Source organism: Lissotriton vulgaris, chromosome 5, assembly GCF_964263255.1.
Source record: "Lissotriton vulgaris chromosome 5, aLisVul1.2, whole genome shotgun sequence".
NCBI classification, from domain to species: domain Eukaryota; kingdom Metazoa; phylum Chordata; class Amphibia; order Caudata; family Salamandridae; genus Lissotriton; species Lissotriton vulgaris.
The window spans coordinates 1,755,211,395-1,755,355,573 of NC_141693.1; positions in this window are offsets into that span (position 1 = coordinate 1,755,211,395).

Below are 144,179 nucleotides of genomic sequence, written 5' to 3' on the forward strand. Positions count from 1 at the left end.
GGAGTGAGGTGGACTGGATTGAGTGGGGACTGACTTCAGGTGGATTGGATTGGGGTGGGGTGGATTGGACTGAGTCAGAATGGATTGGGGTGGGGTGGATTGTAGTGGGGTGGGGTGGATTCTTTGGAGTGGGTTGCAATGGGGTGGGTGGGATTGAAAAGAGTGGACTAGGTTTGATTGGGGTGGATTGTGGTGGATTAGACTGAAATGAGGTGGGGTGGGGTGGATAAGACTGGAATGGTTTGGATTTGATTGGAGTGTGGAAGATTGGAGTGGGACGAATTGGATTGGTGTGGAAAGGGGTGGATTGTATCGGAGTGAGGTGGATTAAGGTGGTGTGGAGAGGGATGGTTGGATTGGAGTAGGGTTGATTGGAATGGGGCGGAATGGATTTGAGTGAGTAGATTGATTTGGATTGGAGTAGGGTGGGTTGGATTGGAATGGATTGAAATGGAGTGGGGTGGATTGGTGTTGGGTGAATTGGACTGGAGTGGGATGGGATGGATTGGACTGGAGATGGGTGGATTAGATTGGAGGGAGGTGGATTGGACTGGATTGGCGTGGGGTGGATCGGATTAGAATGGGGCAGATTGGAGTGGGGTGGATTGGGATGGAGTGGGGTGGATTGGATTGGGTGAGATGGATGGCACTGGGGTGGAGTGGAGCAGATTGGATTGGAGTGGGACAGTTTGGATTTGAGTGGGGTGGTTTGGATTGGGGCGGATTGGACTGGAGGGGTGGATTACTTTAGATTGGAGTGGGGCAGGTTGTTTTGGATTGGAGTGGGGCAAATTGTTTTGGAATGGCATGGGGTAAATTGTTTTGGATTGGAGTGGGCTGGAGTGGGGTTGATTGGGATGGAGTAGGGAGGATTAGATTGGGTGAGATGGATGGCACTGGGGTGAGTTGGAGCGGATTGAAGTGGGGCAGATTGGATTGGAGTGGGGCAGATTGGATTTGAGCTGGGCTGATTGGATTGGGGTGGATGGGATTGGAGGGGCGGATTGTTTTACATTGGAGTGGGGCAAATTGTTTTGGATTGTAGTGGGGCCAATTGTTTTGGATTCGAGTGGGGCAATTTGTTTTGGATTGGAGTGGGGCACAATGCTTTGGATTGGAGTGGGCCAAATTTGAGTGGACTGGAGTAGGGTTGATTGGGATGGATTAGAGATGGAGTGGGGTAGATTGAAATGGGCTGGGCGGATTAGTGTGGGACTGTTTGGATTGGGGTGGGACAAAGTGGAGTGGATTGGTGTGGGGCAGGTTGTTTTGGATTGGAGTGGGGCAAATTGTTTTGGATTGGAGTGGGGCATATTGTTCTAGACTGGTTAGGAGTGGGCAGAATGGAGTAGGGCAGATTGTTTTAGATTGGAGTGGGGCAGATTGGTTTGGATTGGGGTATGTGAGACTATTTTGGATTGCAGTGTGGCAAACTGTATTGAGGCAGATTGTTTTGGATTGGAGTGGGGCGGATTGTTTTGGACTGGAATGGGTCAGGTTGTTGGGAATTGGAGTGGAGCGGATTGTTTTGGATTGAAGTGGGGCAGAAAGCTTTGGATTGGAGTGGGGCAAATTGTTTTGGAATTGAGTGGAACAGATTGTTCCGATTGGATTGGGGCAGATTGTTTTGGATTAGAGTGGGGCAGATTAGAGTAGAGAAGATTGTTTTGGACTGGAGAGAGGCAGATTGTTTTGGATTGGAGTGGGGTAGATTGAAGTGGGACAGCTTGTTTTGGATTGGGGTGAGTGAGACTATTTTGGATTGCAGTGGGGAAAACTTGAGTGGGGCAGATTGTTTTCGATTGGAGTGGGGCAAATTGTTTTGGATTGAAGTGGGACAGGATGTTTTTGATAGGAGTGGGACAAATTGTTTTGGATTTGGATTGTGGCAGATTGATATGGATTGGAGTGGAGCAGATTGTAGTAGGGCAGATTGTTTTTGATTGGACTGGGGTAGATTGTTTTGGACTGGGGTGGGGTGGGGCAGATTGGAGTTGGGCAGATGTCTTAGGTGGGTGAGACTATTTAGGGTTGCAGTGGGCAGATTTGGAGTGGGGCAGATTGTTTTGGATTGGAGTGTGGCAGATTGTTTTGGATTGGAATGGGGCAGCTTGTTTAGTATTGGATTGGGGCAGATTGTTTCGGCTTGGATTAGGGCAGAATGTTCTGGATTGAAAAGGGGCAGATTGGAGTGGGGCAGATTGTTTTAGAGTGGGTGGGGTAAATTGCAGTAGGACAGATTGCTTGGGATTGGAGTGAAGCAAATTGATGTGAAGCAGATTGCTCTGGTTTGGAGTAGGGCAGATTGCTATGGACTAGAGCGAGGCAGATTGTAGTGGGGCAGATTGTTTTGGATTAAAATGATGCAGGTTGCTTTAGATTGGAGTGGGGCAGATTGTTTTGGATTGGGGTGGGCAGAATATTTTTAATTGGATCGGGGCAAATTGGATAAGGCTGAGGTGAGTTGGATTGTAGTGCGGAAGATTGGATTGGGCAGAATTGGATTTGTGTGGGATGGGTTCGATTTGAGGAGGTGAATTGGGATAGAGTGAGGTGGATTGGATTGTAGTGGGGCAGATTGTTTTGCATGGAGAGGGGCAGATTGTTTGGATTTTCAGTGGGGCAGATTGTTTTGGACTTGAGTGGGGCAGATTGCTGGGTTGGATTGAAGAGGGGTAGATTGTCTTGAATTGGAGCAGATTGGAGTGAAGCAGATTGTTTTGGATTGGAGTGGGCCAGATTGGAGTAGGGCAAATTGTTTTGGAGTGGGTAGATTGTTTTGGATTGGAATGGGGCAGATTATGTAGGTGGATTGGAGTTGGGTAGATTGTCTTGGATTGGAGTGGAACAGATTAGAGTGGAGCAGATTGTTTTGGATGGGAGTTTGGCAGATTCTAGTGGAGCAGAGTGTTTGGATTGGAGTGAGGCAGATTGTTTTGGATTTGAGTGGGGCAGATTTGAGTAGGGAAAATTATTTTGGAGTGGGTCAGATTGTTTTGGATTGGACGGGGGGAAGAATATTTTGGATTGGAGTGGGGAAGGTTGGTGTGGGGTAGATTGTTTTGGATTGGAATGGGTCAGATTGGATCGGGGTAGATTGTTTTGGTGTGGGGCAGATGATTGGAGTGGGGCATTTTGTTTTGGATTGATAGATTGGAGTGGGGCAGATTCTTTTGGATTGGAGTGGGGCCGACTGTTTTAGACTGGAGTGGGGGCAGATTAGAGTTGGGCTGACTGTTTTGGTTTGGTGTGAGGCAGATTGTTTTGGATTGGAGTGGTGCAGATTGTTTTGAAGTGGGGTGGAGCAGATTGCTTTGGATTGGGGCAGATTGTTTTGGAGCAGATTGTTCTGGATTGGAGTTTGTCAGATTGTTTTAGATTGAAGTTGGCCAGATTGGAGAGGGGCAGATTGTTTTGGATTGGAGAGTGGCAGATTGGAGTGGAGTAGATTGTTGTGGATTGGGGTGGGGAAGATTGTTTTGGATTGGAGTAGGGCAATTTGGAGTGGGGCAAACTGTTTTGGATTGGAGTAGGGCAGATTGTTTTGGATTTGAGTGGAGCAAGTTGTTTTGGATTGGAGCTGGGAAGGTTGGAGTGGGGCAGATTCTTTTGGACTGGAGTGGGCAAATTGTTTTGTATTGGAGTGGGGCAGATTGAAGTGGGGTAGATTGTTTTGGATTTGAGTGATAAACAACAACAGTTAAACCTAATCTGTTCAGGCAAAAATCTTATTTACTTCATAAGTAGGAGTGGAAGTTTATATTCTTCCTCAACAATTTTTTTTTCACATTGGTGCACATTGTGTAGTATATATACCTGTGAAAGTACGGGGTATTTTTCTTGAACGTGGTGACTGTTGACTCTTGGGTTGGTTCTTTTAATAAAAAAGGCAATTAGGAGTAGGGACAATACCATTGAAAAGAAAGGGTTGTTGTTGAGGAAGAAAATAAACTTCCACTCCCACTCATGAAGTAAATAAGATTTTTGCCTGAGCAGATTAGGTCTAACTGTTGTTGTTTATGGTTTTGAGTGGAGGGCGACCTAATCTGTCTGTTCCCTCTGTAGCTCCTTATTGTATAGAAGTTGGATTGGAGTAGGGCAGATTGTTTTGAATTGGAGTGGCCGATTGTTTTGTACTGGTTGGTGCAGATTGGTTTGGATAGGAGTAGGGCAGATTGTTCTGGATTGGAGTGGGCCAAATTAGAGTGGGACAGATTGTTTTGGATTATAGTGGGGCAGATTGTTTTGGATCTGAGTGGAGTAGACTGGTGTGGGGCAGATTGTTTTGGATTGAAGTGGGCAGATTGCTTTGGATTAGAATGGAACAGATTGTTTTGGATTGGAGTGTGGCAAATTAGAGTGGAGCAGATTGTTCGCTGGCAGATTTTGTGAACAGCTGTGTGACATTGAAGAGTTATTTTGCATTACTTGTGTTGGTGTGGATTTTGTTCTTGATAAAGGTCCGCTTGATGGCTCTTATGCCCTGGTGGTATTCATTCATGATGTTCCTTTAGTTGTTCTGGTCTTCAGTGGTTTTCCTGTTCCGCCAGACTTTCTCAAGGCATTTGCAGGAGCGCCTGGCTTCTTGGAGGTCGGAGGTGAACCAGGCGGTCTTCAGGGGGCGTTGTTTGATGGGGAGGCGGAGAAGTGCGAGCTTGTCAGCGCAGCCGGAAATCCAGCGGTGTAGTTCTTTGGCAACGGAGTGCTGGATGGGGGGTTCGTGGAGGAGGGTGGCGTTGAGGTGTTCCTCTGTGATCTTGCTCAAGTTCCTTTGTGGTAGGCGTGGGTGGGTTTGGGTGTGGTGGTGGTGGGGGTGAAGATGAAGTGTACGCAGTGGTGGGCTGTCCAGAGGGGCTGTGTGGTGTGAATGAAGTGGATGTTTGTCCCTCCTGCGAAGATGGGGTCGAGGGTGTGTCCAGCTCTGTGGGTGTGGGTGGTGATGAGCTGCTTCAGCCGAGGTTGGTGAGGTTGTCAAGGAGGGTGGTGGAGTCGGGGTCCCTGCGGTTGTCGAGGTGGAAGATGAGGTCGGCAAAAGTGGTGGCGGAAGAAGTGCGAGGGCCAGGGGGCCTGGAGTTGAGGATCCTGTGCAGCGTGGTTCTGGGGCTGGTTTGGATCTGGAAGTGGAGGTGCTCTGTGTTGGAGAGGGGGTCGCTCGTGCTCGAGGTGGAGAGTCGGAGGGAACGATTGGGTGGCATGGCAAGTCCCCCTCCCGGGTGGTGGGGGGGGGGTCCTTTCTTTGGATCTTGTATCCATCGGGGATGGCGGTGGCGATGTTGGGGGCAGAGGTGGTGTTGGTCCACGTTTCCGTGAAGAAGGTGACATCTGGCGAAAGGGTGTTGAGCAGGTCCCAGATCTCTGTGGCGTGTCTGTGGATGGAGCGCACGTTGTGGGGGATGAACGTCAGGGCTTCGGAGATGTGGGAGTTCGACGTGGGTTCAACGGTCATGGGGGGGCTGTTCATGGTGAAGGATTATCGGCAGTGTATGCAGGAGAACTATCCATGGGTGGAGTTCGGAATCGATTTCTGGCAGTTGTTGTTTCTTCCGGGTTTGAGTGCGTGGAGGGTGGTGGTGTTGTAGTGGTGGGGGGTCGTAGATCCAGGGTTCCTGGCGCTGGCCATGGTCGGGTCGCGGACGGGCGCAGACTGGCTTGCCTTTGGCATGGCGTGGCCGCACAGCAGCCGCCATTATATAGGGGGGTGGGGGAATGGAAGCACAGCTGAGAGCCGGGAAGATGGATCCGGCAGGGGGAGCGGCCGTGGGGGCAGCAGCGGCAGGAAGTGCACTGAGACAGAAAACGGGCTCAAGAGAGACAGAGGAACAGAAAAAGGCACAAGGCAGACATAGGCACAAGAGAGACAGCAAGAACAGAAAGGGGCACAAAGACAGACACGGGCACAGAGAAATAATACAGCAAAGCCGCACAAAGACAGACAGAGACAACAGCTGCCAGCAGAAGAGTAAGGCTCTCCCACTGAACCACCAGGGATGAGGCACAGGCTGGAGCCTGTGGGTGGAGGAGGGCCTCAACACCTACCTGGGCAGCAGCGCCCAGGCACAGGCTGGAGCCTGCGGGTGGAGGAGGGCCTCAACACCTACCTGGGAAGCAGCGCCCAGAGCACAGTGCCAGAGCGGTGGCACTTGACAGCTGAGCTGTGGGGGAGAGCAGGTCTCTGACCAGGAGGTCAGGGGTCTTGATCCCACTCCCCCGCAGCGGCCGTCATTAAGCAGGGGAGGGGGAAGGAAGCGCCAATCAAAAGGATCATAAAGAGGCGATGCTCCAAGGTAGGGGTAAATGCAAAAGGAGAAAGGAAAGCCATTGAATAAGAAATAAGCAAACAAGAGTGACAATAATGCCATCAAAAGGTAAACAATGTCCGGGCACTCAGCTCACTGTAAGTTCACGTCAGGTCTTTCGCAACCAGACAGCTAAATGTGTCTGTCCTCCCAAATTACATTTGAGGTTATTTTCTGGACCAGCCATCGATGGCCCACTTTTTGACAATCTGTCCAGATTTTTCTGGTAAAACTCTCAAATATGCAAATTGTCTGTTTTAATCAATATTTTTCCATGCCTGTTGTCAGACATTAGCTATTAATATGCTGCAGCCTGGTGGTTTCAATAAAGACTTTTGGAGTCAAAGGTTGTGTGATCTTCCTTTTTGTGGGTTGGCAAAGTCAAAGGGTAAGTGATGTCACTTCCACAACCCCTATAATTTTGGTAAAGGGTCACAATTGCTCTAAAAAATTTGTAGAAATTCAAATAGAACTTGTCCAAAGCTATTCCTTAACATCCAGTCACACAATGACAAATGGATCAGATGTGTTTGGCTCGGTCTTTACCTGCTGAGGTCATGGTGCTGCTGTGGAGCCTGTAATCTCATGACACCAAAATATCCCCTCAATCTGTCTTTGATGTGGTTTTCTATACATTTCTATACCACCGGGGTCAGGCTCGCTGGTTTATACATGCATACGACCTTTTCTTTCTCAAAAAGACAAGTCATCGCCAGCACTTCAGTTTCTTTTTTAATCAAAGACAGAGCGAAAGCCACAGTGCTAGTAGACGTGTGGTTAGTGGAAAACATCTGGTACACATTATAGGCACACAGCTGTTCTGCCAGGCACATTACAGGAAGTTCGGAATGAGAAGCTTCCTAGCTCTCTTTTGCCGCTCACGCAGGACTGGATGCAGACCAGCTGCCTCCTACTACCCAGACACAGCAACTGCCAACATATACCTGCTGGGAACCTTAAAGAAAACAGAAGAGGGTGCATACATGCTACTTGATGAAAAGATTCATTAAAGAAGCAAACGCAGGGTGTGTCTTTCAACCAGTGGCACGTGGAGACAATTTATCTGGTGCACTGGCTAATCGAGTACAACATGTTCAAGTATCAGTGGGAGAGTGCCAACATTTCTTGCCTTCTATAATTTATTCGAGCAGACTTTTTGAAATAACCATTGACAAAGCCAGTTGGCCTGGTTTTGCGTTTCGAGGCTCGACTAAAATATGTAAAGAAGCCTGCCACAGTGAAAAATACCAACAAAAACGATTACTTTCTAATGCACCTATAAGATAAAGAATTGAATCTGTCCTGATTCAGTGTACCTTTGAGGCTTAATATGGATCCCTCATGCTTTGGAATTTAAGCTGTCTATAGGAGGTGGACTGGCACACCAAGCAGTCAATAGCATGCGTTGAGAGAAATACGCCTGTAGGTGGTAACAAAGAGTCCATAGACCTCTCCAGAAATGGGTAACAACTGGTCAGGGATATTACTGTCAAGCCAGACCTAAAATGACTTGAAACATGGCTTCAAAGAGCGGAGAGGAAGGAAAAGAGGGTTAGAGGGAAAAAGACCAGAGATTTTTAGGACTCACTTGAGATAGCTCATATGCTAACATTTGCAAGATCTTTTCTTAACTTAAACGTGCTGCTGTGAGTGACACATGGCTAAAATATATTGCAAAGCCAAAACCTCTTGCACAGGCAAGACCTATTGGCTTTGTCAAAACTTGTTAAAATTGGTTTCTTAACATTCTTTCTGAAACTAGAAAGAAGGAGTGACTAATCAATTATCGCAATACTTTTTTCATTCTCTCATCACGTCAGACATGTCCATTCTTTTACCATGTCATCTTGTATGTATACAGTTTGGAAGAAAAATATAGACATGTAGTCAACCAAGGCGGCTGCAGGTAAGAGCGGTGTGGCAGTGGGGCCAGGTGAGGGGGGATTTCGAGAGACGACCACGAGGAAAAAATAAATAATTAATACATTTTCCCTCGTGGTTGCCTCTCGAAATTCCCCCCCCCCCCCCCCCCCCCCTCCCCCTCACCTGGCCGAGGGTGACCAGACGTCCCGGTTTTCCCAGGACGGTCCCAGTTTTCGGAGCAGTGTCCCAACACTTTGCTCCAAATTACAGAAATGTCCCGGTTTTTGTGCAGTACCTGGGTCAAACAGACAAATGTCCGAGCTTTTAAATAGTGTCTTTGCACGAGTCACTATTCAAAAACCGGGACATGTCTCTGCTTACTTCTCACAGGTGCTGAGACAGGTCTCTTTTGGGCTCTCCATTTTTGCCCTCAGGATGGCATTCTTTTTTTACCGCTGCAGCAGTACCACCCTTCCCTGACTTCAAAGCGACCCGTCATTGTTCTTTCACAGTCTCATTATTCCAGAACTGAAGCATTTTCAATGTTTTTTACAAGGAAGCCAAGGTTTTTGCTTATTTATCTTATGCAAGTAACAACTAACAAAGCTAGTAGTACTGGCGTGTTGTAGGTGCAATGTTACATGTTGTATTATTTATCTGACCACAATGACACAAGCAGCAAGTTTTTCGGGCGGGAAACTAGATTTTTTGGCTTAGTGTTTTAAGAAAGCCCTTAATTACATCGGCCACATCCCTTTGAGAGACCCCCCAGTTTTTTCATCCCACTTAAAGCCTGGGTACTTCTATCATGTCACCTCACCTGGCCTTTGTAGAGCGCTATATGGGACTTCAGCGCGCTGCCCTGTTTGGGAGCCCTGGGAGGAAACAGGGTGCATAAGTGGTTGAAGGAAGTGTAGGGGGAATAACCGGGTGTCGTGCGCGAGTGGTTATGTGGTCTAGTTACTGCAGCCTCTAAGCCTGCTCGGGTAGTATTTCTACTGCATCTGAAGGCCCTGTGTGATGTAGAAGCGGTGAGATGTCTGCGGGTGCAGTTGTCTCATGGGACATGGTTGGGTGAGATACACAGGGTCAGAGGCAACCTCTGCTTGCTGTAACCTACAACACGTCTGTGCTGTCGTACCCTTCTCCACACTACTTCTCCACCTACCTGGGAGAAAACTGGGAAGTAACTGCCCCCTGAATAAAGAGACTCCCCAAAATGCACTTAGGAAATGTTTTTGAGCACTATGATGTCACAGGTTTTATCACAGCCAAGAATGAATGCATAGACAGTGCCCAGGGGTATTTTTAAAGCTGCTCATCAGGAGACACTTCTGTACAACAGCAGCATGCACAAAGCGGACATCACCAGTAACATACTGCATATATTTTAGAGTTAGCCTTGTACCTGAGAAATGCCACCATCCCCGTCCCTCTGTCCTCATTTCAGAGGTAGAGACAGGCCTATTGTCACACAGCAGAGGCAGACAGGCCTTCTCTCAGCCCTCCCCTCATCTCAGAGACACAGACAGGCCTACCTCCTCAGCCCTTCCCGCACCAGAGTGCCTTTTGTCTCCCTTTCTCTTCCTTCTTCCACTTCCACTTCTCAACTTCTGGCATGGGGCAAGGTGTTTGTAATGTTTGCCAATTACTAGTTTGGAGGCCTTTCTTGGCATTGTTAAAGCAAAAACCCAACATCCTATAATGCACATGCGGTTAGCTTGAAAAGCCATTGCTGTCTGTGTCACACATCTGATTTTGTTGTCTGTATTTCTTCATCTGTGTCTGAAGAGGCGGCTGTCATTGTAGTCCCTATTCTATGTCAGTGACAGCTGTCAAATAGTCCTACTTTTATGTTGACGTTTAATGAAAACTGTAGTCCTACTGTAGTCTATGAACTGTCCCGCTGTTTTGTTTTGAGAATCTGGTCACCCTAACCTGGCCCCTCCGCTCTTTCCTGCAGCGGCTGCGGCTGTATGTAATGTCCTGTAACGTGTGCAATGCCTTGCATCTCCTCTTATATACTAGCACCAATAACCACTTCAAGGTTATGATAGCTACCAAAGAGTTTATTGAGCTATGTGCAATGAAACTTGATGGTGTGAGTAGTACTTCTTGCTTAAACACTCTTGCTGCAGTTTTCTTGAATACAAATACATAAAATAATTATAGGTTAGTGTGATCTCGGGCCCCGAGATCGCCGATCCCGAGACGGTCTCTCACCTCTGTTACCACATCGCATCACATCCAGTCCGGGTAGACGCGTAGAATCCCCAACAACAGCGTCCCTGACGACCGGCATCCCGCCCCTCTCTCCTTTGCAGGAACCAATCAGAGGTAACGAAGGACCGGAAGGGATATCCTGTGAACCCGGAAGTCCCGCCTCTCCACCGACGGCCGGACACAGAAAAGCCGGAAGGGAAGACACAAGCGTCGTCGAAGGATTGTGGCAGGAGCTTTCGGCTGGACCGGTGACGGACGGAGAAGACGGGAACGGAGAACGCGAGGAGTGGTCCGAAGAGTGGTGGAGTCCCACGGAGGTGGCTGGAGAGCGGCCGTAACTCGGAGGAGAGTTACGGCGGAGCGCGTGAGTACCAGTTACTCCCTTGAGCACGCTAGGTGCCCGTGTACATAGTTAGAAACCCCTCCCCGTGTAAATTGTTCCCGCTATCCTAGGCACGTCACCAGTAGGCACTAGTTAGGTTGTAAATACGCACTTCTCACTGTATAAAGAGCACCCCTTTCCCCACCTCCCTGAGCACTTTAATTCCTTTCCCTTCCTCGACCCATACCCGTACCGCCCTCACTCCCCCTTCGCTTCCCCACACTCCCGGGTAAACGGTGGCGGTACCGGATCTCGAGTCCAAGCACAGCTAACGGCTCCCTCTTTTCTCTTGTTTGCCCTCCGAGGTGTTCTCCGACCACAACGAGGCAGCTACACCCAAGACCCGGACGACCCTTGGACCCTCATCCCGCCCGGACAACAGAGAAGAAGACGTGCACCTCTTCCTAGGTGTTGGACCGGACTCTCCTACTGTCCCCGTAAAACCTTGTATAAAGTCCCAATAAATCACTATCGCCCACTATATCCGGCCTCCTCGCCTGCTTTACCAGTCCGCCGACCGCCCACGATCACATCTGGTGTCAGAAGTGGGATATACTGGAGGAATGGAGGCCGTGATGAAAAGGATGTCGGAATCCCAAGAACAACTGGGAAAGTTAATGGAGCAGTTCCTCAAAACTGCTGAGGACGATCGGGGACAGCTCCATGATGTCTTAAAGGGACAGGGAACCTCCCACGACCAGGCTATGGGGAAACTGACCGATGTCCTGGGTCAACCGCGGCCGATGTCCTCCCTCCCTTCAGTGGTACTTCAGAAATACGTACCGGGGGAGGACCCCGATTTTTTCTTTACCAACTTTGAACGGCTAGCCCAGGCCGCCACATGGCCTTTAGACCGGTGGGCTCATTATCTAGGGCCCTTGCTAACGGGGGATCTACAGGCTGCCTACCAGCAAGCGAACATTCAAGGCAACACCCCATATGACGACGTAAAGAAATGCATTCTTGAAAGGATGGGCATAGATGAGGAAACCTACCGAGTACGTCTACGCCAAGTGAAAGAAGGACCCCAAGAGACTCCCAGGGCCCTCTCCTTCCGAATCAAAGACCTCGCCAACCGCTGGCTGAAACCCGACACCTCTACTAAAGAGAACATCTTAGAAAAAATCTACCTGGAACAATTCCTATCGTCTTTGCTCCCAGGCACGCAAAGATGGGTACGCCAGCATGCCCACCTGACCCTAGACACAGCAATAGAAATTGCAAGCGCTTATAGCAGGGCCCAGGAGGCCCAGAGAGGAAAAGATGATCACCCCCACAAACCTCACCCTCCTACAGGACTACGACCTACACGTCCCCCTATCCCAAGAAGACCTGAACCTCCTCTCTTCTTCCCCACCCCGGTGATGCAACGTCCTGTTAATCCCGGACCACAATGCTATAGCTGTGGCGGATTCGGTCACATCGCCAGGAATTGTCCGCACAAGGAAGAGCCGATGGAAGTGGGTCTGGCACGTAACTATGTGTGTTCCGTGCCGGGGGCCCCACCACCCCCTTTCCGACGTCCAGTGAACTTTGATGGACAAACCCTCATGGCCCTTACTGACACTGGGTGTCGACAGAGCGTCCTCAGACCTCAAGACCTATCACACCCTGTTAAACCTTCGTCCGGCATTGTCGCCATCCAGTGTGTGCACGGGGATACAAAGAGATACCCCACCACCCAAGTAATGGTTCAGCATGAAAAGGATCCCGGTACAGCTCTCACGGTGGGACTGATCCCCGCCCTACCCGAGCAGGCGATTCTAGGAAGCGATTACCCCGGATTGCCCGGATTGCTGCATGACACCACAGAATCCCTGACACACTGGTGGGAAGAAGCACCCTTCCCAAAGGGATTGTCTTCCCCCATGCAGACCCGTAAACCACTGAAATCCAAAGCACAGAAGAAAAAAGAGAAAAGAGAATATACCGGCGCCTACCCAGTGATTCCGGATGAACACCCCTGGCAAACGGACCGTGAATTCCGGGCAGCACAACAGGAAGACCCTCTGTTGCAGGAAGCCTGGGGAAGGGCAGTGGACCAAGAGGACCCCCTTACCGTAGGTCCCTACTTCTTCAAGAAAAACGGCCTTTTGTACCGAAAAGGGGGGATCCAACAGAAACCCCAACTCCTGGTCCCCGGTCCCTTTCAGGAGAAAGTGCTCTTCCTAGCCCATAGTCATCTTCTGGGAGGGAATTTTGGAGAAGAAAAGACCAGTCAAACAATCCTGGACAAGTTTTATTGGCCTGGGATTCACCAACATGTTAAAAAGTTTTGCAAAGAATGTCCGGTATGCCAAAAGCATAGTAGATACCGACCCCCTAGGGCTCCGCTGCAACCCCTTCCCATCATTGACGTCCCATTCAGCAGAGTAGGGGTGGACATAATCGGACCTCTATTGCCGTCCCGGAGCGGGTGTCGTTACGCCCTGGTTATTGTTGACTATGCCACCCGCTTCCCTGAAGCCCTGCCTCTGAGACAGCCCACCACCCAGAACATTGCGAAGGCCCTCATTTCTGTATTCACTCGGGTGGGTTTTCCCAGGGAAATTCTAACAGATCAGGGTACTCCTTTTGTCTCCTCTCTGATGAAACAGGTATGGGCCAACCTGGGGATCAAACAAATTCGAACCTCGGCATACCACCCACAAACAGACGGGTTAGTCGAGCGGTATAATGCCACCCTGAAACAGACCCTTAAGAAACTGCTGGGTTTAGAAGCCAAGAGGTGGGAAGATATGCTACCCCTTGCCCTGTTTGCTATCCGTTGTGCCACCCAAAGTAGCACCGGGTATTCCCCCTATGAATTGTTATATGGGCGACCTCCTCGTACCCTGCTAGATATGGCCCAAGAAGCCTGGGAAGCAGAACCAGACCGTACTCGGCCCCTTCCAGAATACATGGAGAACCTGAAAACCCACCTAGCCATCATGAGAGATATAGTAAGCCAGAACCTCGAGAGCGCCCAGAATAGGCAAAAAGGACAGTATGATAAAGGCACCAAACCTAGAACCTTCTTGGCCGGGGATCTTGTGTTACTTATGTTACCATCCTCCGATCAAAAACTCCTGGGACAGTGGCAGGGTCCTTATAGCATCCTACGTCAGGTGACCCCGGTCACTTACGAGCTAGACATAGACCCCATTCGTGGAGTAACTCAAATCTATCATGTTAATCTTCTAAAAAAATTGGAAGGCCCTCGTCCCGTCTTAACTGGGTTGGTTAACACAGGTCCCCTCTCTTTCACCCCTTGTATCGATCCGGATATCACCCCGCAACAGAGACAGGAACTCGAAACAGTCCTTTTTCCATTGCGACAGGTGTTTTCCTCCTCAACGGGACACACCACCATCACTGAACACACGATACAGACTATTCCCGGGAAGGTAATACGACAAAGGCCATACAGAGTCCCCGAGGCCCGCAGGGAAATAATACGACACGAAACTGAACAAATGCTGAAGATGGGTATCATCGAACCCTCGGTAAGCGAGTGGAATTCCCCGATAGTACTCGTACCCAAACCGGACGGGTCTGTCCGATTTTGTATTGATTTCCGGGGGGTAAATAAAATATCCTCCTTTGACACATACCCCTTACCCCGCGTCGACGAGATGGTCGAACGCATAGGGAAGGCCCAATATATCTCCACGCTAGACCTCTGTAAGGGGTATTGGCAAATCCCCCTCCGTGAAGAAGATAGAAAAAAGATGGCCTTCTCCACCCCTGATGGGTTATACCAATTCCTAGTCCTTCCTTTTGGGCTTCATGGCGCCCCAGCCACATTCCAACGGGCCATGAATAAAATCCTACAACCTCACTCACTATATGCTGGCGCGTATCTTGACGATATCGTGATTTACAGTGACAACTGGACCCAGCATTTAGAACACCTATACCAGGTCATCACCTCCCTAGGGACTTATGGTTTTACCATTAATCCCTCCAAAACCACCCTAGCAGCACAGACCGTGAAGTACCTAGGCTACCTCCTGGGGGAAGGCTTGATCAGACCCCAGGAAAGTAAAATTGAAGCCATACAGTCCCTCCCCTTCCCGCAGAGCAAAAGAGACCTTCGTGCTTTCCTGGGACTCTTGGGTTACTACCGACGGTTCGTACCCAACTTCTCCCAAAGAGCGGCCCCCCTCACTGACCTCCTAAAAAAATCCGTGAAAACGGGCACCCTCCTCAGATCCCCTACGGTAGAGGTGCTGCAGGCGTTCTCCGACCTGAAGAACGCTCTGACCTCCCATCCCGTGTTAGTAAGTCCAGACTTTACACGGCCCTTTATATTACAGACAGACGCCTCCGAACAGGGACTCGGGGCGGTCCTATCACAAAAAGACCCCCAGGGAGACGAGAAACCTATTCTCTTTCTTAGCAGAAAACTGTTCCCCCGAGAGAAGAACTACGCCGTGGTAGAGAAGGAAGCCCTGGCCATCAAGTGGGCGGTGGACAGCCTCCGTTACTATTTGGAGGGGAGACAATTTACCATCTACACCGACCATGCTCCCCTGGAGTGGATGGCGCGGAATAAGGGCCACAACGACCGAGTCCTCCGCTGGTTCCTATCCCTCCAACCATACCACTTCACCACCGTACACAGGAAAGGCTTAGATCAAGGTAACGCAGACTATCTTTCTCGATACCCTGTGTCCACAGAGGGTACAAGAAAGACAGCTAGGGGAAGGGAATGTGATCTCGGGCCCCGAGATCGCCGATCCCGAGACGGTCTCTCACCTCTGTTACCACATCGCATCACATCCAGTCCGGGTAGACGCGTAGAATCCCCAACAACAGCGTCCCTGACGACCGGCATCCCGCCCCTCTCTCCTTTGCAGGAACCAATCAGAGGTAACGAAGGACCGGAAGGGATATCCTGTGAACCCGGAAGTCCCGCCTCTCCACCGACGGCCGGACACAGAAAAGCCGGAAGGGAAGACACAAGCGTCGTCGAAGGATTGTGGCAGGAGCTTTCGGCTGGACCGGTGACGGACGGAGAAGACGGGAACGGAGAACGCGAGGAGTGGTCCAAAGAGTGGTGGAGTCCCACGGAGGTGGCTGGAGAGCGGCCGTAACTCGGAGGAGAGTTACGGCGGAGCGCGTGAGTACCAGTTACTCCCTTGAGCACGCTAGGTGCCCGTGTACATAGTTAGAAACCCCTCCCCGTGTAAATTGTTCCCGCTATCCTAGGCACGTCACCAGTAGGCACTAGTTAGGTTGTAAATACGCACTTCTCACTGTATAAAGAGCACCCCTTTCCCCACCTCCCTGAGCACTTTAATTCCTTTCCCATCCTCGACCCATACCCGTACCGCCCTCACTCCCCCTTCGCTTCCCCACACTCCCGGGTAAACGGTGGCGGTACCGGATCTCGAGTCCAAGCACAGCTAACGGCTCCCTCTTTTCTCTTGTTTGCCCTCCGAGGTGTTCTCCAACCACAACGAGGCAGCTACACCCAAGACCCGGACGACCCTTGGACCCTCATCCCGCCCGGACAACAGAGAAGAAGACGTGCACCTCTTCCTGGGCGTTGGACCGGACTCTCCTACTGTCCTCGTAAAACCTTGTATAAAGTCCCAATAAATCACTATCGCCCACTATATCCGGCCTCCTCGCCTGCTTTACCAGTCCGCCGACCGCCCACGATCACAGTTAGGCAATCCAAGCAGAAAGAGTGAATGAACAGTGACACGTCTGGAAATTGTACTTGCAGATTTCATGAATTTGCTTATCTGTCTCCTGCACTTTATACCTCCGTCAATCTCTTTCATCACATTATGTTAGGCCATGTTGTAATGGATCATGTTATGGTATGTAGTGTTAAGTAAGGTTACATTTTAAGCATTTGTGTTGTGCACAGCACAGTTTGTCATGAGAATGAGTATTCCAGTGTTTGCTCAGAGATAGGGACAGAGCCGTCCTATGTTGATATATTTGTGTTATTCTGGTCTTGTCCATAAACATCAGTGCTTCATAATCTGTAGCCCGGCAAGAACTGCAATGCTCACACCACACTTCCATGGCCATTACATGTTTGCCTAGATTTATTTTCTTTTACACATAGGAAATCAGGAGATTTCCTAATTGCATGATCATATTAACCCTTTGCGTGCGGGGCGTATTCCCCGCCTGTGCTGACTCCGCCTTGCGCGGGCAGAGTCATGATGGAACGGTTCCGTCATCAGCACAGCTCAACCGACGCTGATGACGGAACCGTTCTGTCATCAGCATGGAAGGGGTTAAATGCCAGCATAGTTGAGTCTGCCATGTGACTGAATCCTCCTCAGGGCAAAAAGCTGTTTTCGGAAGCTCCTGTGAGGAAACAGGATGGCTACCCTGTGCCTCCAGGTTGAGTATTGGTTCAAGGTGCCCAGAGCCATGCTAGATTTTCAGGATAGCAAAATGAGAAATATTCCCATTCAATAAATCTGAATGAGTAACTGTATTCATTTACAGTGAATCGCTACCCTGGGCATGGAACAACACAAAAAACCCATGCACTGGAGCTTAGCCGGTCTGTGTCTGTGCTTTCACCCGTCTCTGGCTTGTGGCCCATGCCGCCCTCACCCCCAAACTAAACATGAATACATAGGGCCTTATTTAAGGTTTGACGGATGGGCTACTCTGTCACAAATGTGATGACTGTCTTGTCCACTGTATTGAAGGTGTATTTTAGCCTATGGCACTTGTAATAGGTTGGATGGTATATCCGCTTTGTTTTGAGAGAGTATTCTGTCCATCAAACTCTAAATAATGCCTTCTAATCTTCAAAGAAATCAAGGATGCCATCTCTCCCATCTGGACAAAGATTGTCAACGCGTCTCTGTCACAGGGCATGATTCCGACGTGCCTAAAAGCAGATCAGGTAAAACCTATATTTAAAAAACTGCATAAGACAGCGCTGACCATAACAACTTCCGCCCTATCTCTAACATACCCACATTAGCCAAACTCTTAGAAAAATGCGTCCAATCACAACTCTGTGCTCACATCGAAAATTTCCATCTCCTAGATCAATTATGGATGACATTTTAAAAATGCTTGACCAAAATAAACCATGCCTCCTTATCCTCCTTGACCTTTCCTCTGCATTTGACACTGTTAATGACGACAACCTCCTATTCATTCTGGAGAAAAGGATGGGCCTGTCAGGTCCAGTGTTGCAATGGTTCTTGTCCTTCCTTCATCACAGATCCCACAGAGAGAAGGCTAACCACTCTCTCTTCCAGCCTTCACCAGTATCCATGGGGGTCACCCAAGCATCCGCCCAATCTCCCATACTCTTCAACTTGTTCTTTGAACACTTAGCTAATGCTCTAAATTCCATGGACATTCTCTTCCATATTTATGCGGATGACACCCAACTTTATCTGAAAATTTCCTCCCCAGGATAACATCGTTTCACTCAACACACTACCCTATTGACTACTCAAAACTGGTTAACTGAGAACCACCTCCTGGTCAACACCTCTAAAACAGAATTCCTTCTCATTTCTCCTATGAATCACACTCCTAAATTAGACCTCTGGATGAACCACCTCACTGCCTTCAACTGCTACCCACTCATTATTGACTCAGCTAAATCTTTTGGAATCACCCTGGACAAGCACTTGAAAATGAAGAATCATAACACCAATGTGTGCAAGGGAGCTAACCACCTGATGAGGATACTCAAGAATCTCAAACCTTTCCTCTCACAAGCTGACTTCAAGCAAGTGGTCCAACCGCTTGTTTTGCAGAAGCTAGACTATGGCACTGCTACACTCTGTGGTCTCCCCAAATATACCTTGGCCCCACTAAGGGCCTTATTCAACGCGGCAGCCAGATTGGTTACGGGTACCAAAAGAAATGCGCACATCTCCCCAGTCTTAAAATTCCTAAATTGGCTGCCCTAAGAAGCAAGAATACAGCTAAAGATTGCCTGCCTATCCCCCAAAGCCCGCCATCTCAAAACTCCCAGTTATCTAGCGCAAAAGCTGGAACTATCTGGAGGGGGTTGACCTTCTAGAAGAGCTAATTCTCTCCTCCTGAAACCTCATATCTTTCGCGAAAAGAGAACGTGTCACCAAGCTTTCTCCGGCTCTGCACCGAAGATCTGGAACTCTCTCCCACCGGAAATACGTAGAATCTCCTCCAAGGTTGCTTTCAAACTGGAAGTAAAAAGATTCCTTATGAACAAATACTTAACTTAATAGGGTGATGGATTGCCTGCTCTAATGCATAGGACTTACACCTTTAAGCCCTACACTGAATGCTATTGTTGGTTTGAATCATTTGCTCCCCTCCTATTTTGCTATGTGCCAGGTTTTTCTTGTTCTTTGTTGAGCCTTTGTATTTATAACCGTTCTTGTTCTGTGAGTCCTATTTGATATGTGTTTTGTTCGGTATCCCTATGAGACACATGTAATGCAACTGTTACCTTCCTATCCCTCCAATTGTAAAGCACTGTGATATCCCTCTGGATCATGTTTGCACTATATAAAACTTTATAAATAAATAGTGTGTGCTGATTTAATTCCACTCTATGGTGCAGCAAGTTTCATAATATATAAGAAAGTATAAACATCCTTTCTATTGTGAAGAATCAGATTTCTAGGACTTAGTGGGAAGATGTTTGTTAATAGCCACCTGGACCTCACCTCAGGTTCTCCAAGCAGCACCTGGTAATCGACCGATTCCTTCCAGGGGCTTCTAATGCCTTGCTTGAACAATCAAGATTCCAAGTCACATTTCGTTACACAAACTTTCAAACAAATTGCTAATCCCTGCAAACTTCCAAATTAACCCCGTAAGGCAGTTTTAGAGTGCTTCCTAACATTTTCATCCAAGGCTACACAGCGCCATTATAATGAGTAAACATATTAACCAATAAACTGTTGTATGTGAGGATATAGAACACAGAACTATCGTCTGACATCGATATTGCGAATTCAATTTTCAAAAATATTTTATTGTGTGTAAATTTTATATTATTAACTACAAAGGGGGATAGTTTTGGAAACTATATTTAGGACACAATATCTATGCCAGACAATATTCTGACAATGATATCCTGCCAAACATCTTTATATGGCAATGCTGTTTTCTACCCTCACTACAAACACATGGCCTAGACGATGGTGAAATCAACCTCAGTTTTAGATTTCACTGAAATAAAGGAAAATAACCTCTTAAGGCAACACACTGTTCACTTCAGGCAGGAGATAGGAAAGCATTGAGAAAAGCAAAAATCAAAAATAATTACCCAAAAGCAAATTATGCAAATTTCTCAGACCACTACTTTTTAAGGAGATGTGCATGTGTACAAGTAAAATAGTCTCAATGCATGAAGGCTGCAACAACTATCACTGCAAATTGTAGTTGAGTTCCAACTTACAGTACCATGAAATCTTTGAGGATGAATATCAATCATTTATATATATATATTCATATATATATATATATCTGTGTGTGTGTTTTCGTGTGTGTATATATATATGTATATACAGAGCAGTGGTGGGAAACCTTGTTAGCAAGCATCTGAAGAAGTCATTTAAGACGAAACGTGTCATGCGGATGCTTTGGATCATTTGTGGCATATTATGTGCGCCGGACCGTGGCACGCTAGAGGGACCCGCCTTGCAAAGTGGACAGAGTTAATTAGGGCAACTTTGCAATTTTGTGTTTCCAGGGTACTGGGAGTACTCTGTCCCACCGCACTTGCATTGTGAACAGCACCGCTGCAGACAGCAGTTTGTGTACTTACACGGAGGAACCAAGGGCCACTGTATCTGAGGTTCCAGGACTGCCCTAGTGTGGATACCTGCGGTTGAGGCGTCTGGGGGACCCAGCGGGGGTTTTTCATCTGCAAGCCGAGTTTGCCACTGCCTCTGCACCATGTTCGTAAAACGCGCCATGGGATGTGTTTGCACAGTGGTGAAGGGAGGGGGTGGGACCTGAGGTGACATGTGTGCAAACACGCCCTGTGGCGCGTTTTAAGTTGGGGAAATAATTCCTCTTCAATCCTGAGTTTCCCTGGGGACCACAACCCCACCAGGTACCTCCAGTAAGCATGACTGCGCTGGGTTGCAGAGAGGTGGGCCAGGTCACGCCCCTTTTTACACCTCTCTGCAACGCAGCTCTGTGGCGCTTACTGGAGGTACCTGGTAGGCTAGTTGGACCCAAGGGACCCTGAGGATTCCAGGGTACTTAATCCCCCAACTTACAAAGCGCCAGAGTGGCGCGTTTGCCGAGTGGTGGAGAAAGGGGGCATGGTCTTTGTCTAACTTTCACCAATCCCACTGCATGGGGCATAAGGTAGGCTAGTTGGCCCCTAAAGGACCCCAAGCAGTGAAGGGGACTTCAATCCCAACCAAGATTGTGCCAGGCAGCGCATTTGTAGAGTGGTGGGCAAAGTGGGCGTGGCCTGGTATGAGTACTTACCAGTGCTGCTGTGTGGGATTGACTGGAGCTAATAGTTTGGGAAGTTGGCTCCAAGGATGTATCTTGGGGGCCAACTACCCCTCTTGTTACCTCCAGTAAGTCCCACACATTGGGATTGCTAAAATGTCTTCGGAAGCCATGGCCCCCTTTCTCTACCACTCTACAAACATGCCTTGTGGCAGACTACGGGATGGGGGGTGAAGTCCTATTTAGTCCTGCAGGAGTTTTGGGGTCAAGAATCCCTCCTGGTACCCCCTGCAAGTCCTACGCAGCAGAATTCCTGAGCGTTGGTTGGATGCCCAGCACCCTTTCTCCACCAATCTGCAAACGCGACTACTAGTTAAAGTAGCACTTTCTTCACCTCTGACTTAGAGGTAGTTTTAATCCCCCTGCCCTATTATGTACCAGGGCCTTAAAGAGGAGGTCATGCTAATCACAGGGATACCCCCACGCATAGTGTTCCCTAGTGTATGTAGGTGTTTTCACTGTATTCTAAGTGTCTTTTAGCATAGCACTGGCTCTATGCCTGGTTAGTGAGAGTCAGTTACCACTAGTACCCGTCTGAAAAAGTTGTGGGCGCAGGATGATTTTGCATCAAGGCTTCTTTCTGCTCCTCTGTTGGTTCTTTCTGCACATGTCTTGCTTCTTCCTGCACTTTTTTTTCGTGTTTGTGAACTTCTGTTACTTCTTTCTGCATTTCTTTTGCTTCTTTCTGTGCGTTTTGTCCTCTTCCTTTACATGTCCTACATTTGTAGGCACAGTTAGAAACTAGCATTTAAAAAACCTTTGAAATTCACTGAAAACACCATAGGTTGCAGGCATGTTATAGTTAGAAATTAGCATTTAAAAAACCCTCAGAAATTCACTGAAAAAACCATAGGTTTCAGGGATGTTTTAGTTAGTTCGACATTTCACTCATACAAAACCATAGAAATTCCCCTGTTATAGTTAGTTCAGCTACTATAACTCGCGCCCCCGCAATGCACTGCTGATGACATCACATATTACATCATTCATTACGTGGTCAGTGACATCACTGATGACATCACTGATAACATCTCAAATGACATCACTGATGACCCATGCCCTCGTCACCAGCCGTCTATACTACGGGAACGCCCTCTACGCTGGGACCACCGCCAAACTACAGAAAAGACTCCAGCGCATCCAGAACGCCTCAGCACGACTCGTCTTGAACATCCCCCGACACAGCCACATCTCCGCCCACCTGAGGGACCTGCACTGTCTCCCCGTCAGCAAAAGGATAACGTTCAGACTCCTCACCCACGACTTGGGCCCCGAATACCTCAACAACCGCCTCACGTTCTACACGCCAACCCGCCAGCTCCACTCCGCCAGCCTCGCCCTCGCCACTGTCCCACGGATCCCCAGAACCACCACCGGAGGAAGATCCTCCACCTACCTGGCGGACAAGACCTGGAACACCCTCCCCACTCATCTATCACTCACCCAGGACCATCTCTCCTTCAGGAAGCAACTCAAGACCTGGTTTTTCGAGCAGTAGCAGCCCCCCCCCCAGAGCCTTGAGACCCTAGTGGGTGAGTAGCGCGCTTTACAAATACTCTTGATTGATGACATCATCCATGTGATAATACGATGCACCTCATCACACTCTAATATAACCTTTGGGGTTCCTAAGGCCTAAAGGGGCTTGGGAAGAGGGTCTGCGCTGCCCCCTCCCTTTTTAGTTATATGTAATGCCCTGGTAGATGGGGTCCCCATGGCCTAAAGAAGCTCGGTGGGGGGGGGCTGCATGCCCCACCTATAAAAGAAAGCACCTAGGGATAGGTACCCTATGGCCAGGTTATGCAACCAACTCACCTCCGCTCACGGGGGTTTGCAATTACATATAGTAATTAAGTATTACTTTATGTCTAAAAAAAATAGATATTCCCTGAAGAAACTAAAGATGAAAGTAACAATATAGTTAGGTGTGATAAAAAGATCTGTTTCTATTTTGTTTTAAACCATAGAAATTCACTGAAAATACAAATGTTAAAGTAATGTTCTAGTAAGGTGAATTTGTCATTAACGTGTCAACAAAAAAAACACAGAAATTAACCGGTTATAGTTAGCAGCACTAATTTTAACTTGCGCATCTGTCGGGCACTGCTTATGACCTCACATATGAGATCACTGATGACATGTTCTATGACATCATTTATGACATCACTGATGACATCTCAAATGACATAATGGATGATATCACTGATGACATATTCACCTAACTATACCGTAACTGTGCCCACAGCGAGACTTCAGCTGAATGGGACTCTGACCCCCCCCCCCCATTCTCCTTAATGCGTTGCACAAGACAAGGGTGGCCACTGTCACCCCTGTTATAAATCATTGCCCTTGACCCATTAGTATGACACTTGCAAGAGCGCCACCTATACAGGGGGTTGCAATTTAAGCCAGTCCCACTGCTGATCACACTCTATGCGGACAACGTCATGATTTATATCCGACGCCCCAGCAAAAAATCTAGCCCCCGTACTTGAAGAGGTAGTCCACTATGGCACGCTATCAGGCCTTCAAATTAATTGGAGTAAAACAGAAGCGTTCCCCTTGATAGCTGAGAATAGCGTCATCCAATGTGAATTCCTTCTGAAGTGCTGGCACACATCCGTGAAATACCTTGGGATATATGTACATATGGAGGCTGAGCAGATAGTGAGACTGAACTACGGACCCACGATGGCCTAGTTGAACATGTAGGTAGAACGTTGGCTGAACCTCCCTTTGTCTTTAACCGGCGAGTGGCTATTATTAAAATGGTAGTACTGTCCAAATTTCTCTACATGTTCCAGAACATTCCCCTTTCACTCACCAATACATTATTTAGCAATTTACGTACCACTCTCACGCGCCTGGTTTGAGGGGTCAGACAGCCCAGGGTATGCTGGGACACGATGATCCTACCTTATGAGCGTGGGTGGTTTGGGGTCCCTAAACTTCCAGCTATTCTATCTGGCGGCACAGTGCAGTATTGCACACCACTGGTACCACCCTGATGACGGATTCCATATGCGAAGCCAGAAGACCTTGCCAATCCGATGCCTCTGACCATGCTGCCACCAAACGGCCTGCCCAGAGACCCCAAAGACATTCAAACATTATCAACAACCAGCTGGGCCTGGAAAAGGCTGGCACGTATAACTGACAACCAGCCATTGTACTCATCCAATATCCCGCTGATCGGCAACCAGTGGCTTCCCATTACCCAGGAGGCGCTGGTTCACCGTACTCCTAATAAATACTCACTCACAGGACAGAGGATGCCAGGTTTAGAGGGGCTCCATACATGGATCTGTTTATTCTGAGTAGAATGCAGGGAGCCCAGAGATCTGAGACACACAGTTTCCCACTAGAACCAAAAAGCTTCCCCCAACACAAATCATTTCTGACGCGGCAGGGGAACACTTGGTATCTAAAGTATACAAAACCAGTTTAAACCTACTCAGTACGAAGGACTCCAAGGTAACGGTGGCATGGGAATGGGGGCTTGGCAGCCAAATCCCAGACTCCCAGTGGAACTACTGTTGTAAGCAGACAAAAAAGGTATCCCTTAATCATAAGCACAAGCTGATTCACTTCAAATTTCTTAGGCGTGCCTATGCTACACTGACCACATTGCATAAGATAGATCCTTCTTGGGGGCCAAATTGCCCAAAATGCAACACGCCAAATGCAGATTTTTCACATGTGACATGGATCAAACACTACTGATGGTAGATATTTACGGCTTTGTCGCAAATGGGACATAGCACCATCACACCAACACCAGAAGTGGCACCAATGGGCTATGTGCATGAAGTTCCTTAAACCATACAGCATTTTGCAACGATCGCCCTCCCACTTGCAAAGCGGGAGATAGCAGTATACTGGGGAAGTAGACACACTCCTACATAAAAAGGCTTGGCTCAACAGCTTAATTCGCTGTAACACCAATAGTGACTTATACACTGACTCCCCCACAGTCAGCCAACCCCACGCTGAGCATGTGCTTACAGACGTGCACAGCAGGGGGTTGGCAACATTGGTCAACCACCCAGAGGCAGTCAACCCCGCTGTAAGCAGCCAACCTCAAGCTGTGTATGGCCTGTCGTTGCACATGGCATGGGGTTAGCCACAGGGCCTGGCTTGCAGCCAGCTCCTGTGTCTAACTGGCTGCAGGCAGCAACCCGGAGTCAGACAAACCCATGCCACGCTTGGCCTTTGCTCGTGCATGGCATGTGGTTAGCCACATGGCCTGTGCTTCAGTCAGCTTCTGCTTCCATCTCCCCTCAAGCAGTCAACACCATGCTGCATACAACCTTTGGCCGTGGGTTGATCACAGGCCTTGCTGCTAACCTCACACCACGCACAGCCTTTGCCGTGCACAACATAGGATTCACCTTCAGGCCATGGGGATCCTATCCTCTGGGGTCAAATATAATAATAAAGGGGAAATGGGCTGTGTAACCCCCTTCCTGAGCCTTATTAGGCCCTGGGAGCCCCATGCCCCATGGCCTTAACTATATTAAAAGGGAGGGGGCCAGGTACCCTCCCTCCCCAAGCTTTATTAGGCCATGGCGACCCCATCCTTCAGTGCTGTTTTTTTGTTTAAAGGGGAGGGAAGCCATATGGCCCCTTCCCCAAGCCTTTAAGGGCCCTGGGGACCCCATTTCCCAGCACCATTTTTTTTAAAAGGGAAAGTGGGACCGCATCACCCCATTCCCGAGCCTTATTAGGCACAGGGGTCCCCATCTCCCAGGGCAGTTTTATATTTTAAGGGTCCTCCTCCTCAATTGTCATTAGACCCTGGGGACTCCATCGCCCAGGCTGTTTGGAGAGGAGGACGAGTGGCCTCCCTCCTGAGCCTTATTCCCCATCCCGTGTTTAATTTTTTTAAAGGGTAGTGGGCAGTGCGGCCCCTCCCCGTTTTGGAACATTTCGGCCCTGGAGGTGGGCTTCCCATGGCCTATAATGGCTGAGGGAGGGGGGCATGCTGCCCCCTCCCCTTAATTAATGAAATCTGTCCTAGAGGATGGGGTCCCTGGGGTCTTTGAAGGCACAGGGAGGGGCGCCGCACTGCCCCCTCCCCTTTTTTGCTAATTTCAGCCCTGGGGGTGGGTTTCCCGGGGCCTATTATTGTTTCGGGAGGAGGGTCACATGCCCCCCTTCCACCTATGGAATTCGGCCCCTGGGTGGGCTCCCCGGTCCTATAATGGCTCGGAAGGAGGGCCACACACCCTCCTCCCTTAAATAAGCAATGCGGCCCCAGGAGTGGGCTCCCAGGGCCTATAATTAAAGAATGTGACCCCGGCCGCTATTTTCTTTTCTGCGGGATTGCAGCAAATATTGCAGATTTTTTGTTTTGTATTTTATCCTCAGACGAGGTCCAACCTCTTGCGGACCCAACCATCCAGTTTAAAAATCAAATTTGACCCTTAACTTCTAAAGAGCTACGATGCAGATTTACACCAAGTCACAAACACACAACCTGTGGACCAAGTTCTAGCTTCCTGCCAATTTGAAGTAATTCCGTTCAGTAGTTTTTGTGGTAGTCTTTTTTAAAGAAGTCTATAGAAAATGCATGGGGATTTTGAGTTTTGGCACCCCCCTTTAGTTTCTGCCCCCGATAGATGGATCACCCCAAAACTATGCTTGCAAAACTAGTCAAAATGTAGCACCTTTTTGGAAAGTTTTGTGGATAATGGAGCCAAAGTTACTAGCAACGCAAAAGAAGATTTTATTATGGAACATCTGACCTAACTATAACTACCCAGTAGCGAGACAGATAGATAGATAGATAGATAGATAGATAGATAGATAGATAGATAGATAGATAGATAGATAGATAGATAGATAGATAGATAGATAGATAGATAGATAGATAGGCAGACAGACAGACAGACAGACAGGCAGACAGACAGACAGACAGGCAGACAGACAGACATTTGACGGGCAGTCAGACAGATAAATATTCTTGCAATGGGCAATATGGCATTCCCTCTATTTTAATTTGCTATGTAGGACAAATATTCCATTCTGCATTTCCTTATTCCAGGGTCAATTAAGGGTCAAGGGCAATCTACCTGCTACCATGGAGAGTGTTTCCTTTTTAACTAGAATTATATTACTGCATGCTTGTGAATCTCTAGATGTCAGACATTTTTAAAAGTACTATTTCTTAATTAAATTGACTTGGCTCTTTACGACTGTTCTGTAATCTTTTTTTCTTTCAAGTTGTCTGGATAGGATGTCTGAGTTATGAAAGCATCAGGACACCCATTTTTGGTAATCTTTGTAATCATATAGTATATATTACCATTTATTCAGTTATTACTTGTGCTTTGTTATCCTAACTGCAATTTCTGTATTTAAGCATCAGCATTTTGGTTGTAGTTTTGCAGAAATAAATTTTCCTCTCGCCTTTTGTGGCTCATGGTGGAAATGTCATTAGCAGTGCTTAATGTATGAAAGTGGTTGCAGGTGCTGGGCACCAGCACTCATTTTATTTACTGTGACTTATTTTTTATCATCAGAATTTCATCCAGGAACAAAAAGTGAAACATAGGAATACAGTAACAAAAGGAGAAAGCAGGTATTAATAAGAGCCTGCAAGAGAGAGAGAAAGAAACAGGAAGTGTAGGGGGTAGAAGAAAGAGGCTTGAGGTGAAAGCAAGCTTTGGTAGTCGGCAACACTGGCATTCAGCAGCATCAGCAATAATCCCATAAGAAAATCCTTGGATTCCTTCACTCATATTTTTTAACAAATAAAGCAGTGGCTATTGGGTTTTCATTCATCATCTTTTACCTGCCAATGATTGTGTTGTGTATGTGATCAGTGCAACACACAGCCTGTTTGAGCCTTGGAGGGCTTGGCGCCCTGACACGCTGCCAGTTTCACTGCATAATTTATAAGATACTGGAAAATCCATATTAATCCTTTCACTGTTCTTCCATTTTAGTTATGGGTTTCCACACTCAACACTCCAAATGAACCTCTGTATTAGAACTTGGCTTTATGACTCAAACAGTAGAGCTAGTGTTTGGATGTCATTGGGGATGTTCTAGGTACTATCCTGTTTGCTTCATCAGTACATTTTAAACTTTCATTATGTTATGTTATGTTATGTTAATTTTTCTTGTATAGCGCATGGCTGCCCCAACATCAGGGCGTCCCAGCGCTTGCGGAAGAGCCGACCAGGGGTGGCAGCGAAAAATGACAGAGGAAAGTACTGAGAAGCCGGCTGTCTAGATGGAAGCGAACAACCATGTCTTGATAAATTTATGGAAGAGCCAATGGTCTTGTATGTTGTATGTGGGGAAATGTACACAATTAACTCTTGTGGTAGTCAGAGTTTTATTTTGGCAGTAGTGCATCTCAGGCCTCTTTTTAAATATAGATATGGAAAACGACTTGGCCACCCTACCCATGCTAAAGATCAATTAGCTGTCTCCCCAGACCTATATTTGCCAGGAGAGGTGAGGAGGGTAAGGGCAACCCCAGGGAAGGTGACACACAGTTATGTGGCCTTGGTCACCCTAGATGTAGGATGTACTCTTAGCTGGAATCGGGTGGTGATCAGTCCTGACCTTTTCCTAGATTGTATCCTAGGCAATGACCTCCCAGGGTTTGGTTGAACCCATAAGGGGCAGCTACCCAGAGTGCTGCTCAGCGCAAGGATCCGTAAGATCCTGCCCCTAAGGTTAGGAGACTTAGGCACCAGAAGAAGGGTAAAACATGTAAAAGTAGGAAAGAAAGGCTACTCTTAGCAAGAGACACAAGTAGCCAAGGGCATTATACCCCAGTAAGGGAGAACCCCGAAGTTGGCACTGGCAAGGCCTCTCCTGAGCCACCAAGACGTCCTTTAGAGTCAGGCAACTGTTCAGAACCAGGGTGTCACCCCTGAACTGACAGTAGAAAGGGTAGCAGAAGAATTTCTGCCACATGAGGTGGTAATTTCCCACTCTGAAAAGTTAGAGAGGCTCCAAGAACCCACAGTAGCCATTAAAGTAGCACAACAATCAGTCAGTATAGAGCTCAGGGTGTGGTTCTAGTCTCTGACAGCGGTCAGCAGCCTCTGTTGGGTGCTTGCATTTATGGCAGCACTGACCTTGGCATGGGACGCAGAGCCTGTGACAAGACGTATAGTAGGCCTATTCACCCTGTTGGTCGTAGTGGGGTTACTCAAATGTTGGGTGACCTCTTTGGGTCAGCTAGGTGTTGCACTAGCTAAGGTAGGGTTAGAGGGAAAGGCACCCCACAACCCAAGGCAAAAGATAAGGAAGGCTTCAACTATGGTATAGTTTAGTCTGGGTCAGCTTCCCAGAGGGAATTATCCTGACAGAAGAATATGAGGCAGATTAGGCCCTGCAATGGTCACCCAGTTTCCCTACATCCTTCCTCGCTGAATGGTCAGGAGACTCGCCAACAGTGGGATTGAGCTCTCCTAGATGTATTAGCTATGGGGGTTGTGTAAGGTTTGCCCCCACTTTTTGCCCTCATTTGGACTACTAGGTGCTGGTATTTCGACTCTGAGAGTGCCCTGAGGCCTGCTAACCATAACTCAGTGCCAGGGTTCTAACCCATTACATAGTGTATGACTAATTGGCTATCCCCAATTTGTAAGGACTGACTTACTTATAAGTCCCTGGTATGGTACCCAGGGTTCCAAGTGCATGAGAGACAGAGTGCCCACCCAGGGCTGCAGCACTGATTGTGCCACCGTGTATGTGACAACGCACAAAATGACTCTCAGCTTGCCACTGCAGACTGGAAGGGCAGTTGTCACACTGCCAGTAGGACTTTGCCATTACCATTAATGGCAAAGCCATAGCTTCCCTCAACAATATATGTGAGTCTCCCCTAATGAAGGCCTAAAGAGCTCTCTGAGGCAGTGAGTTGTATATTATTGAGTATCACATGTATGTTTATATGTGTCTTAATAGCAAAACCCCTACAGTTGTCATTTTGCTGTTGAAAGGGTAATAGCCCTATTGGTTAACATAGGGCTTATGGCTGGCCCCTCATCCTGGCTAACTTCTGAATAGGAATACTTAACTGGGTACTGTAAGATAGCAAATTAATCATGGCATTAAACCCAACCGGATGCCCATGTCAAATTTAATGTCACCATTAAAGTAAGCTAACTTTTAGAAAGTTGCCACTCTGTGACCCAGCTGGTCCAGCGGCCTCACATAAGCACTAGCCCACAGACAGCTTTGTGACCACCTGGGAAGTAGTATGAACAACTACCAGACTTGGAAACAAAACATCCCGCTGCAGGAAGAGGTGTCACCTCCCCCTTGCAGGAAGCCACTCAGAGTGTTAGCCCAAAAGGCAAGCTTCAAAGGTGAACCCTCTTTTGGTGGATAGATAGCATTCACACTCCTGATGGTCTGTCCTACGTTCAGGAAGACAGGGATGGAGAGGGAAGACCAGTGCCCAAACTCGATGTAGCCCACAGGTAGACACACCTCTAGAGCAGGCTACCAAGCTTCTCACAGTTGAGGAAAGGTTCAGACATCTTGAGAGTGGCTAGAATAGTGCACTCTGGGATCGCCAGATGCCACATATTGCGGGAATGTAATCACCAAGAGGGAGAGTACATGATAGCCTATAGGCTACTGACCGCGCGGTCCCTTTGGGGCACTTTCACAGGATAATATGACACACCTGGCACCCTGAACCTCAGATCATGTCTGAATTGGAACAAGGACTGAAAGAGGACTACCCTGCTGTAAAATGTGGGTCCATACTAGTATCGATGCCCGGATGGCTGGCGCAAGTTGCCTCTTAGTTCCCATTCTGAATAGTTACCAAAATAAAGAGACGGGCGCTGGAAGCCGGAGTCACAAGAACAGGATTTATTACTCATGAGGAGAGCCTGTCATTTCGGACACGAAACACAGTGTCTTTCGGGAGGTGCTCTAACAAGTGAGCTGAAACGTCGTCTTTTATACCTTACAAAACACTTAGCATTACAATCGCGACATTGTGAAACACGGAAAAGACATCCCCATGATCCTCGTGTCAATCCTACCCCACATATGTTCACAATAGGGACCCTTGACCTGCTGATAAGAGGGGAGTGTAATCACGCAGCTGAGTGTTCCGCCAACTTTTAGGATGTGTGCGCCTGATCATAACCCAGGGGGTGGGGTGGCCAGGATCAATAGTGGGTCCTTTGAAGAGGAGTGATTCCATACAATAAGCAGTAAACAGTATCTCCTGGCTTAGGCGATGACCTCAGACATGTGTGGACAGTCAATCGCGGAGGGAGGGTTTACTAACAGAGGGGGTATTCATGAAAGGAAAGGAGGTGCTGGTCAGGGGCGGCCGCGACTCCCAAGGACAGGGTTTTGCAGAAGAAGAAGGTTTATGACTTGCCCGTGTGAGGGAGAAGGGAGGGGGAGCCAGGGGGTGTACAGGGACAGAGTCGCACAGAGAGAGATCTTATGACTCGTGCGTGAGAGAGCGGGGGCAGTCAGGTGCAGCTGGGGAGGGCTATGTCAGCTAAGGCGAAGGATGCCTCTTCGAGAGGAAATGGGGGGTTTGCGTGGGTCAAGCAGGAGGGTTGCCTTTCAGGGCAGGGTCGCGCAGAGGGAGAGGGTTTCATAGTCTATGCATGTGAGAGAGGGGGGGGTTCAGATACGCGCAGAAGGGAAGCCGGTGATTCTAATGAGCAGGCAAAAAGGCCAGGGTGCCTAAAATGGCTGCCATGTATATATGGGTACGGGCCTTTACTGTCAGAGTGATGCGGTCAATATTTTACGGTATTCATGGGGCTTACAGGGAGAGGAGCGGGAAAATGGAATAATGAACGCTGTTTATGTACATCAATTTCTCAAATTTCCACAGTCGCCCCTTTTTACATGACAGAGTTCATTTTTGTAATTGATGGGGGTACAAAAATAAACAGGCGTGGTTGAAGAATTAGCATTTGTCAATATTAACATTTGGCATATAATCATGGACAGTTGATGTGATGGGCAGAATGCAGCACATAGGAAAATTGCATTTGTCGAGTTCCTAACATTCAAACGCACTACATAGCATAAATGTATCTGACTTAAAAATGTGACCAATGAACACTTTGACCTAGCAGCCGAGGGCGGAACTCAGTTCAATACACAAAATCTCTTCGTCACAGTGTCTTTTTAGCAGTGAGCCATCACTGGTAGGCTCTAGTCCGTATCCTTTCGTTGGCGCTGTTGAGCACCGGCGGTGGAGCTATAGGTCCAGCTCGTATTCAACCTTTCGCGTTGCAAGGTGCGGTCTGTCCTCTGCTGTTAGACCACAGTCCTGTTCCCTAACCAGTCCTTTTAGTGGCGCCTTATGCTCGGCACCTATATTTCCGTGGCAACACCCTATTCCCACCTGAATGCCGTTCTTCCTTTTGGCGTGAAGTCACATGGAAAAGAGGGTGTGTGTTGTTCAAACAGTCGATAGGAGAGAGAGCGGAGTTGGGTCAGAGTTCCTGGGACACACAAAAGAGACCAAGGGAGCAAAGGATAACAAGCAGGCAAGCCCATCAATCGGGCCCAAAGAAGGGGGACGGAGACTCCAGGCACACGTGGGTTAGCAGACGGAGGGCTTCAGGGCAGCCCGTCATTTTTCATTTTCCACGTTTGAAATTGCTGTCTCGTCCCGTATCTTGTTGCTCTGCAGCTCCACCTTTGGTCGAGGTCACATGTGTCTCAAGGTCTGCAGCTAGGCTGTACGTCACGTCCGACCCTTCTCCTCCGGTGATCGTAAATCTTTGAATAGGTACAAAACAAGCTTTTAGAGAACTGACAGAAGAAGTCATTTATGCAGGTGAATTCCTCCCTCAATCCTACGCATACGCTCATCGGTCACAGTCAGAGGTCTATTACCAAGCAGTGCATATGTCAACATTCCTACTGTGTTCATGCCAAGTGTATTCATCGTCTATTCATGACATAAATGTATAGAAATAATATTCCCATCAACTGCGCATTTCATCAATTTCAACATTTTGGAACTTCCAGTGGAGACTTGCCTTTCAAACCCAAGCCTTTAACAGTCTAACATTTCCCTTCAAGGCTGGCTAACCTTTTCAAACAGGGCGGGGGCGCTATCATCGAGAGTCACGTAAAACAGGTTTTTCTCGAGGGACGACAGTTACTCATGGTCATCATGTTTATATCCGGGACAGCAGCTGGGGTCAATCAAATGGGGCGGGGATGCTTCGGGCATTAGCGCTTGGGTGCAAAGGGAGTGGGGCAATCTGGGCATTGGGGGTCAATCTAGACATTGGCGCTTGTTTCTAACAACAATAAAAAAAAAAAATAGGGTGCCATTGACATATAGTTCCCCTTTTAAGAGGGCCAGATTAGGGGGCAGTAGTCGTCTTACCTGTCCTTTCTTTCTTAGCCAATTCGAGTTCATTCATTTTGTAGAAAGGAGATGTAGTAGCATGGCGAGGTACAATCATTTTAGTTTCTGTCAATTTCGCTGAACACCTTCGCGTTCAATAAGTATCCAATCAGACTGGTGCCAGCGAGGCACGATTTTACCATAAAAAGGAAGAGGAAATAGGGGGACTCTCATAGAGAGTGAGAGTCGTCCGCAATCTAAACGAGCCATTCAGTACACGTATCACATGTATAGACAGAGAGAGAGAGAGAGATAAAGAGACAGACAGAGAGAGATAGGAAAAAGGGGGGAGAGAGATAGAGAAAGAGAGAAACGTGTACAAAAATAGGTCATTTAGTGCGTTCACAACACAGAACAGCAGGGGGTCAGGTAACGGAGAGACGCAAACAAAGGGAGAACATAAACCCCTACAGTACACACACACAAACTCAGATGAATGAAGACAGTACATGTATTACATATATAAGACATTCACAACAAAACAGAAAACAATAGTTGGCCAACAAAATCTATTTTTTATATCCTTCGTGTCTTTACTATCCTATTTATCTACGTGCTTAGCTCTTTTTACCTTTCCCTCCTTTTCCCTCTCGCTTGTTATCTCTCCGAGCGTTCTCAATTGCCAATACTTACACCTCGGTTAGTCGGTCAGAAATTAACCTGGTCGCGCTATTTACCCATGGTTGGATCTTAAACCATTTTTCAGTTTCTTCCTTTGGTGGGAAGTTCTCCAGGCTGAGGCAACGGCAAGTATTGATCGGTAGAACAGTCGGACAGCTTGGCTATATCTATAAGAGTGTGAGAAGGGGGCAGTACATTTTGAACATCAGCAACATTTCTAACTTCCCGGACGGGTGGTGCCTTGGTAACCCTTACCCGTGCACTTTTCTCTGTCCTTTCCCTACCTAGTCAAACGTCTAGTTACATTATCTAACGTTATTTCGAGTCAATTTTCGTCATACAGTACCCGTCAAGTTTCTATGTCAGTCCATCTTCCCAGTCGCTATGTTCTAAGGAGGAACAGTCATGTTTAAGTCTACGTCTTTTAAAAACTTATCGTCATAAGGACTATGCTCATATTTCCTTCTTCCCCTTTCGTCGGTGGTTCGATCATCGTTCTCCCATACTTCAGCCGACGTTCCGACGCAACCTGCAGAAGGGAGGAGAAAGAAGGGGTGGGGGGGCAGCATCCAAACCACATCAGCATGCAGTAATCCGAAAATGTTTTTACCTACCACATACTCGACCTATCTCCACGTAGTGCATTTCTTTATCATCTCGGCGTTTAAGCCCAGAGGGACCAGTAATGTCAGATAGATAATCATTGACGATCTGCGTATCTACATGAGTTACTTGGTCGCGACCCCTTTTGGTTGTGTGCAAGGGTGGCGGTCAGGTGGCATTTCTGTGGTGTCGTTTTAAGGCGTCTAAAACACTTTCCGGCTGCCTGTGACACATAATGTAGCTGCTAAATATCGGGTCCCTTTTAAGCTTCAGCCTTCATCATACTTTCTCATTGCTCACAGTAGAAATACATTCAAAACTCATTAATGCAACCGCTACAACTATGCTTTCTTTTTCAAAATACTTTTAATAAAAAGTGTTGGTGTATAAATACAGGCCTACAACCCAGTGGACCGGCCACGGAGCAGATTGGAACTGTACATAAGAAGAACGAAGTTGGTGGCAGTTCATTGCATAAAGTGCGGCAGTGCAATAAAATCGTATCGAACTTTCCTACAGAGCAAGCATGATGCATGTCAAGAATTCAGTTTTTCAATTAATTCATCAATTCATTATCCAAATGCTCATTCAGTGCCTAAATTACACCAATTCATTGTTCCCAATCATAATTAGTACCCACCCTAAATCAGTTCATTGTCCAAACATATGATCAATATCTGTATTGCTTTCTTCTCTAAGCACATAATCACTATCCATCTTATCGACTTTCATTGTCCAAAAATGCATACATATCTCAGAGCATCAAGATTCGAGCAATCCGGGTGAACAGGGAGTTCGAAAGTTTCGTTTCGTGTATCGGCGCCATTTTGGGCGAGGTCAGGCAGGTTCCAATATAGTCAGAATGCCTCCAATGACTCGTGGTTGGACCAGAACCTTCCGTTGGTAGTTAAAAAGTTTTTCGCAATGTGGTAACAGTCTAACAATATGGACCATCAGTCAAAGAGTGGGGAGGGCGGCAACAATTTTCCTACCGGGTCATTCTGGTGTTCCACCGGAACTGACCAAGTCTGTACCTTGGCTGGGTTTTAGCCATTTCCAAACTGAGGCTGGCGCCGGCAGGAGTGCGTCGATGTCGCGGTTCCCAGTGAGGGGGACGGGGGCGCCCATGCGGAGGGGTCGGGGGGCCCCCCCGGCTCTCATAGAATCTTCAAAGTTGAGGAGAGAAGGCATGGGGCGTGTGCCCGTCCCGGGCAAAAGACCGCTTTTCGATGTGGACCCTCTTTAAGCAAGAGCGTTGGGGTGTCGCTGGAAGCCTCCACCTGGAGGGAGGTGGGGGAGGCTCGTTCGCGCCGCCTCCCCCTTCCAGCGACCCCGCGCCGTTCCTCGGCTCCACCGCTTCGGTATTGGTCGTGCCGGCCATTGAAGATGGGGGCGGGGGGTCGGTGGCTGAGGCAAGACAGCCCCCCCCTTGACATGTGGCGGGACTACCTGAAACTATCCAGGGGTTGACATGTGGCAGGACTACTTGCAATTGTCCAGGCGTCGACATGTGGCGGGACTACCTGCAATTGTCCAGGCGTCGACATGTGGCGGGACTACCTGTAATCGCCGCCGTCCTCGCCTTGGCTTCGGCCTTTGATGAGAGCCGGATCAGGCGAGAGAGAGAGAGGGTGGGGTGGTCGGTGGCTGAGGCAAGACAGCCCCCCCCCCCCCCCCATGGCCTGCAGGGCAGCAGAAGAGGGAAGAAGGAGAGGCCATCACGGTTTTCTGGGCCGTCCGCCCCACAGCCTCCCCTTCCGACTGCGGCCAGGCGAGCCCCGCATGCCTCGAGGCCTCGTCTTCCGGATGGGCATAACCGCGGACCTGTTGCACTTCGGGAGCTTCCGGAATGGGGGTAGGTACCTATTGATTTGTATCTATTTCATGTGACCGTTATTTGGGCGTGGTGGGAAATGAGGCAGACATGTTTGGAGCAGGAGTAGGCAGCGGAACCTAGCTACCTCGTGGCTGTCTTGCTGTCAAATTTTTCGCCATTTTATATTTCTTATTACGAACTGTTTCTAATGTTTCTTATTTTTAGTGAAGTCAAAAGCTCATCAGGGGGTTACTGACTTAGCCTGATTTCTTTTTATTTTTATTCTTCTTTTCCTTAGCGTGTTTCGAGCTAAAGTTTCTGTTAACAGGGTACGGTGATCACTTCATATTTTTATGTGTCCTTTTCATTAGGGGTACTCCTGGACGGACCAGACGAGTTACCTCCAATAAATGGTCCGGGGTGGAACTAGATTATCGATCAAAGGGGAACATATATTCCTTCATTAGGGTATCATCCTGGACAGACCAAACGATGTACTTCCACTTACTAGGGTAGCCTCCTGGACGGACCAGATGGCCTACTTCCACTAAATGGCCCATGAGTGGGGAGCATATGTCCTCCATAAGGGTAGCCTCCTGGACGGACCATGCGAGCTACCCCCCAAATAAACAATCAGTGGGGAGTGGGTAGGACTGACGAATTCACAAAGGGGCATAACCTACCCTTTACTACTTGCAAAGACTAGACAGAATATTTCTATTCCACGTTGTTTGCAAATAGAAAATACCTCAAACGAAACAATTCCTGGAACAACAATGTCCAGGCAACCAATCAATCAGTGGGGAGAAAAACAGGCATGATGGATTACAACGGGGACAAACGTCTGCATTACCTGCCCTTCGCTATCCATAAAGGAAGACAGAATATTTCTATTCGTCTCTGTTTGTAGACAGGGAAGATCTCAAAGAGCAACAATCGATTATTAATCGATTCCAAACAATCAATGGGGAGAAAAGTAGGCATGACGGATTACAACGGGGACAAAAGTCTGCATTACCTACCCTTCTCTATCTGCAAAGAGGGGAGAACGTTCCTATTCACCGCTGTTTGCAAACAGAGAATGTCTCGTTCTCAAGAAGAGAACCAATATTTCAAGTAGCATCCAAAGCTAAATGAACCAATAACAACAATATCAGTATTCAAATACCGATTCCAATACAATCAATCAATCAGGTGGATAGAACCACCCTACCAATCAGGCGTAAAAACACCCTACTTAATCTTACCCGGACCGGACCATGCGGATAGTTCTTCGTCTTCCCCTTCCAGCGCCCGATCGATCTCTTACTCTATGCAGCATTCCTGTGGGATTCCAGTCAGGACAGTAGGTCACTCGAGAGAGGTCCGTTCAGAATCGGTGAAGTTCATTCAATCGGCAGCCGGACGAGGGCCCTCTCAAGGCAGGTATACTCCGATCATTTAGATATTCACCTCATCGTCTGGATCTCTCTTACTGGACCTCATGTCACTGATGGACCCCGCGTTGGGACGCCAATTGTAAAATGTGGGTCCATACTAGTATCGATGCCCGGATGGCTGGCGCAAGTTGCCTCTTAGTTCCCATTCTGAATAGTTACCAAAATAAAGAGACGGGCGCTGGAAGCCGGAGTCACAAGAACAGGATTTATTACTCATGAGGAGAGCCTGTCATTTCGGATACGAAACACAGTGTCTTTCGGGAGGTGCTCTAACAAGTGAGCTGAAACGTCGTCTTTTATACCTTACAAAACACTTAGCATTACAATCGCGACATTGTGAAACACGGAAAAGACATCCCCATGATCCTCGTGTCAATCCTACCCCACATATGTTCACAATAGGGACCCTTGACCTGCTGATAAGGGGGGAGGGTAATCACGCAGCTGAGTGTTCCGCCAACTTTTAGGATGTGTGCGCCTGATCATAACCCAGGGGGTGGGGTGGCCAGGATCAATAGTGGGTCCTTTGAAGAGGAGTGATTCCATACAATAAGCAGTAAACAGTATCTCCTGGCTTAGGCGATGACCTCAGACATGTGTGGACAGTCAATCGCGGAGGGAGGGTTTACTAACAGAGGGGGTATTCATGAAAGGAAAGGAGGTGCTGGTCAGGCGCGGCCGCGACTCCCAAGGACAGGGTTTTGCAGAAGAAGAAGGTTTATGACTTGCCCGTGTGAGGGAGAAGGGAGGGGGAGCCAGGGGGTGTACAGGGACAGAGTAGCACAGAGAGAGATCTTATGACTCGTGCGTGAGAGAGCGGGGGCAGTCAGGTGCAGCTGGGGAGGGCTATGTCAGCTAAGGCGAAGGATGCCTCTTCGAGAGGAAATGGGGGGTTTGCGTGGGTCAAGCATGAGGGTTGCCTTTCAGGGCAGGGTCGCGCAGAGGGAGAGGGTTTCATAGTCTATGCATGTGAGAGAGGGGGGGTTCAGATACGCGCAGAAGGGAAGCCGGTGATTCTAATGAGCAGGCAAAAAGGCCAGGGTGCCTAAAATGGCTGCCATGTATATATGGGTACGGGCCTTTACTGGCAGAGTGATGCGGTCAATATTTTACGGTATTCATGGGGCTTACAGGGAGAGGAGCGGGAAAATGGAATAATGAACGCTGTTTATGTACATCAATTTCTCAAATTTCCACACTGCTGCCCTTTGGACTGCACAAAGAGAGGCTGCACCATCTGCTGGACTGTATCTGATGCACCTTGGTCTAGCAAAGTTAGGGTTATGTGTATGGCTCGCAGCTTGGGGAAAAGATATTCCGCAGCCCCAGGCTGAATCAGTGACTCCAAGGGTCAGTTGGCTAGCCCCCTAGAACTTCACCAGGGACATTGATGCTGAAGAAGCCCAATCTGGCAAGATGGTAGCCACTTTAGAAGAGTCACCGCTAACTGCCACTGGGCACCCCAAGACAGCACTCCTCAATGTCCAAAAGTTGCACCTGAGTCCATTGTATCCGGGAGTGTCATCGGAATCCAGATTGGTTTCCCAAGATGCAAACTAGCTCCCACTAAAGGATTTTGCAAGGACAGCTGTGCATGGAGACCGGTACCCCAGACGCAGCTGGCCTTCCATGGTCTCAAAGAGGATTTCAAGGTACCCCGTTGTCTGTGGCCAATGTTGCCCCACACTATCCATGGACCGAGGAGTCACCACAAAGGCTCCCCCATCGACCACACAGCAAATGGAGCATCCTTGACTATCTTTTTATCTTGTATCCTCAGCATCAGTCTTTCGCAGTTGTGCTATAAAGTTTGGAACTGCACTGGAGAATGCCCTGGTAGCCAGGTAACTATCTAAATCTACCCCATTGGCCTCCAGACCTTCTCCATGTCAGATTTGGTCACCCAAACCAGGCAGGAGCTGCCGGATTTAGTTTCACAAACTTTAAAAAAAATTGTAAACTTTTGATTGGCCAATGCTTGTTTGTGGTTGAATTAAAAAGTGATAAAACCTTTAATAATCTGCATCTCCAGAACCCTGGGGTGAATTTTGCTCACCAAGGACTCTAAAAATACCCTCTATTTTATAAATTGATGTTGTCTTTCTTTAGTGTTGAATAGCTTTTTTTGTTGTTTGGTACTGTTAAATGCTTTACACTAGTTCCTTTGATCAAACCGTGCTGCTCAAAGTCATAGCTACCCAAAGTTGAGCTTAAGGTTGTACAAACAAGCTTGACTGGACCCAAGACAGTTTTTATGAGTGTATTCCACGGTAAGGCTTCACAGCCCTACCATATCATACATTCAAATCCTTATAGTGGTTCGTAGTGGTGGGAACAAGAACTTGTGTTTAGCTGTACCAGATAATTAATAAATTGGCAACCAAGGAAAGGTTACGCAGCCATACCATATAATTAGGGCCCCCAGTTTTCTGTTTTTACTGATTTGTACAGATAAAACAGACAGAAAAACATTTATTTTCCTGTCTGCATTTATATTTAAATCTGGATGGAAACGGAAGTTATATTCTTTTTCAGTCATGACTGTCAGGCCAACAGCTGTGCGAATAGGTTGGAAAAAGAATGGAATTTCAGTAAACATGCTTAAATAGCAGTAGATATGCACAATCTTGATACTAAAATGTTCATGTATTCATAAGTGCATTGATTTATCATCTGTGGGTGTTCCTATCAAGTGTTCAAGCATGAATGTGCATTTATTGGTTATATAAATGTGTAAATATAGTAGTTTCAACTTCATTTATTTAAAGAAAAACACATAAATATGGATAAATATAGATAACATTTGCACAAATTAAGGATGAGTAAATATATATGGACATGTAAAAAAATAAGTACCATAAAACCGGGAGCCCTACATGTAATTAAGAATCCCTGTTTTCCATTTTTATCGATTTTTACAGATAAATACAGACAGAAAACCATTTATTTTATTTTCTGTATTTATTTTTAAAGGTGGATAAAAAACGGAAATTGGATGCTTTTTGAGTGATTCTAAACACACTTTGCCATGACTGCCAGGCCAATAAGTGTGATGGATCAAAAGAGAAACCCCGAGCAAAAAACAGTATTCACAAATATAAATAGATGAGTTTTTGTATTCAAATTAATTGTACGTATATACACATGTGTATATACGGACAATTAATTTGAATACAAAAACTCATCTATTTATATTTGTGAATACTGTTTTTTGCTCTGGGTTCCTCTTTTGATCTTTTATTATAAATAACAATTGTTTCTTATTGTTATTTTTTTGATAGCGTTGGGTGGACGCTGTCTTTGGGTCCCCTTGTTGCAACACTTGAATATATTTTCTCCAAAAATATTTTTACTGCTTGGGCCATGTGCTGATTACACCTCACTACCTGTTTGTGTAAAGCAATAAGTGTGAGGATTGATGGGTTTGGGTGATAAAAAAAAAGGAAATTTAGTAAAGAGGCTCAAACAGCAGTAGATATGCACAAGGCTGATACTGAAATTTGCATATTTTGATATAAGTGCATTAATGTATCTTCTGCAGGTGTTCATATCACTGAAACCTGGCAGGCATTTAAACATGACTGCATATTTATTGGTCAAATAAATGAGGAAATATACCAGTTTCAGTTTTATTTTTTTCACAAAACCCATAGTAATTATGGATAAATACAGATAAAGTTGATAAAAAATAAATATGGATAAACTCAGACGGAAATATAGAAAAATAAATACCATAAAACCGGGAGCCCTGAAATACACCTAAATCCTCACTGACTGCATGGTAAGATAATAATTTAGATATCCCTGCTAATACACGCATTTATAACCCAACTAAGGTTAGGAAAGAGTTTGAAATGGTGAATCCACTCTAAAATGGACCCTTAATATGCATAGTCCTTGGGTGTCTACTGCTTGGGCATTCATCACCCAATATCGATTTGGAAAGGTGACAATCTGGCTAACACCAAGACCTGCCTTGCAGTCCTATCCTGGCAGTAACCATTCTAGAAAGGTACTTCATTATAAGGGCCAGTGGGCAAAATGCTAAAGGAGGCAGCTGACCTTGGAACAGGACGTGTCTCTAAAGCTAAAATGGAATTATGTGGGCGAGGGGGCTGCTTCCCAGGCACCTTTCCATACGGGGAGGGGGCGAAGGACACTCTGCTGTGTTGGGGAGTCAGTAGTTCGACATCCACTGGCAGGGGGCAGGGAGGGGGATCAGCTGTTGGAGGGGTTGGTTTGTTCTTTACAAAGGTCAATCCACATCATTCTCATACACTGCTCATCTTGCGCATCTCCACCCAAGGCCCACATGGCCCCACACGTTCATAATGGATGGGGCACCTACACCCCACTTCTTGCCTCGCAAGGCGAGTAGAGGGCCCACGCTGACCATACTGACCATAAAGATCGGGACTCGCTTCCCAGCTCTCTTCCTTAGGATGACATGATGGCTATACAGCTCATGGAACCCTCATCCATGAGCTCATATGTCTCCGAGAGAGGCAGCCATTCCTCTTAAATTCCGACTTATCCAATTGAAGGTACTGCACAGATCGTATTTCACTGGGGCCACACTTGAGGAGGCCACCCTGTACCACACTCTATGGGATTGCTCACACTTGAAGGTTCTCTGGGATGGAGCCACACAACACATGAACAGGGCTTTTGGAAAGGATATCAAACTGACACCGAGATTGGGGCTTCTGAATATTTGGGCAGCAACAGACACTCACTGTTGTGGAACAGCAATGGGTTACCCTGGGTTATACATTGGTTAAACGTGCAATTGCTATGCATTAGGGTGCAACTGAGGTGCCGACCGCGGGGGATGGGCTAAAGATTTGGATAAACGCATGATTGCCGAAAAAGAAGTATTCAAATCCAGAAGTTGCCCCAGGAAGTGGGACAAAAAGTGGGGGAAATGGGACACTTACTGGGGGGAGATATGCACCTCTTCCACTGTGGAGATGAAGTTGCGAGAACAACAACGGAACTGACATTTATGAGCAGGTGTGTGGGAGTGTACCAATATATAAAAATTGTAATTCAATCCATACGCAGAGATATTTTTTTATATGATATTGATACTGTATTAACGGTGACAGTTCTATAAAATAATAAAAAAATATTTTTTAAAAATTAAATGGAATTATGTAGCACCATTACTCCCGCCTATGTAATTTTTGAGTGTGCGACATATAACATCAAAGTGTTGCCAACTGAGTCCATCATATTTATAGAGATCTATCTTCCACGCAAAGGCCAAGGTCCCTTTGCGTCTAATCCTTTAGGACTTTGCTTTCTCTTATGTCTAATGGTAGTAAAACAGTAGGGGTCAATGATATTAACTTGTAGTTCTATGACGAGGCTACGCTTGCTCATGAGAAGCGGCATTAATCTACATTGGCTGATTGCGCAAACATCTGTATTAGTCAAGTGCTTCAGCATTTTCTAGTTTGTTCGGACCACTGCTGGCTCTCCTGACGTCAACAGGAGTCTCAGGGTCATATGTTCATTTAGTGAGCCCAACGACAGTTCCTAGTTTTATAACAACACTGTTAGTGCAGTTGTGGAGGAGATTGGCACAATAAAAGGCTAAAACTTCAAAGAAATCCCTATGAGACCACCAAAGAGTAGTCAATAAACGTCAGACAGAATACAAGTCAGACTTCAGTCTGAGAATTACAGGTGCAGGCCACTGTGAAAGGATTGTGTTTTGAATCTGCTCTGAGGTTTCGCTTTAAAACATCTACTAATCTGTAGTCTTGCTTCTCCAGGAACTCGCTTTCCTTAATGCAGGTGTGTTCTGAAGTCAGACTGCAACTGTACATTTTTTTTTTATAATTTGAGCGTCTACAGGAACCTATCGCCCTTGCTACTATTATGGCATCGTTCTTTCAAGTTTTCAAGAATGTAACGTCCGAACAAACGCAATTTTTGGGAGAATCCCCGAACGTTGATTGAACAACGCCACCTGTGCCATTGGCATTCCGCAGGACTTCCGGCCTGCGCACGTGAGCTGCTGACAGAAGCGGAAGGAGGATTAAGGGACGACGGGCCACGCTCCAGCCTTTCAGACTGCATCAAAGCGCCGAACGCATGAAGAGCGAGCCTGGGCTCGCGCTGCACAAGAAGCCGGAGACGTCTCCCGCGCGAGGGAAAGCAGACGTAATTGATCTGCTTTAATGGCGCTAACTCTATAAAACGAGAGCTCGGCGCGAAGGGTTAACTGCTCACCTGGGGCTGCCGCTAAAAGGAGGTTGTGGGATTTACTGCCGCTCGGTACTTATAACACAATCGAGCAACTTCTTTAGGGATTTCGTTATGTGAGGTGCCAGATATTCTGTAAAAAACACAGCTAGACATTGATTTCAGAGGTGGATAGGCGTAGCGACCCATAGTTTGCCTTTTCATAACATAGGCACTATTTTGGATCCCTGATCTCAGGGTTAAAGAAGCCAGAGGCAGAACCCGAATCTAAAAAGTATCTATGAGCTCTATCTACTTTCATTAGTTTTCGTACGTTGCACTTCCCCGTATTGCCTCAGTAGAAAACGAGAGGTTCTTGATGCACCAAGGGTGGCATAAGGAGACAACCTTGGAATGCTATTCATGGCCAAAAGGTGCAGTATGTGTCTCCATTGCCTTTGCCATTTTGGAAAATTGACAGCCATGATAGAGTTGAATGGCAAGAAGGTTAGGGCGTTTGTAGGGGGGCGAGACAAGCACGGCATTGGTGCTTCCTGGGGAATGCTCTGCTTGAACCTGGGTTAGTACCAGGACCAGATGTGTGTATGTGGCCTGGATGTCATCAACAGTGCTCACCAGGGTACAGGCTGTATCCAGCCTACTATGGAGATGGGGACACAATGGAGCAGACGTCTTCAAACTTGTTTGCTCTGAGCCTCCCTGAGCAAAATGTTTTCAAGTTGGGCCCCCTCCAAAACGTTATGGCAGTACTTGGGAGAGTGGAAGGGGCAGGATAACCATTTCAGGAGTACTTTTTTTGTATATGATGATCCACACTAAAAAGATAATGTGGCGCAATCAGTGCACTTCCGTATTCAACTGTGTGTGAGGAGCGTTTAAAATGCTTAGGGTGCTGGTCTCGGGTGCCCTCAAGTATTCAGAAATGCCCTACACCAGACTTGGTAAAGTGTCTCCCCCTGCACTCCTAGTGGTCCCTTGTGGGTTCCAACTATTTGTTATCAATCCTTGTAATAAATAAATAGCAAAAAAGTAAACTTGTTGACCAAATAGTGCTTCAAATGCGTATCTCAATTTTATTGAGTCAGTCTTGTTTATTTGAGTAATCTTCCAACTTTTGATCTTGTATCTCATGTGATGAAATGTAACATAATTCAGAAAGATAATCCTCAATGCACTTCGGACCCCTGGTCCATCATCAGGAGGTTAATTGTGCTACAAAGCCAATTTTATATTCTGAGTAAACATTCATTTATGTATGTATGTGTGACACTTTCCCATGTGTCAAAACATTTCTAGTCATTGTCTTGCTACATAAACCCCTGAATATTTGTAACACTCTTTGTGTCTTGACCTTCCCAAACAAATCTGTAATCAGGTAAGTGTCATTTACTTCAGGTAAGTGTCAGTTACTTTAAATATCCTGAATGTGTCTCAGGTATCAGCGCTTTACATGAGCGCCAGTTGCGTTACACAAGAACACATTCATTTGTATGTCACAAGAATCTATTATGAAACCATGCTCCCCGTCTGGTATGAAATTCCACTGCTCAATTATGCAGATCTTCCATTCTTTAGTTGAGGACCCAGGCAGAGGTTTAGTTCCTCAGGCGGTTCCATCTGGGAAACTCCAGTTCTTTAGTTAAAGACGCAGAGGGAATCTGGTTAGTTTCCTCATTCGGTTCAATAGAAAACCTAAGGGTACATGTAAATATGCAATCGTTATCTCCCAAATAAATGCTCCTCCAAGACAAGTAAAGCAGTAAAGAAAACTAATGGAGGTTTGCCGATCATTAAATGATGTCTAGTGCAGTGTATCGCATCTGGCGTGTCCGTTATGCGCCTTGTTCGTTCACAATGTTATTAAAAGCCTCCAGTTAGTAAACCAAGAGGTAGGACTCATTGCGGTCACTCAGCCTTGACTCCCATAATAGCAGCCATATTTTACTTGTGTATTGTTCACCAAATTAATGTGACCTCATAGGTACCCCACTGATAATTCAGGGCTCCAACCCTAGCTAACTATATAAATGGAAACATCATTTAAACAATCATCCTATATATCAATTTTTCATTAATGTTTTGTCTTAATAACAAATTGATGAATCACAAATGTTTGAATCTTGTTATATTGGTTCCGTTTTTGGCGGCCATGTTTAAATGTCATTTCCTGTATTTTAATCGAAATCATGACGATTCAGTGACACAGACTGCTGATTTTCCATAATTTATATGAGCATGACACCCATTCGATTATAAAGATGGGAACTTGAAAATTGTGCTATCCCCATGTGGGAGGGCCCCTTATGTGCACTGCCAAAGTTCCCAATGGCAATCAATGTTAAACTTAAATATATTAATACATTCCAATTTAATTCAGATTTTAAATTCTGAGAATTTTTTTATTTGGAATTGATTATTCCAACATGATTTTAATATGTGTTCAGTGCACAACATATTCCTTGTGAATGCTTCATTCATGCGTGTCCATAACAAGCAAGGACTGTTCATCATTTAATGTTGTGTATGTCCCCAATGCATTTCGGGCATACCTCTTCCCTTCAACAGGAGGTAAATTCCTAAAAACAACAGATAATGCAAAATAAAATGACTGCCTTGGTGTGGAATTAAAACACCACCTAAAGTTTAGTGTATTGCTTATCATGTATGTTGTCAGCTTTAGCATGCTTGAGTGTGCTGTCATATAAATGACTAATTTCAAACACAACACAATACACCTGACACCATAAATCACAATAACATTTTTAACAGCAGGAGTCCCTTTTATTAACCCTGCGTTTTTTTGATATTATTTTATCAAATTATTTGTATTTTTTCGCAATTAAGTGTTCCTTCACTTTGTACATCACAGAAATAGCTTTTTGTTTTGTTTAAAAAAGAGACAATAAGGAGAAACCTTTACATATGCACACAAAGCATAAAGTCAATACAAATTTACACTTATACAACAAATACATTTAAATTCCTGCAGATGTATAAAAAATCACTAGAACTCTGCATTTTCAAAAAGAATGAAAACCATTTGTTGTTCTATTCAATTCTAATGTCATACTGTTGTTTACTGTGTCAGGGCTATACCCAATGTAAGTCTTATACACTTGTCCTGGTTTATGGTCCTATTTGGGTGGTCTGAAAGGAATTTAAAGTTTATTAGAATGAATGAATTTATCTTGTTTCAATTCTACAAAGTGTGCAAAAGGCACCAGTCTTTCTTTAACTGGAACTTTCTAGACCACTATGTTGTGTCATATAAGTGACATCACCGTGTAATCATAAATCAGCCATGTGCATTAATATATTGCCCTCAGTGGTTTTCTTTGGAGCTTTGCAGCATGGTGTCTAACGTAACTTTTCTGTTAGCGGTTGGTGTTACTTCATGTGTACTGAATAGGTGCATGGCGTCGTGAAGGTATTGTAAAACAGGTGCATGCCACATTCCATTAACTTGGGGTGATGTGTTATGGCGAACGGTTATTTGCAACGTCCCGGTGTTAAGCAAAACATATAAACTATATATTAAGCTTGTTCTCCATCACGTGGTATATCTCGACCGTGTTTACGGGCCCGTTAATAAACTAAAGATGAATATTTACTAAACTACTTATAACCATTTGGAGTGCGTGAGCCCGGACTACTGATGTAACATTTAAACAAGCCAGTGTTTCTGATAATTATCATTCATTCTGCTATTACTCATAAAAGAGCAAATACATCAAGCAAAAGCACAACTCCTGGTAATTAAGGTATTGTGAACCCCTCACACTCCTGAGACCCAACGCAACTGCACCTGTTGCACTAATGATGGCTGCAGCCCAGACTAGCGGACCGTGTCCTCTGCCTCTTTCACCCCTTCCCCACGGTTCATGGCCTTCACTCCAATCTTAGAACAGATTCTCTGTCCCTTTCCGACTAAAATGAGCTCCGCCATGCTGCCCATCACTTTGCAGCAAGGGTGCCCTAACCTCTAATGCTAGGAAGAAGAGTGAGCCTCCAATCCTCTTATATATGAAGGTAGTCAAATTTGTTATGCAGTGAGCCTCTCACTCGTGGGCCCCAGTGCCATTGCACCTGCTTCAATAGTGAGATTGACTGCCTTACAAAGTGGTGGTCTTCTCTGTCTCTCCTTGAAAAAATGGGTCTCCATCTTGCCCCATTCCCTGCTCTGTCATCTCTCTGAGGCCTAAGGTAATGTGTCTCTCCTGCTTCAATTTTCCCTTCTCTTTGGCCATTGGTCCGAGTCCCAAAGCAACACTGGCACAACAATAGTGCAGTGGGCCCTAACATAAGCAAAAAAAGATAGTAAACCAATACCAATTGGTGTTTAGTTATACCCTCAACCCCTGGTCCCCTGAGCCACTGCATCTGCGGCACAAATGATAACTACTTCTCGGCATACTCCACTGGTCCATCACTTCTAGCCAAGAGGCCCAAAGCAGGTTGTCTGCTTCTTTGTATAAAAAAAATCCTACATCTCACATCTTGCCGCTTTTGCTTTGGACTTGTTCCCTGTGCAGCAAGGGTAATCTGGGCCCTAATGTTAACAAGGAAAAAGGATTCCCATCCACCATTTTGCTAGTTACACAGCCAAAAGTAGGGTACACTGCCCTAGTGCCACTGCACCTGATGCTCTAATGGTAGTGCTGGCCATTTAAAAAAAATCTTCACTGTCTTAAGGGGTACTCCATGTGAGAGCTATGTCTGTCCATTTGTAGAGGAAAAAAATAGCCCACACATAGCACCCTTTGCTTTGGGCCGTCTCCTTGAGGCTATCCAAGGACAGAAAACTAAAGAAGAAACAGGCCTTCTCACCAGAGTACCTGCAATCGGAAAGAAATGTTAATATTTTCTATTGGTTAATCACCAAATGTAAAGTCTGTTAGGAACAGATAACAGGCTTTCATTTATGAAGTCACTATTCTTTTTGAAAGGTAATCTAAGGGTGTTAAATTTTAGAAAGTTTCCTTTTAATGGGCTTATAAAAATGTTTGCACTAGGTATAGTGTAATTACCTATTTCTTAAAAGTATTCTTAAGCACTTGTTTTATCTTAGACACAAAATAATTTTGTGGCAGGACCACTGGAACTATGCAATTTTGCACCTGCAGCATTTTCAACACAATTATGGATTTGCTGCATTTGCCATATATTCCACTATCTGCTGCATATTCTACAGATTTTAACAACAAAAATGTGTTTAGTGCTCAAATGGATCAACTCTTACTAAAAAGACAAAAGCAGGTGTAGCCGTGCAGTGGAAAGCACATTGGGAAGGTTGGCAGTCAGCTTTCTGTTGCTTATTGCTGAATTTGGGTGTTAATTTGGCAAGAATGAGGTGAAACATGTGTCCACACAGTGTTACCATGTGTAAAACTGATAAAATAATGAAGTAACACTATCACAAAAAGTGTTGCATGAAGCCGCATATGTGGCTTTTGTTTCGCCGTATAATCTAGTCAACCCTGCCACATAATTTTGTCTGTCCTGCTACATTATTCCAGCAGCCTTGCTTATACAGTGTACAATACACTTTTAGAATAATGTCTTGCATATTCACAGTGCTTTTTGTTACAGGCTGGGACGTCATACCATTATAAATACACAAGTCTTGATTCAGCACTGTGCCAACCAGGATTTAATTGTGTGACTCTCTGGTCCCACAAACAGACATCTGCAGTGATCGCATTAATAAATTGAGGTTTTAACATAAAAAAAGAATTCCCAAGGATTAGTTTAATTTTCATATGTGCATTATTCAATATGCAGCAATGAAATAATTACAGAAAATGTTGTTTTTTCTTTTTAGCCACTCAGCGATGTCTTTGACCACGCTACAATGGCACAAAGAATCACAGTTGCTACACTTTTACATGCACTTTACCTGATGGATGTAAATGAAGAAAGCCTGGAAATGCGTTACATAAAGAAAGTCAAACTTTCAGGACATCTTAAGTTACAAGTATTTACAAAGGCCTTTGCGCCCCCCCTGGGAACATAGCCAGGAACTCCCAAGGGGAGTGCAACCCACAGTTTGAAGACTTCTGCTTTTGAGAAATAGGAAACAGAGGGGAGTTAGGCAGCTCCAAAGCCAGACTCTGAGAAGACACCTAGGGTGGACCCTATACACCCTGCTCCAGCTAGAGAGGAGGGTATGCATCTAGAAGCGGATACCTACCAGAGTTGCTTGCTGCCGAAGGACCGTCCCAGTGGAACTCAGCAAGATTGCCCAGGAACAGATCTCCTCTATGTAGTTAGAAAGCACAAGGTGGCTAGAACTGGACAACTGTATAGTGAGCCTGCTGACCGTGAGCCAACAGCCAGCAAAAGGCTGATGGTTCCTTAGGTGCATGGGAATTTACTATTGCAGTTTGCCCATGAAGTGCCCTTAGCTTATCACCTGGGCAAGAAAACGACCAAACACAGGTTAGCACTTATCTTCTACTGGCTAGGAGTTGGCTAGGATGTTGAGAAATTTTGTCAGACCTGCCTGGCGGGGACAACAACTAGTTTGGCGGCCACAGCAAGGCAGATTGGGTGTACCCTACCCCTGTGAGTAGGGTACCCTATGTGCAGGTTGGGATTGATATAAATGGAGCCTATGACTCCCCCTTATCTTCAGTCAACAATTGCAGTCTCGTTCAGGTGGATCATGCCAACAGTTACCTCGAGATGGTGGTCTGCCATGGTGCTAGCTAGGACGGTTGTAAGAATCTTTTCCAGGGTTGGATTCCATGAGACTCTCGTTTCGGACAGAGGAGCAAACTTCATCTCCTCTTATATTATATGAAAGTAATGTGTTTAGATGTAGATATGACATATAACTTTCCATTGCATAACACACCCAGACCAATGGTTTGGTAGAACATTTCAATAAAACACAAAAAAGTATGATGACTCTGTCTGATCCCCTTAAGAGGAAGTGTGAGTTCCTTTTGCCTATTCTCTTACTGGAGAGATACCACAAAAATGAGTAGGGATCAGTCCTTTTGAACTTATTTTTGGGCATCCGGTTCGAGGTTCCCTGGCTTTGGTCAAGACGGGCTGGGAGGGTAAATCTAACTCAAAGGTTCCTAACTTTGATATGTGGACAATGCTCTGGGCCTTAGTAGGTGGGCTAACGCTTGAGTTAAATAAAGGACACTCTTTAAGCCATCACAGAGTTGATGAAAGAGTTGGATGACAGGAAGTCAATGGTGACTGAGTACCAGGAGAGCAAGGAACTTTGAGCCCTGGAGATGATCTGTCCCTGGGCTCTGGAGGATAAGAGGTGTGGCCCCTACGAAGTTGTCAAGAAGATCTTCAATGTCAACTATTTCATTAACACAGGTTCCATACGGGAGCCCAGGAGGGTGTTCCATGTCAATCAGCTAAAGCTGTGTTTCCACAGGGATTACATGGGTTCATTACTTGTAATGGCTGAAGAAGGTGATGTGGAGAGCAAGTCTGTAATTGACTTATTGCAAGGTGATGAGAAGCACTCTTCAGTGGAGTCAGCGAAAGAAGTTAAGCTTGCCTTTTGAACTGACACCTGAATAGCAAACCGAGTGTAAAAAGGTGTTGGGGAGATTTTCCCATCTCTTCTCGCTTTCCCCAGAACTGAATCCTGTTTGTGCCCATGACACAGACATAGGGGGCACCCCGCCTGTTAAGATCAAGTCATATGGGATGTCAGTTCAGGTCCAAGAGTAAATCATGACTGAAGTGGAAAAGATGCTGGAACTGTGTGCTATTGAGCCCTCTCGTAGTCCCTGGGTCAGCCCAGTGGTAGGGGTGCCTATGTACGGGTGAGCAGACCTGTGCTTTTGAGTGGACTATCATGGCCTAAATACTTCGACCAAAGCTGATGACTATCCTATCCCCAGAGCTTATGAGTTGGGGGATAAGTCAAATCATGACTGAAGTGGAAAAGATGCTGGAACTGTGTGCTATTGAGCCCTCTCGTAGTCCCTGGGTCAGCCCAGTGGTAGGGGTGCCTATGTACGGGTGAGCAGACCTGTGCTTTTGAGTGGACTATCATGGCCTAAATACTTCGACCAAAGCTGATGACTATCCTATCCCCAGAGCTTATGAGTTGGGGGATAAGTTGGGTGCAGCAAGGTACTTTTGCACATTTGATCTGATCAGTGGACTAGAATATTGCCTTGACTGCTGGTGGCAATAGGAAAACCGTATTTTCGACCCCAGATGGCCTCTACTGATTTCTACTAAGTTCTTCTACAAAGTCATTTAAACTGAAAATTGATCTGGCCACTTTCCAGTGCCTGGTCAATCATGTGTCATCAGGCTTGGAAGAGTTCACTGCGACTTCCTTGCATGCCATTGTTGTGTTCATCAACTAATAGGAGGGCCACATTAAGCACCTGGATCAGGTGCTCATGAGCATGCAGGGGGCTAAACTGAACATTATTGACATCAAGTGCCAAGTTGGTCAGTTGTCTGTTGTTTATCTTGAGCATCAGGTGGGTAATAAGAAGATTCAACCCCTGTAGGCAGAACTCCAGGCAGTGTTGAACTAGGAGGTTCCCACTAATCAGACCAAGGTCTGGCCTTCTGATGGCTTTAATGGTAACTACTAAAATGTTGTGACAATCTATGGGACCATAGTTCCCCCTTTGATAGCCCTACATCTAAGAAACTGCAAGCTGTTGCCTGTGAATTCACTAGATCCATTATTGACAGTCTTCCAGCGGTATTGGCCTGTTTGGGAATATTACAGATGTGCATCTCGCCAGTCTCCCTGTGATGAGCAAAGTATCCACAGAGTTGATGACTGGAAAAGTATTTGATCTTCAGGGTTATTATTGATTCAACAGTGTCTGAGAAACACGACCTCTCTGCAAAGGATCTGCCTGTCCTTGAGACAAAACTAATCTGCAGAAGTCGAGAAGAAGGTGATCAGATTAAATATTGATCATTCCATTACTTCATCAAGAGAACCTCTAAAGTGGGGCTGAAATGTTTGACACTGCTAGGGCAAAAGCCAAAGAGAATTACACGCCCTCCCTATACTGCCAAGAATTAAACAATACTTTGCATAAAACAACATCCCCACTTCATTCTTGTTTGCTGTTTTTTTAATGCAAATTCGTTTTTTAGTTTATTAAGTTTTGTTCTAATGCAGAAAGAAGAGCCCGTAATGAAACCAAGGCACTCCATTAAAAGATCCAGCATTTTTTATGTGTGTAGATGTTCCTGCAAAGGCAAATTTTGCAGGTTTTCTCTCATTCAAAGCTTATTTTTAATTTGTTTTTAACTGATATTTTCCAGTTTTTCCTACCTTGTAGAGTTGGCAGCACTTTGAATGACACTTTAGTGAGTTGACACAAGTGCTATGACCTGATCTGGCACACCGCATAGATGTAGTTTGCAATTGATTTTATGTTACAAGTGCCCACCTCACCCCACCACTGCTACAAAAATCTGTACCAGTAATGCCTTTACCATCACTTCCTCACAAGGGCATGCCACAGTTGAATATCACCTCTTTCTTAGCTTTGGTAATGCATACCCAACTTTACACACTAATGCATATACAGGGCATATTAGTACACAAAAGGCCAAGGAGAGTTGCAACCAGGAAGTGGTCGTCCAGGTACGCAATGACCTCAAGTTCTACAAAAACACAGTTGACTGAAGGGAACATAACTGGCACAGTCCAGTACAAGTGAGAAACCCTCAGACCACGTCAAAAAGAAGCCAACATATAATCGCTCGATCAAATCAGCCTTTTCACCAACACATTAGGTGCTCTCCATTATCTTTACATAAATGACCTGATTACATAGAACACTACAAACTTTCAATGTTATTTTGATCACAAGAAAGAGTGCGCTTTTGTAATATATCTGACCGTAGGTCAGGCTCCACTTATTTATTAGTCGTGCCCAACTCTGAGTGTTCTGCGTTCCAAACATTTAGAGTTTGTCAACCCACCACACACATTCTCACATCAAAAATAGAGAAGGAAAAAGGTGTGAGAGGTCAGAAAGTACCTCACGTAAGCATCACCCAAGGAGTTACTGGTTGGTACTCACCAGTTGGCTCACGTTGTCATCATCAGTAAATTTCATGACCAAAACAGAAAAAGGAAAGTGAGAAATGTATGCCCAAATCTTGAGATTTTAGTGAAAAGGTGAAGAAAAATAGGTTGGCAATGATTGTATCATCCATCAGCCATCTGGACCCCGTAATGTGCAAAAAGGAAACACTTTTCCAAGCTAAAATGAGTTGTGGCTCACTTTCAGTTATACATACTTTACTTATCACAGTGACCGCACTCAGATTAAAAAGAACAGCATGTTTAGACCATCTTCCTTGGAACGGCCGACATGTTTCATTGACTTGCAAATTTTGGGCAATTTCATCAGGGCTCTGGGACGCATCTCCACCTTGCTGAGGCTTCAAAAACAATCAGTGGTGGTTGACAAACAACATAAAAGAACATTTGTGCTAAACATGTAAAAACACATATTAAAATAGTGTTTGGTGGAGACCTTGCCGCACAGTTTTTTCAGCAAAGTATGCATAGTTTATGCCATAATTACAAAGTGGTTGCCCAGTGGACGCCTACCAGCAACAAACTCAGACAGGGGAACAAAAGCACATTTTAACTACGTTTCCCCATCAGATAAACTGCAGCCACCAGTTGTCAGCCTGTGAATACATAGTGCATTATTTAACCATCATATGTTTTTGGCACTGCCAATGTTTCGACATTTCTCTCGTATTTTCCTATTAACCTGTGAATGCCTTCTTTAAATCTCTAATACATGCTGATGGACGAAAGCCACCAAGCCCTTGCCTGACCTGTACATTGTGAAACCAGAAAGCAATTCACCTTTCACCCAGACCTGCTTTCTACTTCTTGGGCTATGCGCTACGCTAAAACATGTAAAATTGTGTGTAAAAGTACACGGGTGAGAGACGCCTTCCCATAACCCGCTTCATACCTCTTACCGCTTTACCAGTAGTGTGGGCTTCAACTGCCTCCTAAACACTGAGAAAACTCGTGAGCCCGGTAAAGTACGCGTGTCGTGACCCGTAAAAGGGACGAAGGGGTCACCTGGGTCACTGACCTGCAGCGTCCAATAGCGTAAGCACAGGGGTATGACCAAGGCCATACGCCATTGTGCTTGAAACAAAAATCTTAACTGGGCGCCATCTTTTAGTTGTACACAGCCGTCTGCAATGCATTTGATATTTAGAGCGCCGAAACGGCGGAAGGACTGAACGCTCAGTGTATATAATTCTACTTTCTGCTCAAACACAACTCTTACATGGGCGCCGCTTTTGAATTGTAAATGGCTGTCTACAATGCAATTTATATATTTGATATTTAATTCGCCTTAATGGTGGATGTACTGAACACTCAGTATCTGTAATTCTACTATCAGCTAGCAGATAGTTGATAATGCGCTGGCAGTTATATGATATATGTACCACTGCTTCATATGTATTTCCCTGATGCTTCCACAGGCACACAGGAATAAAGGCCTAATATCATGTATGGGAGGAGGTGTACATCAGTACTGTATGCAGCAATTGGAAGGTACCCAAAATGCATGTTACAAGGGCCAATTTCATCTCTGGGCACCCATATAAGAAGCATCATTGTTCCATCCCTGGTCAAACAGGATTACTTTAGAAGCCATCCCAGAGTCCTTGGATGATCATCCAACTACTCTAGGAGTAATTTTCACATCATCAGACATCATCAAGCTCTTAAAGTCATCAGCAGAGTTTAGAAACCTGAGCCTGATGATTTGAAGATGACTTAAAAATGAGTATCTGATGACTTCACAAGATGTGAATAACCCTGACGATTTCAGGATGACATGCAAATGATTATCTGATGACTCCACAAGGTGTGACTGTTCCTGGTGATTTGAGGATGACTTGAAACCGAGTATCTGATTACTTCACAAGATACATTGCTAATGGTGATTTTAGGATTGTTTGAAACTGACTGTCGGATTGCTTAACTAGCATCACAGTTTTCTAATTAAAAAGGCTTGCTCATGATAATTTGCGGATGATTTGTTGATTGCTTCAGGAACATGTCTAACATTTTAGTTTATTTATTTTTAGGGACGTCCAACCCTTTGGAAGAATTCAGAATCTCCCTTTTACTGCATAATGATTACCATTTACACATTACTGCAGTTTCAACTCAGCAAATAATTTTACAGTGCACGCATTAGTGGAGACTTCGATGCTAGAAGGCCTGGGTGCTATACAGATAATAAAACACAAATTAAGTTTATTTGCAAACAGTTGATTTTTATATATGCTAGCTCGAATTGTAAAGCCACCTGAATACATAGCTATCATTATTACACATAGGCATTCTCTCCTCCCTCCCAGGCTCTTCCCGCCTTGGGTTTCCCCTTCAGCCATCAAACACTGCAAAGCCCAGGAGGCAGGAGCTGGAGAGCAGTGAGGCGCTGTAGATACCCCGGAACAGGAGCTGGTGAGCAGCGAGGTGCGGTACATATCCCAGGGTAGGGGCTGGTAAGCAGTGAGGGGCTGTAGATAACCCGGGCAGGAGCGGGTGAACAATGAGGGGCTCTCTGCCCCAATTATTGTGCCCCCCTACTGTTGTCACATCTGCCCCCACTCATCTCTGTACGTCCTGTGCTCCGATACTGCTTCCGCCCTGTCTACCCACAGTCTTCTGTCTTTTGTCCTCTCTCTCTCCACCCACATTCACTTCTACCTCTCACTTTTCTGTGCTCTCTGCCCTATCCTGGCTTCTGGCTGGACTCTTGTGCTCTCTGCTGTATCCTGACTGTACCCTAGTGCTCTTAGCCCTATCCTGACTTCTGACAGTACTCTCGTGCTCTCTGCCCTATCCTAACTTCGGACTGTACTCTTGTGCTCTCTGCCCTATCCTGACGTCTTTCAGTACTCTTGTGCTCTCTGCCCTATCCTCACTTCTGACAGTACTCTTGTGCTCACTGCCCTTGTGCTACCTGCCCTTTATCCTTTGTGCGCCCTCTGCTACTTGCCTCCTGTCACATTCACCCTTACGCCATCAGTCTCCTTCAGTCTCTGCCCTCTGCTCACTGCCCGCTCCTCCCTGTTCCTCCTTGTTTATTCTGCCCTCGGACTCTCTTGCATCTTCTCTCACTGCTCACTGTGCCTGTCCTGTCTGCCCTCCCCCTGTCCTCCATGCCTGCTCTACCCTTGGGATGTCTTTCACCTCTCCTCTCTGCCTCCACCCTTTATACCCTCAGAGTTTACTGTGCACTGTCCTTCCATGTGCTCTCTGCCTCTAATTACTGTCCCTGTCGTGTCTGCCCTCCCCCTGTCCTCCATGCCAGTTCTACCTTTGGGGTCTGTTCCACCTCTCTACTCTGCCACACGGCTCTCAGCCTTCACCCTTTATACCCTTGGGGTTCACTGTACAGCCCCATCATGTGCTCTCTGCCTCTGCTCAGTGTCCATGTCAGCCCTCCACCTGTCCTCCGTGTCTGTCCTACCCTTGGGGTCTCTTCCACCTCTCCTCTATGCCCCACAGCTCTCTGGCTCTACCCTTTATACCCTAGGGGTTCATTGTGCACTGTCCCTCACATGCTCTCTGCCTCCTGCACTTTCTGTCACATTCACCTTGACAATGACCTAGGTTTCTGCTTCGTTCCCTCCCTGCTCTCTGTCCCGACCCCTCTCTGGCACCAGTGGCACTTTGGGGCCCTAGCGCATATTTTCCTCATCTGCAGAGTTTGACCCTCAGCAAAAGAGAAAACAAGCATTTTCAATACAATAGGTCTCGCATTTATGCAAGTTTGAGCTATTGACATTGCAAATGACAATGCCTTTTTTATGTTTTAAAAACCAAAATAAAAGGCATTGTCATTTGCAATATCAATAGCTAAAACTCATATAAATGCGAGACCTGTTGCATTGCCAATGCTTGTTTAAAAAGCAGGGCAGGTGCACGAAACAGACAATTTATAGCACTTCCTAACCTTCAAACGGGTGTTATAACTTATCTCAGCACAGTGGGGAGCAATGGTGACAGGTCAGTAGAGGAAGTAAGGAAGATATCAGAGGACAAGGCTGTTTGATAAGATTGCTCTGCTAAATAACTTCTTCGCATGAAGACGCACATTAAAGCAGCAGGTAACCTAATTAGTGCTGGCATCCGGTTTCTGGATGCAGGTATTGGAGGCGGGAGACTAGCCTTCAAATCGGTAGTCTCCCGCCTGAATCGGGAGGGTTGGTATTATGTAATAAATCTTACTTTAAATCTTATCAGCCTTTTTGGATTAATATACTATTGTTGGCATGTCTGTATTGTCCTGAGCCTTTGTACACTGATTCTGATGTGTACGCATGCTGACTGTTGAATTTCGGAGCTCAGGCGTTGAGTTCCTGGCTGCATGAATGCCCCAGCCCCTCCAGCCTCAGAGCAGCACACAGCGCTACATTTGGGCTCGTTTTGGTAGGATACTGGCAACCATACCGCAGCCGTTCCCAGTTCGACCGGAAGCGGAAGTTGAGTAGTACAGTCCGTGGCCGTGGAGAGAGAAGAGTAACGTGTTTCTGCACCGGCGTGTGTTTAGAATGGATCGGGCTCAGAGGGAAAGAGAAGCCATTGCTGCATTTAGGTGGTATTTTTTGGGTTGGGTTGGGGATGCAAGAGAGACTGGGGACTGGAAGGTGGGTGTGATTTCCCGCCTCCTCCACTTTTGGGTGATCTGTAACTGTCGCGCTTTTGTTTGAAAGGCGTGTGCAGCGCTGTAATGTAGTGCTTTATGTGAGAGAGCTGGAGGTAGGATTCCGCCTCCCAGGGAACTTAACGGAGTGTGGGGTCTTTGCTGAGTTATGAGAATATGATCCCGTAATTTGTGGGCTTTAAGGGTTGCTGCTGGGCATTAAATGTGGGGCTTTTATTGTGGCAGTGTTTCTGAGCGCGCCTCATCGGCACAGATACAGTACGTACTCTATTTACAAAGGCATGTGTGGTATTGGGTTCTCCAGGCCTACATACTCCGCAGAATACCCACTACACCGAAAGAACTGTTGGCACGGAAACTGAAAAGTACAAAAGACAAGTTTATTAAGACCCCATGGGGTGGTGGTACATTCCTACAGCACCCTTCGGCAATGCAAGAAGTATCACACCGAACAATGGTGCGAGTCCTTCTTTTATACAGTTTTCAAACATAAAAAGGTAGGTGGTACATGGTTACAGAGTTTCAGGTACATATATGGTCATTTTTGGAACACTGCCAACTCATGGGAAGGGTTACAACACCACTGGTCAGTTTTGGCGGAACATTCCTAAGGGGTGACTGGTCAGACAGAACTGCGCATGTACAGGCTTGACCGTTACTAAAAATAGCCTGTTGCTGGGCAAACTCGAGTGGTCAGTGGCACGGACAAAGGACTAAAGAGCATGCTGACCACGAGGCCGCTCATTCTCTAAAATGGCCGCCGTAACATACAAAATGGCGTTTTCGAATAAGGCCAAGATAAGGGAAATAACGTGTAGCAAAGCTAAGCGCTAACCCAGCCATTGTCAAAATACGACAGACGACCCTTTTAGCGTTTAGCTGAAGCTACCTCATAGTGGACATAGTCAGGATACTCATCTTCTATATCAATCGACATAATTTGAGCCACTTCTTTATGAAGCATCAATTCATTTTGGGCAAGAGCTCGTCTAGATGGAATACAAGCTGATAAACACATAGAACATAATGCAGGACCACATTGTATACATAGACACAAGAAGAATAATATCCCAACTATGATACATAAGATTGTCAGTAGCTTCCAGCCCCATGTACTAAGCATTGACCAGAACCACCCCGAAAAGGTCCATGTACCATTGTCCGGATGTATCTCAGCAGCAATTTTGTGTAATTTGGATATGGCATCATATACAGATGGTGAATTGTCTGGAACGTACACACAGCAGCTACTTCCGATAATTCTACATGCCCCCCCTCGATCGGCTAGAACTACATCTAGAACCATCCGGTTCTGGAGCGTGACAATTCTAGATATTTGAAGCTCTTCAGTTATATTTCCCAATGCAAAAGCAGTATAATTAGCTACAGCCTCAACAACACGGGTCAGTCGTCGTATCTTTTGACTGCTTAAGGCAGCTCCCACAAAGGAAAACAAACCCAAATTAAAATCCACATATTGTTGCAGAGCAGTATCGGTCTGATCGATATCTTCAAGAACTACAGCACGTTTGACTCTATTTAGCACAAAATTGTGATATAAAATATAGTCATTATGGTACATTGGTGGGGCAATGAATACAGGGGGCAATACAAAAGAGATATAGCACGTGCCTAACCATCCTAACGGGAGACGATGATAACCTTTATTCCCACAGATGAAGTATGTATTTCGGGATGCCACAAATGATATGCCATTCGGACTGTCAAATGTAAGTGTGGTGTTACATTCACTTTTTCCAACAGGGATTGTACCTTTATTTCGTATGCAAAGATCAGCCTTAGTGTCTATAACATTAATAACATGAGAGCTGGACATATTGATGTTCCGTTGATTACTGTAAATTCGGGGTGCAGACACGTTGTCGGGGCGGTACTCTTCCCATTCGAATCGAGTACCCTCAGCTTGTGAATAGCCGTCCCGATCATGATAACATATCTTGTTTAAACGGAAAAGCACCCCCCCTTTGGTTGGCCAGCGCAAAGTGAATAGAAGAGTATACCAAGCATTGAGGAACCATTGTGGGAAAACGGGAGTGGGATAAGTGGTGTGCCTCCTTTCTCCTGGTGCCCAGGCAACATCCCACATACCCAACAGTTAGAAGTGTTCGTCATATTGTGAGTATGATGCAAAATTTGAATAAAGCTATTGTTCAAATAAGTCTGTCGGTGCCGTTCTTCATGGTAGGGTAAGGTGAAATGAAAATGTTCAGATGGAGCCGGGGTAGTCGGCAGCAAATGTTCTCGTACAGGCACCACAAGTTCTACTACCCAGGCTATCACTGCTATCACCACAATTGTCAATACAAACAATATAGCACCAAGAATTCTTTTGTCTCGTGATGCAGAAGACGCCATAGTTCAAAAGAGTTCACAATATCTCAAATATACAACTAAAAATAAAAATGTGAGTGCTGAGCTCCGAGGTAGCCGTTGTTTTCTTCTCCGGGGTCAAGACGGGTGTCGCTACTCTTGGCAGAACTGATCCCCCCCCCTTGAGATTCCCAGCTTCCGTTTCACAAACCCCAGAGCGATAACTTAACCAGTCTCGTACCAAAAAGAAAAAAAAATCTTCTTCCTATCGCGGCCGCAGATTGTAACGCTGTTGTCCAGAAACGGTGTGGTCCGGGAAGGCTCCCTCAGATTCGGCCGACGTCATAGCTGGGCTTTTCTCCTCGTCCAAGATGTCTCTGTAATCAGTCAGCACGGTGGGATTCACCAGGTCCGGAGAGACGCGACGGCAGTGAGTTGAATGCACCCACCGCTTCCTGTTGGTCACTCGCACAGCCGTTCGAGTTGCAAGCAGGACTTGCTCGGGGCCACGCCACCTCGGTTCCAAGCTGTTCGCTCTCTCAAACGATTTTACCATAACAAAATCGCCAGGACGAAGATTGTGAGCCTCTCCAATAGAACTGTCAGGGAGCGCTTCTCGAACCTGTTGGTGAATAGAAAGTAAATCATTTGTTAATCGTGCCAAATAATCGTTCATCATTATACAGGGCACATCATGTAACAATCGCAGCTTAGGAACTCCCCATATATTCATTGGCCTTCCAAACACCACTTCATAAGGTGTGAGGCCAGTTCGAGAGTGAGGTACTGATCTAATAGAGAGTAATGCTAACGGCAAGGCATCCGGCCACTTCAAAGACGTGGACGCCACAATCTTAGCCAACTTTAGTTTCAAAGTGGCGTTGTACCGCTCGACAAGACCTGCTGATTGAGGATGGAACACAGCGTGAAACTTTTGCTGAATCCCCAATCCCTTCAGCACATATTCCACAATTTTCCCAACAAAATGAGGACCATTATCGCTCCACAAAAATTTGCAAACTCCATATCGAGGGAAGTACTCTTTGAGCAAAACCTTAGCCGTTGTCAAAGCTGTATTATCTTTCGTGGGGAAGGCCTCAACCCATTTGCTAAAAGCACATACCACCACTAAGACATACTTAAGGTTATTGCAACGCTCAAGCTGGATATAATCCATCTGAAGTACCTCGAATGGTGCAGAAGGTGGAACGAACCCTCCTTTCGGAGTATGCGTCCCTTTTGCAGGATTGTGCTGTAAACATATCAAACAAGTCTGCACTACTCTTTTGGCCGTATTGGCAATCTCAGGATGCTCCCAAACTCGTGTTAACAATCGAGTGATCGCAAGAGCTCCAACATGTGCCAACCCATATGTCATCTGGACCATCGCTTGCAAGTAAGCTGCAGGTAATTTCCATCGTTCCATATCCTTGCTCCTCCAACAACCCTCATCATCCAGCACCCCCTCTGCTGCCCATGTTACAAGTTCTGCTTCAGTCGCTGATTTCTGGATGTCCAATATCTCTGCTCTAGCATCATGCCATCGCTCGGCCTGCGACTTCACTACATACATGGGGGAGTCGTTTCGTGACATAGCTGTTTGTCTTGCTATACTGTCTGCAAAGGCATTGCCTTGTCCCACTTTGTCAGTGACCTTTTTATGTGCACTGCATTTGATTATCGCCACTTTCTTTGGACAAAGCAACGCGTTTAGGAGGTCACGCACTAGTTCTCCGTGCATAATGTGTACTCCATGCGAAGTCAAAAACCCACGCTCTCTCCAGAGTAGGCCGAAGTCATGCACTACTCCGAAGGCGTACCGGCTGTCTGTGTAGATGTTCACACATAGGCCAGCACTCAGTTCGCAGGCTCTTGTCAAAGCTATCAGCTCCGCTGCTTGGGCTGATTTCTGGGGTATTCGTGCTGTTTCTACCACCGTCTTAAGTGTCGTGATCGCATATGCTGCAGAAGTTGTGCCATCTGGCAGCCTCAAACATGATCCATCAACCCACAGTTCCCCATCCACATCTGGAAGTGGCATATCCTGTAAATCGACACGACCCTTTGTTTGTTCCTCAGTCAGGAAAACACAATCATGGTGCTTTTCCTCCTGGCCCTCTTCAACCGGATATGGCAATAAAGTGGCAGGGTTCAGGGTAGCGCATCTTTTCAGTGTGATATGTGGCGCCAGAAGTGTGAGCTCATATCCTGTTAAACATGCACTCGTGAGATACTGCGTTTTCATTTGATTTAACAGGGCATCTACTGCATGGGGAACTAGCACCAACAATTTCTGCGACAAAACTCTTCCCTCACTCTGCCGTATAGCTACTGCTGTTGCTGCAACTGCTCGAAAACACCCAGGTAACCCTCGCGCTACAGGATCAAGAATTGCTGAGAAATACGCACATGGCCTCTGCTTATCCCCGTGTGTCTGCACTAACACGGATAACGTGCACCCATCTTTCTCTTGCACGTACAACGTGAAGATCTTTGTGTAATCTGGTGTACCTAACACAGGTGCAGAACAAAGGGCTTGTCTCAATTGATCGAAAGCATTTCGACATTCATCTGTCCATTCGAGGAGCATTGGTGTAGTTTTGGACAATAACGCTAACAAAGGTTTGATGATGTGCGAAAACCCCATGATCCATTGTCTACAAAAGGACGTTAATCCTATGAAGGCGCGTACATCTCTCTGAGTGCGGGGAACTGGCGTATCCAAAATTGCTTGAATTCGATCTGATGTTAATGCACGCCCCTCCTTAGACAAAAGATGACTGAGGTAGGTCACCTTGGGTCTACAGTATTGCAGCTTTTTCTTAGAGACTTTATGATTGTTCTGAGCCAAAAAGGAAAGCAAAGCAAGTGTATTCTCCTCACATTGTTCATAGGTGTCTGCAGCCAACAGGAGATCATCAACATACTGTATAAGGGCTACTCCGGATCGCGACTCAAAAGAGTCAAGCTGTCTTTTTAAAGCCTGACTATAGATGCTAGGACTCTCTGTGTAACCTAACACAACAAAATCTATACGATTTATTATTTAACGTGAAGCTAAATAGGTATCTGCTGTCAGGATGGATGGGAATGGAAAAGAACGCGTTCTTAAGGTCAATAACAGAAAAGGTCGTTGCAGTTGGGGGGACCAATGTAAGCAATGTCGTAATATCAGACACCACCGGATATTGGGGAATGACAATTTTGTTAATTTCTCTCAAATCAATAATAAATCAATAGACTTTGTCGTCAGTGTCTTTCTTAAGGATCGGAAGAATAGGGCTGTTACAGACATTGTAAGGAACTTCCTCCACTACTCCTGCAATGATTAAATCCTGAACGATGTGCGTCAGGGCAATTTCACCTTCCCTAGAGATCTTATACTGCGGGACACGTGGCAAAAGTACTCCCTCCTTGACAGTAATTCCAATAGGCGGAATGAGCATCTGTCCCACATCCGTATCTGAGGTCGCCCATAACGTGTGCGGGAGAGAGGCTAATGCTTCAATTTCCTTCATTGTACAAAATCTGTCTGAATCTGGGTAATTGTCATTCAAAATAACCTGCACTCCTTCAGGAGCGCAGCGTATTGTTGCTCGAAAATATTTTAGCAAATCAATGCCCATAATGTTATCTGGAGTGTGAGGCGACAACAAAAATGGGCAAAAGCTAAAAAATTTGTCAATACAAAGTGCAAGAGGCTGTGACAATGGGCTAGGTGAGGGTGTGCCATCAAACCCTATACATGTTATCGTTTCGCCAGACAGGGGAGCCCTTGGAACCAAGTTTTTAGACAAAGCACTACGAGTAGCTCCTGTGTCAACTAAAAACTGATCAGTAGAACCCAAAATGCCTGCTGATACATATGGACCTCTTTGATCTACTGGCACTTCAACCGATTCCACACCCCATCCTACGCAATCCTATGCATGCACATAATCCTGATGCTCCACATTCTCACCCTCTGATATCTGATACTGGTTCCGTCTATCAAAGGTGTTTCGTTCATCCTGACCACGACCCCTCACTTCAAAACGACCACGATCACTTCGACCACCTCTCATTCCCGAATAACTATTCCTCGACCTTCCACCTCCTCGCCCGCGCTGGCTACGTTGCTCACGAAGCACCGGACAATCTTCAGCCCAATGCCCAAACTCTTTACAATATGCGCATTGGTCCTCAGCAATATCGGTACGACCGTACAACACATTACCCCCTCCTCGCCTGCCTCTATCATTCCCTCTAGAGTGCGCACCGCGAACCTGTGCCAACATCACCTTCATTTTCAATTCCTTCGCTTTCTTATCAACACATTCTTTAGCCTCTACTTCCTGCCGCTCGTAATACTGAGCCATAGTTAACTAAGACGCAGGGGTCGCTGTGGTCCAAGAACTTTCACTTACTTTCAATCTTTTTGCAATCTCCGGTAGGAGATTAGCCACATACTTATCTACAAACAAATGCCTACCCGTATCATCTGTTAATGATTGCCCACTGTAATCATGAAACGCTTCTTCAAAACGTGTGAAAAAGTCAGATACCGATTCGTCTTGCTTCTGTTTGCACGAAGCTAGCATAGTCCAATCGATCTTTTTAGGGGGGACAAGCGTTTTCAACTTGTTCAAAATAGCCGTTGGAAGGTCTAAAATTAAGTCACATGGTTTGCATGCAGGTTCCCTGTTAAGTCAGCCTGGCCTATCTCCTTCCAAGTTGCCCCAAACATCGTTTGATCATTAGTCTTACAAATCGCTCTCCACATATCCGGTGGAAGGATTAATCCAAAGAAGAGATTTATATCAACAAGATTCATAACACAAGGAGAAATTGCCCCCTCCACCCCTTCATAGAATGCTGCCGATTTCTTATGGAGATCAGGTAAAGCGTTTTTCAATGCCATAACATCTGCCCTGTTCCAAGGCGTATACACCCAATTATATATAAAATACCCTTTTGCATTCGCGGACGTTTTATCCTCATCTGTACCTTGCCCTTTAGGGGGAACATACAAAGGTGCAGCTTCACGCATAGGCATAACATGCACTTTAGAACTCTTATCTGTTCCCAGAATTGAACACTGACGCCTCATCCCGTAGCTGGAGCAATCGTAAGAAAAACCCGTCTGCATCTGCAAGAACAAATAAACCTTTACGCATGTTCTCATGATGGACTGACAAATCCTTAGGTTCTAAGTTCACTGAATTTTTACAATATCGAGCAATAACTTCATCTGCAAAAGTATTTAAAAAACACATCAATTCTCGTTCCGACCACTCATCCTTTTCAGCTGTAACCTCAGACACAGTTATTCTATTCATATTCAATTTCCTAGCTAGACCACGCAAGTCCGCGGCTCTCTCAGCTGTTAATCTCGTACTCGTCTTATCCCGACCTTCATCACCGGAATCCTTGGACGGGGCCGTAGGCTGAACATACGGAGGCGGAGATCGATCTAGTAACGAAAAATCATCAATTTCATTAGTAAGGACAGGATAAAGCGGACGACGAATAGGAAATTGACCGGTCGTTTGCAAATTACATTCCTGTGCCTCCCTCTCTTTCTTCTCCTGCGCCTCCTTCTCTTCAAGCTGTAAAGCTTTATCTCGAGCAGCCTTACGCTGCTCTTTGTCCGCCAAGGCAACCTCACGCTTCATACGTTCACGCACTGCTTTCTCCCACATTCGCACACAATCAAACATGTCCTGTCTAGACCTGCGCTGAAACAAACATTGCTCCACAAACTGAACCTTTAGCAAATCAAACGACCCATGTAGAGGCCATTGCAACTCGGGATCGGTTCTAGTATATTTATGCCATAATTTACTGTACAGTATAGGGGGAAGGCCAAATTTAACATACATATCACGATTAGGAGTTCCCTCTGGGGGAGCCAGCTGAGATTCGTTTAACCTATATGAGGTACCATTTCCAAGACAGCACATGCCTCGGAGTTGCTTAAAACAGGCATGTTCAAAAAGTATCACGAAAACGTGATACCGTAAAAATGGCACTTACAATACTTCACACAAATGTGCAGTTCAAAGTACAAACAAAGTTAGAGAAACATCTCTACATGCCTGCCTATGTGAAGTGCACTGCACATATGTATTCAAATTCACAAAATCAAAATGTTAGCTAACTCAAATCATAATCACAGTCATAGAACTTCAGTAAGCGTCCGCAAACTACCTTACCGATCACAAATCTTACCCAAATCTCAAATATCCAGATTCCAACTGCCAAGGTCTTTAATCGAATCAGCCAAACAGGCACTGTACAGCAACAGAAACGAGCAGGATCTCAGTCGGGGACCGGCGCCACCTGGAAGGTCAGATCAGAAGGAAGGAAGAAAACACCGTGGGTGCCAAGACTCGGGTCACTCAGTGGCAGCGTACGCGTCCATGGCGAGTTTCCAACCCTTCGTCACGACCTCTCCTTCGGGCATCCGAGTCGCCGATGAGTCCCTTCGTGGTCGCCAATTTGTGGTATTGGGTTCTCCAGGCCTACATACTCCGCAGAATACCCACTACAATGAAAGAACTGTTGAAACTGAAAAGTACAAAAGACAAGTTTATTAAGACCCCATGGGGTGGTGGTACATTCCTACAGCACCCTTCGGCAATGCAAGAAGTATCACACCGAACAATGGTGCGAGTCCTTCTTTTATACAGTTTTCAAACATAAAAAGGTAGGCGGTACATGGTTACAGAGTTTCAGGTACATATATGGTCATTTTTGGAACACTGCCAACTCATGGGAGGGGTTACAACACCACTGGTCAGTTTTGGCGGAACATTCCTAAGGGGTGACTGGTCAGACGGAACTGCGCATGTACAGGCTTGACCGTTACTAAAAATAGCCTGTTGCTGGGCAAATTTGAGTGGTCAGTGGCACGGACAAAGGACTAAAGAGCATGCTGACCACGAGGCCGCTCATTCTCTAAAATGGCCGCCGTAACATACAAAATGGCGTTTTCGAATAAGGCCAAGATAAGGGAAATAACGTGTAGCAAAGCTAAGCGCTAACCCAGCCATTGTCAAAATACGACACATGAGTGGCAGAGAATAGATGTGGGATTTTGTATAGCCGTACCATCACTGGTATTGTCTTACGGTCACAACTGCTGACTTTCAAACGTGGGGCCCGGCATGGAGTCCTAGCGTCGGATCCTGTGATTCTGGGCAAATCACTTAATAGTTGCATACCAAGTTATGCTTGAGGTACTCCTGCATAAAAGTTGCAAAGATTGGATGAGCTGTTTTTAGTTGCCTATTAAAAACTGGCGATTGGATGGCTCATGACACAAAGTAGACCGCTTCTGAGGATTATTTTCAAAAGGGATTTCTGGGCTTTTGGGAGAATATGGCTCCCCACATAAACCCCCGCAAAGCATGTAAAGAGCATTAATCAACCTTTAATGTCTCCATTCCACCGCCGTTTGTCTGACATTTGATGTATTTTACCTTATTAGTTAATTTGCTCAGGGAAAAAATATGAAAACGTCATAATTCTCTCTGCCTATTTTTCCTTTCCTGGTGACGTTTTTATATTTTTTCCCTGAGACAGTTAACTAATAAGGTAAAACATATTATTAATGGCACAGAGCCCTGTCACAGTGAATGAATCTCGATTGTGTGTCTGGCACCAGAGCGATGCATTATGTGAAGCCTAGCAATGATATAGGCCTGTCCTCTCTGAATGTTATTTTATTTCTATACATACATATTATAAAACGGAGGCAAACGTCCTTTCTCCATCTTTGCACTAATTTTTAGTCTTCCTTCCTATTTCACCATGCTCCTTTCCTATGTTCCAGTCTTTCGTGCTCTGTTCTGTGTGCGCTTTCTTTCAACTGTCCCCTCTGAAACTACTTTTCACCTTTCTTGCCCACTTTCCTTTCTCTCCCTTTTCACGCTTCCTTCTTGGGGGCTGCTTTTTCCCTTGAATTCCCTTTCCACTTTTAATTATCTTCATCCTCCCTTCTCGCACTCCAATTTCTGCTGTTACCAGTTCTCTTCAATCTTCTCATTCCTTCAGTACCCTTTTGTCTGTGGTTACCGCTCTGATATCGTTTTTAGGTCTTGCCGAGGCAGCGCTTGCGCTGTCTCTGCGAGAAATTTAGTATTCTGAATATTGGCTTTGAACTACGCCTATTTTTAGGGACTTTCCTTATTACATGTAATGTTACTTAGACAGTTTCTGGCACTATTTGTTCCTTTTAGCTAGAACACTTGAGACCAGTGCTCGTAGCTTACCACCACTCTGCTTTACTGCTTTATACCAGTCACTCTGCTTTACTCTACTCTACACAACTCCACGCAACTGCATTCGGCACAATGTCTACACAACTACACTACTTCACGTAGCAACAAACAATGCAGTGCCACCCATGCAACCCACTCCTCTCCACACAATGCGCCTCCGCTCCATGAAACACTACTTCAAACAACTGCACTCCACAGAATGCTTCACAGCTGCACTCCACTATACTCCACTCCGAGCCATACAACACCACTCAATACAACGCCAATCCATACAGCCACACCACGCAACATAATTAAATCCACATACCATTCAACACCACATAATTCAACTCCACCTAATTATACACTTCTCATTACCACATAAATCCACTCTATAACACATAACAATCCACATAAAACACTCCACATCATGCCACATAATTGCACTCAACATAATTTCACTCTATATCACACTGTTCCATGCCACACTATTCAACTCCACACACATCCATTCCACACTCAATAATTACAAAAAAAACAATCATTATTCCACCACAACACAATTCCACTACACAAAACATACATCCACTTCAACCCATAACACATAGGTAAGAAAGATACAATGCCAATCGCTCTAACTCTTTCTCTTTTTTTAACACATCTGAAGCTTAGCTCCTACCTATTTCCTCTTTTTTGCCACCAAACAGGTAAAGCTTTCCATACTGTCACCAAGAGTGAGAGTGAGAGTGAGTGGAGCGAGAGAGAGTGAGTGGAGCGAGAGAGAGTGGGTGGAGCGAGAGAGAGTGGGTGGAGCGAGAGAGAGAGGGTGGAGCGAGAGAGAGAGGGTGGAGCGAGAGAGAGAGGGTGGAGCGAGAGAGAGAGGGTGGAGAGAGAGGGTGGAGCGAGAGAGAGAGGGTGGAGCGAGAGAGAGACCGTGGAGCGAGAGAGAGAGGGTGGAGCGAGAGAGAGAGGGTGGAGCGAGAGAGAGAGGGTGGAGCGAGAGAGAGAGAGGGTGGAGCGAGAGAGAGAGAGGGTGGAGCGAGAGAGAGGGTGGAGCGAGAGAGACAGCGGAGAGAGAGGGTGGAGCGAGAGAGAGAGGGTGGAGCGAGAGAGCGAGGGGGGAGCGAGAGAGAGAGGGGGGAGCAAGAGAGAGAGGGGGGAGCGAGAGAGAGAGGGTGGAGCGAGAGAGAGGGTGGAGCGAGAGAGAGAGGGTGGAGAGAGAGAGGGTGGAGCGAGAGAGAGAGGGTGGAGCAAGAGAGAGAGAGTGGAGCGAGAGAGAGAGAGGGTGGAGCGAGAGAGAGAGAGGGTGGAGCGAGAGAGAGAGAGGGTGGAGAGAGAGAGGGTGGAGCGAGAGAGAGGGTGGAGCGAGAGAGACAGCGGAGCGAGAGAGAGAGGGGGGAGCGAGAGAGAGAGGGGGGAGCGAGAGAGAGGGGGGAGCAGCGAGAGAGAGAGGGTGGAGCGAGAGAGGGTGGAGCAAGAGAGAGAGGGTGGAGCGAGAGAGAGGGTGGAGCGAGAGAGAGGGTGGAGTGAGAGAGAGAGAGTGGAGCAAGAGAGAGAGAGTGGAGCGAGAGAGAGAGAGAGTGGAGCGAGAGAGAGAGTGGAGCGAGAGAGAGAGTGGAGCGAGAGAGAGTGGAGCGAGAGAGAGAGTGGAGCGAGAGAGAGGGTGGAGCGAGAGAGAGGGTGGAGCGAGAGAGAGAGAGTGGAGCGAGAGAGAGAGAGGGTGGAGCGAGAGAGGGTGGAGCGAGAGAGAGAGGGTGGAGCGAGAGAGAGAGGGTGGAGCGAGAGAGAGGGTGGAGTGAGAGAGAGGGTGGAGCGAGAGAGAGGGTGAAGCGAGAGAGAGGGTGGAGCGAGAGAGAGGGTGGAGCGAGAGAGAGGGTGGAGTGAGAGAGAGAGAGTGGAGCGAGAGAGAGAGAGAGAGTGGAGCGAGAGAGAGAGAGTGGAGAGAGAGAGAGTGGAGCGAGAGAGAGAGAGAGAGAGAGAGAGTGGAGCGAGAGAGAGAGAGTGTGGAGCGAGAGAGAGAGAGAGAGTGGAGCGAGAGAGAGAGAGAGAGAGTGGAGCGAGAGAGAGGGAGTGGAGAGAGAGAGAGTGGAGCGAGAGAGAGAGAGTGGACAGAGAGAGAGTAGAGCGAGAGAGTGGAGCGAGAGAGAGTGGAGCGAGAGAGAGTGGAGCGAGAGAGATTGGAGCGAGAGAGAGAGTGGAGCGAGAGAGAGAGTGAAGCGAGAGAGAGAGTGAGGAGCCAGATAGAGAGTGAGGAGCCAGATAGAGAGTGAGGAGCAAAAGAGAGAGAGTGAGGAGCGAGAGAGAGAGAGTGAGGAGCGAGAGAGAGAGTGTGGAGCGAAAGAGAGAGAGTGCGGAGTGAGAGAGAGAGAGAGAGTGTGGAGCGAGAGAGAGAGAGAGTGGAGCGAGAGAGTGGAGCGAGAGAGAGTGGGGCGAGAGAGAGTGGAGCGAGAGAGAGAGTGAAGCGAGAGAGAGAGTGAGGAGCGAGAGAGAGAGTGAGGAGCGAGAGAGAGAAAGTGAGGAGCGAGAGAGAGAGAGAGTGCGGAGCGAGAGAGAGAGAGAGTGTGGAGCGAGAGAGAGAGAGAGAGTGTGGAGCGAGAGAGAGAGAGCGAGGAGAGGGAGAGAGAGGGATCGAGAGAGAGAGAGGGATCGAGAGAGAGTGGAGCGAGAGAGAGAGAAAGAGTGGAGCGAGAGAGAGTGGAGCGAGAGAGAGTGGAGCGAGAGAGAGTGAGGAGCGAGAGAGAGAGTGAGGAGCGAGAGAGAGAGAGTGGAGAGAGAGAGTGGAGCGAGAGAGAGTGGAGCGAGAGAGAGTGGAGCGAGAGAGAGTGAGGAGCGAGAGAGAGAGTGAGGAGCGAGAGAGAGAGTGAGGAGCGAGAGAGAGAGATAGTGGAGCGAGAGAGAGAGAGTGGAGCGAGAGAGTAGAGCGAGAGAGAGTAGAGCAAGAGAGAGTAGAGCGAGCGAGAGAGAGTAGAGCGAGAGAGAGAGAGTAGAGCGAGAGAGAGAGAGTAGAGCTGGAGAGAGAGAATGGAGGGAGAGAGAGAATGGAGGGAGAGAGAGAATGGAGAGAGAGAGAGAGAGAGAGAGAGAATGGAAGGAGAGAGAGAGAGAGAGAGAGAGAGAGAGAGAGAGAGAGAGAATGGAGAGAGAGAGAGAGAGAATGGAGAGAGAGAGAAAGAGAGGGAGAGAGAGAGAGAGAGAATGAATGGAGAGAAAAAGTGGAGCGCGCGAGCGAGCGTTTGAGTGGAGCGAGCGAGCGTGAGAGTGGAGCACGCGAGCGAGCTTGAGAGTGGAGCGCGAGCGCGAGAGAGAGAGAGAGAGAGTGGAGCGCGCGCGAGAGTGAGATTGAGAGTGAGAGTGGAGCACGCGAGAGAGAGAGAGAGAGAAAGAGAGAGGGTGAAGTGCGCGAGAGAGAGTGAGAGTGGAGCGCGCGACTCTCACTGACTGACTCGCTCTCTCACTGACTGACTCGCTCTCTCTCACTGACTGACTCTCTCTCTCTCACTGACTGACTCGCTCTCTCTCACTGACTGACTCGCTCTCTCTCACTGACTGACTCGCTATCTATCTGACTCGCTGTCTGCTCTGACTCGCTGTCTGCTCTGACTCGCTGTCTTCTCTGACTCGCTGTCTCTCTGACTCCCTGTCTCTCTGACTCGCTGTCTCTCTGACTCGCTGTCTCTCTGACTCGCGCTCTCACTGACTTGCTCTCTCACTCACTCACTGACTAACTCTCTCACTAACTGACTTACCTTCACCCTCCTGTTATTTATGCCCCCTCCATACAGAAAAAAGCCCACAACAAGCAACCATTGGGACAGGCAGATACAAGTTGCCAGCATTGAAAGGACAAAAAAAAAACCTCCAGACGTTATTTTTGATACTTTTTTAATATGGTCGTTCAGTTGTACATAATGTTTTTTTGGTCATATCTAAGGTAACAAAAATGCTTCTGCCACTTCTTTATTATAACTTTTCAGCATGCAGCAGAATCTGTACAGCACAGCTTAAAGACATTGGTAAAGTCAATATATTTTGCTAAACACTTAAAAGTTTCAAAAGGCGAGACCTATTGGCTATACCAATGCTTATTATTATTTAGTTGTGTTAACCAGATCCTTCATCCTTAGAACGTTTGTGGCATTTCCTATTCATGCCCCCAGTGCTTTTCTTTGCACTTCGTAGGCATTATGTGATTGATTTTTTTTCAACTTAACCCATTTGATCATTATGATCATATTATAAATAATGTAATAAACACTGGATGTTAAAAATAAAGTTAATACATAATAACTATGCTATATTTTACTACTAAAAAGGCAGCCACAATTGAAGTTACCTTGCAGTTAAAGGGACTTGATTTGAATGGTGCAGCAGGTGCAGTGGCACCGGTGCCAAAAGCTCCAGGGACTCCACTAAACCTAGAGTATTGCTAACATTTAAATCTAAATATACAGTCACAATTGCAGTTACCTTGCATGTGAAAGGGGCTTGATTTAAATAGTGCAGCAGGTTCAGTGGCACCAGGGCCAAAAGTTGTCATAACTCCACTAAACACCAAATATTGCTATATTTTATTACTAAACAGGCAGTCACACGTGCAGTTATCTAGCAAGCACTAGGGCCACAATTTCAATAGTGCAGCAGGTGCAATGTCATCAGAACCAAAAGCTCCAGGCACCCTACTAAACACCAATTATTGCTATATGTTATTCCTAAACAGGCAACCACAAGTGCAGTTAGCTTGCAGGCAACAGTGTCATCATTTCAATGGTGCAGCAGGTGCAGTGACACCAGGTTCCAAAGCTCTAGGAACCCCTCCAAACACAAAATATTGCAATATTTTACTACTAAACAGGCAGTCACAAGTGCAGCTACCTTACCGGCAAAAGGATCATGATTTAAATGGTGCAGCAGGTCCAGTGGCACCGGGCCTAAAAATTGTCAGAACTCCTCTAACATCAATATTGCTATGTTTAACTACTAAATAAGCAGTCACAAGTGATGTTACCTTGCAGGCATTAGGGGCATGATTTGAATGGTGCAGTGGCACCGGGCCAAAAGTTGTCAGAACTTTACTAAACACATAATCTTGCTATTACATCAATTAATTCTTTTATTACCCTCTTTCAAAAGTTTGCTATTGCTTACCAGCACTAAACCACTAGTAACAGCACAGTATTTTGCCTTTTTGTACATAAATGAGTCATAACACTTTAGCAGTTTCTGTAACTTATATTGTACAACTACTCAGCAACCTACAACAAAATACCAGCCTATTATTGATCACATAGGTGAAACCTAATGCATTTACCAATGCTTGTTGGAGTAATCTGTTCTGCAAACGAACTAAAAAACTACTGATTTCCTAACTTCTTGTGTATGGCAAAGGTTTACACATTACTCTTCCAGATATATTAACAATACCATTCTACAACACTTTACTCCACTCTCCAACACGACTCCACTTTATGCCACTCCACAGCAATCTAGTCTACGCAATACTTAACCCCACTCTGTTCTACACCACTCCATGACACACTGTCGCTAGAATCTATGCTACTTCATCACATTGCACTTTTCAACATGCAACTCTTCTTTACCCCACTAACTTTTAGCCGTGCTGAACAGCCACGCTCGTGTACAATATGGCTAAAACATATTGGCAAAGACAATAGCTCTTGCAAAGACCAGACCATTTGGCTTTGCCAATGCTTTTTCATTTTAACCGATACTACAGACCATCGGCAAAAGACATTGGCAAGTCACATGGTCAAAAAGGCAAAACCTATTGGAGTTGCCAATGCTTGGTTTTGTAACCATTATTTGCTCTGCTAACAAAGTAATACAACTGTATTTCTTAACATCTTGTGAATGGAAAGCAAGTATTACTACTAGAGATCATCCTAGAATAATACTTCTGCATATTGACACCGCCATGCAGTAATACAGCCAGAACCCATCCTGCGGTAATACAAACCCATTATTAATTAATCAATAGTACGGTTCCAGTCACATTCTAAAGTTATCCTCGGATCATCCATGAGTAATGCAGCCTCATTCTGAAGTCATCACAAAATGATTCTGTAATAATACAGCCCCATCCTGAAATACTCAAAGGATCATCCTAGAGTATTCCAGCCTAATCTGAAATCATCATGGGATCATTCTGGAGTAGTACAAGGTCATCACATGTTTTCCACTGAAGTAATCAGGGACCCATCCTGGAGTAATCCACCCTAATCCTGTAATCAGCATGGGATCATCCAGCAGTAGTTCAAGCTCATCACATCTTTTCCACTGAAGTAATCGGGCCCTAATCCTGGAGTAGTTTCTCTGATGACTCTAGATAAAGTCATTCCATTTAAATATTTTTGCCTGTGGGCAGACTTCAGGATGGCTTCGGATGACATCCCCAGTTAATTGCAGGAATTGCCTGGCTGAAGTAATCGAATAACTTCAGAATCACTCCAGGATGATCTTCCTTTTTGACTTGGGATGTGGTAATTCCCCAAGGCAGACTACAGGTGGATTTAGTCAGGAGTACCTGGAGTGAGTGCAAAACTCTATGAATAACCCTTGTTGATCAACCATTAACCTCATGATTGTGGATATTAGAGGTCTCCTCGCCAGTGCCAGTCTATTCACACTGTTCAGAGCATTTGTATAGACAGATGCATACATATGCTGAGTTATATGTTTCAACATTGCCCATAGTTTCAGTCATATATTGTGTCCTATGGCAGAGCACTGGGGGGCATGCTCCTACCTGCCCACCCTGTTCCGTTCAATGGAATCATTCAGGCCCAAATTTGGTCTGCCTTTTCTGTAAAAATCCAACTCGCCTCTTTTCTGACCAACATATTCTCAATACTATGTGTGTCTCCCATTACTCTCTCCAACAATATCCACTTCAAATCCCTGTAGTTGTGTTTCATTTCCTGATAGTGCCAGACCAGTCATGTTGTCAATTTCCCTGCCTTGCGGGTGCTAATGTGTTCTTGAATCCTCACTTTTACTTTTCGGGATGTGTGGTCGATATAGTGCAATCCACATGCACAGGTTAATCTGTAGATTACACTCGAACTATTACAATTACTGAATTTGTTTTGATGTCAGATTCTACCATCCGCCAAATAAACACGGTTCATTGCCTGGGTTAGGTCGCAGACTGTACAATTCCCATATGGGAAGTGTCCTGATGGTATGCCTAATTCCCTTTTATGTTGAAATTGTCGGGTATGGACCAGCTGGTTCCTCAAATTAGTCGCCCTTTTGAATACAAACTTCGGTGGAGGCATTTGTTTCCGACCAGTATCCAGCAAAGACCAATGTCTCCTAATGATCTGTCTGATTTTAGTAGACAGAGGGTCAAATGTGGTTATCACTGGGAGACAGGCGTCATTAGATCTTGTTTCATTCCAAAAGTGCCTTATGTGCCTTTTTGATCACTTTTGCCGGGTATGCTCTATTTTCAAGGCACTTGGCCAGGTTTTCTGATTGCTCAATATACATACTTGTATCAGTACAGTTATACAGGGAGATTATCCCGCAATGCCCTAGGATGAAAAGATTGATAATGCAGTAGCGCACAGCTTTCCAAACTTTTCATGTTGGTGACACACTTTTTGGAGATGCATCATTTTGTGACACAGTTAGGCAGTGTAACAAGCGAGCCCAAACCACCTTAGGGATGTTCGGGGGGGGGGGAAGGCTTTCCCCCCCCCCGGAAGAACATTTTGAAATACAAGAGGGCAAATGGTCTCCCTCCCTCTGTCACCCTCCTCCCTCTCTCTGTCTGTCTCCTTCCCTCCCTCTCTCTGTCTCCCTCTCTCACTGTCCCCCTCTCCCTCGTCTCCCTTTCCCTCCCTCTCCCTCCCTGTCTCCCTCTCCTTCCCACTGTCTCACTCTGCCTCCCTCCCTCCGTCTCCCTCTCTGTCTCCTCCCGCTCCTTCCCTCTGTCTTCCTCTCTCTGTCTCTGCCTCTATCTGTCTGCCCATGTCTCTGCCCCTATCTGCCTGTCTGTCCCCGTCTCCCTCTCCCTCTGTCTCCCTCCCTCTGCCCCTGTCTGGCTCAGTCTCTGCCTCTATCTGTCTGCACCTGTCTCTGCCTGTCCCTGCTCCTGTCTGCCAGTCTCTACCTCTATCTCTCTGTCTGCCCCTGTCTCCTTCCCTCTCTCTGTCTCCCTCCCTCCCTCCCTCTCTCTCTCTATAGCTCTCTCTCTCCTCCTCTATCTCTCGCTGTCTCACTCACTCTGTCTCCCTCTCCGTCTCCCTCCCTCTTGCCTGTCTCTCTCTTGTCTGTCTCCCTCTCCCTCCCTCTGTCTATCCCCGACTCCCTCCATCTGTCTCCCTCTCTCTCTGTCTCCCACGGTTTCCCTCTCCCTCTGTCTGTCTCCCTCCATCTGTCGCCCTCCTCCCTATCTCCCTCTCTCTGTCTCCCTCCATCTGTCTATCCCAGACTCTCTCCATCTGTCTCCCTCTCTCTCTGTCTCCCACGGTTTCCCTCTCTCTCTCTGTCTCCCTCCCTGTCGGTCTGTCGCCCTCCCCCTGTCGCCCTCCCCCCTCTGTTTCCCTCCCCCTCTGTCGCCCCCCTACCTCTGTCTCCCTCCCTCTGTCTCCCTCCTTTTATCTTTCTCCCTCTGTCTTTCTCCCTCTGTCTGGCACCTCACCTCAGATTCCTGGGCGCGCACACACGCACAGCTGCACCCGAGCACTTCACAGGTCTTTATAAGACCATAGAGCAGAGTGTCTAGGGATGCCTCTTAATTAGCTGCAGTTATGTGCTAAGTGCCTGCGACACACCCACCATTTGCAGGCGACACAGTAATGTGTCGGGACACACAGTTTGGAAAGCTCTGAGTAGCGAGTTCCTATCGGTTAGTTTTTGGTGAACAGTAGTGTAGAATTTGTGATTGGTGGCAACAATATCCAAGTCCAAATAGACAGCCGCGTGTCTACTAATGGTCTATGTGAAATATAGGTAACTGTCAGCCTCAATCAGCCATCCAAGAAAATCATGTAGTGTGTCCTCTGGCCCTGTTCAGATGCACAACACGTCTTCAATAAACCTCTTCCAAAGAGATATTTACTGTTTAAAGGGGTTGGAGACATGATGTATGAAATTCTCCTCTAGCTGTCCGACATAGATGCGCTCCATTATCTTACCTGTGATCTGGGCTATCCCACAGAATTGTTCATCCGCCTTCACTACGATATTATCTTCCTCTTCATCATTTGATAGAGGCTGACGAAGCTTTTGCATGCAACCAGTAATCGAGCACCTAAACACCTGCCCTGTCATATGTGATTATGCAACCAAGACTTCTTAACAGCTCCAGGCTAGGCACAAGAGCAATGCCTCTTGCATATGAAGAATCCCAGTAGGCGCATAGTCAGCTCCAGACCTGTGGCACATGAGAAACAGCCCTGGCACATACAGTCATTGCACATTGGCATCTCCATACCTGGTACAGGAGCCTCATCCAAGGCAAATGGCCCCACACTGGACACGGACAGCACCCCTGACCCATGGGGCACCCTAGGTGTTGCACACATCCACCAACACTGCCACACGAGAAACATCTCTTGTGCATGATCTGTAAATGTAACCCATCAGTAGCAAGCGTCCTGTCACTTAATCACACCCACCCTAGTTGGGTTATTTGATTAGCTACTTTCCACAACTGACTCTAATATCTAGTATATTTGCAGAAATAAGCTGTAAGAAATTCCATTTGATTGTGATACTCTCTCACTATGCTTGATAAAATATGGTGCTATTATAAAACTTTACTGAACTGTCTGGAGTCCGACTCAGCCTTCACTATAATCAACAAGCATTTGCAATGCAATAGGTCTAGCATTAGGTAAGTTTGAGCTATTGGTATTGTAAATTACAATTTTTTTATTTATGTGTTGGTTTTGAAAATAGCGAAATAAATAGCTTTCTCATTTACAATGCCAATAGTTTTTACTTTCGCAAATGTGACACCTATAGCATTTGTAATGCAATATTTGTTGTATTTACGTGACTTAGATGTATTGATATTACAAATGAAATGGCTTTCAATTTTTTAATAATTAACACTTAAATAAAAATTATTGCAATTTATAATGGCAATAGCTTAAACTTTTGGAAATAACTTTTGTGAAGATTATGTTCAGTGTATTTTACTGTGACGAAAATCCAAGAACAGAAGTTAAATATTAACATCTTTTTGTTACATTTGTAACAAAGCTTGAAACATTGAGAGAACATATTTGAACCAGCTGTTATTGAATAGTTGCACAGATTGATGCTGTGGTGGCGCTGAGTGATGCTGTGGTTGCGACGAGTGATGATGTGGCGTTCAGTGATGCTGTGGTAGCACATAGTGATGTTGTGGTGCCCCTGAGTGATGCTGTGGTGATGCGATAGATAGATAGAGTGTAATTATGTGGCGTGTACCTATGTAGCACTGAGTGGTATTTGGAGTGTATGTTGCATTGAGTGCAGTGTAATTATGTGGCGTGTAATTATGTGGCACTGAGTGGTATTTGGAGTGTATGTTGCATTGAGCGCAGTGTAAATATTTAGCATATACTTATGTGGCACTGAGTGTTATTTGGAGTTTATGTTGCATTGAGTGCAGTGTAATTATGTGGCGTGTAATTATGTGGCACTGAGTGGTATTTTGCGTAGAGCGCAGTGCAATTATGTAGCATATAATTATGTGGCTCTGAGTGGTATTGTGTGGAGTGTATGTTCATTGTTGATCGACTTTTGTCCAATTGAATGGGACACAAGTGTCTGGCCACTGAAGGTTGAAAGGATGAGCTGCAAGATTTTCAAGTTTGATCTGCCGATCACAAAAGATGCCACTGGCAAACGCTGACTGGCAGAGCCAATATACTGACTTTGCTTCTCAAAACCAACCTTGCCTCACCCCACTATGCACTAACACCTCCATACCGATAGGACCTCTGTTCATCCACTTAGCCCTAGCATTCAGTCTGAGGTCTGCCACACCTAGAGAGTCCTAAATAGAAGGATGGAACAAAAGGCAGTCAGAAAAATAAAGAGGGCCGAAGCATGGAAAAAACGAGTCCAATAAAGCAAATGAACAGAAGGTAGGGTGATTGCAAGGTATAAAATGGAGAAAAAACACAGACTAGTTGGAAGAACAGATGAACGTTCTGGCACTACATTTTCAACATTTTCAACATAAAATGTACAGTGCAAAGTTACACACAGGAAAGAACCAGGCAACTAATAAAGTGACCAGGAATTAGAAAATCTGCATGAAGACTGCTCAGGTGGTGACACTGCCGACAGTTACACGGCAGGCCTCAGTCACAGAATGGGAGGTTGTAGCAAGTCCTGATTAAGTAAACAAGGTTGGAGGGACTAGGGCGTATTATAAGGTCCAGCACACACACCACTACAGCTATAAGAACAAGGAGTGTGTAGTTTCTATGTGGGTATCTAAGTCTTGTAATGTGGTGAATCAAGGGGAGTTCTTCTTTTAGGAGCAAGGGGCCTCACACACCCCGTGGGAAAATACGAGAGAAAATACGAGAATGACACAACAGATCAAAGGATTTAGAAGGCTGTCTCAAATCCCCAAGAAGTATGTTATATACATTATTTTAGTAAAATCAAAAGGTCTTGGCTCAAAGCCACTGTTAAAAAGTGACAAGAGAATATCTGGAGGGTGAAAGACAGTTAAGTATGGAAGCAGCAAGACACAAGAACAGCCTCAGAGTCGAATCTCATTCATATACAGCTCCCTGAAGCATTACATGATGCCCCACTAACAGTGCACATTAAACAAACTCTAGCATCACAACACTCACGAGGTTCCACGTCACTGAGTTAGCTAAGCGTCTGTCCCTTCAGCAGCACATTGATGCAGATCAAGTTGAATACCAAATAAACACTTTACCAACAGTGAAGATGTAGCAGCTGGCACCCTTATGGGCACACAAAGCTCAGTCAATTAGAGGATGAGTATTTGGCATCTAAACAACCTATTCAACTCCTCCCACCAATCTAAATATAAAGAAACCAGAAAATGTTAACTTACAGTTACCACATCCACAAGCACATAGTAATCATAGTATTGCATCAAAGTCACATATAGCTCAAAGTTATCTTGAAACGTCACAGCCAAAGGGCAACTGGACACCCCAGCAGTATGAAGCTAACACTATTATCATTCTGTACACACATCTAAGTATGTAATGCTCCGCCCAGGTCCTTAACATGGTCAAGCAGGTCACTAACAGAATACATCACTAACCAAGATCTAGTCCAGGTTAACTTCGCCGCCAACTACAATATGACTCACCGCTGCACAATACAGAACACTGTCAAACAGTATAAATAAAGTATTGACTCAGCCAATAAGTACCCCAGCGCTGTACAGGTCGTCCCAAATGGTAGTAAAACTGTAAAGGAATGCACACATCATCAGTATAGGGTGGCGGTGTGTCCTCTGGTTTAGGATCCACACACTGCACCCCACCTCCGCACACCCATTCCATTTCACACTGCTTGCCTCTAACGTGCAGCAAACAGCTGTCGATCTGTCAGGGAAATAGATGCTCCAGGCCTGGCAGTCATTTGCTAGCTGTCCGGTGACTGTTGGCGTGTGTATCCTCTGTGTTTTAGCTGTCAAAATGCTGGAGGAAGAAGGGGATAAGAACAGTGAATTAAGAAATGACATCTTCTGCACTGATACAGATCGTGTGCAGTGGGGTGAGGACAGAGCACCCAGTTTCAGCAGGTGGGAAATGAAAGCGGGCAGTCATAAAGGGGAGGCCACAGAAAGGCGAGAGTCCTTGTTTCAAGTTTCACTGTGGGGGTGGCCCATAACATGCTCTTCTGAGCGCAACTCCCCAGCAGCACTCTTATTCCTCCTACAGCGTTTCACAGCCTCCCCTGGGGCGGGGCTTCCCGCCCCAGGGGAGGCTGTGAAACGCTGTAGGCACGTAGGAGGAGCAGAGGCCACCGATGCAAGAGAGGGAAGACCCGTGTGACGGAGCCTGTAGCCCGGTGAGTGGGGCGGGTGGGGCTTAGTTGTAGGGGGGGTGGGTGTGTGTGTGTGTGCATGCGTGTGTGTGTGTGCATGCGTGAGTGTGGCTGTGTGTGTGCGCACGCGATTGTGCCTGCGTGTGTGTGTGTGCATGTGTGTGTGTGTGTGCATGCGTGTGTGACTGTGTGTGTGCATGCATGAGTGTGGCTGTGTATGCGCGCCCGCTTGCGAGAAGCTGACTTGCGGTGAATGTTGAACAGGAGATGTGCACCGCGCCGGGCTGGGCGTGCGCGCCCACGAGGTGAAATCACTGAGGGAAAGCGCGTGCCTATCCCCTGTCCAACATTCCCGGCAAGTCGGCAACAATAGGTCTTTCGCTAGACGCTAGACCTAAAAAGCAAGTAATACAGTGAGCAACCAGTCTGATGCCTCCCAACCTCACAACTACCAAATGGATCTTGTGGCATCCATCTCTCCCTTCCAATCAAACTCCATTTCAAAAATATTATCCCGGCTGAAGCTGCAGCAATATCGCTAAGAATCCCATGTCTGACCTAGGGCCCAAATTACGGGTCACACTGTGCAGGTGTCACAAAGTTACCAGACCCACAATCAGCAATACCAGCCAAAAATTCCACCCCTTTACAAAACAACCACATCTTTTTGCCCCTGGAATGGGGAATAGCTATGCAAACCTGGATTTGGAAGATGGTGCCTGACTCCTGACCATCGGGTTCACGGTTCGATCCCCGTCACTGGCGGCAGATTAGCCCAGCACCATGTGACCAAGGGCAATAGCTCAATTAATCTGCCCGATGGGCCCCAGCGCCGGGACACCTCTCCAGAGGTAGCTGTGCGCTTTACACAAGCTGGCAATATTATTTCTGCTTTTCCATTTACCAACTGATCTTAGTAGTTTGAGGAAGTGCTGGTCACGGGCTGGAAGCCCTCATGGGCCGTGGCAGCCTCTCCTGCCTGTGGATCAGAGGAACGTTCCATGCTTGCTCAGTGAAGGAGGAAGGAATCCTATGGGGCTGGAAGGTACCCGTGCCTGGGAGTCTAAGGTGAAGCAGTAACATCAGGCCCACCTTCCCCACCACTGGAAAATTCGGGTGCAGGATCACCAGGCCACATGGACCACTCCAGCTGGCTTGTAATAGGCTCCTCAGACTGACAAAGCAGTATTGTCTGAAGCATTCTACTGACTCAGGGCCAGATGTAGGTAATCCCAATTTACCTATTCCAAAATACCGAATTTTACCAATTCGGTATTTAAGAATAGGTAAATGGGAGGTAGATACATTTTCGGTAAAAATTACAGAATCGCTAAGATACGGTATTTACCGAATCGGTATTTACCAATTCGGTAATTGCCATTCATTCTTATGGGCCTGGCCTGGAGGCCCATAGGAATGAATGTCAATTACTGAATCAGTAAATACCGATTCGGTTAAATGGGGGAAACATTCAAGGGTGTCACTTTGACACGCTGTTGCACCCCTAAATCGTGCTTGTGTGCAGATGTGGCACACATACATGCCCTAAGGGTATGTATGTCTGCCACATGGCACAGTTGAAAATGCACAGATTTGCATTTTCAAAGGTATTCCTTATTTACCACCAACTTATAGTTGGTGGTAAATAACGAATCCTAAAATGGGAAAAGCACCCACTTGAGTGCTCCCTACATTGCAAATTCGGTAATTTACCGATTCGGTATTTTAAGGAATCGGTAATTTACCGATTCCTTAAAATACCGAATTTGCAATTTAGGCCACCTACATCCCAAATGCCCAATACCGGTCGGTAACAGACGAAATTCGGAAATTTCGTCCGTTACCGATCGGTATTGGCATGGACGTCCGCAGAAATGTTTCCAGGGGGGGCAAACTTTTAACTTCATCACTCGCCTTCCAGGGGGGGGGCAACATTTTAACTTCCTCACTCGCCTTCAGGGCACTTTTAATGCAGACGGCCCATTGTCATTCTTTAAGCGATGATCAGCAGCAGAGAGAATGACAATGGGCCGTCCACAGTCTGCTCGAGGTCGGGGAGGGGCTGCTGCAGCCTCTAGAGTTCAAAGAGAAGTGCGAGAGGCCCCAAGTGAGAGATCATTTAAACTCCTGGGGCTTCTCCCAGGGGAACAGCCTGCTGTAATCTTGAACATTACGGACCAAAAGGAATGGGACCGGTGCCCCGGGGGGGGGGGGCTTAAGCGCACCCCCTTGCCCTCCCCTGCGGACGCCCGTGGGTATTGGGTCACCTACATCTGGCCCTCAGTCAGCTAAAACAAGCACTACTAAACTCCAGTAATAAAACCTCCAATTAACCCAGGACTGGTCTACTGCAATGGCAGCAGCTTGCAGCCTAAATTGCTTGTACTTTCACTTCGACTTACAACAGACTTTCATCCTATATCCAAGATATTATTTCTAAGAAATGCATGATATTTTGTTTTTATGCAGTACTTGTTGTCACACTTTTGTTATTGTAAATAACGGATACTACTCTAAACTGTAGAAACTGCATCCCGATCCTAGATGCACTTCTACAGTGTGTGACTGTGGTGGTGTAGCTGCAGACATCCTTCAGGACATTAAAGCTTGTTTGCACTAGGTCGGCCATGGTACCCTCCACAAAGTATTCAGAGACCGAATAAGTTACTTGGTTGCAGTACTCACGTAATTGATAGGCAATTGTCAGGTCAATTATCCAGGGCCCGCTCAATAGCAAATATGAAATATATGTAAGAAGTATCACCGCTGACCCTGGACATGCAGAACCTACAAATTACTGAAAAGTCATTGAAATTCCAACATCCTCCTTTTTTAAGGCTTTGTCTTTCAGCGGATAGTGTGGTCGAACCATCAAGGCTTACTTGGGGGAAACGACAAATTCAGGAACCCTAAACATCACTCACAAAAATTAGATCATCCAGGAAGCGTCATTCTGTTTATGAAAAGGTGTAAGACTTTTATGACTCATAAAGCAAATATGTTGAGACTCTTTAGTAAGTTCCATGGCATACAGAGCTTGTGAAGTTCTCAGTGAATGCACCACGTTCTATGCTCAGAGTAAACACAGGACACAAGGTTAAATCATGATTTAGTCAAGTGCCCATCCTGCTTTAACTAAATGGGTTGCTGTGTACTTATCATATTGTTCATAGTCTCTCTCAGATGTTCTCAAGTATTGGAGGAGATTAGTGTCTCTGCAAAGTTGGACCCACAGGGTCTGTAGAGATTGGGGAGCCACAATCAGAGTCCTGCAGCATCTTAGATCAGGCCGGACAGTGGTGGTCGGCTTGCCATGGTAAGAGTGCGTCTACTCATGCAGTGCAGTCTCTGGCCGAATGTTGCAGTTGCAAAGGGCTGCTAGTGAGAATTGCTCTGTCCCGGAAGACGTTTGTGGGTGGACAGAGAAAACTGCTTCTTTTGTGCAGTTTGATGTTCATTGCACTGGCAATGCAGACTGTTGCTAACAGCTTCAAGTCATGTCGCGAGGGGGCTCACAGTGCTTAGTGAACACTGCACAGGTGTCCTAGCCACGGATCATACACTAGTTTTTAAATTTGCAGGGCGCAGGACCTCCCAATGGTGATGGCCACACTCTACCTTGCATCTGCAGGGTATTAGGAGTCACAACGGTGGTGGGTCAACTCACAGAGTGTTTTTACCATGGTCACTCGTCAGCCTCATGACGTAGTGTGCAAACATTGACAGAATTGAGGGCGAGCTCAGGGGATGCCTCTCAGCGTTGAACGCTTACCTCACATTTGCAGGACTTCATAGTGTCCTGTCCAGTGGCAGTGTGAGATAGCTCAGAGCAGCACTTGCTCATGAAATCTCAAGTATGCCATGCAGTCTGACTCCTCTGCACTGAGAATAGGTCAGAAGGTTATAAAGATCTGAATTGTGATAACCGTAGGGATATGTTATATCATCTTGGATCCACTTAACTTGCACCAATACTACCAAATGTATACAGAAACTTGTTGAAGCAACAAAAAAGACAAATTTTGCTTTGACTTTGAATTCGTGAGTGCTTCCAGACCAAAGTTTAACTGACACAAAATCCTAACTTTACTACTTTCCGTATTCACAAAGGGCGTTTAGGAGTAGTAAAGTTAGGATTTTGTCTCAGTTAAACTTAAGTTTTACTTAAGTTGACCTTAAGACCAAAACTTAAGTTTAACTGACACAAAATCCTAACTTTACTACGCGTAAATGCCCTTTTCGAATACCAAAATTCGTAAAGTTGGGATTTTGTCTCAGATTACTTTTGTAAATCGGGCCCTATAATTTTTCAGGATTACTAATATGGATGTTCCTGAAGAGCTTGGCACAGTGTTGTTAAGGCATAATAGGATGGACCCTGGAACCGCAGAGCCAAACAATCATCGGTTCTCTGACTGAGTCCCACTAGGCCAATATTGACATGTGGACCTCCAAATCCATTCACATCACTCTATATCCATTGGCCACTCAATATTTCTAAGGTAAATGATTTAAAATTAAAATCAGGTCTCTCAATCTCATCAGTAGGGTGACGAAAGTTAGTGATGAGCTGTCTGGAATTATAAACATAAATAAAAAGTAAATGTTCAATAGCATACCATAGCAATTTATATAGTAACAACTATCATTTTAAAAAAGTAACTTTTTTATATTTTCTGCACGGTGACGCAGTCATTACCCTCAACTGAGTTGACCACTCTGCTTGAGGATACAAACTTCCAAGTCTTCAGTCGAAGCAGCATTCCTGTGATTAGAACGATCTTGAAGGCTACCTTTGCCCGTCAGGTTTGTGTACCCAGGGCCCTGGGCCTCTCCCCAAGGGGACTAGATGAACAACATCCTGCATAGTCCTGACCTCATTACAAAAATAAGTGCCCGCACAAGCCCACTGTCACCAAGGCAAGTCAAAGGGAAGTTTAGAAAAGGCAGGGGCGGGACCTAGTGTAGGGAAGAAGGCTGGGGGCGCGGTCAGCAATGGAATCATTACGAGTAGAGACCTGCTACATGCAGCTACCTAGCATGAGGATCAGCTAGATCAGATTATTGACCTCCTGAGGGCCCAGAACGCTCTCCTGACAGCCCATATTTAGAGGGACCAGAATGATCCCCTTCTGGGGCATCTGATTGTCATACCTTCATTCTGGGGTGCTGCAGCAGGATGGCTTCAGAAAAGTAACTGCAACATTGTCTGTTTTAGCAGGTCCTTTCCGTGGTCAAATACCATCTTCTGCTAGCTCATTCTCAGAAACGTCTACAGCCGGCAGCTCCATGGAAAGCAGGACACTGATGCACATGGAGCCACCTGTCACCATACCCTGTGTTGGGACTTAAGCTACTTTAGTGGCCTTAGGTTGAGTTGTTCATTTGTCCTGGATATGGACAATACCAAAGAGCCTATCACAAAGAGAGCCAAAAAGTTGATGACAGACTATTGTCTTGAAAAAGATCCTAAAGAACTGTTGGCCAACCACACATTTCCCAATCAACAACCAAGTTATCTTAGTTTCTGAGAAACGTACTGGGTGTCAACTATTTTGTGTGTAAAAAATGTTTTAACTAGAGATGGTTTCATTAATGAAAAAAAAAAATATGTGTAAGGACATCCTTTTTATAATTCTTTTTGAAACTATATTTGGTCATAACCCATGCATACTTCACAAAGTTAAAATGTTTCATAATTATGTAGTATATACAGACAATACATATTTCATTACCACAACTACTTATACTAAAATTGATATTGATATTTAAAACAACAGCAAATTTGGTTCGTCAATATAAAAGTTTACCTTTGAGAGGATGTGTACCGCTAAATGATTCACAACCATTCCACCAATGGTCATAGTTTCAGGCAATGTACAAACAGGTCTCTTCAAAACCAGCTTCTGTGCAATAGCCAAAGTATCCACCAATGACTTGCTAGAGCCCCAGCAGATGACAGGATGACATGACGTAGGATGGATTAAGAAGATGCATTAATAAGTATTAGACTAACAGTCTATTGCCATTTATTTGTAATAACATTTTTCAAGTCAACATCAACTGACATAAAACATAACTTGTCGTCATGCATGGTCATTATTATGTTTTAGTTTTTGAAAACATAATAAACCTAATTCAAACATATGATTCATTTAATAGCATTTTTAAAATAGTAAACAAACCACACTCTGAAAGATAGACCATTTTGTTTGATTAGTGAGGTGCGGGTTTTTAGGAACCCGGTGGTGCCAGGGGATAACACCCGAAGACCTATGAGTTCTCCCTGTTCCGGACCACAGAAACAAAGAGTCTTCTAGGTGAAGTCAAAGATCGAGTTTTATTGGCTGCAACCAAGTAACAAGTGTCCTAGAAGTACAACAGCACGGGATGTAAGTTCTCAGGAGACTGTTCGTTTTTACAGAACCAGCCTTCTCCTTTTATACAAAATATTACACTTCAGGCAAGAATTCTTTGTTTTATGATGCAACCATATACATATTTGTTCAACAAAAGGAAAAGCAAAGTCACGACGGCCAACCTATAATTTCGTGTGTACAGTTCGTGATAGATTACCCAGCTCGGCCCAGAACTACCATCAGATATCGATGAAACCCCAATAAAATCGGGCACCTCCTCATCGTAAAACCGGCCATAAACAAGAGACATGGACAGGTGTATGTGTGTGGATAACATGGTTTGTATGTAGTGTATGGTTTATGGCATGTTGTGCCTTGATGCTATCTTACTCGGCCACTGGGCGAGGGACTGTCCGAACAGGTTTAGCTGGAGGCAGTGGAGTCAGCTCGGCCAGGTCATGGGGAAGTCAGCTAAGGTGGACGTGTCCTTTCAGATCAAGCTCGGCCTTAATCAATTAACAATATGAGGGCAAGCCATAGAATGAATGCAGTTCACAAAATGGAGTCCGAGGGTTCAGAACGGAAACCGCGATTTAAGGGTGATAGCATCACTCAATCACGACGCAAATGCATGGGGATACTGTCCTAATCATTACCGGTCTGCCGACACCAAATTCGTCATGGTACGATGATATTTTGTGACACGGGTGTTGGGCCTCGGTACCATATTACAGCAGGGTCCAGAATTTCGGAACCACAGACCCTCCTTTTGCCCTCATATTAGGCAATAACTCATGCTAATCTGAGTCCAAATCTGTATTCATGAAGTCACGGAGATGCTGCTGTAGCATCATTCTGTTGCTCAATTCGTCCCTTGACACAGGCTTCCTTACACATGAGGTAGCACAGAGGCCACATATTGCAGGAGCGCACTGCACAAACAGGCAGAACATAAACAGAATGGCTAAGATCATCCCAATGAATATCAGAGTTTTCCATCCCCAGGCAGATATCCGTTCCCAGAGCCACCCTAGCAAGGACCAATCCCCTTTATCCACGTGAAGGGAATCAGAGATTTTGTGCAGTTTGGAGATGGCCTGGTACACTGTCGGAGCGTTATCAGGGATGAAAATGCAGCAACTGGATTGGATCACTCTACATACACCACCACGGTCTGCAAGTATGACATCTAGGGCAACCCTGTTCTGAAGAGTCATAAGTCGGTCCGACTGGAGCTCAGCTGTCAAGTTACTAAGGGCACCGGCCGTTTCGGTCACGGCGGATTCAACTACCCTCGTCAATTGGCGAATGTTCCTGCTGTTCACCATAGGCCCTCAAAACGGCAGAAAACCCTTTGCGAAGTCCCCAAACTCTTGACCCGTAGTGTCGTCTTTACTCACGACACCCCTAACTGTCCTTGTCCGATGGTAATCTGCCTCGGCCGTGTAAGTGGGTGGTAGCAGAAACGAGATAAAACATGTGCCCGAGACGTCAGGGGGCAACCATGTATACGCTCTATCGTGGCAGACGAAGTAAGTACCCTTAGCTGTTAGCAATGAAGGGGAGGTCTGAGACGAGAAAACGTAAGTCTCAGTGCAGACACTCTTTCCCAACTGAGCTCTAGGGTTTTTGCCATTTACCTGCAGACATAAGTGACCTTGGTGGGGTACTATCCAGACTGGGGAGGATTTCTTTGCTTTCAGACTTTCAGCCAGGGAAATTCCATATTGCGTTATATTCCATCTGCTGTAAGGCATCAATTCATCTCTGGGGATCGTTTTGTATGTGTCGACATCCCTACTCATATTCCTAATTCCCGCCACTAGTGCCTTGTTGCTCGAGTTTTTCCCTGGAACATATGGTTCGAGGGCGAACAGGAACATTGCTCTAAAAGCCCACAGAGAACCATGGTAGCCGAATGGCAGGACAAAATATGGGATACCCTTATCTGTCGTGTGTGGCATAAGTCCACATACCCAACAGTTTGTGGTGTTAATTACGGATTGGTGCTGGTGTAAGAGTTGGACGAATGAATTATTTATAAATTCTAATCTTCTGGCGGACTCGTGTTCAGGGAGAGGGTGGAAAGAATGTGGGGAGACAGTAGGAGGAGGTGTGGGGCTGAGTGTTGGGTACAATATGCTACACAACATTAAAATGCATATTACTAAAAATCGTTTTCTTGCCATCACAGCGCAAACTCTCTTTTCAAAGTTCGTAGATCGAACAGGTCTCTCTACCCTTGGAAACTCCATCCTCTAGTCAGGGCCGTTTCTGCCATTAGGCAGGACTAGGCGGCCGCCTAGGGCGGCAAAAGGTGGAGGGCGGCAAAAAACATGCGGGCAGCAGCACCGATAATAAGTGGAGTGCAATTGACTCATTCTTTATTATGCTTTTACTAGTAGATTGTTGCTTCGCAGCGCTGAGCGCACCCTAGCTTAGTGGTGGTTTGTGGTGCTTGTGGAGAGGAGCGGGCGGGCGGTACAAACAGTATTCTATCATGTGCGGGTCCCTCCCCAGGGCTGTGGAAAATGAGCCCGTATTACCATCGATGCCCAGGCTGCTGGCGCAAGACGCCTCTTAGTTCCCATTCTGAATAATTACCAAAATAAAGAGACGGGCGCTGGAGGCAGGAATCAAGAACAGAGTTTAATTCTCATGAGGAGAGCCTGTCATGTCAGACACGAAACAAGGTGCCATCGGGAGGTGCTCTAACAAGTGAGCGTGAGACTCTGGCTTTTATACATTGCAGAACATTTGATGATACAATCAGGTCAGTGTGTCGCAAAAGGAAAACATTCCTATAATCCTCGTGATGATCCTACTCCACATACGTTCACAATGGGGACCCTTGACCTGCTGATAAGAGGGAAGGGCGATCGTGCAGCTGAGTGTGTCGTAGGATGTGTGCGCCTGATCATGGCCCAGGGGGTGGGGTGGCTAGGCATACAATAAGGGCAGTAAATGGTATCTCCTGGCTTAGGCGATGGCCTCGGACATGTGTGGTCAGCCGAACTCGGGGGAAGGGGTCATCAAAGGAGTGGTATTCATGCCTGCGTGGACAATCGAGCGCGGAGGGAGGGCTCGTCAATAGAGGGGCATTCATGGAAGGGAAGGAGGTGCTGGTCAGGCGCGGCCGTGACTCTCAAGGACAGGGCTTTGCGGAAGAAGAGGGTTTATGACTTGCTCATATGAGGAGAAGGAGGGGGGGGTCAGGGTGCATGCAGGGCCAGAGTCGCGCAGAGAGAGAGAGAGAGAGAGAGAGATCTTATGACCTGTACATGAGAGAACAGGGGCAGTCAGATACAACTGGGGGGCTATGTCAGCTGAGGCGAAGGATGCCTCTTCAAGAGGGAAATGGGGGGGGGGGGGTGCCTGGGTCAAGCAGGAGGGTTGCCTTTCATAGCAGGGTCGCGCAGAGTGCTGGGTTTCATGGTCTATGTATGTGAGAGTGGGAGAGGGGGGGGTGCTCAAATGCGCGCAGGAGGGAAGCCAGTGATTCTAATGAGTGGGCAAGAGGCCAAGGTGCCTAAAATGGCTGTCATGTACGCATGGGTACAGGCCTTTGCGGGCTGAGGGATGCAGTCAATGCTTTACAATATTCATGGTGCGTGCAGGGAGGGGAGTGGGAAAAGGGAAATGAACGTTGCTTATGTACATCAATACTTCTTATTTTCTACAGTCGCCCCTTTTTACATAGCAAAGTTCATTTTTGCAGTCGATGAAGGTACATATAAACAGGTGCGATCGAAGAATTTGCATTTGTCATTACTAACATATGGCATATAATCATGGACAGTTGATGTGTTTGGCAGAACGCAGCACATAGGGGATGGCACTTGTCGAGTTCCTATCATTTCAAATCACTACATAGCATAAATGTTTCTGACTTAAAAATGTGACCAATGAACATTTTGACCAAGTAGTTGAGGGAGGAATTCAGTTCAATACGCAAGATCTCTTCGTCACAGTGTCTTTTTATCAGTGAGCCATCACTGGTAGGCTCTAGTCCGTGTCCTTTCGTTGGCGCTGTTGAGCACCGGCGATGGAGCTATAGGTCCAGCTCGGTTCTATCCTTACGCGTTGCAGGGTGCGGTCAGTCCTCTGCTGTTAGACCACAGTCCTGTTCCCTAACCAATCCTTTGAGTGGCGCCTTAATCTTGGCACCTATATTTCCGTGGCGTAACCCCATTTCCATCTAGATGCTGTTCTTCCTCTCAGCAGAGAGTCGCATGGAAAAGAGGGTGTGCGGTTTCGTTAGTCGATGGGAGTGAGAGGGCGGAGTGGGGGCAGATTTCCCGGGACACACAAAAGGGACCAAGGGAGCAATGGATAACAAGCAAGCAGGCCCATCAATCGGGCTTGAAAAGAGGGACGGAGGCTCCAGGCACACGTGGGTTGGCGGACAGAGAGCTTCAGGACAGCCCTTCATTCTTTCCTTTACCGCCTTTGAGAGTGCTGCCTCGTCCCGTTTCTTGTTGTGCTGCGGCTCCACCTTTGGTTGAGGTCGCATGTGTCTCATGATCTGCAGCCACGCTGTGCGTCACGTCCGGCCCTTCTCCTCCGGTGATTGAGTATCTTTAAATGGGTAAAAACAAGTTTTAGAGAACTGGCAGGAGAAGAGATTTTTACATATGAATTCCACTCGCAATCCTAGCACCTGGCGTTATGCTCATTGGTCATAGTCAGAAGTCTATTACCATGAAGTAAGTAGGTGGGTATTTCTACTGCGTTCGCACCAAGTCTAATCGGCGTTCGTTCATGACATATATGGACAGAGGTCGGACTCTTATCACCTGCGTATTTCAACAAAAACCCCAAGATTGACAACATTCAGGGGAGACTCGTCCTTCTAATTCGAGCCTTAACAGTCTTACATTTCCCTTTAGAGCTGGCTAACTCTTTCAAACAGAGCGGGGGTGCAATCATTGAAAGACAGGGTCAAACAGGTTTTTCTCGAGGGGCGGCAGTTACTCATGGTCATCAGATATATATATCGGGGACAGTAGCTGGGGTCAATCAAGTGGGGCGGGGACGCTTCGGGCATTCGCGCTTGGGTGCAAAGGGGTGGGGCAATCTGGGCATTGGGGGTCAATCTGGACCTTGGCGCTTGTTTCTAACAATAAAAATTAGGATGCCATTGACATATAGTTCCCCTATAAAGGGCCAAATTGGGGGACCTTAGTCGTCTTACCTGTCCTTTCCTTCTCAGCCAATTTCAGGTTCATTCATTTTGTAGAAAGGAGAGGTAGTAATATGGCGAGATACAATCATTTTAGTTTCGGTCAATTTCGCTGAACACCTTCGCGTTCAATATGTATCAAATCAGACTGGTGCCGGTGGGGCACAATTTTACCAAAAAGAGGGAGAGAAAATAGGGAGACTCTCATAGAGAGTGAGAGTCGTCCGCAATCTAAACGAGCCATTCGGTACACGTATGACATGTAGAGAGAGAGAGAGAGAGAGATAAAAGGGGTGGAGAGAGAGAGAGAGAGAGAGAGAGAGAGAGACGTGTACGAAAATAGGTCATTTAGTGCGCTCACAACACAGAACAGCAAAGGTCAGGTAACATGCAGATATAGACAGAGGGGAGACATATATTCGTACGTTACACACACACAAACTCAGACAGGGAAGACGGCACATGTATTACACATATACAAGACATTCACGACAAGACAGGAAACAATTGTTAGTCTACAAGATCTGTTTTTATATATATCCTACGTATCTTTACTATCCTATTTATCTACGTGCTTAGCTCTTTCTGCCCTTCCCCCCTTTCCCTTCTCGCTTGTCACGCCTGCGAGCGTTCCCAATTACCAATACTCACACCTCGGTTGGTTGATCAGAAATTAACCTGGTCGCGCTAGTTTCCCATGGTTGGATCTTAGACCATTTTTCTGTTCCCTCCTTTGGTGGGAAGTTCTCCAGGCTGAGGCAACGGCAAGCATTGATCGGGAAAGCAGTCGGACAGCTTGGCTATATCTGTAAGAGTGTGAAAAGGGGGCAGTGCATTTTGAACATCGGCAACATTTCTAACTTCCTAGGCGGGTGGTGCCGTGGCAACCCTTACCCGTACAATTTTTCTTTGTCCTTTCCCTACCTAGTCAAAACGTCCAGTTACATTATTTAACGCGTCGTTTCTAGTCAAATTTTTTTTGTCATTCAGTACTTGTCCAGTCTCTATGTCAGTCCATCCTCCCGTTGCTATGTTCTAAGGAGGAACAGTCATGTTTAAGTCTACGTCTTTTAAAAACTTTTATTTGTCATAAGGACCATGCTCATATTCCCTTCTTCCCCTTCTCATTGGCGGTTCGGTCGTCGTCCATCCATACATCAGCCAGGGTTCCGACGTGACCTGCAGAAGGGAGGAGAAAGAAGGGGTGGGGGGGGCAATATTCACACCTCATCAGCATGCAGTAATCCGGAAATGTTTTTACCTACCACATACTCGACCTATCTCCACGTAGTGCATTTCTCTACCATCACGGCGTTTAAGCCCAGAGGGACCAGAAATGTCAGACAGATAATCATTGACGATCTGCGTATCTACATGAGTTACTTGGTCGTAACCCCTTTTGATCGGGTACAAGGGTGGCGGTCAGGTGGCATTTCTGTGGTGTCGTTTTAGGGCTTCTAAAGCACTTTTCCGGCTGCCTGTGACACATAGTGTGGCTGCTAAATATCGGGTCCTTTTTAACCTTTAACCTTCATCATACTTTCTCGTTGCTCACAGTAGTAATACATTCAAAACTCATTAATGCAACCGCTACAACTATGCTTTCGTTTTCAAAATACTTTTAATAAAAAGTGTTGACGTATAAATACAGGCCTACAACCCAGTGGACTAGCCACGGAGCAGATTGGAACTGTACATAGGAAGAACAAAGCTGGTGGCAGTTCATTGCATAAAGTGCGGCAGTGCAATAAAATCGTATTAAACTCCCCTACAGAGCAAGCATGATGCATGTCAGTAATTCATCCTTAATAAATTCATAAATTCATTATCCAATGTTCATTCATTACCTAAATTACACCAATTCATTTTCCAACTCATAATCAGTACCCACCCTAAGTCAATTCATTGTCCAAGCACATACTCAATATCCTTCATATCTACTTTCATTATCCAAAACGTCATATATATATATCTCGGGGCAAAAAGCTCGCGCAATCAGGGTGCAACAAAGTTCATTAAAAACGTCTCATTTTGTGTTGGCGCCATTTTGGGTGGGGTCAGGCAAGTTCCAGCACAGTCAGAGTGTCTCTAGTTTCGCATGGTTGGCCCAGAACTTTCCGTTGGCAGTTCAAAAAGTCTTGTGCTATGTGGTTAACAGTCTAACAAATGGACCATGAGTCAAAAGAGTGGGAAGGGCAGCAACAATTTTCCTACCGGGTCATCCTGGTGTTCCTCCGGAACTGAACAAGCCTGTGCCGTGGCGGCATTTTAGCCATTTCCAATCCGAGGCTGGTGTCGGCAGGAGTTGTTCCGATGTCGTGGTTCCCAGCGAAGGGGGCGGGGGCACCCATGCAGGGGGTCGGGGGCCCCCCGGCTCTTATAGAATCTTCAAGGTCGAGGAGAGACGATATGGAGCGTGTGCCCGTCCTGGGCAGACGACCGCTTTTTGATGTTGACCCTCTTTAAGCAAAGAGTGTTGGGGTGTCGCTGGAAGCCTCCACCTGGAGGGAGGTGGGGGAGGGTCGTTCGCGCCGCCTCCCCCTTCCAGCGACCCCGCGCCGCTCCTCGGCTCCGTCGCTTCGATATTTTGCCGTGCCAGCCATTGAAGATGGGGGGGGGGGGTGGTCGGCGGCTGAGGCAAGACAGCCCCCCCCCCCTCCCTGTTTAACATGTGGCGGGACTACCTCCAACTCTCCAGGGATTTGAAATGTGGCGGGACTACCTGTAACTATGCAGGCGACGGCGAATTTGGCATGTGGCGGGACTACTTGATTTGCCGCCGTTCTCGCCCCCGGCTTCGGCCTTCTTCGTGGGTCGGACCAGGCGAGAGACAGAAGGGGGGGGTGGTCGGTGGCTGAGGCAAGACAGCCCCCCCCCCGTGGCCTGCAGGGCAGCAGGAGAGGAGAGAAGGAGAGGTCTCTGCCATTCTTTGGACCGCCTGCCCAACATCATCTCCTCCTGACCGTGGCCAGGCGAGCCCCTCGTGCCTCGAGGCCTCGCCTTCCGGATGGGCGTAACCGCGAACCTGTTGCACTTCGGGAGCTTCCGGAATGGGGGTAGGTACCTATTGAATTGTTTCTTTTTCATGTGACCGTTATTTGGGCGTGGTGGGCAATGAGGCAGACATGTTTAGGGCAGAAATAGGCAACGGAACCTAGCTACCTCGTGGCTGCCTTGGTGTCAGGCTTGTCTTCCCTCGCCATTTTTATGTTTCTTATTGCTAGTTATTTCTAACGTTTTTTTATTTTATTTTTAACGAAGTTGATAACTCCTCAGTGGCCTACTGATTTCGCTCAACTCCTTTTCTTTTTATTTTTATGCCATAACCTATTATAAGCTATAGCGACTAGTCCACACTTTAATGAACAGGTCCTTATTAGGTGTGCCCTCCAGTGGAGCTGGATAGTTCAACTCTAATAAGCGGTCCGGGCTAAACAGGCTACCAACCAGTGGGGAGAAGATAGGCATGACGGATTACAACGGGGACAAAAGTCTGCATTACCTATCTTATCACAGCGGGCAAAGACTAGGCAGAATATTTCTATTCTCCGTTGTTTGGCGGCGGTGAATACCTCAAACGAACCAATACCGAATAATCGGCCAATCAAACAATTCAGTGGGGAGAATAAGTGGGCACGAAAAGTTATCGCTACCCACTCTTTCTCTACCTGCAAAGCGAGACCTTGTTCTTCCCTGTTTGCAGACAAAGCATCTCCAGACAATAATCCACGAACGACAGTTCGGGAAACAGTGGGGGAGGAAGATAGGCACGACGGATTACAATGGGGACAAAAGTCTGCGTTACCTATCCTTCACTGCTTGCAAAGAGAGAGCCTGTTGTTTTCTCCGTTTGCAGACGGTGAATCTCCAGAGGGTTTTAACAAAGCGTAATACTAGTATTATCCAACAAACAATCATTTCACAATTTGTCGCATTTACGCGACCTTACCCGGACCGGACCGTGTGGGCAGTTCTTCGCCTTCCTCCTTCCAGCGCCCGATCGTTCTCTTACTCCATGATTTTACCGCAGCAGTCCTGTGGGATTCCAGTCAGGACAGTAGGTCACTCAAGAGAGGTCCGTTCAGAATAGGTGAAGTTCATTCAATCGGCAGCCGGACGAGGGCCCTCTCAAGGCAGGTATACTCCGATCATTTTAGATGTTCACCTCATCGTCTGGATCTCTCTTACTGGACCGTATGTCACTGATGGACCCCGCGTTGGGACGCCAATTGTGGAAAATGAGCCCGTATTACCATCGATGCCCAGGCTGCTGGCGCAAGACGCCTCTTAGTTCCCATTCTGAATAATTACCAAAATAAAGAGACGGGCGCTGGAGGCAGGAATCAAGAACAGAGTTTAATTCTCATGAGGAGAGCCTGTCATGTCAGACACGAAACAAGGTGCCATCGGGAGGTGCTCTAACAAGTGAGCGTGAGACTCTGGCTTTTATACATTGCAGAACATTTGATGATACAATCAGGTCAGTGTGTCGCAAAAGGAAAACATTCCTATAATCCTCGTGATGATCCTACTCCACATACGTTCACAATGGGGACCCTTGACCTGCTGATAAGAGGGAAGGGCGATCGTGCAGCTGAGTGTGTCGTAGGATGTGTGCGCCTGATCATGGCCCAGGGGGTGGGGTGGCTAGGCATACAATAAGGGCAGTAAATGGTATCTCCTGGCTTAGGCGATGGCCTCGGACATGTGTGGTCAGCCGAACTCGGGGGAAGGGGTCATCAAAGGAGTGGTATTCATGCCTGCGTGGACAATCGAGCGCGGAGGGAGGGCTCGTCAATAGAGGGGCATTCATGGAAGGGAAGGAGGTGCTGGTCAGGCGCGGCCGTGACTCTCAAGGACAGGGCTTTGCGGAAGAAGAGGGTTTATGACTTGCTCATATGAGGAGAAGGAGGGGGGGGTCAGGGTGCATGCAGGGCCAGAGTCGCGCAGAGAGAGAGAGAGAGAGAGAGAGATCTTATGACCTGTACATGAGAGAACAGGGGCAGTCAGATACAACTGGGGGGCTATGTCAGCTGAGGCGAAGGATGCCTCTTCAAGAGGGAAATGGGGGGGGGGGGTGCCTGGGTCAAGCAGGAGGGTTGCCTTTCATAGCAGGGTCGCGCAGAGTGCTGGGTTTCATGGTCTATGTATGTGAGAGTGGGAGAGGGGGGGGTGCTCAAATGCGCGCAGGAGGGAAGCCAGTGATTCTAATGAGTGGGCAAGAGGCCAAGGTGCCTAAAATGGCTGTCATGTACGCATGGGTACAGGCCTTTGCGGGCTGAGGGATGCAGTCAATGCTTTACAATATTCATGGTGCGTGCAGGGAGGGGAGTGGGAAAAGGGAAATGAACGTTGCTTATGTACATCAATACTTCTTATTTTCTACAGGGCCGTCAATCTAGTAGCGCGGGATAGCGCTACCAATGACGGCCCTAGGCATCATCATTTTGTCCAATCCCGGAGCGGTGCTTCAACAGCCGGTGACAGCATGACGCGCACCACCCTCTCGCTGTCGGTGCGCGGGGGACGGCCGGACTGTGTGTAGCGGCGCGGGCTAATGGAGAATTGACTGCCAGGCCCGACCGGTTGACTGCTGCCAGTGCCCCGGTGCCCCACAAGAACAACACAGACCTGTCCTGTCCGGCGACCGGCTACTCAGAGTCCTCGGCTTCTGCTGGCCTGGCTTGAGACCCCAGAGTCTCACAGTAGTAGTGACGGTGGTGGCGCAGAGCGTCTGCCTGAGGCCAGCAGTGCATGAGCCTCGCAGCCTGCAAACTGCACAGACTTGCGCGTGGACGTGACTTTCTTAAACCCGAGCACAGGTGAGTAAGTTACCGCGCAGTTAGAGCGAAGCGAGTATTACGAACATGCATCATGCAGGCCTACTGCAAATGTGAAAAATATGTACAGTACTTACTCTTAATTTGAAAAGAGGCCTGTGAGTCTGAGTCAGTCTCTGAGCTCGTCCCGGTCCTCACGGCTCCAGAGACAGGGGAACAACTGTGAGAGATAAGTCTGCGTGGGTGTTGTTAATTGTTTGTTTGTTGCGCAGCAGGCCCTCATTCAAAAGTCATAAAATGGCAGGTATTGTGATTGGCATCCGCCACCCCATGTCCAGGCGGCATGCCTCGGCTCCAGTCGAATAGATAGATAGCATCCCTCCACAACTGTGCATGTGGGCAAGGCTGGGTGGAGGTCAGGACACGAGAGAAGAGCGTGTGCCTTCCACTAGTTTAAAGTCTGAGTGAGGCCCCCATTTCCTTAAGCTGCGCGCATTCCAGCAATGCGTTTAACTGTCTGGGCCTGGTCCTGGTGTCAAGAGTGTGGAGCACCAGTGCCAGGCTGAGTGGAGGTCTGCCATTTATTCCAGTATTATACCTCTAATGTACTTTGTACGCTTTTGTATCTTGCACACATGTCACTTTTTCCTCCTGTAATTTACCGTTTTGCTACCTCTTGTATTTTGTTTGCTCACAATTGTCACTTCTGCCTCATGTAACTTAACGTATGCCGCATTAATCTGTTCACTTGTAATTTTCTCCTCATGTATCATTACTGTTCCCATTGTGAAGCGCTCTGACACCTTCGGGTAAAGTCTGCGCTATATAAAAACGCATAAAACAAATAAAATAAAAGGAAGGCTGTGAAGAACGTGTGCCTTCCACTAGTAGTTTAAACTCTGAGGCTCCCCTTTCCTTGAGCTGCGCGCATTCCAGAAATGCGTGGAACTGTCTGGGCCTGATGTCAAGAGTGCGGAGCGCCAGTGCCACAGCATTTCACCACTGCCAGCCCTTCTGTGGTACAAATTAAAAGATTTAGGAGGATTATGTAGGATAGTTCGGACTATGGATAGACCTCAATTGGAGGCTGTTCATCATGATTAACCCCTTCCCTGCTGGCCCGTTTCCGCCCCCGTGCGGTAAACAAACGAACAGGGGCGGGCCATGACGAACCCCAGCCGTCATCAGCACACGAGCACCGTAGTGCATGACGGCTGGGGTTCGTCACCAGCATGGAAGGGGTTAAGGGTGGCTTGGGTCCTATTGCTTGAAAGAAAAAATGCCCTGTTGCCCCTACAGTTGAGTACTAAAATCTAGCCATAATTGGTGCTTATTGGACCACGTAGCCTATGATGTCACAATGTGTGGCATTACAGTAAGTGACATCACAAGAAGTAACATCAGATAAGTTAAGATCCCACTCATTGGTTTTTAAAAGGTATGTATATATTATGAGTGCATTAAGCAATAAGCACATTATTTGGTTCAACAAATTTTGCTTTGAGGTTGTCCTGAAAAAGTGGCACACTCCCAAAGCAAAATGTGGGCCTAAACTAATTTTAGAATTTTTTTAAAACCCTGCCATAAAGAAATTGGTAACCAGGAGAAGCATGGTAGTACATCTGTTATGCTTAATTGGTTTCAAAGTCTGCATTTTCTAATATTTAATGTTTGATATGTTTTATCGTTTAATGTTGAATACAAGTTGTTTTATATCTGATGCATTCATTCTTCTATTAAAAATGACACACCCAGGCACGCAACCTAGATATACAATGTGTTGAGACCCAGACTACTGAAATAACATAAAACTGCAAGATGGTATCTTATTGGTAAAAACAATTTTTTAGGATTTTAATAATTATCATGTACATATTAATAAAAGTTTTACATTTGAAAATTTATACATAATAAAAATACATTGCATTGACAACAATTTTATCTAGGAAACAAAAAAAAAATAATACAAATGAGGTAAAGTCATTACCACATTTGTATTATTTTTTATTGTTTCCTATATAAAATTGTTGTCAATGCAATGTATTTTTATTATGTATAAATTTTCGAATGTAAAACTTTTATTCATATGTACATGATAATTATTAAAATCCTAAAAAATTGTTTTTAACAATAAGATACCATCTTGCAGTTTTATGTTATTTCAGTAGTCTGGGTCTCAACACATTGTATATCTAGGTTGCGTGCCTGGGTGTGTTATTTTTAATGGTCTATTTACCCTGACCCAGGAGCTTGATCCAATTTTCAGGGAGTCCTTATTACTTATAGGCATTCATTCTTCTATCCTGAATGACGGGGGCAAAAGTGATCGTAGTAAAAGGGAGGGGGCGGCATTTTTCAATTCTCGCCTAGGGCGGCAAAACACCTAGAAACGGTGCTGCCCGCGGTGGGAGATTGATTCTGCTAAGGAGTGCTTTCTGTTCAGCCCAGGGTAATTCCCTTAGACCAACCAGAACCGTTTACCTAAACGTCTCCAGCTGCACTCCCCAGACTGTCAACCGCGACCCTAGCAGCAGAACCGGATGGCGGTTCGAAAATCAAAAATGAGCAAGTTCCCTGGGCGAGAGAGCTGCACAATCAAAAATAGTTCTGGGGGAAAGAAAAATCTTATTAGTTTGCTTTTATTAGTTCGTTTTTCTTGGCCTCAGATTATACCGTTGTTTCCCAGGTATGGTGTTGTCTTCAAACAAAGTTTCAGGTTCTGTAGTGTCCAACTGCATTGACGGTGAGGCAAATCCTTGCAGAACTCGGTCGCTCTCCTTCTCCGTACCAGTTCCCTTCAAACGTGCATCACTGAAAGGCACGAAGCGGGGCACAGACTCAGACTCTGAGTCAGCAATTCCCTCCTGGACCCATCGGTCATATGGAAGGGGCAGCGGGACCCGTTTACAGTGGGCGCCGTGCACCCAATGTTTTTTTCCGTGGACACGTACTGCAGAGCGGGTAGTTAGCAGGACTTGGAAGGGTCCGGTCCAGCGAGGCTCCTCGTTCTTGGTTCGCCTGAAGTTCCGGACTAGGACCCAGGAACCAGGTTCGATGGCGTGGCCTGGATCGTCAGACGCCGGTGGAGAGGAGCTGTGGACCTGTTGGTGTAAAACATGCAATTTAGCTGTCAATTCGTGCAAATAGTTAAGCAGTACAGGGTGCTCTATCTCACTTAGTTTTTTGGGCCTTGGCACTCCCCATATGTTTGCTGGGCGCCCAAACACGATTTCGTGGGGGCTAAGTCCCAGTCTAGAATGGACAGTCATTCTTGTAGATAGGAGTGCTAAAGGCAGGGCGTCAGGCCACTTAAGACCTGTGCTGGCTTGGATCTTGGCTAATTTCAACTTCAATGTGCCGTTGTAGCATTCTACTAATCCGGCTGATTGGGGGTGATTTGCGGCGTGGAACTTCTGGTGTATGCCTAGACATTCACACACTCTCTTCATCACCCGTCCCACAAATTCACTTCCATTATCACTCCAGACAATTCTAGGCATACCGAATCTGGGGAAGAATTCCTTGACCAGGGCTTTGGCAGTTGACAAGGTAGTGTTGTCCTTAAGGGGATATGCTTCCACCCACCTGGAGAAGGCGCAAACAACAACAAGCACGTATTTCAGATTGTTGCACCTCTCCATGTGGATGAAATCGAGCTGCAAAACCTCGAACGGATACGTTGGAGGCGCAAAATGACCAGCTGGAGTTGGAGTTCCCCTACCGGGATTGTATTTCAAACACACCACACAGTTCTTGACCACATTCTCTGCGCATTTCGGGATACCACTGTTCTGCCATACTGGGGCCAACAATTTACAGATTCCTTTCATACTAATGTGAGCCATCCCATGAGCCATCGTCACCACTGCAAGTACATATGCATCGGGTAACAGCCAACTTTGATGCTCTGACAATTCGACCCAACAACCATTCGCATCCAATCTACCCTTGCTTTCTCTCCATTCATTCACCTCTTTCTCAGTCGCCTCGGACTGTACGGACTTCACACTTTCAATAGTGTCCTCACACATACCTACATCGGCAATCCATCTCGCAGGACCTACAACACACATTCGACTCATTGTGTTCCTTGCAGTCTCTTTCGCGACTTCATCTGCAAATGCATTCCCACGACCAACATCATCTTGAATCTTTCTGTGTGCACTGCATTTCACAATCGCAACATGTAGTGGCAAGGTCAGTGACTCGAGAAGCTCGTTAACTAACTGACCGTGCTGTATCTTTGCACCATGTGACGTCAGGAACCCACGTTCACGCCACAATCGTCCAAAACTATGAGCCACGCCAAAGGCGTATTGGCTATCTGTATACACATTCACTCGTTTACCTTTTGCCAACACACACGCTCTTGTAAGTGCAATTAACTCTGCTGCTTGCGCAGAATGGTGTGGTATACGTGCGGTTTCTACAATCGTGTGCAATGTTGTCACAGCATATGCTGCAGTCGTATCACCATTTGGCAACTTGAAGCATGAACCATCAACCCATAAAGCATCATTACATTCAGGAAGGGGAGTGTCCAATAAGTCTACTCTCCCTTTTGTCTCTTCTTCTGTCCTAAAACAGCAATCATGCATTTCGACCTCATCTGTCTCTGTTAGAATGGGCAATAACATGGCGGGGTTGAGTGTATCGCACCTCTTTATGTGAATGTGACTCGCTAATAGTGTCAGCTCATAACTTGACAGTCGAGCACTAGTTAAGTGCTGTGTCTTCGTTCTGTTTAGCAAAATGTCTACTGCATGTGGTACCATAACGATCAGTGTATTATTAATTACTAACCCAGCAGACTGTCGAATACAGACAGCTGCTGCAGCAGTGGCCCTCAAGCAACTTGGTAATGCCTTAGCTACAGGATCTAGAGTCGCTGAGAAATACGCGCATGGACGCTGTTTGTCCCCAAAGGATTGTGTCAGGACTGATAATGCGCAACCTTCCCTTTCATGGACGTATAGTGTGAAAGGCTTACTGTAGTCGGGGTTGCCCAACACAGGAGCCGAACACAATGCATTACGCAACTCGTGAAAACTCTTCTGACAATCTTCAGACCAAGGCATGGGATTGGGTGTATCCTTACAGATTAGGGCTAGCAAAGGTTTAGCCAACAGCGAGAAATTCGGTATCCATTGTCTGCAATACGATGTAATGCCCAAGAAAGCACGCACTTCTCTCTGTGTCCTTGGGACACTCAATCTTGCAATTGCCTGTATTCTCTCTGGGGTCAGCTTCCTTCCCTCCTTCGATAAGATGTGACCTAAGTAGGTCACTTCTTGTCGACAAAATTGCAATTTTGAAAGAGAGACTTTGTGCTTCATGTCACATAAATGACGCAACAACGACAATGTGGCTTCCTTGCAAATCGCTTCAGTATCTGCAGCGATCAGTAAATCGTCTACGTACTGAATGAGAGTCGCACCATCAGGTAGAACAATTGTGTCAAGTTGTGATTTCAGAGCCTGACTGAATATCGATGGACTTTCACAGTAGCCCTGAGGAGCGCGTTTGAAGCGGAAGCTTCGTCCTCCTAGATTGAAGCCAAAAATGTCTCTGCTCTCCTCAGCAATCGGGATGCTGAAGAAGGCGTTCTTCAAATCAATCACCGAGAACCAAGTGGCTGAAGCTGGCACCATGGTCAATAGGGCAGTAATGTCGGGAACAACTGGAAACTGTGGCACAACAATCTTGTTCACTTCTCTAAGATCAATCACAAATCTGTACACAGGTGGTTGCGAAGGATCAGTACGCTTTAAAACAGGCAAAGTAGGACTGTTACAAATGTTGCCTGTTGTCTCTTCAATGACATCTTTCTCAATCAGATCGTAAATGATCGTTAACAACGCCTTTTCACACTCGTTGGAGATCTTGTATTGGGGAATACGTGGCAACCTAACATTAGCTCTCAAAGTTATGACATATGGCGCTATCTCCAAAAGACCCACATCGTTCGAATCACTAGCCCAAAGTATATCTGGAAGAGATGACAATTCAGTTGGAATATTCTCCTTTGACAAATACATTGGGGAAATCACTTTCTTACCTGGGGTGAGTTGTACTCCCGAAGGAGAACAGTACAAAGTCGCATATAATCTCTTTAATAAATCCAAACCCAACAGATTTTCGCCACAACCTGTTGTAAGAATGAGGGGTGTTTCTAATTCATATGGGCCAACAGACAGGGGCATAGGACTAGAAATCGGGTTAATAACCGGGGCGCCAGAAAAACCTACTGAAACATTCATTTCGCCAGACAAAGGTGCGCCAGGAAGTTTTGAGTGCATAATCGAACTTTTTGTAGCACCAGTATCCAGAAGAAAAGGTACTGACACTCCTGATGTAATCACCTCAACATAAGGTCCATCCTGATCTACTGGAACTGAAACAACTCCCTCTCTTTGTCTATGGCTGTCCTAGCAATTATTACCCCCATTCTCGTTTTCTGCGTAATAGTCATCAGCATAGTACTGAGCTGACCTAGAAGACGCATTATTCTGTTGATCAAAGCTATTCATGGAATTTTGAGGCGGAAAAGAAGTAGTATTCTGGGGGAAATTAGGAGCCTGTTGAACACCTCTACCTCTTGCACCAGAAACACCATTTAAGCGTCTCAATAAAGCTGGGCAACTATTCTTGAAATGACCCTCTTCCTTGCAATATGCACACTGATTCGGACCATACGGTAAACGCTGTTGAGAAGACTCATTTCTTTGTGAGCTTCTCAAATACTGCTGTGGTTGCTGGTAATCAGGCTGACTAGTAGTGCGAGGCGGATAGGCTTGCTGGAGAAGGACTTTAGTTTTCAAATCTTTTGTCTTTTTGTCTGCCTTATCTAGCTCATCTTTGCGTCTATTTTCGTAGTACTGGGCTGTGGCTAAAATCTGCGCTGACGTGGAAACAGCCCAAGCACTTTCTGAATCTTTCAATTTATTACACAGTTCAGGAAGCAGATTATGTACGAACTTGTCTACAAACAATCTTTGGCCACCCTCGGTAGCCATATCCTGACCACTATGATCGACGAAAGTCTCTTCAAATCTCGTGAAAAAGTCAGACATTCTCATCTTTTTTCTGCTTGCATGCAGGTAACTTATCCCAATTTACGCGCAATTCAGGCATTAAAGTCTTCATATAGGTAATAATTCTACCAGGAAGTTCAGCTACTAGAGGCTCAGGCTTAGAGCCACCAATTTGTCTAGCATCCGCAGTAGTGATATTAGCCCACGTGTCACCTAGTTCTTGATCATGATCTGCATGACGAATCTTACTCCACAAGGGCTGTGGAACGACATTCCCGAACAACAAGTCTACATCTGCTAAATTCATTATACATGAGCTGGCAGTCTGTGATAAATCCTTATAATACCCTGCAGGATTTTTACGGGGATCAGGTAATGTCTGTTTGAGTGCTAAAACTTCAGATCTTTTCCAGGGGACATGTACCCATACACACTGGAAATGCGGTGGAATGGGTGGATTTGCATTCGCATCACCTTCCCTCCAAACTGGAGGAACTTCTCTCATGGGGTACTGTCGTGCCTTTTTCCTACATGACATGTCATCCTCATATAGTGATCTAGAAACGTTTCCCTTACTCCTGTAAGATAACAATAAATCGATTGCTCGTTCAACATCGGCACCTACAATCATGCCTTCATAAAATTTGAATCGCATACGGAATAATTCCTGCATTTTGCGTTTGGGATCATTCGTCTCCAAATCTTCGCAAAGATATACACACATCTCTTCAAATACATATCTCTGAGTGGGTGCATCCCACTGGCGGAAGACTTCCATAACCGACTGAACATCATATTTTACAGTATCAGTAACCCATTTACGTGCTAACTCATTCAGTACTTCTCTTTCCTCATAATCAGGCAGTTGACTACGCAACTGTCTACGTCCTGTTTTAGGGGTCGTTTTAGGCGACCCAAAGAAAGGTGAGACCAGACCAGTGACAGTACTTGCCACTCTCTGTCGAACAGAAGGAGAAGCATGTTGAAAGGCAGAAACGTCAGAAGAGCCAGGCTGATGGAAAGCAGAAGTTGAAGCAGTGGCAGAAGAAGTTGAGGCAGTGGCAGAAGTAGTATCAGGATAAACAGTTGGAGCAGTAGGCAAAGTCGTTGAAAAAGTAGATGGAGTATGTAGCAAAGGCGGCGGCCCTTGAGAGGGCTGCGCCGGAGAAGTAGGATCCAGCTGAAGAGGAGCTGGTGTTTGTGCGAGAGCTGCATTTCGTGCACCAGGGCGCGGTATAACAAAACGCTTCGGGGTGCAGTAGCGTCTAGTGCATATGGAGGTGGTGAACTCAGTAGATGGGACATTAATGGATCTTTCTCAGATGTCTCTTTTGAACCTTGTCCTTCATGTGGCAACATTGGGTAGCATTTATCTACTGCTAATTTCTTGCTTCTGAGCATTTGTTCACTCTCTTGCTCTTCCTCATTATCTCTGTATGCAATGGCGGCTTGTACCATTGACATACCTCGTTTATTTTTCTTTGCTAATTTCATTTCTTTCTGTTTGGCTTCTTTGCGCCATAAGCGAAAAGAGTCAAACGTCGCCGGCCGGGCTTTCTTCTTAAACAGTTTAACCTCTAAATTATCTAGTATTTCTGCGTCAAAGCTACCATATTGGGGCCATTTTAAAACACCATCCTTTCTGGTGTATTTTATCCATACCTCATTATATGTGATAGGGCCTACTCTGTGCTTCACATAGAGTTCATATGTTGGAGTTCCAATTGGAGGAACCGGACACGAATCCTCTAATCGGGAGTCCTTACTACAACCAAGACAAAACAAGTTTCCAAGTCTGCTAAGACCAGGCATCTTCGCTCACTAGTCTAGCTTCAAACTTCAAAGGATTATCGAATACGATATTTTCGTGAATACACAAATCCCTTGGTTTTGGCGCTTGCAAGTTCCAAACAAAACGTATCTCTAGGATACCAAAACTAAGAATCAAACTAAGGACTGGGAGACGCTCCACTTATACTTAACTGAAGTATTGATGATCGATGACGTCACTAGAAGACTCGTCTATCGTTTCGCTCTACCAAGGATCACTGGGTCCAAAACAGGGCGATAGTCAGGGCAGCAGTCCTTCGTAGCCGTCGGGACGCGGGGAACCTCGCAGCAAAGACCTTCGGAACCACGTTGACATACAGGGGTCGCTGAAGTGGCTGGCCGTCCTCTGGAATTTTCACACGAAGCTCCTCACGAACATCTGGCTTGGACCGATACCGCTTGATACCGCCCCGAGTTGGGCGCCAACTGAGGTGCCGGGTTTTTAGGAACCCGGTGGTGCCAGGGGATAACACCCGAAGACCTCTGAGTTCTCCCTGTTCCGGACCACAGAAACAAAGAGTCTTCTAGGTGAAGTCAAAGATCGAGTTTTATTGGCTGCAACCAAGTAACAAGTGTCCTAGAAGTACAACAGCACGGGATGTAAGTTCTCAGGAGACTGTTCGTTTTTACAGAACCAGCCTTCTCCTTTTATACAAAATATTACACTTCAGGCAAGAATTCTTTGTTTTATGATGCAACCATATACATATTTGTTCAACAAAAGGAAAAGCAAAGTCACAACGGCCAACCTATAATTTCGTGTGTACAGTTCGTGATAGATTACCCAGCTCGGCCCAGAACTACCATCAGATATCGATGAAACCCCAATAAAATCGGGCACCTCCTCATCGTAAAACCGGCCATAAACAAGAGACATGGACAGGTGTATGTGTGTGGATAACATGGTTTGTATGTAGTGTATGGTTTATGGCATGGGCGAGGGACTGTCCGAACAGGTTTAGCTGGAGGCAGTGGAGTCAGCTCGGCCAGGTCATGGGGAAGTCAGCTAAGGTGGACGTGTCCTTTCAGATCAAACTCGGCCTTAATCAATTGACATTATGAGGGCAAGCCATAGAATGAATGCAGTTCACAAAATGGAGTCCGAGGGTTCAAAACGGAAACCGCGATTTAAGGGTGATAGCATCACTCAATCACGACGCAAATGCATGGGGATACTGTCCTAATCATTGCCGACACCAAATTCGTCATGGTACGATGATATTTTGTGACACGGGTGTTGGGCCTCGGTACCATATTACAGCAGGGTCCAGAATTTCGGAACCACAGACCCTCCTTTTGCCCTCATATTAGGCAATAACTCATGCTAATCTGAGTCCAAATCTGTATTCATGAAGTCACGGAGATGCTGCTGTAGCATCATTCTGTTGCTCAATTCGTCCCTTGACACAGGGAGGATATGCCCATAGGGTAAACAAACAAACGACACTTTCATTACAGTCACTTACCTTAGACCAAGATGTTTTCAGCGAGTTCACATCTGAGGTCAATGCTTTCATCCTCATCACTACCATCTTGCTTATGCATGTCACCAACGTCACTCTGGGGTTCCCACTGGCAATTGTCATTTAGGATGAATAATATTTGTACTTATTTATTTGAAGAGTTTTATATAGCGCTGGCTAGGCCTGTAGGTATCAGAGCACTTTACATGAGGATCAGTGAGTTACAAGTGACATCTGTTATAAGACAATAGGATAAAAAAAGCAATGTTAAGTTAATTCGACAGTGGGAGAGGGAGGAAGGAGACATAGCAGGGAGATGGGCAGAAACTGTGCCCAATGTCGGGCTGGGTAGGTGACGGCCGAGGGGTGAACCAGGTCCGATCTCCTCTATAGCTGTCTAGGTAGCTCCACAGGGCATCAGCCAAATTGCATTAGAGCAGACTATCCAACATCCTATTAAGGTAAAAACCTGTTCATACTTGTCCGAATCATTTGCTCCCCTCCTATTTCGCTATGTACCAGTGATTATCGTACTTTCTGTTGACCCCTTCTATTGTAACCGCTTTTGTTCTGTGAGTCCTATTTGATTTGTGTTCTGTCTGGTATTCCTATTTGACACATGTAGTGCAACTGTTACCTCTCCTCTCCCTCCAATTGTAAAGTGCTCTGATACCCCTCGGGATCATGTTTGCGCTATATAAAACCTTATAAATAAATAAATAATATTGTGAGTGACCTAATGATCTGACTCTAATGTTTAAAATGTCATATCCCATGTAATACAAGTGTCATCAACTCTCTGGTTCCCCAGTTTGTATTTGACGCACAGGCTACTCCAACACAAATATTTTGCAGTTCCTTGTGTGCCAAACATTTGAATTAGGCCATTTAATTTCACATTTAGATTACCTTGGAGCATTCGAATGGCAGTGCCCTTGGAGCATTCAAATGGCAGTGCCCTGGGCGGATGCCCAGCTTTTGCTAGTCAAAGGCACGTTCACACCACAAACACACATTTTTTAGAATACTTTTCTGCCAGCAATACCACTTTGGTACCGAATTTGAACAGTAGTCTCTTAGGATTTGTGACTTAATGTACTCCCCAACCTTGACTGATGGAATAGCATCATAAAACTGAGACCCAGGATATTTTCTCTGCTGCTTGATATGTAAACAAAAATGAGTACTCTGTCGATAGTGGTGAGGGCATGCAGAGCCTCGCTTTGGCATAGGGAAGCTGGGTAGTCAGCCAGGCCAACAACAATCTGAAGGTCACATTGGGGGATATCCATGGTGTCACTGGGCATTTGCTGACCTAATTTCGCCACGCCCCTCTACTAGTCCATCTGTTTCTAAATCGTCCTATACCTGTAAATAGTCCCATACTCATGAATCTCGCCATGCCCATAAACATTTCTCCCCAGAAACCCCATCAGTTGTTGGGGTTTATCTAAAGTACATCCCATTGAATGTGTGTCCTGCCCTAGATATAATGTGCAATATTTTAAAATGATACATAGCAGTGAGTGAGTTTTGCTAATATCTACTTGAGGTCCATTGTTGAATTATATGGTTGTGACGTGTAAGGTAAGTGGTTAAACAGGGATCAAAGGTAGCCTCATGATGTTACTTAATCAAACCCCTTCCTTTTAGATTTATTGCTAGAATATACACACACTATAATAAAAAATTTTGACATGTTAACTATAGTGTGTTAGCATTACATGTTTGTCTCCGAATGTACATAAACAAAATAGCAAAAGATAGAGCCTGGCTACGGTGGCCAAGATGGCGGCCACGCGTTAGAGCTGACTCCAGGCCCCACCATGTTCTGCTGACATCTTGGCCTGAACACTCTCACTTCCCCATGTTTGTGGCCTGTGGGGAGCATTGACAGTGCCAAGTACCCACTAACAAGCTGTCACCTTTGTTCGTGGTTGAGAGGGAGAGGACCCGTCTCCTGCCTCCTGAGGCTCCAGCCCTTCTACTAATAGCAGGCATTTTCTACCACCGAGATAGAGTTGTTACCTTTTGAGAGGCTGGGGTCCACCTGGATTTTCCCTTTTAGAATTTGCGGATTATTGTCTTCTCTGACTTCACCTGAGCGGAAACTCCGAGCCCTCAGCTTGCGATATCTTCCCGGCACGGCTGAAGGTGACATTCAACTCTGACACATATTTCTTTGAAACTCCAGAGCAGACATGTTAGTGGGTAAAGAAAGGAGGGAGCTTCGGGGGCCTGATGGGCCAGAGGAGCCCGGTCTCCGGTGGGGGGATGCGCACCAAGCCACCCAGGAGGAAGTGGGCCTGGTCCCTAAGGACTTGTTCACACCGGGGTTGTCCGTCTCTTCTGGCTTGGAGCAGAGGGATGTGGTGAATGAAGGAGCAATACTTGACACCTTGTTGACAGACACTCCAGATTTATTCTGGACCAGGAGCGACAACCTCAGCCTCCCCCTTCCCCCATGAAGTCCTACGCAGGCAGTTGAGCTCATCCTGGACCTCTGTGATTGGGCGGGTGGTGTGTATGGGCTCCTGGAATTTGTTCACTGTGATAATGGTTAGTCTTAGGTTCATCTAGAAGTTCCCTCCTGCGGGCCTGCTGCAGGACTCTTACTATAATTGTTGTCAGGCACTAGGATCCAACTGAAGTGGGGGCCATGTGGTTTTTGGGGCTGTTGGCCTCTGGCCCTGTTTTACTAGCATTATGTGTGTGGTTAGGGCGACATATGCTTCCGGGGTAGAGGTATGGTATGGGAGGAAGTTAAAGGGATGAGGTGTTATGTTGGTTTTAGTAGCCCACAGGCATGCACAGTCAATCCAAGTCATGTTCTGTTCATGCCGGGGGTGTCACCGCCCTTCTCGTGGATGTGTCTTCACCAGGCACCATAGGTGTAATATATCAGAAACGTATGGCATTTGTTCTTGATGGCAACCTGCGTACATCTATGAAACTAAGTCGACTAGTGAACACCGGCATCACGGCCGAAGAAGTACAGGAGTCACTAGGTACCCTAGATAGAGCAGTTGCCTCTATCAATTTAAAATCGCAACAACACAAAACAGTGTTCATACTCTACTATACTCCGAGCTTATCTCTAAGTGGACAACATCTCGATTCCCTGATAAGTCATTTTGCCCTAAATACAATTTATATGCTGCAGACCTTAAGCATATGCTATTGGATTGCCCAATGCTTAGGACTTATTGGCAGCATGTTTGCACAACATTAGCAGTGCAAAGAGGTCACCATCTCCAGCTTAGTGATAAAGAAATCCTTCTTGGCCTTAAGCATGATTTTAATAACTCTGAGAAGGCTCTTTTCTCTATTGTCATTGTCTGTGCCCGCCTTTGTATCGCTAGGTCATGAATAAGTCCCATCAGTCCAAATGTTAAAGAGTTCTGGGCACTCCTCAGGCAGGTGTTTGAATATGAGTTAGCGCTGGCCAAGGCTAGAGGCCCTCACGCACTGGGCAGGCTCGAATGGGTCTGGGCCGGTGTACAATGGGTTTAGCCTCTTACCACTTCATATTACCATTCGTCGTAACCGTGTTCTTTTTTTTTCCTTACGCTCTTTCATTTTCAGCTTCCTATTGTGGTAATAACTATTTTAATATGACCAAATGAAATGATAGAGCTTTGTTATTCCCCTGGCCTATTGTTTTTTTCCTTTTTGTTGTATTTGCTTTTTCTATTGCTGTACTTATCCAGTGTACTCATGGCTTAAAAAATATCTAATAAAAATATATTTTTTTTAAAAGTGCTGAGAGGATGCTTCCTTGTGTAATGAACACTAGCAGTTCAAGAAATAAACTGTCAAAACTGTCACCTCAGGAAAAGTAGCTCTGAAAGGCTGAAAAACTAGCTCTTTATTTCACTATACTGTTTAAATAGAGGCTTTGATTCCTGGTGGCCTGTTTTGCACATTGTCTGATGGCCCTGGCTGCAAGCACTGTGATGTACAAGTTAACTTTTAATAACTAATTACAGCGGAGAACCTACCTCTTTTTCTTACTAGAGACGTCACAACTGGACTTTAATAAGAAAATTAGAGGCAGGTTTCTATACGTATGTTTCAGGCTTCTATAAAAATTAGTATATACATTTAAAATTGAATGAGCTTCAACATTTTGTGTTGTAAAAGGCATATTTCTACATAGGAGCTAGGGATGTTTTCTGTTTCAGTATTTTGTGAATAATAGTGGCTATTTCTATAGCAGCCACACCACAAACAGAATGGTGACTATGGGCTTGCACACTTTCATGCTTTCAAGGCCAGTACATGGCCTTGAAAGCATGAAAGTCTTTGTCTCCCCTGTTAGGATTGAACGTGTGATGTGCAAGTCTCTGGTCCAGAAGGGAAGCTCCTGCGCTTTCCAGTGTTAATCTGCTCCACAAATATGGGGCAGAATTACAAGCACCTTGCGCCACTTTTGTATCACTTTTAACATGGGAAAAGTGAGGCAAAAGTGGCGCAAGGGGCTTGTAAATCTGCCCCCATATATATTTATTTCTGCAGGGCCTGAATCTGTACACAGCAGGTCGGGGCATTGGTCGAGAGATGGAAAGGGATGACAGGCGCCATTGCCGAATTAAAGGCTCCGTGAGTCCCTCGCGGAGGATCGAAGACAGAAAAAGTTGGTATTAAAGACCTGAAGGTGATTCTCAAAGTCATGCCGGAGTCGCAGGCTGTCAGAGCCTGTTCGTTCTCGTCGGCTTCATTTGGCACAGCGGCCGATCCCGCAGCATCTGCATACCGCCCTGTCAGTATCGATCGCGCCGCAGCGTTCATGGCGATTAGCGCTCTGATTGTGACAAACGTCAGTCGTGGTAAGGTAAGCAGGCGCCCTGGGACCGGCCACCTGCACCGCTGAGAGGGTGAGCCCCGGTTCACGAAGAGAGATGCTGAACAAAAGCGGCGACCGTCCTGGTTAGAGCAGTGAAGGCTGCGCACGCGGCCCCCTGCAATTTACTATCACCCCAGACAATGGCAGCCCACATTCCAAAAATTAAAAGGCATTTTACATTCAATTTTAAAAATATGTACGCGCAGAAAATCTGCAGAGACAATTTGATGTGCATATTTTTCCTGGAAAGATGCACCTGCTAACTATGTAGGTGCAAGTCTAGGATCTGGTATACACAAATGTCACTGACAGCATGATTGTGACATCTCTTGAAACCTTTAAGTCTTGAACTAGTCTGAGGCAGATTTACAAGCCCCTTGCACCACTTTTGCGTCACTTTTAATGGGAAAAGTAGCACAAGGCGCTTGTAAGCCTACCCCTCTGTTTCTTGCTGTGCTACAACCTTCCGCTTGCTGTCAGACATAAAAGCATATAAGCATGTTCGAGCAAAGGCCCAATCGGAAAACGTGAGTGTGGAGTCTGCAGGTGGACGTGCAGTGAAAAAATAGGGGTGTACCTATCAATCCTACAAGGGCAGTGTGGCCTTGCCCCAAAGTTGAGAGGGGCTACGCTACTGGACCCCAATTATGGCTTGCTTTTACTCTCCTGCCACTGGGTACGACAGTCTATGTGTCTTTGGTATCCTTGTTAGCCCAAGAGAAAATATAGTTCACTAGACTACCTTTTGCGGATAACACATCACAATTAGGAGCAAAGAGGGAGTCTGTAGAAATCAAAACAGACACACTACTCGTGTACAAACACCTGAGTCAGAAACCCATTTACAACATCTAGGAGGACACATATATAAGTTATGCAGGAAGCACAATTACACATTTATTATGCACCCAAAAACAAGTACCCCAAAAATTATTTAACAAAGAAAAAGACAACAACACAAGCACAAAGCAAAAACATGAAATCTTTTTCCCCCAAATGAAACTAGAAAAACGAGATCAAATCAAAAGAACATCATAGTAAACAAAAGAGTACAGCAAAGTAATACATGCACGGCTCAACGATGCAAATCACCTAAGACACTGTGGGTCAGATTTACTAACCTTTTGCGTAATGCAATTCACCAAGGCAACTTTCTGTGCTGCGTTGCGTGGAAGGGAGAGAGCAGAAGTCTGCCATATCTCCTAAGATTTTGGTGCATTTAAGACAACCTAGGGCCAATGCTGCGTTGCGGCAGGATTGCTTTTGTGCAGGAAGGAATAGCTTACTGCACATAATAATCATTAGAGGCATACTCCTCTTTCTAACATGGAGAAATGAAGATATTGCTCCTAGTTAAGCCAGCGTCCGGTAGGCGCACCATTTCTATTGTAACACCATCCTAGATTTACTTCCTTTTGTAAATCTGCGTTTTTCATCAAAATCCATGGGTGGATGCAGAGAAACGCCCATGCTCCACCCATGGAACACCTCCCCGATGCAAAGTAATGCAAAGCTGCTTTTAACCAAGCCATGCAAAACAGGCTTTGCACGGCTTAGGAAATCCAGAAATACATTTTTCTCTGAGCTGCGTTAAAAAAGTGACTCAATCTCGAAGCAAAATGTTAGTTAATCTGGACATGTATATAGACGCTAAGCACCCAAGCATGCAAAGAAAATTTAAAGCAGATAGTATGCAACATTCAAGAATCCAACAAATCAAACACAAGGAACAATGCTCATAATGGACAACAACAAAATATTGAAAATGAAAGAGAGAGAAGAGATGCAGCCCATGATCCTTCAACTCTGCATGGCAGATAACATTCATGTGAGATACACAGAGATGGAGGGCAGCACTAAGAGAAGAAGATTCAAATCAAGGAGATCTCTCTCGCCTCTACGGGTCAGGAATGTTTACAAACATATGGCTTAACCAATGTCCTTGTGAACAACCTACTCCAGAACAAAATACTACACACAAAACCACCAGAGACAAAAGATGAAATGACCCAGATGATACTATGCAAAGTGTCCAGTCTAGAGAGTTACTAGACACAGATTTGACATTCCACAACCATCCCTCTGTAGGGTTAGATGGCTAATAATATGAGTGATGATGCCCTACCACAATCATGATAACAGGGTGCAGAAGAACTAAAAACGAGCACACATCTGCACATGATAATCCTTCAAGAGAGCATGCAAGACAATAGGAAACCACTGGCAAAGCCACCACAATAAACACTCCATCTAGGGATTGTAAGACAACTATTACAATGGGGCTGGGACACCCCTCATAAGGATGGAGGCAATGCTTGTGGCCATGTGTATGCAGCTCACAAGAAAACATAGACCCTCTGCAACCTGCATAGGAGCTGAAGGCAAGCCAGAGGCATGTGGAGTGGTCCAGGACTTCTTCAACCACTAGGAAGCTTCACCGCAAGAGCTAATGATGGGATGAGACCACGGAAACCGAAGGAGAGTCTGGGACCCACTGTGGCTCAGCAACGAACATAGACCAGCACAGTGACCCAGCTTAGGACCAAGAACTTAGACCCAGTAACCACCCAGAAAGGCAACCCAGGACTGCTGGACTAAGGGCTTGATTTAAATGTTGGCAGACAGTGTTAGCACTGTCGTGATGACATAGTAATTTACTCCTGCCATGATGAGGTTACTCCACCCTCCACATTTAGAGACGTCATGGTGGTTCTTGTAAATGCAATGAATGTGTTCCTTGTTGCCCCGTTAACAAGATGGTGCCATACAGCACACTTTTCTTTTTTTTATTTTCAAAACCAAAATCCCAAAGCCGAATTTGTATTTGAATAAACCAACACCCCCTTCTTCCCCCCCCCCCCCCCCCCCGCCCCCCACCAACCCACTACCGCCCCAGGAGTGTTCTTTCATGGTTTCGTTTTAGGTGGCAGTTTGTAAAAGTAGAAACTGGCTATGTGTCTGCCCACTTTAAATCTGGCAGGCTCCACTGTCTACATACCGAAGACCCACCCATCTGTAAATCACAGAGAAGAGCTTCAGTTGGCGGAGGGCTATTCGGTCACCTTTTCAACGGAGTATCCCTTTCTGACAGCATTTAAATCAGGCTCTAAGTCTTCAAGGCTCTGTATTTCATACCATCCTTCTGAATTCAAAATAATACCCATATTATGTTTTATTAACCAGGTCCAGCAAAAAGGGAGAATGCCAGAAGGCACAAATCAAAGCATGAACACACAACCCTGATTTCCAAGGAGCAAAAAAGCTTAGCACTTCCTGTTTCATGCACAAACAGGCCGCAAAACGGAGGAGCTTAGGAGCAAGGCATAAAAGCTGAAAAAACTATCGGCCAGTCAAGGAAAACAGGACAACAGATGAATCCAAACTGCCAGCAGCCATCAGAGCACAGCCAAAAAGGGCATCCGCAAGTGACCCAGAGGCTACAGTGCAATAAGTATGATCAGATATAGAAATGAGATGGGGTACCACATGAGTAAACAAATGGTGAGACTGGCAAACAACAAAGCCAATGGCAACTAGAGAACCAAACAGTAACAAGGAGGCACGGAATCCTTCCAAAATGGAGTGAGATGTGGAAACAACACAACTCATTGATTGCAGGCCCTCAGAAAGCAGTCAGTCAAAGACTGCACCATTTCAATAGGAAGACACCTCAAACCAATAGCAGAAAGGAAACTTAATGAGAAAAGGCCTAACAAAAGAATAGCACCCAGGCAGGGAACAAATCCAGACTCGAAGAGCGTTAAAACAGGGTCCAGGCAAGAACGCTGACAAGTCGGCGAAAATCATATAACAGAGGAGCATGAAGTAGTGAAAGAAACATCCAATCCATCCACTCAATGCAAGATGAAATGACACCTGTGGACTGGGTAAACAGCCTTTACAACGAAACTTTTACAACGCACTACCATTACGACGCAACCATTACAAGGCAAACCATTACAACGCATTGCGCAGGGGGGCGCTCTAGGATAGGGAATAGATTTAATTTACTATCCAACACCTTCCCTACTATCCACGGGGACTGGAGTTGGAATAATAAATTAAACTATTCACTATCCAGCTCCCCAAAGCGCTATGCGTTGTAATGGTATGCGTTGTAAAAACTGTGTTGTAACGGCATGCGTGGTAAAAGCATGCGTTGTAACGTCATACATCCGTGGACTGGAGGCTCGACAGTGGGAATCTAGACCTGCGGGAACAATGGGGAACGAAGCTCTAGTAAAGAACAGGCCCCCTGTAATGAGGCAAAACAAACAAAAGTGGGATTATGAAAGCCAACTACTACCAACTCAACCACGGGAGGAGCACAGCTGACACTCTGAACCCCATCTGAGGATCCAAGGTCAAGAGAAAATCAAACAGAGTCCTGGACAGATGAAAAGAAACCACTGCTCCGAGGAACAGCAGAATTAACATGAGAAGCAGAGAAAAGAGAGAACCAGGCACCAGACACACACCCACGAAAAAGAACTGCAGCCAGGCGAGATGACACAACCAGTTGAGATGATCACTCAACGACAGCCCTTAACGGAACATGCAAAGGATATACAGCAGCAGGTGGAGCAGCACGGGAGCCACATGAGTACCCCCGGGCACTGGAAGGGTCAAGAGTATAGGATACCACCCATGAAAGCCTCGAAGGCATGAGAAAGGAGAGAAAGGGGTGGACCAGTGTCAACAGATGCCATGTAAAGGCGAGCACACTGTAAAGAACGATGCTTAGTAAAGTTAAAAGAAAGCCCTTTATTTAAGGATAAGGAGCACCACAGGTCCACAAGACAGTTATCCTTCCTTTCACTCCAACCGCTCCAGCTGCACTGCTCTAAAGCTCCAGAACGTGCAGATGAAGAGATGGAATGAGACAAAGATTACAGACAGAAAGAATCCACGTGAAGGCACGTGCAAAACTAAGTTCAAGGAATAACAATTACAAAAGAACACAACACATCTTCCCCTTAATGAAATGTAAACAAACAAGGAAATTATTCCTTGTCACAAATAAAATCATTTAACCACATAGGTTTGTTTGGTATCACGGAATGTCTATCTGAACTCTTTAAATTGACAGGATTATCTTCATTCCCACAAAACTCAGAAACTTCTACATTTTCCTGATTATGAATTTTGTTAACATCATCACAAGGTTCAACATTTCCAGAATCTTTCCTGATCTACATTGTGGAAGAATCAGGATTGTTACCAGTATCTAAGTTACTTACATCTTCATTTTCTAAGTAAACTGTAGGATTGACATTTTCTTCATTCTCTGCGTTGTCAGTAGAGACAGGATCAGGAAAACATTCTTCAGAAAGTGGAGAAGAGGAAACATAAGGTCCAGCATATACTCCCCGTTCTCCACTTAGAATGGCAATTCTTTTTAAATTTCAAACTTTGCCATCATTGAGACAAACAGAATTTCATAATATTTCAATGACTTGAAAAGGCCCAGAAAACTGGCTTTCCCCTTTCCGTACTTTCTAGGGAAGTTTCACTTTAACCCAAGTACCCACTTTCATATTTTTAATGAAAGGGCTGTTCAGTGTAGACAGTGCAGTAGCTGCCCCAGACAAAAGTTCAGAAATGTTCTAAACCCCACACACAAGCTAAAGTTACTTTTTCTATTGCAGAAAAGTTTTCTTTTGTAGGGGATACAGAATGTGATCCATAGGCAATATATTATTTACCCTTCTGGTCAATCTGAGATAAAACACAGCCCAGTCCTTTGTCACTTGCATCCACAGTATGATATTTTCAAGGTCTGGATCAAACCCTGAAAGTACAGGGGCTTCAGCAAGGGCGTTTTTAACATCGATAGATTCAAATTTGCATTTATCACACCACACAAATGTATTTATTTTGTCCTCATTCTGCCAATGTTCAAGCTGGGGTGTACTCTGATCCCACTTAGGTCTTACCAGAGGGGGCTTGTCCGATGACCTGTGAGGCAAAGAGACGTAGTGACCAACATGGATACTGCTGTGTCCACTTCCTTCTCCTTACAACACTGATACCACCAAAAGGAAAACAGCAAACTTGGCTTAATCATAGGACTCACATTGTCTTTTCTCTCCACCTTACCAACGAAGCCCAGATTTTCTTTTCACTAATGGGATCTCATGCCATGTCAGACTCCTTAGTGCATATACAACATTTCTAAGGCCCTTAGTAAAACTTGGTGGACTTCACGATTTCCATATTCTACAGATCTCACGTCTTGCCAAAAGAATCACATAAAACAAAACTTAAACCAAAAAAGATTAGGCACGGACTTACAGAGATCCGTGACCCGATTGTTTCCCCTATAAAAACACAAACTGAGTTCCAATATGATGAGATTTTTGGACACAACATGAATAATTGAATATCATCTGCCGCTAACAACTTACATCTTGGGCAATTATACGTGTTGCTTGTGATCTTGGACAGCTTCACAGGAGACCAGTACACTCTATAAGTAGTAAATAGGTGATTGCGTTTGAGTGATGCAGGTTTAAGAGCTGTTCGTAAAATACCGTATGAATCACACCGCATTCGCTTCACGTCCCCCTCTCTAAACTCCTGGCCCCTCGTTTTGTAATTTCATTTTCAAGTTCTGAGTCTGCTTCCCAAAGAGCCCAGTACCAAAACGACATTTCTTCTTCAAATTTGATCTTATTCTATAACAGTTGTCTAATGTTGAAGACTCTACTTGAAAACCCCTTCACAAATTTGTTGTAAAATTCTACAAGACCTAAAAATGATCTGAGCTTGTCCTTATTGTAGGGGTGAATTGCATTAAGAATTGCATCGACAAGTTTGGGTTTTGTAGCTACACCTTCACCGCACAGAACATGTCCTAAGTAAGTTACAGACTTGACAGCAAACTTACATTTAGAATGCTCCACTGTAAGACCATTCTCCTGTAGAACTCCAAACACTTCTTCTAAAGTTTTATCATGTTCTGATTTTTCTTTTCCAAAGACTAAAATGCTGTCCTGAAAACAACGTACTTTAGAATGTTTATCAAAGAGTTGATACATAACTCTTTGAAAAATTGCCGCAGCCGAAGCTAACCCAAAAGGTAGATGTTTAAATTGGAAACAACCAATGGGTGTTATGAAGGCGGTGATATGTTTACTTTCCTCTTTAAGGTGTATCTGATGGTACGCCGCCGATAGGTCAATAGTAGAAAACCAGTTGGCACCTTTAACTAAACCGAGCAATCCTGAAATTTTAGGTAATGGAAATTTATCAACAACAATGTTGTTTTTGACATGGCGCAAATCAATGCAAATCCTGATTTTGCCATTGCTGCGTCTCACTATGACTACCGGAGAAATCCATTCCAAAGACTCTATTGGCTCAATTACATCAGCCTCAACTAACAATTCTAATTCTTTCTCCACCTCTTCTCTCAGTAGTATAGGGATATTCCTTACGTTATGTGTTTTTGGAGAAAACTCTTTTTTTGTTAATATTTTGTGCTCAAAGTTTGTTAAAATTCCAATTATCCCATTAAAAACCTCAGGAAATGTAGTAAGCATCTTTGTACGTGTATCATTTCCCTAATCAATAACTAGAACAGGTTCAGGGCTGTTTGTATTAAAAATAATGTGTAAGTCTTGTTGGTCCTTCCAACCTAAAACAGAAGGGCCTTTCTTTGTGATGTAAAGCTTCCCTATTGGTTCTCTTTTCTTAAATTTAAACACAAAGGGCCATATGTATCAAGGCGAAATGGGTTCGCAAACGCCGAAATTCACAGAATTTCGGCGTTTGCGAACTCATTTTCGCAAAATGGTATGTATGAAGGAATTTGGGTGCAAAATAAGGAATTGCAAAATTTGCGATTCCTTATTTTGCGATTGCATTTAAGGAATTTCTTTCCTTAAATGCAATGTATTAAGCAAAAAAAAATCCAAAATGCCCTTAAGGAATCGCTAATTACCACCAACTCCCAGTTGGTGGTAAGTTGCGATTTCCTTGAAAAATTCACATTTCAGCCTTTTTCAAAAGTGCCATGTGTCGCACATACGTGCCCTTAGGGCACGTATGTGCACCACATGTGCACCCATACTTATTTCAGGGGTGCAACAGGGTGTCCTTTGGACACCCCTGTACACTTGAAATAATTCTCAATTAGCAATTCGCAAATTGCGAATCGCAAATTGAGAAAAAATTCCCATTCCTTCCTATGGGCCAGGAGGCCCATAGAAATGAATGCGAAAGTATTCCTTAATTGCAAATTCGAATTTGCGATTTCACAATTAAGGAATATCAAGAAATCGCTGAAAAATTGCGATTTTCTTGATACATACCAATTAGCGATTCTGAAATAGCGATTTCTTAAAAATCGCTATTACAGAATCGCTAATTGGTATCTTGATACATATGGCCCAAAGGTTCTAAAACCAATAAGATACATTTTTTCACCAGAAAATCCATCTAGAGTAACATCCAGTTCAACAACATTACTGCCATTTTTTTTTACAAATTTAGAATTCCAAAGATTTTTGTCCACGATAGTGAACGGTGAACCCGAATCAGCATACATTTGCACATCTACACCACCAATATTCATGGTACACACAGGTTTCTTTTTCTCCTCAACCATTTTATCATTGATGTTTAGAATGTAAGAGTTACGTTCCGGTGTGTTGTTTATATCACAATGCATAATTTTCTTGATCATATCATCCTCATCTCTTGAACCTCTTTCTTCAACACACTTAACTTTGACATCTTTTCTTTTCCTGCAAGCCTTGGCAGAATGTCCAACCATCTTAAATACTGAACATCGTTGTTTAAGGGCAGGGCAGCATTTGTAAGAGGCTAAATGCGTAGGACTATCACAACGATAACACCTGAAACTTTCTTTCTTTTTTATATAAATAGTGTTACCAAAATATGTTAACAACGATGCTCAGTAAAGTTATAAGAAGGTCCTTTATTTAAGAATAAGGAGCACCACAGGTCCACAAGATAGTTATCCTTCCTCTCACTCCAACCGCTCCAGCTGCACTGCTCTAAAGCTCCAGAACGTGCAGATGATGAGATGGAATGAGAAGAAGATTACAGACAGAAAGAATGCACGTGAAGGCACGTGCAAAACAAAGTTCAAGGAATAACAATTACAAGAGAACACAACACACACCTAACACCTGCCAGCAGTGCTTGAAGGACAAATTGGACCCCAGAGCCCCAGTGAGGAGAGTAATAGAAATACCAACAATCCCAAGGGAAACCATAGCTTCCACATGGTGTTCATGGGCCAACAGAGAAGGACAGATCCAAAAGATGGCCAAGCCAGAAGCATACAAGGGAAACTTGGAAGGCTGGCGGAACAAAAGCCCTGCTGCTCTGCCAACAGTAGCAAGGGAAGCCAGAAGCTACAGCAGAAGTGACAGCAACCACGGTATAATGAAGAGCAAGGATCCAGAAACTGAAATCTCATCCCAGAAGAGAGGCTACCAGGGCAGAAGTACCAACAGGCCATCAGTCTGAAGAGATCCTTTAGTTCTGTAAATACAAACACCGTTAATGGAGAGCAGGTCCTCGCATCTGAGGCCAGACCACTGTAAAACTTGTTCAGCTGCTGGATTGAAGCAGGATGGGGAATAGTCAGGTTACAAGGACCACAGCATGCATAGAAATGTGGCAGGGAGCCACAGCATGGCGACAACAACTCACCAAAGCCCCAGAACTATAGCAATAGAGAGGCCAGGGACCAACATGGAGCACGGGCAGCGATCCAGCCACAAGTACGGATGCCTTGGAAGTATACAGAGTATCAAAGATGGAAAACTTCCAGAAACACCAGTGGATGGACCTGATCCTAGAAACCAAGGGTAAGTAAAGAACCACAGGCCAACTAGAAAAATAACCACCCTGTTGGTGGGAACACCTGGAATAAGGCCAGTCGGAGGGCCCGTCAGGTGCAAATGTGGTACTTAACATCATAAAAGTGTATAAAAAAACTGGGGTCCAGCCCCAAAGGTCAAAGAAGTGAGGTCAACCAAAAGACAACCTAAATGATAAAGGGCCATATCAAACTGTGCAACAGTGAACCCATGAACGCCAGGGAGAAAGATGATTGTGCCAATAACCAGTGATAATAAGGATCGCAAAACAAAACAGCCACTAGCTGAATCGACAATGCCAAGAAAGAGCACAGTACCAGGTACATGCCAAAGCTAACTGTGTACAATGTCACAAGCCTCAACCACAGGCAGAGTAGTCCTCAGGAAGGCCTACAAGTGATGCATTCTACCTTGGTGACATCAAAAACCCACAGCATCGCCACACCAGAAAATCAATAGGAGTGTGACACAAAATGCAGAAATGCAAAATTGTATGCCGCAAATTGCTGAAATGTAAAAGAGCATTAACATGACCAGAAATGTCCAACTGCAAATACTCACCACAGAAAAACACATTCAGAGATTGTAGCCAGAGCATGGAGAGGACAACCAGAATTAATTCATAGACAGCCCACATGTGTTCAAAATAGGCAGGAATAGCCAACCCAAGGACAGCTGACTCCATGGCACCTGAACAAGGGCGATGGAGAAGCGTGGCTCAATGGTTAGAGTGGCAGACCCTGATGCAGAGGTCTGGCCCGGGACCAGGGTTCGATTCCCGCCTTGGCGGCTCTTGGACTCAATCTCCCCGGACCTGATAATTCTCGCCTCGGTGCCTAGTCTAGTCATGGGTCCCACTCTGTGACTCTGGGCAATAGCTTGCCTAATCTCCACAACGGCCCCAGCAGCGCGTGGATGCCTGGCTTCACCTTGGGGGTGCCCAGGAGTGGACATCTCACAGGAAGGGTTCCACAGCGGTAAGAATACAGCGCTACAAGACCTCTGGGTAGAAGGCGATATATAATTATAAACACATTTACATTTACATCTACCAGGGCCTGCGAGCAGGAGACACCACGTGGTAGAGGGCACATGCATGCGCAGCACCCAGGTCCACAGGTGTGTCTCTAGTCCACAGATATGATGTCTCCCTGACAGAAGGCACAGCTGTGGATATCCTAAGCAATTTCCCCACCAAAAAGCCAAGTCACAAAAACCATGAGAAAGACCCAGTTCAGAAACAAAAGAAATTGCAGGCCACGAGTGGCATGGCCAAAGAACCTGCAAGCCACCATAGAAATACAGAGTATAGGCATAAAAGAGACAAGGTCCAAAACAAGGGCAAACAACATGACTTCTGGCATGCTGTGTGCGAAGATAGGACTCCAATAAGGTTACAAGAAAACGAGATGAGACTTAACCAAGATTTATTACCCAGAAGAAACTTCAGCCACGGCTTCTGACCAGCCTCAAAGATAACTACTCTCACAGTCTTCTTCAACAGTAAACACTACTAATACAATTCTTAAGGAACAAGGATCGTCATGGCAACATCATTGTCCCATGAGGACAAACTACACAGTAAATTAATAACTTAAAGAAATATTTACACATATCTATACAGTGAATAAAGTTGCACATTACCACATACATTCCCCCTGTAGCAATAAGCAATTCCAGCACAATATGCATTTATCATTAAGAACAACTATTCTGTTGAAATTCCAGATGCGACCATCACTCATTTTGACCGCACCACAGAAAACGTTTGTCACTTTGAATGTTCCGTTGAACTGTGACAAACCTGATTGTCTCAGGCATCTTTATCTTAACCATATCGCCCACCTTTATGAGCAATGGCCTGACCAGTGGTGGCTCCTCCACTAAGGCAGAGGAGCGTCGCCCCACTGCTTCGCAGCAGCGAAGTGAAGAAAACATAAAATGATAATGTGCTATTATCATTTTATGTTTCCTTCTGCTGCAGCTTTGACGACAGAGGAGCAAGGGAGGATCAGCCCACTCCTAAGTGCACATGACTGTTTGGCCGGCCCTTAGCAGCCAAACATTCATGCGCACTTTGCATGTTCTCCATGCAGGCTGCATCACAGTCTGTGTGAGAACATGCCCAGGCCCCCATTCCCTGGCTGAGCACCGATCTGCGACGCTCAGACCAATCACAACGCTGCATTGCAGCATTGTTATTGGCTATCAGGAGGCTTGAAGCCGGTTGCTCCCTGCTGCTTCCTGCATCCTACTGTGGGGCTAAAGTCAGTAAGAAGAGGACGGAGGAGAGGTGACAACCGGCCGGCTGTCACAGGGAAGTGTATTTTGGGGGGGTTTTAAACTTTTTTCGCCCACGCTTACTGCTCTCACAATTTTTTTCAACAGTAATCATTCAATCGTTCTACTAATACGATTCTAAAGGAACACAGATCGTCATGGCAACATCATTGTCCCATCAAGACATACAACACAGTGAATGGATAACTTAAAGAAATATTTACGCATAGCTATACAGTGAACAAACGTACACATTACCACACCCTGCCAAACAAAAGGGCCGCCATCCACAGTTTTACCAACAGGGAACCAGTAGGGTAGAACTGATGGACCAACTCTGCGTCCCCAAACTATAGAACCTGATAGTATATTAAGGAAAAATGGAAGAAATAAACTCACCAGGAGATAAGTGCTTCCACATACTCATATCCGTTCCACTGTACCCCCAACAGGCAATTCTATCTCGGGGATCCTTGTCATTGTTAGAAGAGTTTAGTAATACAGACACAAGCAGCGATTGTGTGCTTCTTTATTCACTGTCTCTATATCAAGATTACACAGCAGCTCTCTAGTTTGTGAATGATTTCGCTAGCAAAGCCCCCAAATGTTTACCATGCCAATCGCCTTCCAGTAGGACAAGCAGCTTAAGAATCCCCCAGGAATTTAGCGCCATACGCATTTGAAGAATAATGCATGCATTTCACATGGCTGTTTCTAAACTCTAGGCCTTGCAGTTCTTCAAAACGATACTGCATCTAAAGCAGGGGTCGTGCATATGAAAAGTTTCTCAAACCCACTCATCAGGCAGTAATTGTTGGTACTTACTTCATCAAAGACCACAAGCCAAAGATTCCTGTTGCATCCAAGATGAAGACCTCCAACTCATGTCAATTTCTGAAAACCAGTGTCGTATTTGGAATGGAGATGGTGACTGACTCTGATTATGTGTCCAGCACATGGCCCATCGGATTCATCCAAATATTGGCAGCCCTATTACAAAAAGTAAGTATAAAAAAACATAAGAAAACAGGCTAGCATGCTGAACCTAACAACAACCTATGCCTTCAGGTGTTCAGCTGTGGATGCCCTGTCCTTGGTTGATACCCAAGTGATAAATGTATCTGACGTTTGCAAATTAGACCCTTTAATTTTACCAGAAAAGTCACTAGGAAAAGATACAAGAGGAAAGTCAAGCATCCTAACTGCTGTGAAATACAGAGAAATGGGCAACATAATTGACCCGAGGTAACAGCATGTCACTAGTCACTCTGTAGTGCTTGCCATGTCCTGGCCTTTGTATCACCAGGGCCAGTATTAGAGTTATATCTGGATGTGTGAGCAATGCAGTAAGTTCCTGTTGGATCAAAACAGGAAGAAACAATTATTTGTTCTACAAAGGGGAGGTTCTGCTTTGAGAAAACAATGTTGTCAGTGAAAAGTTACCTGTGTACCCCTGCGAAGTTGGTCCCTTATTAGTAGGGGGCAATAATGGGTTAGTAAAGATTAGGTCAAGACAGGTTCTTCTCTCAAGAAGATCAATTGGCACAGCAACCTCTTAGTTTTGATGGAACCAGTAACATCAGTTATCAGCGCCATCATTTTTTATTACTTTCACCTAAAGGTTTTAGCTGCTGAAAGTCAACATTGGGGTCTGAGGCCTACTGGCATAGAGGTACACGCTACGGTGGGTGGGTACAAGAGGTTATTACATAACTCTGCAAATATTATGCTAAACTAATATGTCCAGTTATGAGCCGTCTAAATATAATACAGGGGATTATACTAGAAGGTTTATAGAAGTGTAATGAATAAGAATCATTTGGGGTCAATTATGATGATAAGTCTTGTTTACATGATTTATTCAAGAATACCATATTATAAATTCTAATATGTTATAAAAATACAAGTATGCATGTGTAGCAATTCTGTGGACTAGGTGGGCATCAGTAGCATCACCTGCAGATCTAACAGATGTTCTGACAAGTTTGCCTGCTGACACCTAGCACTTCTACTTTCTATTCACATAACTGACAACTAAGGCATTGTATTTTGAAGGTGATACTGGCCTGCATAGGGAGTCACTACAGGCTTCTAGGTTATGTTCTGACTGAATGGTGTTTCTAGAGCCCAAAAATGAAGATTGCTTCAACAATCTGTGCATTTGGTGGTCTTTATATTTGCTATACTTTGATTCTTACATATTCCCCTATAAAGGAAAAGAAAAGTAAATATTATAACCTGAGTTTATTAATTGAAGATCCTATAAGAGATTCCATATGTGAAATTCTGGTCCGCAGTAACTGGATGCATGTCTTCCTATCTTGACTACAGCTCTTTAGAGCTTGACTTCCGGTCTACGGGGAAAGGATGGTGCCCAGGTATGACATCATTTGCCTGCTTCAAGTCAGGGCAATGGGGAGTCCTGAGTGGTCACAGGGAAAGGTGGGAAGCCTGCTTCCTGCTTCATGACTTCCCGTCCTTCTCAACTGAGACACAACAGATACAGGGAATTGGTTCCAAAAAAGTTAGTTAAGTCGAGGGTCCTTTAGAGGCTTGCTCATGGGCGAGGTTAGAACTTTGAGCTCGCTTGATTACATGTGGTTTCAACAACCGCTGATCATCCAATCGCCTACGAGTATGCTTCATAAGACTCACTCTGCTTGAAAGAATGAATGAAATGAAATTTATAAAGCGCACTAAACCCGAGGGTATCGAGGCGCCTGTGCCTACTGAGGAACAGCGCATGAACAAAGGCACCTTTGTTTATGCGCAAGTAACAGCAATTGAGTGGAAAGCATGAATCATGAAACAAGATACAACGCAAGGTGACGTGTCACCTATTTTTTCCCATCACTCGACGACCTTCTGATATTGATTCATGAAATATAGAAATCAATGATCTCACGAAGCAGGATTTCTGTAGATGACTCACGGCAGAGCTATGCCACCGTCTTTTATGGGCCTATTTTTCATGCGATTGAATCACATGAAACCTGACGCTTCCAGAACCTCGGGAGTGCGCCTGCCTTCCCTGAATGCGACTCGCGCCTCTTCCCACCCTGCCCTGCTCATTTGAAAGCATTATATTTAGCGTAATGAGTCCTAAAGTGCATTATCTTACTGCTTGTGTATCAAGGGACGTCGGTGGCCTCTGGGTTGTACGTGCCAGATAATTTGCGCTGTGAAAAGAGAGAAACGGATTGATTTCTTGTTAAAGTGCAGCAGCAAGTGCGAAACGGAATTGTCTTCTTTTGGGTTTCGATATTCAATCAAAGCAGACATATGGAACAAAGACTGTTTTCCTAAACCAGTGCTACCCCATTAACAAAGAGTCTTAAAAGCCACGAAATCTCTGTTCTTAGCCAGCTGGGGTCACTGAGTTAAATTCTAACCACTTATATAATCTGTGAAGTGCAGGTCATGAGTTTGAACACTGGCAAGTCCAACTCAGCCTTTCATTCTTCTGAGTTCAGCTTTTGGAAACGCTATATCTAATTAAGTTCTTGGACCAGATGTTTTGAGCCAATTTGCTTTCGCAAACCCTGTGATTCGCACAATTAGCGGACTGGGAACCACAATATACCTTTTTGGTATTTGCTAAACTCAATTTGTGATTTTTTAAAGGCTTACTGAATCCCAAAATGGGGTTAGAAACGGATACTGAATCACAAATTGAAAGGGGCTTGTTTAGGGCGTCCCTTTCAATTTTCCATTCTGAATCAGTTGTATCAATGGTTTGCGAGTGCAATTTCGGTTGGAAAGCATTGAAATGTTAAAGACACCTCAATTGTAAAAAAAAAAAAAAAAAAGGAGTACACTTGGGAACCCTTCCTCTTTGTCAATGCTAACAAAAATTAAACAAAGCCCCATTTCCTGTAAAATGTTTACTTCAGTTAAGGGTGATCTCAGACATGCTGACGGCAACAAGCCATCATCCTGTGATAGCCTCCAATCAGAGTGAGTCACGCTTGCGACCTACCTCATTAATATTCATGCAGTAGATGGGATTGTAAACAACTCTGAATGGGAAATGTGTGACTAACATATTAGTACATCACTTGGTTCACAAAATCAGAATAGATTCACAAAAAAGCTGGTGCACAATTTGCGACTCGCTTTCTGTGGGGCAGTCACTGACGGTAGAGGTAGCACCAGCGGTCAGCCTCACAGGTGCTTCTTAATTATTAATCTTGCACATGTATGATATTTGTATCCATCTCCTGCCCTGTCAGCATAGTCAAAGGGAAAATGATGTCACCTCTTCATAAAACTGAGGTGGGCTATGTATTTGATGCTGCTACTCATCTGACTCAAGAGCTACATGCAATAAGGCGTTTCTCTGCTGGGAGCTGCTGGGACTTTGAGTCCATCGAACTTCTCGTATTATTGGTGGAAGTGCGTGGCTCCACACCTAGGGCATGATTTAGAGCTTGGTGAACGGTTATTCCTTCACAAACGTGATGGATATCCCGTCCGCCTTATTACAAGTTCCATAGTATATATAAGGCACTTGTAATTAATGTATGATGGAGTAACCTGTTTGCCAAAATCCAGATCAGGCTCCTAGACTTGATGCTCCTTGCAACATTAAGCCATTACAGCAGCGGAGGCTGCTTTTTACCGATTTCATGGTATATGGTATTCTCACTGTTACTTTTGCTTGATTTTAATTCCCAGTAATACCACTGACAAGGGATCTTGCAGGGTGGTACAGGAGCTGCTGAGCTCATGTTTTGTTTTTATCTAACTCACTTTTGTTTTTTACATGATGAGTCATGGTCCACGTGCGGCCACATCCCCTGCCCCCATGGTGAGCTACTAACTAATACCTTATGAATTTCCATGCCAGTGGCATGCCAAAGACAAGCCTGTCTGTGCCCAGCCTACACCAAGTGCCAGGACCCCGCATCTCCTTCCTAAGCCTCTCATACATTCTAACCTACTCATCAAACTTCCTTCACAGCCTTAATCAATGTAAGCCTATCCCTTCCAATACACTGTCATCTGACGCCTTAGAAAGTTTTTTTAGCTACAACACATGCAGCTTTTCATTAGTCAACACACTTTTTATCAACTCCCTGCCATTTTGTTTAGACATGCTTTCAGAATGAGGCTCTGTGTATTGACAGAATCGCTGTTTCGGACTTGTGCTGTTTTTATATGACACCCAACAGTGCTTAATTTGTAGAAAAATAAGTGTCAAGGCCCTCATCAAGATGCCACTGCAGCTTGCACCACACATTAACCCTCCCAGCATGGGCGTCCGCAGAAATTTTTCCAGGGGGGGGCAACATTTTTAATTCATCACCATCCTCCGACATGATTGAGCACAAGTATTAAATAAACAAATAAAAAAATCTAATAAGACAAAGAGCCTAAATACACAAAGAAACCCATGGGGTTGGAGAAAAATCATGTGAGGCTTCATAGCAGATTACCTGGCAACCACAATGAAACAGAGGAAAAAACAAACAAGCATTGGCATAGCCAATAGGCCTCGCCTTTGGGACCTTATATGTGTTTAGCCATGCAACACTTGAAGTTGTTGCACCAAGGATATTGTACTAGAAAACTAAACACTTATAAGGTCCCAAAGGGGAGACCTATTGGCTATGTCAATGCTGTTTTTTTTTTTTTAAATGACAAGCAGTGCTACATGGCTCCGGCTGCCACTTAGTCCACCACATCCCACGTAGATGCTGCAGCCATCTTTGAATGGTTTTAAAGCCAATTCAAAAGCAGTTACCAGTGTATGTTAATCTCTATCTCAACTGTGAGACTGCTCTCCTGTTTCCCAATTCTATTAAATACAAATGATGTAAAAAGAACATCCCTTTCTGAGCTGCACAGCTCATCCTACCCACGTTTCATGCGCAGATTTGAAATACTGATGGTTTGGCCTATCCGGAATTCAACTGGTTGAAAGGTAGACAGGGTTAGAGAGGTAGAGAGAGGTAGAGAGAGAGAGGTGTAGAGAGGTAGAGAGACAGAGGTAGAGAGAAGTAGAGAGAGAGGTAGAGAGAGAGAGGTAGAGAGAGAGAGGTAGAAAGAGAGAGGTAGAGAGAGAGAGGTAGAGAGGTAGAAAGAGGTAGAGGTTGAGGTAGGGAGAGAGAGAGAGGTAGAGGTGTAAAGGTAGAGAGAGAGGTAGAGAGAGGGAGAGATAGAGGGAGAGAGGTAGAGAGAGAGGTACAGAGGTAGAGGTAGAGAGAGAGTGGGAGAGGTAGAGAGGGTGAGAGAGGTAAAGAGATAGAGAAAGAGGTAGAGAGAGAGGTAGAGAGAGAGAGGAAGAGAGAGGTAGAGAGAGGTAGAGAGGGGTAGAGTGAGAGGTAGAGAGAGGTGTAGAGAGAGGTTGAGAGAGGTATAGAGAGAGTTAGAGGTAGAGGTAGGGAGAGAGAGAGAGAGAGAGGTAGAGAGGTAGAGAGGGAGGTAGAGGTAGAGAGGTAGAGAGAGAAAGAGGGGTAGAGAGAGAGAGGTAGAGAGAGAGGTAGAGAGAGAGAGATGAAGAGAGAGCAGTAGAGAGAGAGAGAGAGAGAGAGAGGTAGAGAGAGACGTACAGGTAGAGCGAGAGAGAGAGAGTGGTAGTGAGAGAGAGAGAGAGAGAGAGGTAGATAGAGAGAGGTAGAGTAATAGAGGTAGAGAGAGAGGTAGAGAAGGAGAGGTAGAGAGAGAGAGGTAGAGGTAGGGAGAGAGAGAGGTAGAGGGAGAGAGGGAGGGAGAGAGGTAGAGGTAGAGGTAGAGAGGTAGAGGTAGAGGTAGAGAGAGAGTGGTAGAGGGAGAGGTAGAGAGGGACAGAGAGAGGTAGAGAGATAGGTAGAGAGAGAGAGAAAGGAGCGAGGTAGAGAGAGAAGAAGAGAGATGTAGAGAAGGGTAGAGAGGTAGAGAGAGAGAGAGGTAGAGTGAGAGAGGTAGAGGTAGGAAGATGTAGAGAGAGAGAGGTAGAGAGAGAGGTAGAGAGAGAGAGGTAGAGAGAGAGAGAGGTAGAGAGAGGTAGAGAGAGAGGTAGAGGTAGAGAGAGAGAGCAGTGGAGAGAGGGAGATAGGTAGAGAGAGAGAGGTAGAGAGATAGAGGTAGAGAGAGAGAGTGGTAGAGAGAGAGAGAGGTAGAGAGAGATAGGTAGAGAGAGGTAGAGAGGGAGGTAGAGGTAGAGAGGTAGAGAGAGAAAGAGGGGTAGAGAGAGAGAGGTAGAGAGAGAGGTAGAGAGAGAGAGATGAAGAGAGAGAGAGCAGTAGAGAGAGAGAGAGAGAGGTAGAGAGAGACGTACAGGTAGAGGGAGAGAGAGAGAGTGGTAGTGAGAGAGAGAGAGAGAGGTAGATAGAGAGAGGTAGAGTAATAGAGGTAGAGAGAGAGGTAGAGAAGGAGAGGTAGAGAGAGAGAGGTAGAGGTAGGGAGAGAGAGAGGTAGAGGGAGAGAGGGAGGGAGAGAGGTAGAGGTAGAGGTAGAGAGGTAGAGGTAGAGAGAGAGTGGTAGAGGGAGAGGTAGAGAGGGACAGAGAGAGGTAGAGAGAGAGGTAGAGAGAGAGAGAAAGGAGCGAGGTAGAGAGAGAAGAAGAGAGATGTAGAGAAGGGTAGAGAGGTAGAGAGAGAGAGGTAGAGTGAGAGAGGTAGAGGTAGGAAGATGTAGAGAGAGAGAGGTAGAGAGAGAGGTAGAGAGAGAGAGGTAGAGAGAGAGAGAGGTAGAGAGAGGTAGAGAGAGAGGTAGAGGTAGAGAGAGAGAGCAGTGGAGAGAGGGAGATAGGTAGAGAGAGAGAGGTAGAGAGATAGAGGTAGAGAGAGAGAGAGTGGTAGAGAGAGAGAGAGGTAGAGAGAGATAGGTAGAGAGAGGTAGAGAGGTAGAGAGGGAGGTAGAGGTAGAGAGGTAGAGAGAGAAAGAGGGGTAGAGAGAGAGAGGTAGAGAGAGAGGTAGAGAGAGAGAGATGAAGAGAGAGAGAGCAGTAGAGAGAGAGAGAGAGAGAGGTAGAGAGAGACGTACAGGTAGAGCGAGAGAGAGAGAGTGGTAGTGAGAGAGAGAGAGAGAGGTAGATAGAGAGAGGTAGAGTAATAGAGGTAGAGAGAGAGGAAGAGAAGGAGAGGTAGAGAGAGAGAGGTAGAGGTAGGGAGAGAGAGAGGTAGAGGGAGAGAGGGAGGGAGAGAGGTAGAGGTAGAGGTAGAGAGGTAGAGGTAGAGAGAGAGTGGTAGAGGGAGAGGTAGAGAGGGACAGAGAGAGGTAGAGAGAGAGGTAGAGAGAGAGAGAAAGGAGCGAGGTAGAGAGAGAAGAAGAGAGATGTAGAGAAGGGTAGAGAGGTAGAGAGAGAGAGGTAGAGTGAGAGAGGTAGAGGTAGGAAGATGTAGAGAGAGAGAGGTAGAGAGAGAGGTAGAGAGAGAGAGGTAGAGAGAGAGAGAGGTAGAGAGAGGTAGAGAGAGAGGTAGAGGTAGAGAGAGAGAGCAGTGGAGAGAGGGAGATAGGTAGAGAGAGAGAGGTAGAGAGATAGAGGTAGAGAGAGAGAGAGTGGTAGAGAGAGAGAGAGGTAGAGAGAGATAGGTAGAGAGAGGTAGAGGTAGGGAGAGAGAGGTGGAGGTAGGGGGAGAGAGAGGTAGGGAGAGAGAGGTAGAGAGAGAGGTAGAGGTAGAGGTAGAGAGGTAGAGAGAGAGGTTGAGAGAGAGGTACAGAGAGAGAGGTAGAGGGAGAGCGGGAGAGAGGTGGAGAGAGATAGGTAGAGGTAGAGAGAGAGAGAGAGAGAGGTAGAGAGAGAGAGGTAAACAGAGAGGTAGAGGTAGAGAGGTAGTGGTAGAGAGGTAGAGAGAGAGAGAGGTAGTGGTAGAGAGGTAGAGAGAGAGAGGTACAGAGAGAGAGGTAGAGAGAGTTAGAGAGAGAGATAGAGAGGTAGAGAGAGAGAGGTAGAGAGAGAGTAAGATAGAGAGCTAGAGGTAGAGAGGGAGAGGTAGAGAGAGAGACAGAGGTAGAGAGAGAGAGAGATAGCGAGAGGTAGAGAGGTGTAGAGAGAGTTGTAGAGAGGTAGGTAGAGGTAGAGGTAGAGAGAGACATAGAGAGAGAGAGACGTAGAGAGAGGTAGAGAGAGAGAGGTAGAGAGAGAGATAGAGCGAGAGAGGTAGAGAGAGAGGTAGAGGTAGAGAGGTAGTGGTAGAGAGGTAGAGAGAGAGAGAGGTAGAGAGAGAGGTAGAGGTAGAGAGGTAGTGGTAGAGAGGTAGTGGTAGAGAGGTAGAGAGAGAGAGAGATAGAGAGGGAGAGGTAGAGAGAGGTAGAGAGAGAGGTAGAGAGAGAGAGGTAGAGGGAGAGAGGTAGAGAGAGGCAGAGGTAGAGAGAGAGAGGTGGAGGTAGGGGGAGAGAGAGGTAGGGAGAGAGAGGTAGAGAGAGAGGTAGAGGTAGAGGTAGAGAGGTAGAGAGAGAGGTTGAGAGAGAGGTACAGAGAGAGAGGTAGAGGGAGAGCGGGAGAGAGGTGGAGAGAGATAGGTAGAGGTAGAGAGAGAGAGAGAGAGAGGTAGAGAGAGAGAGGTAAACAGAGAGGTAGAGGTAGAGAGGTAGTGGTAGAGAGGTAGAGAGAGAGAGAGGTAGTGGTAGAGAGGTAGAGAGAGAGAGGTACAGAGAGAGAGGTAGAGAGAGTTAGAGAGAGAGATAGAGAGGTAGAGAGAGAGAGGTAGAGAGAGAGTAAGATAGAGAGCTAGAGGTAGAGAGGGAGAGGTAGAGAGAGAGACAGAGGTAGAGAGAGAGAGAGATAGCGAGAGGTAGAGAGGTGTAGAGAGAGTTGTAGAGAGGTAGGTAGAGGTAGAGGTAGAGAGAGACATAGAGAGAGAGAGACGTAGAGAGAGGTAGAGAGAGAGAGGTAGAGAGAGAGATAGAGCGAGAGAGGTAGAGAGAGAGGTAGAGGTAGAGAGGTAGTGGTAGAGAGGTAGAGAGAGAGAGAGGTAGAGAGAGAGGTAGAGGTAGAGAGGTAGTGGTAGAGAGGTAGTGGTAGAGAGGTAGAGAGAGAGAGAGATAGAGAGGGAGAGGTAGAGAGAGGTAGAGAGAGAGGTAGAGAGAGAGAGGTAGAGGGAGAGAGGTAGAGAGAGGCAGAGGTAGAGAGAGAGATATCGAGAGGTAGAGAGGTGTAGAGAGAGGTGTAGAGCTAAAGAGAGACATAGAGAGAGAGACGTAGAGAGAGAGGTAGAGAGAGAGAGGTAGAGGTAGGGAGAGAGAGAGGTAGAGGGAGAGAGGGAGGGAGAGAGGTAGAGGTAGAGGTAGAGAGGTAGAGGTAGAGAGAGAGTGGTAGAGGGAGAGGTAGAGAGGGACAGAGAGAGGTAGAGAGAGAGGTAGAGAGAGAGAGAAAGGAGCGAGGTAGAGAGAGAAGAAGAGAGATGTAGAGAAGGGTAGAGAGGTAGAGAGAGAGAGGTAGAGTGAGAGAGGTAGAGGTAGGAAGATGTAGAGAGAGAGAGGTAGAGAGAGAGGTAGAGAGAGAGAGGTAGAGAGAGAGAGAGGTAGAGAGAGGTAGAGAGAGAGGTAGAGGTAGAGAGAGAGAGCAGTGGAGAGAGGGAGATAGGTAGAGAGAGAGAGGTAGAGAGATAGAGGTAGAGAGAGAGAGAGTGGTAGAGAGAGAGAGAGGTAGAGAGAGATAGGTAGAGAGAGGTAGAGGTAGGGAGAGAGAGGTGGAGGTAGGGGGAGAGAGAGGTAGGGAGAGAGAGGTAGAGAGAGAGGTAGAGGTAGAGGTAGAGAGGTAGAGAGAGAGGTTGAGAGAGAGGTACAGAGAGAGAGGTAGAGGGAGAGCGGGAGAGAGGTGGAGAGAGATAGGTAGAGGTAGAGAGAGAGAGAGAGAGAGGTAGAGAGAGAGAGGTAAACAGAGAGGTAGAGGTAGAGAGGTAGTGGTAGAGAGGTAGAGAGAGAGAGAGGTAGTGGTAGAGAGGTAGAGAGAGAGAGGTACAGAGAGAGAGGTAGAGAGAGTTAGAGAGAGAGATAGAGAGGTAGAGAGAGAGAGGTAGAGAGAGAGTAAGATAGAGAGCTAGAGGTAGAGAGGGAGAGGTAGAGAGAGAGACAGAGGTAGAGAGAGAGAGAGATAGCGAGAGGTAGAGAGGTGTAGAGAGAGTTGTAGAGAGGTAGGTAGAGGTAGAGGTAGAGAGAGACATAGAGAGAGAGAGACGTAGAGAGAGGTAGAGAGAGAGAGGTAGAGAGAGAGATAGAGCGAGAGAGGTAGAGAGAGAGGTAGAGGTAGAGAGGTAGTGGTAGAGAGGTAGAGAGAGAGAGAGGTAGAGAGAGAGGTAGAGGTAGAGAGGTAGTGGTAGAGAGGTAGTGGTAGAGAGGTAGAGAGAGAGAGAGATAGAGAGGGAGAGGTAGAGAGAGGTAGAGAGAGAGGTAGAGAGAGAGAGGTAGAGGGAGAGAGGTAGAGAGAGGCAGAGGTAGAAAGAGATATCGAGAGGTAGAGAGGTGTAGAGAGAGGTGTAGAGCTAAAGAGAGACATAGAGAGAGAGACGTAGAGAGAGAGGTAGAGAGAGAGAGGTAGAGAGAGAGGTAGAGAGAGAGGTAGAGAGAGAGGTAGAGAGAGAGAGGTAGAGAGAAAGGTAGAGAGAGAGAGATTTAGAGAGAGAGCGGTAGAGAGGTAGATTGGAGATCCTAGCATTTCCAGAGCATTAAAGGCACTACTCATTTGTAACGACATTCCTTTCACTGCACATCCTGCTTTATCTAAATAACTAGGGCCCTCAAATACAAAAGGATGTTGTGGTCATAAAGCTTACAATTTGCAGCATCACAGTGGTCGCTACTGCAAAACCCATCTTTAGAGTTGTGTATAACCTTCATGATTGACAAAAGGGGTTCTGCATCTTACTTCATATTGGAATTTGGAGGCGCAGTGGAAAGGGTGCTATCTTCAAATTGCAATTTACAATGATATATATCAATGGTTTTCAAACGCAATGGCAGTCGCAAACCGTTGATCTGATAGCAACACTGAGCTGCAGTTGGTACATAATTCAGAAAAGAAAAGTTGTCCCTGTGGGACAGCTTTCCCTTCGGGAATCATGTCAGGCGACAGTGAGTACAGACAGTGGTCCAGGGGCCACACTCGATGCTGCAATGAACATGAGGGACTGCCCCTTTGGAGCTCAAGGCGTAAACTCTTTAATCCATCTCATATGCAGACCCTTCTGTAATACTAGTGCTTATGGTGCAAAAAACAGGCATATCGTGTGTGGTGCAGACACTTCTGTTCAGTTTTAACTCTTTCTCAGTTGTCAACAAAATATTTTAATTCATATTTTGGTTTCCATTGTTAACTGTTTTTTAATATATCCATTATTTTATTTGAGAAATAATGGATATATTAAAAAACGTATAACAAAATCAAAATTTGAATTAAAATATTTTGTTGACAACTGGAAAAGAGTTAAAACTGATTATTACCATGGAAAAGAAATTAATGAAACTTTAATGTTCGCTGAAAAGTGCACACATCCATCGGAACAGAAGTGTCTGCACCACACACGATATGGTATACGAAAGGGCACCTAAAGAGTGGGTACCAGGATGTAGTAGCACCAACAAAAGAAAGGAATATAGCTTGAGTACGAATAAATCACGAGTGCACAGAAGAACTTTCCAATTGATCTCTCAAAAAACAGGCAGATGCACCCATTGCATCTCTGGGCGAATTGTGTAATTCGGTGCCGGCGTTAATGAGGTTTTGATGGTTTTCACCCCTTCCTAGGGCCCCTGGCTGCAGCTCCACTCTTCCTTAGCTTGAAAAATGTAACCCCCTCCCCGAAATTTGACTCTAGGTGTGCCTCTGCTTCAAGCTGTGGGAGCAGCAAGGCTGGGACCTTCTCTCTTGCCATCAGCAGCAGTTTTCCCGCTCATCTAGCAGGGCCGTCATTGCAAGCGCTTTCTCACGCTTTTAAAATTGACGGCCCTGCAGACAAACACCACTGTGGGGCTGTCAATAGTGACGGACCTGTGTTCCAGGGGGGGGCCAGAGCCCCCCCTTGCCCTCCCCTGCGGACGCCCATGCCTCCCAGCACTGCCAAAGGCAGTACCAATACAATTACTAATCACAGGGTTTTAACCCGTTGCCTTCTTATGATAAAACCACGCCGTCATGAGCCACGGGCAGCATGTGCTCATGATGGCCTGGTTCCATCCTGCGGCTGCCGCTCCTCCCACGTGGCATTAATTCCCCGCCTGTGCGGGCGAATTAATGAGAGGGCAGGGCTGTGACAGAACCACGCCATCATGAGCACACGCCACCCATGACTCTTGACGGCGTGGTTCCATCACGAGCACAGCAGCACCACGCTCACCCCCAACCCCCCTACGCCGCGGCGAATGCGTTAAGTGGGTTGAAAAAACTGGGGGGGTGTCTCTCAAAGGGCATCACAGATAAAATTAAGGGCGTGGCTTAAAAGCATGTAAGCTGAAAATCTATGCTTAGCTTAGTGTGCCGCTTGACTGGTATTTTGCTAGTTCTGTCATTACATCCAGATATATAATACAGCAAATAATATTACACTTACAACAAACCAGTACTGTTGGCTTTGTCAATGGTTGTTAGTTGCATAAAATAAATAAGCAACAACCATGTCTTCAACTCGTAGCATAGCGTATTGAAATTGCTTCAGTTCTGAAATGGTGGGACCGTGAAAGAATTATAGTGAGTGTCTTTGACGTTACATCAAAGTCCTTGAAAGATGGTACTGCTGCAGAGTTAAGATTTATTTCACTGAGAGCGAGGAAAAAAATGGAGGAGAGCCTGGCAGAGTCCCGTCTCAGCACCTGCTTTTTAGAACTGCCAGATCTGAGCCCCGACAAGACCTGGCCCACATAAAGGCCTGACTAATCATCACACTCCTACAAGGGTGACAATGCAGTCTATTCCAGGCCCCCAAAGTTAGAGGAATGGATGGGGCAGCAGTCAATAGTCACGTATTGAATTAATACACAACTGTTGTTGTGCTCATATTTAACCTAGACAGACAGCGCCACCATGTGGCAGACTGTTACAAGCCCCAGCCTCAACAATTAAGCACCGGAAACCACCGGCTCAAATTAAGCACTGCTCCCGAATCGAAATGCAGTCTATTCTTTCCATAGTGAAACTTGTTCCTAGCTAGCTCGTGGTATTTAGAAAATGATTTCCCCCTAATTTACTTCCATGCTAAAAAAGAACCTCTCCCGAAAATGTATCATCAACTAAAGCTTCTCACGTTTTTAAGGTGCCCTCACTTCCGAATGGTCTCGCCTGTTAATGCAGAGCCAGCAAAGTCTGGTGGTGCCAGGCATTTTACGGGTCTTAATATCCAAGGGTAGCTGAGATGTCTTTGTGCTGCAGGTCACAAGGCCTGACTCAGCAGCAGCTGTGAGTGTACCAAGAGCACTTCTGAATCCATTACATGGTATGCAGTGTCTGTATGTGAAGCTCGTTATAGATGCATCTTCTGCCCTATGATTGATGCTCTGCGTTTTACATCAGTTCTGGGACTCTCCAGGCTCTAGTTACATAATTTGTCCTAAGCTGCAGAGTACATATTAGCCAATAAGACAATAAGATAGCTGGGGGGGGGGAGGGGTGTAGCTGCATGCTGCTGAGGTCTGCATATGCGTACTTTCAGACGACTTGCTATGAGACAAAATATTGAAACAAAAATATCTCAAATGTAAAATATATCTATCAAATTACGTAAAAGTCAATGTAGTAAAAATCAGTATAGTTTTCATTTTATGATAGGGCAGTGTCTACACCTTATATATATATATATATACGTAGGCCTATGTAAGGTGATGATTGTGGGGTTTGGGGAAGAAGTTGGAGGGCGAGGTTAGTTTTTGTTTTTTTTAACTTATTTTGTAGGACTCGGGACTGACTACCGAGTACTAAGATGGTTGCCACCAATAAGAGACTGGTATTAGCAGACACTCTATTTACAACTGGGGATAAGGCAAAATTAGCAACAAGAGACAAAATTAATAATTGTAACACAACAGTAACCCCAACACAAAGATTATGCAACCTTGAGACATTAAGGAATTGATCAGGTTTAATAGCCAACTTGCTATTAAAATATCTCGATGCAGGAGGAATTCCCTGGGGCCTAATAATTTACACTGCACATTCACATGGGGACTTTATTATTATTATTATTATTATTGCATTTATTGAGCGCACAGCTACCCGGAGGTTTCCCGGCGCTTGCCTTGGGAACCCGTCCTGGCTTTTCCCTGTGAGATAGCCCCTACAGGGCATCCCCAAGGTGAAAGCCAGGCATCCCGCCGCAGGGGGGCCGTTGTGGAGATTAAGCAAGCTTAATGCCCAGAGTTGCAGAGTGAGAACCCATGATTAGAGCAGGCACCGAAGCGAGAATTATCGAGTCCGTGGACATATGAGCTCAAGACCCTGCCGCGTCGGGAATTGAACCCTGGTCCCGGGTCTGACCTCAGCTTCCGGGTCTGCCTGCTCTACACCGTGAGCCACACTTCTCCACAATTCCATAAAAGAATGGACTGAGAACTGTAATCAATCTTCCATTGGTATATTAAAATGTTGATCAAGCATGCTTGGGGGAGTTCAAATTAACCATCAAACAGATTGAGGAAATTCAGGTAGATCAGAGCCGTCCCCTCCTGGAAGTTGCAGGTGATAGGCTGTGGGTGCCTGTGGATCCCTGCCCCTCCTCCACTGTAGTGACTTTTGGCTAGGGGTGTGAGAGAGTCAGGGATCCTACAGGTGCGCAGTAGCCTGCTTCGCGCTCTCCTCTATCTGCAACAGGGTTCACCCGGCTCCTCGTGGGTAGAAAGTAGGAAGCATGAAGGAAGAACTCTGCATCTGTGCGGGCATCCAGCAGATATATCTTGAGGCTACTGAAACACATAGTACTGTTGTGTTTACATGAGAATATTTTGAGTCGCCCCAAGTATGTACCCAGAATACACAATAACACAGCTGATGGTTTATCTTGCTCCAAGCTGAAGGATTACCAGAGATATCACCACCAGCAGCAGAACGCATGACAATGTTCCAGCAGAAACTATGGAAGAGTCCCCTGTGAAACAAATGTGCGAGTGGAGTGGTGTGGCTCACTGGTTAGAGGCGGCAGACCCGGAAGCAGAGAACGGCCCGAGACCAGGGTTCAATTCCCAACGCGGCAGGGTCGTGGACCAGGGTCAGCGGACTCGATAATTCTCGCCTCGGTGCCTACTCTAACCAGGGATCATACTCGGCAACTCTGGGCATTAGCTTGCCTCATCTCTACAACGGCCCCCCACATTCGCCGGGGATGCCTGGTTTCACCTTGGAGATACCCAGTAGGGACCATCTCACAGGGATAGCCAGGACGGGTTCCCCAGCGGTCTACAGCGGCACGACGCCTCAGGGCAGCAGTGCGCTTTACAAGACACATACATTTACATTTACAAATGTGCAGCGCTTATGAGAGAGCGTTTCACGGTAGCGGATCGTTTTTGGAAGTCAAGGAAGCAGGGACATGTTCTCATTAGACTAACTCTGCCTTTGCTTGGGTGATTTGTGGGCACAGGGCTGACCATTATCAAAGGCTAAAGTTCACACATCAGTGCTGCGGTTCTTCACAAAGCTAGCAGGTCTTCAACTACTCAACCTCGCGAGGAAGGCTTTAGCAGGATGGTCTTAGCTGTCTAGCAAGATGAAAGGAGCCTAGACATTGGCCACTCTATTTTATCAACCTTACACTGAGTTTCCTCTTCTAATTATGAGACAGGGTTCTTCACCACAGTGTTCATACTGGATTTCTATGGAGCCTTCTGTATTATCAACCTGGTAGGAAATTCCAAAACCAACTGGGAAGGGGTGTGGGGGTTTCGGTATGGGGCAGCTACAGAATATCCATTTAGAAGACAGTTATCTCCTGATTTAGATGGCTTGCTCAAAGACAGGTCAATTGGGGTGGGGTGGGGGGGCTATTTCTGTACAAGCAGTCCCCTCTTCTCCAGGCAGTCCAGTTGTACGAACACGGTTTCATTGATCCTTGCACCCTAAACATAGGATCACCA